At 43.4% G+C, this 144,179-nt stretch overlaps 1 pseudogene; it reads left to right on the top strand.

Moving 5' to 3' along the window:
* The first annotated feature begins 32,830 nt into the window (after window positions 1-32,830).
* Window positions 32,831-94,431, top strand: LOC140486114 (NACHT, LRR and PYD domains-containing protein 3-like; annotated as a pseudogene).
* Window positions 94,432-144,179: the final 49,748 nt, after the last annotated feature.

The following is a 144,179-nucleotide window of genomic DNA, read 5'->3' as shown; positions in this document are numbered from 1 at the left end:
TGCACCAATTTTAGCTAAACCAAACTTTTAAAAATTCTTGAAAGTTGCAATCGATGCTAGCGATATAGGGGTTGGAGCTGTATTGATGCAGGAAGTTGGTGATGGAATTGAGTATCCAATTGGCTACTTTTCAAAGAAACACAATATCTACTAGAAAAAAATACTCCACTATTAAAAAAGGAATGATTGAGTTTGGTAATGGCCTTCCAACATTGTAATGTTTCTGGGAGGGACAATGTTTCAGAGATGGTTGTGTGCACTGATGACAACCCTCTCACATTTTGGGAAAGATTTAAAGACACAAATATGAGACTACTTTGATGGAGTCTTATGTTACAGATTTTTAATTTACAAATTGTAATGTTGTGGGTGATAAAAATGTTATTTCGAATATGGTATCACAGATTTAAAAGAAAACGTGTAGATAAGATTGGATGGTGGTGATTCCAAAGTTTATTATGTGTGCAGAATTAATATACGAGGCATAACTTAGATTAATGGCCTATGTATTTCATGATAATTGTATTAAGGTTTAGAAACAGAAGTGAAGAATGAAGGTATTTTACATTATGATGGTTCATTTCTTTCTTAAGGCGGGGGTGGTGTAAGAAATTTCAAAGACTGTGTGGTCACTTTAACATAGAAAGTGTTTTCTGGATTTCAAGTACAGGCAGAGCTGCCAGTATACAGAGCAGCTGGGAGAGGGACTGTTCCAAAATAGTTACATGTGACAATTGGCTGTTAAATGGACCTCTGAGGTTTACTTGCTGTTTTGACAACAATCCAAATTTAACCAATTAATTTAAATTATGCCCAGGACACCGAAACCCAATTGAGTTTGAATTTAATGTGTTGACAACATCGGACCAATGAGAAGGAATGATGTTGGGGGACATAAAATACAAGGGCATTTTGAAAATTGGTCAGAGCAACTACAATCGCGCAATGGTCATCTGCAGAAATTAAAGCATCTTGCTCTCAAAGAAATCTCAGAAGGCACTGTCTATCAAAAGACATGTTTTCCTGTAAAAGCAGTAAAAAGTAAGAAGATGACCCAGGGAGAAGACAGCAGAATGAGATGGACAGAAGGAAGTAACAGTTTCATAAGATTGGAAGAAAGACAGCATGAGAGACTGTGTGGATTTGTGATTGAATTAATGCAATTTTTAGTAATTGTGTTATTGAGGTCAGATAGGAAATAGTTAAGAAATGTGGGGCTCAGATTTATGAATAGTTTCTGTGTGGTGTTCACTGTTAGAGTTTGAATAATAAATTGTCTTTTTTCTTTAAACAGTGGAAGTCAGGGGTTTACTTTCACTGACTCTGATTTTAACAGATTAAGAGATGAGGCAAGCTTTCCTGGGTGTTTTGGCTTGGATTAGCAGAGGGGTTCGACCTCCACATTGTAATAATGTGCATTACCATTGCTCTGCCTGAGCATTTCTGCAGACAGCATGAAATAGTCAATGATCTGCCAGAATGGAACGAATCGTGGATGATCTAATCGTCTGTGGTTATGAAGAGAAACAGAAAACAAGCTAAAGCAGAACATGGAACTGAAGATAACAGAGGGAAAGTATTTTGAGATTCAGAGAAGAGATGGCCAACGAACATGAAGGAAGTGCATCAATTTGTTGGATTTGTGAACTACCCTCGTTTTCAATTTGTAAACCTCTGTACAATGAACCTCTGAAAACAATGAACGCTGACTATAAAGGACATTCAGTCGTACCTGTTCAGAACTTTTGTGGGTCATATCAGCATGGGATTCATGGATTTTCTACATTCTCACACATATCATCCTTCTGAAAATAAATGAATGTATCATTTGTGATAAATATATCCCCATCTTATTTGCAACATGCACATTACATGCATTATATAAATTATCAAAAACACTTCAATTATTCCACATGTTTTTAGTTTTCCTTCATTTCCTTTCCTCAAAATGCTATGAGTAAAACATTAGTAATTTGTGAGTGAATGCTAGTGGGAAATTTGATTGCTGTAGCATCACAATCTAAAATTACACAGAAGGAAGCAAGTACTTCTCCGCAGAATTACAATCGTTTGTTGCTCTCAGATTGTTTTACAACTAAAGGTTAACTTTTTTTTGTATTCCAGTGATATCTCACTTTCTGTCAGCTCACTGGAATGCTGGAACAGTATAAAATTTTGCTTAGACTGCAGCTAGACTATGGGGTAAAAACAATGACTGCAGATGCTGGAAACCAGATTCTGGATTCTGGATTCTGGATCTGAATATTCCTGATGAAGGGCTTTTGCCCGAAACGTCGATTTCGAAGCTACTTGGATGCTGCCTGAACTGCTGTGCTCTTCCAGCACCACTAATCCAGAATGCAGCTAGACTATTCTGAGCTGTCTGGAATCTACATGAAAGCGAAGACGTGATTGCACTGGAGAGAGTGAACAGGGGATTTATCAGGATTCTGCCTGCCCTGGGAGATCTAATCACAAAAAGAGACTGGACAAACTTGGGTTGATTTCCTTGGAGACTTGGAGATTGAGAGAGCACATTGTTGGTATGTATTAGGTTAGACATAGCCATGATAACATTTGACAAGGCCATCGGCTAATCTCCCCCCACAGATCCTGTTGAGTATTGGTTCCCTGGAATATAGGTCCCACTTGCTTCAGAGGTGTGTAATAACATGCCTGAACAGATTGATTCGAAATTGTCAGAAAGCAGGTGAAGAGATGGGTCTACAAACTGTTTGTCCTTGTCATGGACTAGTCTGTGAAAGTCACGAGTAGTGACTCTATCTTTGTGTTCAACAATGAATGATGTTGCTTTCCAGAGAGACCTCCTGAATTATTACACAGAAAGTATAGCGGTCCTCAACTTTCCAAATATCTAGCATACAAAAACAAAGGGAGGAATAACAAAAAGAAACACAGACATCATGATACCCTTTGAGCTACCATCAACAAATCAATTGGTGCTAAACACACCCTCCTATTAAGGAGCTGTTTATGAAAATAGGAAGTATTTATTCTTAAGAAAGAATGGTGGACTAACTCTCAGATGAAGGCAGGCAAGGGGATAATGATCATCCGACATCATGAATGGCTGCTCGATGACAATTGACACAGGTAATTGACACAGAGAAAATAACCTGCCCTGAGAAATATGAACAATGAGGGCCAGGCACAGAGAGGAGGCCTCAGGATAAGTGCTGCAAGGGGAAGGCTGCAGGGGCTGGGTCAATTCCACACTGGGATAACCGCACTGGGGATAAGGAAGTGACAAAAACCAAACTATGCTAAAAATCCTTGCAGGAGCCAAGAGATTTAAGGTGAAATATCCTGCGCTGGGGAGACCACTCCAGGGCTGGGTCAAACAAACGCTGGAAGATCTGTGCAGGAAAAAGAATAGAATAGACTGAGGAACAAAGGGGGCATTTCTCATCACTTGTGGGCGGCACAGTGACACAGTGGTTAGCACTGCTGCCTCACAGCGCCCGAGATCTGGGTTCAATTCCCGACTCAGGCAACTGACTGTGTGGAGTTTGCACATTCTCCCCGTGTCTGCGTGGGTTTCCTCCGGGTGCTCCGGTTTCCTCCCACAGTCCAAAGATGTGTAGGTTAGGTGAATTGGCCGTGCTAATTTGCCCGTAGTGTTAGGCAAGGGGTAATTGTAGGGGTATGGGTGGGTTGCGCTTCGGCGGGGCAATGTGGACTTGTTGGGCCGAAGGACCTGTTTCCACACTGTAAGAAATCTAATCAAGCACACCCTGTAGGCAGCAGATCTCATCGGAAAGTCTTCAGTGATCAGGCATCACCAGCCCGGTGGAAGACTGACCAAAAGGAGAGGAGGATGACCAAGGGAAGAGATTAGGTTAGATTACTTACAGTGTGGAAACAGGCCCTTCAGCCCAACAAGTCCACACCGACCCACCGAAGCGTGTACCACCCAGACCCATACTCCTACATTTACCCCTTCATCTAACACTACATACAATTTAGCATGGTCAATTCACCTAACCTGCACATTTTTGGACTGTGGGAGGAAAGCGGAGCACCCGGAGGAAACTCACACAGACACAGAGAGAATGTGCAAACTCCACACAGTCAGTCGCCTGAGGTGGGTATTGAACCCGAGTCTCTGGCGCTGTGAGGCAGCAGTACTAACCACTGTGCCACCGTGCTGCCCAGACGTCTCACGTAGTCAGGGGAAAGATGCCCCCAACTATTTAATGGGACTGAAATATTCTGCAGCAAGATCCTGTTGGTCCTCTGGTATCAGTGAACAATCCACAATTGGCACGGTGTCTACTTCTTGTATCTAATTTACGAACCTATCATATCTGAACTGCTGCTTCTTAATAAACTCAATAAACTATGAGAAAATTACTTACAAACTGTCCACTGCCTACATTAGGTAACTGCACTTGTGAATCCCGAAAATCAATACACACATGTCCAACTACTTGCACTGCTGATTCATCAAACTTATTCAGGAATCTCCATCCAGTCAGATATAGTACTTTAAGCCATGTCTTTTCGATATTTCTTCCACCTTTGTTTTGGACTTCCGACCTATTTGCTTCAAGCCCTTATTTTCTCTGCACCAACATTTGGATCTTTAACATCCATTTTTGCTTCAATCATTCTTATCTCCCCTACCATATTCTATCTTCCATACTCTAAACGGTCCCTCACAATGTCCCAGACAGCACCATCACATCGTCATCCTTGAGTCTGTCCTGTTCCAATGGCAGGAAAGACCAAGCACAGGTGACAGCACAATGGTATAATGTCAATGGGGGACAGATGCTCAGAAATGACTCTGGAGACAATGAAGTCACCTGGCATCAGATGAACCATGGGTTGGGGACAAGGGAACTTTCTGCTGATTATCACATACCACCTTCACACTCACGTATCCTCCCACTCACACAGGTGTGAAGTTGACTCAGAATCAATAGATTGATTGAATGTATTTTCTGATAGAGAGGAGGATGGAAGTTGATATAACAGAAGAGTAAACAATTATCTCGTCCCTCCATATTGTAGATAGAATTAGTTCTGAGTACTGGTATATGTTGATATGTCTTCATCAATTGGTGAAGCTGTACCAAATTGAGACAGTTGTATCCGTTGGAAAAATTATACAAAGCATACCTTCTTTATTGCAAGATTGTATCGATGTGAGGTTTATTAATGATGGTGATGCATTCATTTTAAAATGTAAAGATTTAAACAAGCTTATGCACATTGCATTAGGTTAAAATGTTGTATCAGTCTGTAGTATGGAAGTAATTTCACATGTTGTAATAGTGTAATGTTGCAAACATGATCTCTGGGATCCAGTGTTGTCATCTAACCATCATGAAAGAGGACAGCTTCACCTGAGAATGGCGTAGAATCTTCAGGGCTGAGACATTCTCATTTAATGTTGCAGTGTTTAGAGTTGAGGGGATGACATCACTGAGAAAAATGTTTGATCTGGATATTGTGTTGATTGTGTTTGAGAGAAGCTGGATTTTGGGGGGGGAACGAAACATCACATTTTGCTTCATTTCACAATTGTGACCTGAATTATCCAAGTAAACTGAGTTGCCAATTATATCCTATCCTATTCTGTACATCTTACATGGAAAAAAATAACTGCTTCAATGATTTGTGTCTAATTTAAAATAAATACATAGAAAGATGTTGCAACCTGAATATCCCCATGGAGTTCCCACAGTATATAAATGAAATTACATCAAATGCATTCACACAAGGTTCAATGCAAACTGACTGCCGACCTCTCACGCTGAGAGATCATTTCATGTAGAAAATGCATAATCCAATTGACAGTACAGTGAAAATATACTACCTGATCCTTGTTGTTATTGGTGTTCCGGGTAAGTGGATATTACAATTGCTGTTGTATAAGTTTGTATCTGAACTGGTCATTGTGTTATTCTGTACTTGTTCTTGTCAGGTATTAATCTGCTAAGCACCTTTATAAAGTCACCCAGTCTGTGACATTATATTGTTGACTGAAGTGTACTGGATTATCGAGGTTATTTCATTAAGTTACCTCATTTCCTAACAAACATTATGTGTGTTGATTCTATGTTCTCACAACAGTTCATTGCCTTGAAGAGAAACACTTTCTCTGTTGTACTGTTTTATAAACCTCAGCAATGCTTTGAGTGAAGTTATCGCTGGGAAAGTTTCTCACCAGAAATATCTAGAGTGATGACCAGTCAGCCATTTGGAGCAGCACTGACCATAGTGATTTAGTATGTATTTCTGGGAGTGTCACTGAATGGAGAGTTTAATTTAATCAGGGCTATTCAAAGTTTGGGAGAAGATTTGTAGCTCGGGTGCTCGTTGTTTTGGTTCTGCGCCTCACAGGGGGCTCCCAAGCACTGAAAATGTCACCTAGACGGGGACAAAACATCTGCAACACAAATTCCCAGCTCAGCAAACAGAACCACAACAGGGCTATTCACTTCAGTCTTCGCATCATAGAGATCTACAGCACAGAAACAGACCCTTTAGTCCAACTCATTCATGCCAACCAGATATCTTAACTTAATCCAGTCCCATTTGCCAGCACTTGGCCAATTTCCCTCCAAAGCCTTCCTATTCAGGGGCGCATCCAGATGACTTTTGCCCTCTAGTTCTGGACTACCCCACCAAGGGAAAATGCCTTCTCTATTTCCCATATCCATGCTCTTCATGATTTTATAAACTTCTATAAAGTCATCCCTCAGCCTCCGATGCTCCAGGGAAAACAGCCCCAGCATATTCAGTCTCTCTCTGTTGGTCAAATCCTCCAACCCTGTCAACATCCTTGTAAAATGTTTCTGTAATGATTCTTCTTTTGGGACATTAACAATTTCTCACACAGGATGTAAATATAATGATTGTGTAATTATATTAAAGAGTTTCAACTCTCCTAATATTAATAGAGATAATCACAGTATAACGGGATTAGAGGTAGGTTTCTTGAAATTTATACAGGAGAACTTTTTATACTAATGTGTAGATGGCCCTCTAAGGGGAAAGTGCAGTGCTGGACCTAATTTGAGGGAGTTAAACATGAAAGGTGTTCAATGTGACAGTGGGGGAACATTTTACCGATAGCAACCACAACACCATTCATTTTAAGTTTGTTATGGAAAAGCAGAAAGATATTCTGCACAGAAGGAGGGGAGGTGGCATTTGGATTGGTTAAGGCAGATTTTATGAAAATAATACATGATACAACAAACTAGGCTGGGAAGAACTACTTGCAGTGGGAGGCATTCATCAAGTCAGAGACAGTGGTACAGATCCCTTTTTGGGTAAAATATAAGAACAACAAGCTCAGAGAAGCACTAATGTCTAAGAATATCCAGGAATAGATAGAAAGGAAATAATATGTAACATGTACAATGGAAGAAAAATAACACAGGTCTGAGAGGAATATCGAAAATGCAAGAGGAGCTGAAGAAAGGAATCAGGAAAGCAAAGAGGGGTTAGAGAGAACACTGGTGGGCAAGATGTTGTACAAGTAGGTCAAGAAGAAAAAATAACCATGGGAAGATTAGGGTCTATTATGGACTAAGGTGGTAATCTATGCATGAAGCCAGAGGACGCTGGTCGATTGTTAAATTAATGCTTTACATCTGCCTTTATTTGGGAGAAGGAGGGTGAAAATACAGAATTTGAGAAGATGAACTGTGTCCTTCTGGAGCAGACTGATTAAAAAAGCAAGGAAGGATTGGAGGTTTTGGTCGATTTAGAATCGGCAATATGGACAAGGAGTATCACAGGATGTTGGGGATGATCTGGATTGAAATTAGAGGGGGCACTGACTCAAATGTACAAATCATCTCTGTCCACAGTGTAGATGCGAGAGGGCTGGGGGCCAGTTCATGTCATTCCCCTTTATCAGGAGGGTCAAAGAGATAGACAAGGGAACTAGATACCAATGAGTCTAACATTGATGGCAGCAAACCTATTGCGGAAGATAGTGAGGGTGAAAATTAATCGCCATTTGGAGAGGCAAGTTTTAATCAGGAATACTCAGCATGGATTTTTCTGATAGAAGTCATCCCTAACAAATCTAGTGAAATGTTATAGGAGATGAGGGTAGGGTTGTTGATGTTGGTTTTATGGATTTCAGCAATATCGCTGACAAGATCCTACATGGGAACCTGGGAAGGAAGTAAAAGCTCATGGTATCGGGTGAATTGACAAGCTGGATCCAACATTGGCTTTGTGACAGGATACAGAGTGTGGTAGAGAACACTTTGTGTAACTGGAGTCAGTCTGCAATGGCACACACAGGGATCATTGTTGAATTCCTTCTTGTTTGTGATATTCAGAAATTCTGAAAAGGTGAATGTTGGAGGATTCTAAGTAAGTTCACGATGGCACGAAAGATGACCTTGTGATTGACAGTAAGGAGGAAAGTGCTAGATTATAAGAAATTATAAAAAGAATGGTCAGATGGGGAGAACAATGGCAGATGGGATGTAAACCTGATCAAGAATTCTGAAACCTGAAGCAATGCACTTGTGAAGAAGGGAAAATGCAAGGGAGCATTAAATGAATGTTGGGATACCAGGAAGCTCAGAGAAACAAAGGGATCTTGGAGTGCTGGTTCATAGATCCCTGAAAGTAGCAGGACAGGTTAACTGGGTACCTGAAGAAAGCACATGGGAAACTTGCCTTGATCATTAGTGGCATAAATTATAAGAGCAGGGAGACCATGCTGGAGCTGTACCGAACTTTGTTGAGGTCACAGCCTGGAGTATTATGTGCAGTTCTGGCTCCACACTATAGGAAGGATGTGGTTGCACTGGGGGAGGCGGGGGGGGAGTGCAAAGGAGTGCCCCAGGGTGTTGTCTCATATGGAACATTTCCTGAAGAAGAAGAGATCGGTTAAGCTCAGGCAGCTTTCTCTGGAGCAGAGAAAGTTTCGGTGCAGGGGAGAGGGGGTTCCTGATAGAGGTGGATGAGATTATGAGAGGCATGGACAGCGTGAATAGATAACAAGGCAGCATCATTTTGAAGTGAAAGGCAGAAGGTTGAGAGGGGATTTGAGGAAAGGTAGCAGGAATCTGGAATGCATTGCCTGGGAGAATAGTTGAGATGGTAACCTGACCACTTGTAAAAAAATCTTGGATGAATGTCATAACATTCGAAGCTATGAGCCCAGTGTGGAAAAAGTACGAAAAAGCATTAGCAAGTCATAATGTCATTTGATGGTACAAACTCGATGGGCTGAAAGGCCTCGCCTGCACTATATGTCTATATGATTCTACAATTCTACCATTAACCACATTTCCCATATGTGCCCCATTCCAGTCATGCTGATGTGAGGATGCACTTGTTCATTCAGATGCAAATATGAAATATTCAATTGCCCCAATCTTCTTGCGACATGATGAGTTTCAACATTCAGTCTCTCTTGCACCCCATCCAATCACTGACATTCACCTTTCCACAGATTCCAGACTAACCCATGCAAATTGGAAGTTGCCAAACGTAACACTGCTGTTGAAAGATGTAGAAAATGGGAAAGCAAGGAAATTCTAGACCAGTTAACCTAATAGTTATAGAACATAGAACATAGAAAAATACAGCGCAGTACAGGCCCTTTGGCCCTCGATGTTGCGCCGATCCAAGCCCACCTAACCTACGCTAGCCCACTATCCTCCATATGCCTATCAATGCCCGTTTAAATGCCCACAAAGAGGGAGAGTCCCCCACTGCTACTGGCAGGGCATTCCATGAACTCACGACTCGCTGAGTATAAAATCTACCCCTAACATCTGTCCTATACCTACCACCCCTTAATTTAAAGCTATGCCCCCTCGTAATAGCTGACTCCATACGTGGTAAAAGGTTCTCACGGTCAACCCTATCTAAATCCCTAATCATCTTGTACACCTCTATCAAGTCACCCCTAAACCTTCTTTTCTCCAATGAAAACAGCTCCAAGTGCCTCAGCCTTTCCTCATACGATCTTCCTACCATACCAGGCAACATCCTGGTAAACCTGCTCTGCACCCATTCCAGTGCCTCCACATCCTTCCTATAGTATGGCGACCAAACCTGCACACAATACTCCAGATGTGGCCGCACCAGAGTCTTATACAACTGCAACATGACCTCAGGACTCCAGAACTCAACTCCTCTAACAATAAAAGCCAGTACACTATATGCCTTCTTCACAGCACTATTTACCTGGGTGGCAACTTTCAGAGATCTGTGTAAATGGACACCAAGATCCTTCTGCTCATCCACACTACCAAGTATCCGACCATTAGCCCAGTACCCCATCTTCTTGTTACTCTTACCAAAGTGAATCACTTCACACTTAGCTCCATTGAACTCCATTTGCCACCTTTCTGCCCAGCTCTGCAGCTTACCTATATCCTGCTCTAACCTGCCACATCCTTCCAGACTGTCAACAACTCCACTGACTTTCGTATCATCCGCAAACTTGCTCACCAAACCTTCTCGCTCCTCCTCCAGGTCATTTATAAAAATGACAAACAGCAATGGTCCCAAAACAGATCCTTGCGGAACACCAATAGTCACTGCACGCCAAGATGAACCTTTACCATCAACTACTACCCTCTGTCTTCTTCCAGCCAGCCAATTCCTAATCCAAACCTCCAACTCACCCTCAATGCCATACCTCCGTATTTTTTGCAGTAGCCTAGCATGGGGAACCTTATCAAATGCCTGACTAAAATCCATATACACCACATCTACCGCTTTACCCTCATCCACCTCCTTAGTCATCTTCTCAAAGAATTGAATAAGGTTTGTGAGGCACAACCTGCCCTTCACAAAACCATCCAACGAGCAGCGAATGCTGCCTGAACTGCTGTGCTCTTCCAGCACCACTAATCCAGTATTTGGTTTTCAGCATCTGCAGTCATTGTTTTTACCTTCACAAAACCATGCTGACTATCCTTGATCACATTATTCCTATCCAGATGTTCATAAATCCTATCCCTTACAATTCTCTCTAAGACTTCGCCCACAACAGAAGTGAGACTCACCAGCCTATAGTTACTAGGGTTATCCCTACTCCCCTTCTTGAACAAGGGAACCACATTTGCCTTCCTCCAGTCTTCTGGCACTATTCGTGTAGACAACGAGGACATAAAAATCAAGGTCAATGGCTCTGCAATCTCCTCCCTTGCTTCCCAGAGAATCCTGGGATAAATGCCATCAGGCCCAGGGGACTTATCTATTTTCACCCCTTCCAAAATTTCCAACACCTCTTCCCTACATACCTCAAAGCCGTCCATTCTAATGAATTGTGACTCAATATCCACATCAGCAACAATGTCCTGTTCCTGAGTGAATACTGATGAAAAGTATTCATTCAGTATCTCCCCAATCTCTTCAGCCTCCACACACAACTTCCCACTACTATCCTTGACTAGACCTATTCCTACCCTAGTCATTCTTTTATTCATAACATACCTATAGAAACCCTTTGGGTATTCCCTAATCCTACCATCCAAGGACTTTTCATGTCCCCGCCTTGCTGCTCTTAACTCTCTCTTTCGATCCTTCCTGGCTACTTTATAACTGTCAATCGCCACAATTGAAACTTCACACCTCATCTTTACATAGGCCGCTCTCTTCCCTTTAACAAAGGATTCCAATTCCTTATTAAACCACGGCTCCCTCACACGATCCTTTCCTCCCTGCCTGACAGGTACATACTTATCAAGAACACTCAATAGTTGCTCCTTGAACAAGCTCCACATGTCGATTGCGCCCTTGCCTTGAAGCCTACTTTTCCAAGCCACGCATCCTAAGTCATGCCTCACCGCATCATAATTTCCCTGCCCCCAGCTATAACTGTTGCCCTGCAGTGCACACTTATCCCTCTCCATCACTCGAGTAAAAGTCACCGAATTGTGGTCACTGTCCCCAAAGTGCTTACCTACCTCCAATTCTAACACCTGGCCTGGTTCGTTACCCAGAACCAAATCCAGTATGGCCTCACCTCTTGTTGGCCTGTCCACATATTATGTCCGGAAACCCTGCTGCACACATTGGACATACACCGACCCATCTAACGTACATGAGCTATCACTTTCCCAGTCAATATCTGGAAAGTTAAAGTCCCCCATAACAACCACCCTACTACTTTCACTCTTCTCCTGAATCATCCTCGCAATCCTTTCTTCTACGTCTCTAGGACTATAAGAAGGCCTGTAGAAAACTCCTAACAGGGTGACTTCACCTTTCCTATTTTTAACCTCAGCCCAAACTACCTCAGATGGTGAGTCTTCATCCATCGTCCTTTCCACTGCTGTAATACTATCTTTGACAAGCAATGCCACACCTCCCCCTCTTTTACCCCCACCTCTGACCCTACTAAAACATTTAAACCCTGGAACCTGCAACAGCCAATCCTGTCCCTGTTCTACCCATGTCTCAGTAATAGCCACAACATCAAAATCCCAGGTACCAACCCACACTGCAAGTTCACCTACCTTATTTCATATACTTCTCGCATTGAGGTATACACACTTCAAGCCACCTTCCTGTTTACAGGCACCGTCCTTCGAGATTGATGCCATGTTCCTAATCTCCCTACACTCCAGGTCCTGCACACTAAACTCGAGGTTCCCATGCCCCTGCAGAGTTAGTTTAAACCCCCCCCCAAAGAGCACTAGCAAACCTCCCCCCAAGGATACTGGTGCCCCTCAGGTTCAGGTGTAGACCATCCTGTTTATAGAGGTCCCACCTTCCCCAGAAAGAACCCCAGTTATCCAGATACCGGAATCCCTCCCTCCTGCACCATCCCTGTAGCCACGCATTTAACTGTTCTCTCTCCCTATTCCTCGACTCTCTATCACATGGCACGGGTAACAAACCAGAGACAACAACTCTGTTCTAACACTGAGCTTCCAACCTAGCTCCCTGAAAGCCTGCCGAACATCCTCAGCCCTCCTCCTACCTATGTCATTGGTGCCATTGTGGACCACGACTATGGGCTGCTCCCCCTCCCCCTTAAGGACCCGGAAAACATGATCAGAGACATCACGTACCCTTGCACCTGGGAGGCAACATACCAAACATGACTCTCTCTCGCCCCCACAAAACCGCCTATCTGTGCCCTGAACTATCGAGTCCCCAAGAACTATTGCGTTGCTCTTCTCCAACCTTCCCTTCTGAACAACGGGGACAGGCTCCGTGCCAGAGGCCTGAACCCCATTGCTTACCCCTGGTAAATCCCCCCCCCCCATAAGTATCCAGTATACTTGTTCTTGAGGGGAACGGCCGCAGGGGGTCCCTGCACTGGTTGCTTCCTCCCAGTCCCCCTCACTGTCACCCATCTGTCTGCAATCTTTGGAGTTACTACTTCCCTAAAGCTCCGATCTATGACCCCCTCTGCCTCCCGAATGATCCTAAGTTCATCCAACTCCAGCTCCAGTTCCCTAACACGGTCTTGGAGGAGCTGGAGATGGGTGCACTTCCTGCAAGTGTAATCAGCAGGGACGACCATGGCATCCCTCACCTCAAACATGTTGCAAGAGGAACATTGCACTGCCTTCACTGCCATCCCTCTAAAAGTAACCTTTAAAAAAAAACAAGGTCCAAACAATTGAACAAGCAAAATGCAGCACTTACCTGCTTACCACAACGGGTCTTATTATTAGAGTAGAGGAGGAGTTATTGTCAGGAAAATACTGCGTGTAGTTCGGTCTCTATCCATGGAAGGATACTTGTCCATTGAAGAAGGTACTACAGATTGTTCACTAATTTGGTTCTTGTGATGAGACGATCCTTAACATTTTAGAGGAGAAATAAATTGGATCCATAATTCCTGGAGTTTATGAGACTGAGTGATCGATACAATGTGATAACAAAGGATATCCTAATTCTAATTCTATTGAAACATGCTCCAGAAGGAGCTTGATAGAATGTGAGGGGTTCCAAAGGAAGCTCGATTATCCAGCATTCGATTATCTGAATTTCAAATTATCAAAACAAGATCGCAAGGTCCTTATGCTTGGCTAAACTGTGTTATCCGGTATTTGATTATCCGAATGAAATACTCTCCGCCCGTGTCCTTCTGATAATCGAGGTTCCCCTGTATTGCACTGACAGGGAATTCCAAAGCACAACAGCACAATCTTGAGATAAAGGGTTACTAGTTTATGATTGAGATGAGGAGAAATTTCTTCATTCAAAGGCATGCACATTTTTGAAATGCTCTATTGCAAATGCCCCAGAATTGAACCTATTCAAAACTGAGGCTGATATTTCGGGGCCTGGGGAGAACACAGACATTTTGGGATTCAGGAACATAGTTCATTGAAAGTTGCATCACAGAAGATATTTGGCACACGTGCATTCATTGCTCAAAACATTGAGTTTACGAGTTGGGGCTTCATATTGCAAAATGTTGTTCAGGTCACGTTTGATATACTGTGTGCAGTTCTCGTCACCCTGCTGTTGGAAGGATATTATTAAATTGAAGTGGGTAAGGAAAATATTTATCAGAACGCTATCAGGACTGGAGGATTTGAGTTATCAGGAGAGGCAGGATTAGCTGGGACTATTTTCACTGGCGCTTAGTAGGTTGAGGGGTGACCTTGTAGAGGCTTATAAAATCATGAAGGACATCGATAAAGTGAATAGCAAAGGGGAGTTCAAAACTGGAGAGAACTTTAAGGTGAGAGAAGAAAGATTTAAAAGGAACCTGAAGGACAGCCTTTTCACACAGTGAGTGATTTATACGTGGAATGAACTGCTGTAGGAAGTGGGTGATGCAGGTATGGTTACAACATTTAAAGGATATTTGGATTGGTACATGCCTAGGAAAAACCAAATGCAGGGAAACATTGTCGGCATAAATGAATTGGACCGCAAGGTATGTTCCTGTACTGGATGATTACGACTCAATAACATAGCAAAATTCGTGACTGATACGAAAATAGGTAGGAAAGTAAGCGTTGATGAGGAGGTAAAGCATTTTCAGATGTAGATTGAGAAGCTAGGAGAATAGGCTAAATCTGGCCAATGGAGTTTAATGTGAGAGATTAACCGTCCTGACCAGATAATGATCGTGGCAAGTTATTATTTAAATGGGAAGCAGATTCAAAGTTTGTCAGTGCAGAGGGATCTGGGCATCTTTGTGCAAGCAACACAGCATGTGGATACGCAGATACACCATACAATAAGAAAGACAATTGGAATCCTGGCACTTACTGCAAAAAGAGAGCAGTATAAAACTAAAGAAGTGTGGTTGCAAATTTATAAGGCATTGATGAGACCATACCTGGAATATTGTGTTCAGAATTGGTCTCCGTACCTAAGGAAGGATATGGTGGCACTGGAGGCAGTTCAGAGGAGATTCACAATGTTGATTCCAGGGAACAAAGGGCTGTCATATGAGAAACAGTTGAATCGCTCGGGTTTATCCTCACTGGAGTTTAGAAGAATGATGGAGATCTGATTGAAGTATATAAAATGCTAAAGGGCATTGATATGGTTGACATTAAATAGATGTTCCCCCTTGTGGGACAGTCTCAAACAAGATAGAGTGTGAGAGGAGGTAGGTTCAAAATCGGTATGAGTAGTAACTAATTCTCTCAGAGGAATGTAAATCTGTAGAACTCACTAAGTGCAGTCAAGGCAGATTCAAGAAGGAAATAGACATGTTTCTGGTGAAAAGTGTGATAAAGGGTTAGAGGGAATGGAGTTAGGGCCAGGATAAGATCAAACATGATCATGTTAAAAAGTGGAAGTTGGTTCAAAGGACTGAATTGCATACTCCCACTCCCAATTCCTATGTTTCAATGCTACTATGTATGGAATCTGGATACAAGGGGAACAGTCAGGGATGTTCCTGTATAAAATCAGCAAGATGGATGATTTCCGGCTCTGATTGAAGAAGAATGTCCAAACCAAGGTATATTCAAATCTCAGTTTGTACCAAATTGCGATCATGTGAATATAGTCATTCCAAATACTAGGAGCATTCTCTGATCTGGATGGTATCTGATCTGGTATGGTCCTGGGATTGATTTGGCTCTGAATTAGTTCTAATCCTTTTCCAGGGTCATTTTCCGTTTAGGACATGGGCTTGATCTCATTCAAGGTCTGATCCATTTGATGACTGATCCTGTGAGTAAGGAAGTTTGGATTGTTTACTTCACTAACCTCGCTTGTTGTAATCAGTATCATAACAGTATTAAACAGAAATGATGGTGGATTATGGTACATTGCACTTTGAACTGAAGATTTTGTTTGGTTTATCCTTTTGGAATTTATCCTATACTTTTATTTTGCATCAAATTTCTATACTTCCTGTATGAATCAGTTACAGTGTGTATTCCTAAATCAGTGACAGCTTTGTTTTGTCTTCTGTCTCTTTTACAGTTAATTTACTGGCGATTATCATACTTGGCTTGGGAAAGTGTGGCCTCTGCACCTGCACCTCTCGGTACCTGGTTGCCATGGCATCTGCAGACCTATTGGTCATTATCACTGAGGTCATGCTGTGGCGCATCCTTTATTATTATGTCCCAGGTTCTTTTCTGTACATTACACCGGTATGCAGTGTTATGAATATCCTGAGGTGTGCAGCGGCTGACTGTTCTGTTTGGTTCACCATCACTTTCTCCTTTGATCGATTTGTGGCTATATGTTGCCAGAAGCTGAAAACAAGTTACTGTACTGATAAAGTAGCCCTGGTGGTTCTATCAGTATCTTGTACTCTGTTCTATTTAAAAAGTGTCCCCCTTTACTTTACACTTGAAGCTGGTGAAGTAATCAACAATGTCCCATGGCTTTGTTACATAAAACCAAACTTTTATACTGAGCCTGGATGGATTGGATTTGATTGGTTTGACAAGATTATAAACCCTTTGCTGCCATTCACCTTAATTGTGTTACTCAACGCTCTGACAGTCAGACACATCTTAGTCGCCAGTCGAGTCCGTAAGGGACTAAAGGGCAGAAGGAAAGTAGAGGAACATATTGACCAAGAGATGAAGAGCAGAAGGAAATCTATAGTTTTGCTTTTCAGCATATCGGGCAGCTTCATCCTTCTGTGGTTGGTCTATGTCTTACATTTCTTATATTATTACGTAGTTGGAGCAAATACCAGAGATTACAACAACACACAATACACATTTCAAAGAGTTGGATTTATGCTGCGGAATTTAAGTTGCTGCACAAATACATTTATTTATGTGGCTACTCAGTCGAAATTTAGAGAGCAATTCAAGAGCCTGGTGAAATACCCGATTGTATCAATGGTTCAAGTCATTCATGAGCAAATTAACCAGCAGCAGCCGAGAGGCAGGTTCCAGTGATTTGAATTCATTTGAGAAATTTTTGTTCAAAGGTTCCAAATAGAACCAAAAGCAGGAGTGATGCAATCTAGCAACATGTGAAAAACTGGAGTAGCCGTTGTGATCCAGGCCGGAGCTGGTACAGTGCTGGCTGTATAAGGGGAAAGGAAAAGTCTACCATAAAATCTCAATCACCTCAATGGGTTCGAATCTCATCTTACTTTAATTAAAAAATGAAAATAGAATAAATCTCTCTTCACGGAAGTCAAAATGCAAATCAAATGGAAGCAGATGTTGGAAATTGATATGTGTATCCATTTATATTTCCCTTTTCTTTTAGAAACAATCGACTGAGACTTGTCTTCCTTCCATTATTGCCAAATTATCTTTCTTTTTCCTCACACATAAATCCACCCCCCCACCACTATAATTCACCCTCTGTCAGTTTTATTTCTCTGTCCATCCTCTCTTTCTCACTTACTCTTAAATATGACTCATTGAACTCACTCTGATGACTCAGGTACCCCCTCCCCAGATTTCACTCCTCATCATGGTCTCTGTTTTTGTGTTTGATCAGCCATCATGGTGTGTGGATGGTGATGCTGTAGTCTATCAGCATGGATAGACAATTCACTGTCTACAATGACACTGGGAGTGGGCATTCATGGGTGTTATTTGGGGTAGCAAATCTGCAGGAAGAGAACCTGGGACCACAGACCTTTTATAAGGTATATATTTGGCGTGGATCAGAAGGCAGAGGCTGCTAGATTTGCTCATGAAGCAAACATATCGCGAAACATAAATTAGGAAATGGATACAATGTCACCTCAAAGGGCTATGAAGAATAGTTAAGTCAGTGAAAAAAATGTCAAGTTAATGAACTTCAATCTGGGAAGATGTGCAAGTGTCTATTTTGGAAGGAAGAATGAAGAGAAGCAAGTTGTGAGCGATGAGTTGAAGGGTATGGAAAGTGGCAAGGAAAGTGGAGTTGGAGCAGACACAAGGTCAGCCATAAGCCAAAATGGTGGAAAATCTCTGCAGGTCTGGCAACATCTGCAAGGAAAGAAAGGAGCTGATTTTTCGAGTCTCACTGACACTGTGTCGAGCTTTGACAAAGGTTCAGTCAGACTTGAAACGTTAGCTCTTTTAGCTCCTTACAGACGCCTCCAGACCTGCAGAGATTTTCCAGCATTTTCTCTTTTGGTTTCAGATTCCAGCATCTGCAGTGGTTTGCTTTTATAGAGGATCAGCCATAGTCGGAGAAAGTGGCGGATTAGGCTTGGTAGGGTTAATTAGTCTATTCCTGCTCTTACTCCTTTATTCTCATATGGTGAATGGGGTTTAAAATATACATACCTTGCATTTTGGAAAGTCAAATCAAGGTAGGAGTTTCATCGTCAATGGTAGGGCCTTAAGGAGTGATGTGGAACAGAGGGACCTTGGAGTTGAGGTGCACAGTTCTCTGAAAGTAGAGTCACAGGTAGACAGGGCAAGGAAGAAGGCTTTTGGCCCACTGTCCTTCATCAGTCAGGGCACTGAGTATAGACGTTGGGAAGTTGTGCTGCAGTTCTACAGGACGTTAGTGGTGCCATATTTGGAGGATTGTGTTCAGGTTTGGTCACCTTGTTGTGGGAAGGATGTTATTAAACTGGAAAGATTGCAGAAGAAACTTACAAGGATGTTGCCAGGACTCAACGATCTGAGTGAAAAGGAGAGGTTGGACAAGCTAGGATTTTTTTCTCTCGAGCGTAGGAGACTGAGTGGGACCCTATAGAGATGTATAAGATCATGAGAGGCAAGGATAGGGCGAGTGCACTCAGTCTTTTTCCCAGGGTTGAAGAATCGAGATCAAGAGGGGAAAGGTTAGAGGTGAAAAAATAAAAGGGAACCTGAGGGGCAAGATTTTTACACAGAGGGTGGTACACATTGAGAAGGAGCTGCTAACCGAATTGCTGGAGTTGGGTACATTAACAACATTTAGAAGATGTTTGGGCAAGTACATAGATAGGAAAGGTTTCGTGGGATATGGAAAAAGTGAGAACTGCAGAAGCTGGAGATCAGAGTCGAAGAGTGTGGCGCTGGAAAAGCACAGCAGGTCAGGCAGCATCCGAGGAGCAGGTGAATTGACGGTTTCAGTGTAAGCCCTTCATCAGGAATTCCAGGTGGATATTAATTTGCTCCTTCAGAATTTTCTCCAATATTCCCCACCACTGACATGAGATTCATCGGTCTGTATTTCCTTGTTCATCTCTGCAATCCTTCTTAAAAAATGAACCACATTAACCATCCTCCTAGTCCTCTGGCATTGTCCTGTGGCCAGGGAAGAATTAAAACTTTGTCTCAGAGCCTCTGCAATTTCCTGCCCTCGGATGTAATTCATCCGGGGCAGCAATTTGTTTGTTTTAAGGCTGACATTGCTTCCAAAAACTAAATTTCCAATGTCAAATTGTGTAGGATCCTTTTCCTGAATTCCATTCCTTTCCCAGAGTGAAGACTGAAAATAACTATTCATTTAGCCCCCTACCAATATCCTGTAGCTTCACACAGCGGTTGCCCTCTTGGGCCTTACTCTTTCCCTGGTTAAACTTTTTCCCTTGAATGGGTCTGTAAAATGTCTTCTGATTCTCCCTCATCCTGTTCACAAGTCCTTTTTCATGTTGTTCTAATTGCATCCTTCAGTTCCATCTTGCACTCCCTATATTCCTCCTCGGCTGCAGCGAAATTGCTTCCCTCGGACTCGTTAAAATCTCTACTTCTCTGTTTTATCCAGTCCTGAATTATCTTCAACATCCAGGGTTCTCTCAACTTATTTCTGCTCCATTTCCCCTTAAAAGGAACATGCTGGACAGCTGCCCACTTCCTGTTTGAATGCCATTGGAGACCCCTTGCCTCATTGGAGACTTACCCACAAGCAGGTGTTCCCACTCACCTTTTGCCAGATCATGCTATATTTTAATAAAATCGGCCTACTCCCAATCTGCAGGCCATTTTTTAACTTGTCCACAACAAATTTGTGCTGTGCTGTGTTCGCTACTACTAAAATGTTTCTCTATGGCCAAATTGATAAATTGTCTCGCCTCTTCCCCCGAACCTGTACCAGCATTGCATCATCCCATGTTGGGCCTTCTACATATTGATACAAAAATATTTCTCTGGATACATTTTAAGAAATCTGTCCCCTCTAAATCCTTAAAACTGTTCCCATTCCAACTTATGATGGGGGGAAAGTTGAAATCCTGGAGCATAGTTACCCAATTATTACTCTTAGAAATCTCATAGAGTCAGAGAGTTCATAGAGATGTCCAGCATGGAAACAATCCCTTTGGTCCAACTCATCCATGCTGACCCAGTATCCTAAACTAATGTGGTCCCATTTGCTAGCAATTGGCCAGTATCCCTCTAAACCCTTCCTATTCATATACTCATCCAGATGCCTTTTAAACTTTACAATTGTACCAACCTCCACCACTTTCTCTGGTGGCTCATTCCATATACGCACCACCCATTTCTTGAAAATATTGCCCTCTAGGTACCTAGAAAAAGGGACAAAGAACAAACGACATGAAAGCACAGAAACAGGCCCTTCGGCCTTCCAAGGCTGCACTGATCCAGATCCTCTATCTAAATGTGACACCCATTTCCTAAGGATCTGTATCCCCCTGCCCCTTGCCCATTCGTGTATCTGTCCAGATGCATCTTAAATGCATCTATTATGCCCACCTCGACCACTTCTGCTGGCAACGCGCTCCAGGCACCCACCACCCTCTGACTAAAGAACTTTCCTTGCATATCTTCCTTAAACATTTCCCCTCTCACCTTGAACCCATGACCCCAACACTCTGGGAAAAAGCTTCTTGCTATCCACCCTGTCTGTCCCCCTCATGATTTTGTAAGCCTCAATCAGGTCCCAACTGAACCTCTGTCTTTCTCATGAAAATAGTCTAATCTACTCAACCTCTCTTCATAGCTAATGCCCTCCATACCAGGCAACATCCTGGTGAATCTCCTCTGCACCCTGTCCAAAGCATCCACATCCTTTTGTTAATGTGGTGACTAGAACTGTACGCAGTATTCCAACTATGGCTGAACCAAACTCTTGTCCAACTGTAAATGACCTGCCAACTCTTGTACTCAATACCCCGTCTGATGAAGGAAAGCATGCTGTGTGCCTTCTTAACCACTCTATTTACCTGCGTTGCCACCTTCGGGGAGCAATGGGCCTGAACACCCAGATCTCTCTCTACATCAATTCTCCCCAGGGCTTTTCCATTTACTGACGAGTTTGCTCTTGAATTGGACCTTTCAAAATGCATCACCTCGCAATTGCCCAGATTGAAATCCATCTGCCATTTCTCGGCCCAACTCTCTAATCTTTCCAAATTCTGCTGCATTCTCTGACAGTCCCTTCACTATCTGCTACTCCAACAATCTTAGTGTCATCTGCAAACTTGCTAATCAGACCACCTACACAAACAACAGTGGTCCCTGCGGATCCCTGTGGAACACCACTGGTCACAGGTCTCCATTTTGAGAAGCTCCCTTCCATTATTCCTCTCTGTCTCCTGTTGCCCAGCCAGTTATCTATCCATCTAGCTCGTCCACCCTCGCCCCATGTGACTTCACTTTCTCCATCAGCCTACCATGGGGAATCTAATCAAACGCCTTACTGAGTGCATATATATGACATCAATAGCCCTTACCTCATCAATCAACTTTGTCACTTCCTCAAAGGATTCTGTTAAGTTGGAAAGGCATGACCCTCTCTGCACAAAACCATGTTGCCTATCACTGATAAGCCCCTTTTCTTCCAAATGTAAATGGATCCTAACCCTTATTATCTTCTCCTGCAGTTTCCCGACCATTGACGTCAGGCTCACTGGCTTACCTGGAGTATCCTTGTGACCCTTCTTCTAGCAATCTTACAAATTCTCCAGTCCTCACCCATGGTCAGGGATGGTGCAAAGGTATCTGTTAAAGCTCCAGCTATTTCCTCCCTTGTTTCCCTCAGTAACCGATTAAATCTTTCCCCTCTCAACCTAAATCTGTGATCGCTAGTTCTGGACTCCTCAACCCCAAACATGATCGACTTACCTTATCCATGCCCCCACAATTTTATACACCTCTATAAGGAAACCCCTCAGCCTCTGACATGACAGGGAAAACAGCCCCAGCCTGTTCAACCTCTTCCTGCAGCTCAAATCCTCCAACCCTGACAAATCCTTGTAAATTTGAACACTTTCAAGTTTCACAACACCCTTCCTCTAGCAGGGAGTCTAGATTATGCCCACAATATTGCAAAAATAGCCTAACCAAAGTCCTGTACAGCTGCAGCATGACCTCCCAACTCCTATACTCAAAGCAGACCAATGAAGGAGAGCATGCCAAACACCTTCTTCACTATCCTGTCTGCCTGTGGTTGTTCCCCTCAATAACAGGAATACCATTTTGGGTACTGCTGCGGGGGACAACCTACCAGAGGAAATGCCGGTGTTGGACTGGGGTGTACAATGTTAAAAATGACACAACACCAGGTGATAGTCCAACAGCTTTAATTGGAAGCCTTCATCTGATGTTTATGGATTACTCTGCAATTACCTGATGAAGGAGCAGCGCTCCGAAAGCCAGTGCTTCCAATTAACCCTGTTGGACTATAACTTGGTGTTGTGTGATTTTTAACTTTACCAAGGGAAAGCCACTATGTCCAGTCTTCTGGCACTGACTCTGACTCTGCAGCTCAGAAGGGAAGAGGGACAGATGGGGAGAGCAATAATGATAGGGGATTCATTGGTTAGGGGAACAGTGAAGAGATTCTGTGGATGAGAGTGAGACTCCTGGATGATATGTTGTCTCCTGGGTTGCCAGGGTTAGGGATGTCTTGGATTGAGTGTACAGCATTCTTATCGCGTAGGATGACCAGCCAGGAGTCATGGTACAAGTTGGTACCAATGACATAGCGAGGAAAAGGGATGAGGATCTGAAAATTGAATTGAGGAAGTTAGGAAGGAAGTGAAAAAGAAGGACCTCAAGGGTAGTAATCTCTGGATTGCTGCCTGTGCCACATGCTGGTGTGGGCAAGGATAGGAAGATATGGCAGATAGATGTGTGACTGAAGAGTTGGTGCGAGAGGCAGGGTTTCAGATTTGTGGATCATTGGGTCCTCCTCTGGGCAAGGTATGACCTGTACAAAAGGGATGGTTTGTACCTGAACTTGAGGAAGACCAATATCCTTGCGTACAGGTTTGCTAGAGCTGTTGGGGAAGCATTAAACTAGTTTGGCAGCAGGGTGGAAACCAGACCGTCAGGTAAGAAGATGCAGCAGTTGGTGTAAATGTGTAGAGAGAATGCGAGGGAGGGAAGGCTTAAATGGCAAGAGGATGGCGTCCAGGCAGAAAGGCAGAAGGATGTAATGCAGAAATCAGAGCAAAACTTAGAAAAGAAAAAAGTCAAATTGGGTGATAGAATCATATGCAGAAGACAGGAAGTTTGCTAGACTCTTAAGGGACAGTGGGGATAAGGGCACTTTATCTGAATACTCCAAAGTCGATGATTTTGTTGGACAAATCAGGACAAAAGGGGTATGGTTTAGTTGCCGTTACAGGAACGTGGTTGCAAGATGGTGATGACTATCCTGACTTGTGAATTAAATGTCCAAGGGTTTCAAGTAATTAGGAAGAATAGGCAGGAAGTTAATGGAGGTGGGGTCATGCTCTTATTAAGGATGAGATGAGAGCAATAGGGAGAGACCTTATAGGATCTAAGGAGCAAAATGTTGAATCTGTTTGGGCGGAGATCAGGAATGTAAGGGGAAGAAGTCACTGCTGGGAGTAGTCTATAGGCCACCCAATAATAATGCACATTTGCACAGGCGATCAATCAGAAAAGATTTACAAGGATGTTGCCAGGATTGGAGGATTTGAGCTATAGGGAGAGGCTGAACAGGCTGGGGCTGTTTTCCCTGGAGCGTCGGAGGCTGAGGGGGTGACCTGATAGAGATTACAAAATTATGAGGGACATGGATATGGTTAATAGGTAAAGTCTTTTCCTTGGGGTCGGGGAGTCCAGAACTAGAGGACATAGGTTTAGGGTGAGAGGGGAAAGATATAAAAGAGACCTAAGGGGCAACTTTTTCACACAGAGGGTGGTACGTGTATGGAATGATCTGCCAGAGGCAGTGGTGGGGGCTGGAACAATTGCAACATTTAAGAGGCATTTGGACGGGTATATGAATAGGAAGGGTTTGGAGGGATATGGGCCGGGTGCTGGCAGATGGGACTGGATTGGGTTGGGATATCTGGTTGGCATGGACGGGTCGTACCGAAGGGTCTGTTTCCATGCTTCACATCTCTATGACTCTATGAATGATCAGGGAGAAGGTAGGGCTGATCAGGGATAGCGGAGGGAACTCGTGTGTGGAGTCTGAGCAGATAGGGGAAGCCCTAAATGAGTTTTTTGCTTTGATTTTCACCAAGGAAAGAGAACTTGTGAATGAAAACTTTGAGGAGCTGGGATACATGCTTGGGCCAGATCATATTTATCCTGGGCTGCTCCGGGAAGTGAGAAAGGAGGTTGCTAAGCCGCTGGCGAGGATATTTGCCTCCTCACTCTCCACGGGAGTTCTACCGAAGGATTAGAAGGAGGTGAATGTTGTTCCTCTTTTCAAGAAGGGTAATAGGGAAATCCCTGGCAATTACAGACCAGTCAGTCTTACATCTGTGGTCAGCAAAGGTTTGGAACAAATTCTGAGGGATGGGATTTATGACTATTTGGCAAAGCATAGCGTGATTAAAGGCAGTCAGCATGGCTTTGTGTGGGTCAGGTCATGCCTCACAAATCTTATTGAGTTCTTTGAGGAGGTGTCAAGACAGTTCGACGAAGGTCAAGCAGTGGATGTGGTGTATATGGACTTCAGCAAGGCATTTGATAAGGTTCCCCGTGGAAGGCTCATTCGTAAAGTCAGAAAGTATGGGATACAGGGAGATTTAGCTATCTGGATTCAGAATTGGTTGGCTGACAGAAGGCAGAGAGTAGCTGTAGATGGAAAATATTCTGCCTGGAGGTTAGTGTTGAGTGGGGTCCCGCAGGGCTCTGTACTTGAGCCTCTGCTCTTCGTAGTTTTTATAAATGATGTGGATGATGAGGTTGGGGGCAGGGTTATTTAGTTTGTAGATGACACAAAGGTTAGAGGTGTCATTGATAGTATAGAGGACTTCTGCAGGCTGCAGCATGACATAGACAGGATGCAGAGCTGGGCTGAGAAATGGCAGATGGAGTTCAATCTGGATAAATGCGAAGTAATGCATTTTAGAAGGTCAAACTCGAATGCTGAATATAGGATTAAAGACAGGATTCATGGCAGTGTGGAGGAACAGAGGGATCTGGGTGTGCAAGTACATAGAGCCCTCAAAGTTGCCACCCAAGTTGTTAAGAATGCATATGGTGTTTTGGCTTTCATTAACAGGGGGATCGAGTTTAAGAGCCGCGAAGTTTTGCTACAGCTCTACAAATCCCAGGTGAGACCACACTTGGAATATTGTGTCCAGTTCTAGTCGCCCTACTGTCGGAAAGATACAGAGGGTTTGGAGAGGGTACAAAAAAGGTTTACCAGGATGCTGCCTGGACTGGAGGGCTTGCCTTAAGAAGAAAGGTTGAATAAGCTCGGACTTTTCTCTCTGGAGAGGAGGAGGAAGAGAGGAGACCTGATCGAGGTATCCAAGATAATGAGTGGAATAGATAGAGTCAATAGCCAGAGACTTTTCCCCAGGGCAGGATTGACTGGTATGAGGAGTCATAGTTTGAAGATATATTAGGAGGAAGGTATAAAGGAGACGTCAGAGGTAGGTTCTTAATGCAGAGTTGTGAATGCATGGAATGCGTTGCCAGCTGTAGTGGTGGAAGCGAAGTAATTGGGGACAGTTAAGCGACTGCTGGACATGCACATGGATAGCATTGAGTTGAGGGGTGTTTAGGTTAAGTTATGTTACTTTACATTAGGATTAAACCTTGGCACATCATCGTGGGCCAAAGGGCGTGTTCTGTGCTGTACTTTTCTATGTTCTATGTCTATGTTCTATTTTGGGAGATATCGGATCTCATCAGTCTCTAATACTAAGTTATGTTACTTTACATTAGGATTAAACCTTGGCACATCATCGTGGGCCAAAGGGCGTGTTCTGTGCTGTACTTTTCTATGTTCTATGTCTATGTTCTATTTTGGGAGATATCGGATCTCATCAGTCTCTAATACTAAGAGATGAAAGTATTTGTACTTTTTCTGACATATTATCTGAGAGATTGGTAACTTGTGGAATAGATGGACAGACATTTAGCATTAATCTGTGTAATATCAGGTTGAAGAGCTGAATCAAGATTGGGAAAGTAACAGTGGGAATGACTGACAGATTTTCAGGAATACAGTTTGTTCTTCAGAATGATTTGGCAGGATCCAAGGTGGGAGTGACACCTATTGTTGTGGAGAAGACAAAGGAAGACCAAGAAACTGAGGAGTTAAAAGAAAAACACTCTGTAATTTTTCCAGACTGTGTTCTAACAGGATCTTACTACCATAGGTTCCAGCACGAAGCAAAAAAAAGGTGTTGACGTCCAATTTGATGTAATGGTGCAGGAAAAATCTGAACAGCATTGGATCAGGTAGAAATGTTTAGTCTTGAAAGGCTAATGGATTTACAACAGACAGACAAGACATAAAAGATATATATATATATATATATATATATATAGATGCATACTCAGAAAAGGAATCAGATTGTATTCCTGAGGTTAATATCTTAAAGATAGAATCCTAAGACAAAAATGGAGACCATGGCAGGTTAGTGCAGAGGAGAAATGGGCAGAAGTGCACCAGATTGTGTTGCCGGTAGCATACAGACAGGAAGTGTTCTGGGTAGAATATGGATTACCTGGAGGAGGTCACCTAGGTATGAGGAAGACTCAAGCTAAGCTACAGCAGCATTTGTATTGGCCTGGACTGCACAAGGATGTGGTTAAACTTTGGTATAAATGTCACATGTGCCAAATGGCAGGTAAGCCACAGGCGGCAATAAAACCAGCACCTTTGTTGCCAACTCCCACATTCGAAAAACCTTTCATGTGGGTAATGATTGATTGTGTAGGTCCCCTCCCCAAAGCTAAGAGTCGGAACCAGTACTTGCTAACCATAATGGATTTGTCTACCACATGTCTGGAATTAATTCCATGAGAGATTCAGTCAGACCAAGGCGCTAATTTTATTGCTAGGCTGCTTACGGAAGTCATGGATAGCTTCGGCATACAGCACTTTAAATCAAGTGCGTACCATCCTGGATCCCAGGGAGCTTTTGAAAGGTGGCATCAGAACCTGAAGACCAAGTTAAGAGTGTCCTGTCAGGACTATCCAACTGATTAGGATAAAGGTATCCCATTCATATTGTTTGTCATTAGAGATGCCCAAAACAAATCTACACGGTTTACTCCCTTTGAGTTATATCTGGACTTGAAGTGAGAGGTTCATTGAAATTAATTAAAGAGAAATTGACAGGGCCGAAGTCGGAGATCTCACACTTGGATTATGTATCGGAGGTGAGGGAGAGATTAAATCGGGTAGGTGAGTTAGCTAAACAGCACCTGAAGAGGGCACTGCATAGAATGAAGCAGGTGGCAGATAAAACTGTAAAATTTGGACGTTTTCCCATGGGGATGATGTATTAATATTGTTATCAGTGATGGGAGGTCCCTTCAAAGCCAGGTTTAGTGGTCCCTATCAAATTAAGCAAAAGTTGAGTCAGGTAAACCTATCGGGTAAAGATGCTGGATAGGAAAAAAAATGTAACAGGTATGTCATGTGAATATGTTGAAACCTTATTATAATAGAGACTGGGAAGTGGGGAAACAGTGGTAGTTACTGCCCCACAGCATGAAGAACCAAATCCAGATGTTGTGGAGTTTGATGTGCTTCAAAATACGCTAACTAATGAGGGGATCCTTGAGGAGTGGGATAGACGAATGAATCTGTCTCAGGAGCAAAGAATCTAGTTGAAAGGTTTGTTACAGCAGTATGAGGCCATATGCAGGAATAAGATGGGGAAGACTAATACATGGTACTGGCCTTACAACATTTTAATGTTTACGTGATGAACAATGAATCAGAGGCAGTTGTGTACACTGACCACAATCCTCTTACATTCTTGGAAAGATTTAAAGACAAAAATATAAGACTATTTTGTTGGAGTCTTAAGTTACAGACTTTCAGTTTTCAAATTATACATGTTGTGGGTCATAAAAATGTAATTACAGATGCGTTATCGTGGATTTAAAGGAAAATCTATAGATAAGATTGGACAGATTCCAATGTCATATTCTGCAGAAATTAATACGAATGTATAACTGAGATTAATGACCTATGTATTTCTTTGTAACAGGATTAAGAATCAGAAAAAAAAATGAAGCCATCTTTTCATTATGATGGCTTTTTTTTTCTTAAGTGGGGGGTGTGGTTATAATGTTGAGGGCATGTACTGTACCTTTAATAGAGAGTGAATGCTGTTCTGAACTGAGAGATTACAAGCATCTGTGATGACTAGACAGCAGTCTCAGAATGTGCTGGAAAATTGAAAATATGTAACATTTGGCTGTGAAATGGATACCTCAGTTTTGGTTGCTGTTTTGATAACAATTCAGATTTAACCAAGCAGTTTAAGTTATTCCCCAGGATACTAAAATCAAGCTGGTTGGGTCCTAAATGATATAACTGCTAGACTGGGTCTGCAGCAGATGGTGAAGGAACCAGTAAGAGGGCAAAACATACTTGACTTCATCCTTACTAATCTGCTGGGTGCAGAAGCACCTCTCCATGACGGTATAGGTAAAAGTGCCCACTGCACTGTCCTTGTGGAGACTAAATCCAGCCTTCACATTGAGAATAACCTTGATCGTGTTGTGTGGCACTATCACTGTGCTAAATAGGACAGACTTTGAACCGATCTAGCAGCTTAAGACTGGGCATCTATGAGGTGCTGGGGGCCATCAACCGTAGCAAAACTGTACTTCAGCTCAATCTACAATGCCATGGCCCTGATAACATTCCGGCAATAGTACTGAGGATGTGTGCTCCAGAACTTGCTGCTCCCCTAGCCAAGCTCTTCCAGTACAGTAACAACACTGGCATCTACCCTACAATATGGAAAATTGCCCAGGTATGTCCTGTACACAAAAAGCAGGACAAATCCAACCCAGCCAATTACCGCTGGGTAATCAGTCTACTCTCTATCATCAGTAAAGTGATGGAAGGGGTCATCAACAGTGCTAGCAAGCAGAAACTGCTCAGCAACAACCTTATGGCTTGCTAAACTGTGAGGTGGCACAGTAGCTAGTGGTTAGCACTGCTACCTCGCAGCGCCAGGGACACTGATTTCAGCCTCGAACAACTGTCTGTATAGAGTTTGCACGTTCTCCTTGTGTTTGTGTGGGTTTCCTCCGGGTGGTCGGGTTTCCTCCCGCACTTCAAAGATGTGTAGGTTAGATGAACTGGTCATGTTAAATTGCCCATCGTGTTCAGGGATGTGTAGGTTAGGTGCATTAGTTGGGGTAAATTACAGGGTATGGAGAATGAGTCTGGGTGGGTTACTCTGTGGTGGGTTGATGTTCACTTGTTGGGCCGAAGGGCCTTTTTTCACACTGCAGGGAATCTAATTCTAAAAACAACCTGCTCAGTGATGCCCAGTATGGGTTTCGCCAGGACCACTCAGCTTCTGACCTCATTACTACCTTGGTTCAAATATGGACAAAAGAGCTGAATTCCAGAGGGAAGTGAGAGTGACAGCCCTTGACATCAAGGCCACGTTTGACCGAGTATGACATCCAGGATCCCTGGCAAAACTGGCATCAACGGGTATATCAGGGATAAACACTCCGCTGGTTAGAACCATACTTGGCACAAAGGAAGATGGTTATGGTTGAGGAGGGTCAGTCATCTCAGCTCCAGGACATCTCTGCAGGAGTCCCTCAGGGTAGTGTCCTCGGCTCAACAATCTTCAGCTGCTGCATGAATGACTTTCCCTCTGTCATAAGGTCAGAAGTGGGAATGTTCGCCAATGATTATACAGTGTTCAGCACTATTCGCGACTCCTCAGATACTGAAACAGTCCGTGCCCAAATGCAACAAGATCTGGAGAATATCCTGGCTTGGGCCGACAAGTGGCAAGTAACATTCACACCACACAAATGCCAGACAATGAATCATCACCAATAAGAGACACTCTAACCATCACCCCTTGACATTCAACAGTATTACCATCACTGAATTCCCCCACTGGCAATATCCTTGGGGTTACCATTGACCAGAAACTCAACTGGACTCACCACATGAACACAGTGGCTACAAGAGCAGGTCAAAGACTAGGGATACTGCAGCGAGTAACAGCGAGCAGTGATGGAACATTCCCCACTTGCCTGGATGGGTGCAGCTCCAACAACTCTTAAAAAGCTTGACACCATCCAAGCAAAGCAACCCACTTGATTGGCACCACATCCACAAACAGTCCCTCTACTGGTGCTCAGTCACAGAAGTGTGTACTATCTACAAGAAGCACTGCAGAATTCACCAAAGAACCTTAGACAACACCTTCCAAACCCACAACTACTTCCATCTCGAAGGACAAGGGCAGTAGGTACTTGGGAACACCGTTATCTGTAAGTTCCCCTTCAAGTCACTCACCACCCGGACTTGGAAATATGCCACCCGTTCCTTCGCAGTTGTTGGTTCAACATCCTGGAATTCCCCCCTACCGATATTGTGGGCCAACCCACAGCAAGCGATTCAAAGTGGCAGCTCGCCATCACCTTCTCAAGGGCAAATAGAGATGGGCTTTAAATGCTGGCCAGCCAGCGACGCCCAAGTCCCACAGATGAATAAAAAATATAATAGCTCCATAAACAACACAGATTCAGTCTGAAATCTGAATACCTTCTGTGCCAAACTCTATTCACTGAAAATTTCTGAATGCGCTTTCAGAGAGAGATGTCCAGGACCCTGAAGCTTGTTCTTGGTAGATATGCACTTGGCTTCACAGACCATTAAGATCCTGGGTGTCGCACGTGCAGTTTCAAAAGTGATCAGAATTCTGCCAGCTTCCCTGTGAATCAGACGGGGAGGAGTGTGCAGCAGGCATGATCACTGTGAAGCATGTGAAGATGCACCTTGTCCTCAGGGACGCCATGTACAAAACACTGGATGTGGGGAGGAAGAATGTGTCCAAAGCTGCCATCATCCTGATGGCCACCTTTGTGTGCAGCTGCATCAAGCCGTAATTCCACCCTGGTGGACAAACACTAAGTGTCACTATGTACTGAAGCTCTTCGTGTCCCCGGTTATGAAGGGTAGGACTGATCTTGTTTCAATAGAATGTTCAAAGTAATCAGACTGTTGTGATTCCCCTGTCCTTCGTGGAGAACTTTGCAAAGAAAAGCATCTTTGACCACAAGTCCAGCAAGAAGTGGTCAGCATGTAATATCCTTGAGATGGCATAGGATAGGGTGGATCCTGTTGGGTTGTGAGTCCTGAGCAGACTGTCAAAGTGATTTGGCAGAATGTCTCATTGCCGGAACTTTCCAACAAGCCCCAAGACATCGCTTGGCTGTTGGCGTGAAGAGAGATCCTTTATGTAAGTACAGACTCTCTGCTTACCACACGCTGCCCTTGAAGCAGCTGTGAGGGTGATGAGACTGCCATACATCTCCTTCTGGAATACGCCTTCGCAAAGGAAGTCTGGCGAAAGATGCAATGGGTTTTGTTGAGGTTCATCCTGAGCAGCTCCGTGATGCTCTACAGTGTGTTCCCAGGATGTACACCAAGACAAGCATCGACTGCATCTGGAGGATGATCTGCTCAGTGAAAGATGCTCTTCGGTCTGCCCGAATCTTGTTGGCCTTCCAGAACAAGGAGTTAACCCTGACCGAGTGTTGCAGGCTGGTACATTCCCAGGTGCATACCACGTGATGAGAGATGCACTGAAGCTTGGGGCAACTGCCACCAAGGCCCAGAGTGGAAAGATTAGGTTAAATGCGGTCCATTCGGTTATTGGACCAAATACCTGTGCATCAAATACCTGTGGATATACTCCTGTACAAGTCAGCAATTCGTTAGATGGAGTCAAACTCCAATGTTTGTTTGCTTTTTGATATGCTATTCCACAGAACCAAACTGCTTTACTGACTGTGTATGTATATAAATATATTTTTATGAATAAAGTACATTTTTGAAATAAATCAGAGAATAATATTCAAAGATTGAGAACTCGAGATAATTATGACAAAAATTCAGGCGGAATTGTAAGAATTTATTTCCACTCATTTCATTAGTTTTTACTACAAAATAAGGCCGACTTTATAAGCGTGTTTTTTTTAATAACACAACTTTGTGGGTTGTCAAACCGGTTGTGTTAGATTCCAGCAAATGGGCTGTAACTAATGCAAGTGAGGAATGTTGGAGCTATAATCCCACCTGAGGGCAGTAAGGAGGCTTCATATCGAAGGTAGAGCTCAAGGAACCGAGCCAATCTCAAATTACAACTTGCTCAAACAAATCCAGCAACTTATTTTCAATTGGTTCCAATGAAGTAACCTGGAAGTAACTTCCACAAGGAAGTAAAGAGGCAAAAAGAATCGTTTTTTGGGATGACGGTAAGGTTCCAAGTTTCAATTCTGATTTTGTTCGATTTCTCTCCTCATGTCTCTCCCCCATGGTTCTAGAGTCAAGGGTGCAGCTAGTTTGTGAGCGTGAACTTTCCAGTTTGCAGAGCCATTAGAGTTTCTATCTGTTGTCTATGCATCAAGCTGAAACAGATCAAGGGCCATGCTGGGTCACGAACTCTAGTTATTTCAACACCTCTGGTGTAAATATGTTTCGTCTCCATGTCGGAGTTTGCAATTTGTTTAAACAGATGGGATCATGGTTCTTTGTAGCTCAGATCCAATCCTTGTTTAATAAACAGCCTGCTATACTGTAAATATTGATTATATTGGAAGGTAAAACCAGCAACTGCACTGAGAAAACACACAGGCTGGCTGAGCTGTCAGCGTACAGCACTGGCCGGTCGTCCCTGGTTTTCCCAGTAGGCGGACGTTCACCTGAAAACCCAAATCCAGTGAGAAAATCAACCTGTCTTCAGATCCAACCTCAGACCTTGATTCATTTTGCCACCCTTTCCTGATCTTAGCTTTGCCTGTCATCGCCAGTTGGAAAGGGTTGTGCAAATGTGTGGGTGACATGAGGCAGAAACGTAACAAATTCCTGTTGGTGAGACTTTTATTTTCCAAACCGACTGGAAAGTTTAGTTTCGTGTCCCCCCTCTCCAGCCAGTAATGATCTTCTGAAAGGCTTTTAATGGCCAAATGTTCAAAACACGGAGGAGTCTCCTTCATCCCTACACAAAGTCAAAACTCAGATGTCAAAGGGCCTCACAATTATTTGCCTTCAAGTAGAAAAAGCGCCCCTTACTGATATTTTTACAAACACTACCTACGTGGATTATTTTAAGAACGCTGTGAATAGATGTTGTGCCAACCTTTTATCCGACTCAAAGATCAAACTAACCTAATACCCTTAATTTTACTATCATCCATGTGCCTATCCAACAGTCGCTTAAATGTAGGTAAAAACAATGACTGCAGATGCTGGAAACTAGAGTCTAGATTAGAGTGGTGCTGGAAAAGCACAGCAGTTCAGGCAGCATCCGAGGAGCAGGAAAATCGATGTTTCAGGCAAAAGCCCTTCATCAGGAATAGAGGTAGAGAGCCTGAAGCGTGGAGAAATAAATGAGGTGGGGGTGGGGAGAAAGTAGCATAGAGTACAATGGGTGAGTGGGGAGGGGATGAAGGTGATAGGTTAGGGAGGAGGGTGGAGTGGATAGGTGGAAAAGAAGATAGGCAGGTAGGACAAGTCATGGGGACAGTGCTGAGGTGGAAGTTTGGAATAAGGGTGAGGTGGGGGAAGGGGAAATGAGGAAACTGCTGAAGTCCACATTGGTGCCCTGGGGTTGGAGTGTTCCGAGGCGGAAGATGAGGCGTTCTTCCTCCAGGCGTCTGGTGGTGAGGGAGTGGCACTGAAGGAGGCCCAGGACCTCCATGTCCTCGGTCCCTAATGTATCTGACTCTGCTACCACTGCTGGCAGTGCATTCCATGCACTCACCACTCTCCTAATATGTTTACAATAATGTTCTGATGGGTCAGACTTCCTGTAAATTCCCCAGTTAGTTTGGAATACTGCATCTCGTCCTGCGCTCCTTGGAAGGGTTCAAAAAGGCTTTAGGTCGGCACAGTGGCTCAGTGGTTAGTGCTGCTGCCTCACAGCACCAGTGACCCAGGTTCAATTCCACCCTTGAGCAACTGTCCATGTGAAGTTTTCAGATGTGTCTGCATGGCCTTCCTCCCCCAGTCCAAAGACGTGCTGGCTAGGTGGATTAGCCATGGGAAATACATGTTTCGGGAGGAGATGGTGGGACTGGGTGGGACGTCCTTCGGAGGATTGGTGTAGACTGAATGGCCTGCTTCCAAACTGTAGAGTTTCTAGTTATGAAAGATTTACAAGGATGTTGCCAGGGCTGGAGGATTTGAGCCACAGGGAGAGATTGGGGCTATTTTCCCTGAAGCATTGGAGGCTGATGGGTGACTTTATAGGTGTTTATAAAGACATGAGGGACGTGCATATGGTACATATTCAAGATATTTTCCTCAGAATTTAGAGGGATATCGGCCAAATGCTGACAAATGGGACTAGATTAATTTAGGATATGGCAAAGATAAGTTGGACTGAAGGTCTGTTTCCGTACTGTAAATCAGTGAGAGGGAAAAGGTTTAAAAGGGGCCGAAAGGGCAAATTTTTCAAAGGTGATGCGCATGTGGAAGGAGCAGCCAGATGGAGTGGTGGAGAGTGGTACAGTTACAGCATTTAAAAGGCATCTGGATGCGTATATGATTAGGAGGGGTTTAAGAAGGTTATGGGACAAGTGCGGGCAAATGGGACTTGATTGATTAATTTAGAATATCTGACCGGCCTGGACGAGTTGGACTAAAGGGTCTGGTTCTGTGCTGCAGGTCTCTATGACTCTGGCTCTAATTAAAGAGAGAGGTGAGTCAGATTGTTCCAATTCATGCAACCAGACGGGATATACCCAAAGTTACTACAGGAAGTGAGGGAAGAGATTGCTCCATCTTTGGCAATGATCTTTGCATGCTCACTATCCACTGGAGTTGTGCCAGATGTTTGGAGGGTGGCAAATGTTATTTCCCAAGGGAACACAGCTACCAATTCTGCAATATTATTTATAAAGTAGTGACGTCTTTATGGGAATCTCTGCATTCCAGGGAATCTGTACAAAAGCTTCTTAGCTGGATGATCCTGTGTGTATTCAAAACCTAATATTTTAATGGAAACTCAAACAAAGTCCTTTTCATGTAGGTCGACGTAAGATTAATTCATGGAGATCGTTAGCTATGGTTTTTTTTTAAACATTCTCTTTTATCTGTTCATTGAATCACAGTGTCATACAGCACTGAAACAGACCCTTTGGTCTAACTCATCTGTGCCAAACAGGCAGCCCATCTGACCTCATCCCACTTGCCAGCATTTAGCCCTTATCCATCTAAATTCTTCCTCTTCATGTACTGATCCAGATGCATTTTAAATGTGGTAATTATCCACACCTCCATTACTTCCAGGCGCTGGTGTTGGACTGGTATGGACAAAGTTAAAAGTCACACAACACCAGGTTATAGTCCAACAGGTTTATTTGGAACCACTCGCTTTTGGAGCACTGCTCCTTCATCAGATGGCACCTGGTTCCATAAACTCAACACTCTCTACGCGAAAAAGTTGCCCTTCAGGTCTTTTTTAAATCTTTCCCCTCTCACCTTAAACCTATGCCATCTAGCTTTGGACTGGTCCACCCGGGTGAAAAAGACCTTGAACATTCATGCCGTCCCTATCACTCACACCCTCCTGTGTCCGTAACATCCTTGTAACTCTTTTCTGCACCCCCTCAAGTTTAGCAATATAGAAAGGTGACGAGAATTATACACTGTATTCTAAAAGTGGTGTCACCAATGTCCTGTACAGTCACAACATGACATTCCAACTCCTAACTCAATGTTTTGACCAATGAAGGAAGCATGCTAAATGCCTTCTTCTCCACCCTGTCCACCTGCAACTCCAAGGAACTATGTACCTACACCCCTAGGTCTCGTTATTTGGTAACACTCACCAGGGCCCGAGCATTAACTGTATAAGACCTGCCCTGGTTTGCTTGAGCAAAATGCAACATCTCATATTTATCTAAATTAAACTCCACCTGCTATGCTTCAGCCTGTGTCCAGCAATTTTGGTGTCATCTGCAAACTTACTAATCATGTCTCTGAGATTCACATCCAAATCATTTATATAAATGGCAAGAAGTAATGGACCCAGCATCAATCCTTGTGGCACACCGCCTCCAGTACAAAACACAACTCTCTACCACTACCCTGTTGTCTCCTACCTTCAAGCCAATTATGTATCCAAATGGCTAGCTCTTCCTGGATCCTATGAGATCTAATCTTACTGACCAGTGTACCGTGCAGAACCTTGTCGAACACCTTGCTAAGTCCATAGAGACAATGTTTACCGCTCTGCCCTCATCAATCTTCTTTGTCACCTTATCAAAAAACTCAATTAAGTTAGTGAGACACAATTTCCCATGGATAAAACCAGGTTGACTATCCCTAATCAGTCCTTGTCTTTAGAAATGAAGGTAAATCCTGTCCCATCAAAAGGTTCTCCAGCAACTTACCCATCACTGACGTCAACGCAAGTCTGTAATTCCATAGCTTTTCTTTATCACCTTTCCTCAATAATGGCACCATATTAGCCAACCTCAAGTCTTCCGGCACTTCAACCATGGCTGTCGATGCTGCAAATATCTCAATAAGGAGCCCAGCAACCTCTTCCCTAGCTTCCCACACAGTTCAGGGAAACATCTGATCAGGTCCAGGGGATTTATTGACCTTTATGCGTTTTATGGCATCTGCCACCTCCTCTTTGTAATGTGGACTCTTTTTAAGACATCACTATTTATTTCCTCAAGTTACCTAGCTTATACATCTTTCTCCACAGTAAATACTGATGCAAAATATTTGTTTAGTATCTCACACAAAATGTAGAGTAGCTGGTGTTGGATGGGGTTGTCAAAGTTAAAAATTACACAACTCCAGATTATAGTCCAACAGGTTTATTTGGAAACACAAGCTTTTGGAGCACTTCTCCTTCAGCTACCTGATGAAGAAGCAGCGCTCCAAAAGCTAGTGCTTCCAAATAAACCTGTTGGACTATAACCTGGTGTTGTGTGATTTTTAACGTTGTACCACACATAGATGACCACGTTGATCTTTAAGGGGTCCTATTCTCTCTCTACTTCCTATTTTTCTTTTATGGAATCTCTTTGGATTCCTCTATTTGCCAAAGCTGTCCTCCCAATTTCCTTGGAGAAAGTGAGGACTGCAGATGCTGGAGATCAGAGCTGATAAATGTGTTGCTGGAAAAGCACAGCAGGTCAGGCAGCATCCAAGGAGCAGGAGAATCGACGTATCAGGCATAAGTCCTTCTTCAATTTCTTTGTTAAGTATTCTCCTACTGCCCTGACATTCCTCCAGGGATTCACCCAATATCACATATCTGATACAAGTCTCCTTTTTCTTGACCAGAGCCTCAATTTCTTGAGTCAGCCAGCATTCCCGACACTTGCCAACCTTACCGTTCACACTAATAGGGACATACTGTCTCTAAGCTCTTTATATTCTAATTTTTAAATGCTTCCTATTTCCCAACTGTACCTTTACCTGCAAGGAGGCTCCCTCAATCAACCTCTGAAAGTTCCTGTCTAGTACCGTCAAAGTAAGCCTTACTCCAATTTAGAACTTTAACTTTTAAATCAGGTCTATCCTTTTTCATAAGTATTTTTAAATTAATAGAATTATGGTCACTTAGTGCTCCCAAAGTGCTCCCTCACTGACACCTCAGTCACTTGCCTTATTTCCTAACAGGTCAAACATTGCTCCTTCTCTAGTAGGTACATTCAAGTATTGAATAAAAATGTTTTCTTGTGCACCCTTAATAACTTCTTCCCTATCCAACCCCGTAACACTATAACAGTCCCAATCAACGTTTGGAAATTTAAAATCCCCTCTTGTTATAACTATTATTCTAAAAGACATCTGACACTTCTTTATATACTTGCTTCTCAATTTCCCACTGATTATTGGAGGGCCTATAAAACGATACCAACAAGGTGATCATCCCTTTCTTATTTTTCAGCTCTACCTGTATAACTTCACCGGACAATCACCCGGGAATATCCTAAGTACAGCCGTAATTTTATCCCCAATTAAAAACATCACTCCTCATTCCCTCTTTCTTCCCTTTCTGTCATTTCTACTATATCTGTACTCCAGAAGATTAAGCTGCCAGTCCTGTCCATCCCTGGCCCACATTTCTGCATTAAACAAAAAACAAAGAACAAAGAAAATTACTGCACTGGAACAGGCCCTTCGGCCCTCCAAGCCTTGTTGATCCAGATCCTCCATCTAAACCTGCTGCTGATTTTCTAAAAATCAATATCCCTCTGCTCCCTGCCCATTCATGTATCTGTCTAGTACCCACCACACTCTGCATAAAGAACTTTCCACGCATATCTCCCTTAAACTTTTCCCCCTCACTTTGAACTCGTGACCCCGAGTAATTGAGTCCCCCACTCTGGGAAAAAGCTTCTTGCTATCCACTCTGTCTACAGCTCTCATGATTTTGTAGACCCCAATCAGGTGCACCTTCAACCTCCATCTTTCTAATGAAAATAATCCTAATCTACTCAACCTCTCTTCATAGCTGGCGCCCTCCATACCAGGCAACATCCTGATGAACATCCTCTGCACCCTCTCCAGAGCATCCACATCCTTTTGGTAATGTGGTGACCAGAACTGTATGCAATATTCCAAATGTGGCCGAACCAAAGTCTTACACAACTGTAACATGACCTGCCAACTATTGTACTCAATACCCTGTCCAATGAAGGAAAGCATGCTGGATGCCTTTTTGACCACTCTATTGACCTGCGTTGCCACCTTCAGGGTACAATTGGACCTGAACACTCAGAACTTTCTGTGCATCAATTTACCCTAGGGCTTTTCCATTTACTGTATAGTTCAATCTTCCAAAATACATCACCTCGCATTTGTCCGGATTGAACTCCATCTGCCATTTCTCTGCCCATCTCTCCAATCTATCAATATTCTGCTGCATTCTCACACAGTCCCCTTCACTATCTGCTCCTCCACCAATCTTAGTGTCATCTGCAAACTTGCTAACCAGACCACCTATACCTTCCTCCAGATCATTTCTGTATATCTCAAACAGCAGGGGTCCCAGCACAGATCCCTGTGGAACACCACTGGTCACAGGTCTCCATTTTGAGAAACTCCCTTCCACTACTACTCTCTGTCTCCTGTTGCTAGTTGTCTATCCATCTAGCTAGTCCACCCCAGACCCCATGTGTCTTCACTTTCTCCATCAGCCTCCCATGGGGAACCTTATCAGATGCCTTACTAAAGCCCATATATATGAAATCTATAGCCCTTCCCCCATCAATCAACACTGTCACCTCCTCAAAGAATTCTATTAGGTTTTTAAGATGTGACCTTCCCTGTACAAAACTATGCTGCTGATCACAGATCTTCCAAATGGGAATAGATCCAATCCCTCAGTATCTTCTCTAATAGCTTCCCTACCACTGACATCAGGCTCACCCATTTTCTCTGACTCCATGCATATCTTTCCTCCTTTGTCCTTGAGTGGGCCAACCCTTTCTCTAGTTACCCTCTTGCTCCTTAACCCTATTTGCTAAAGATATTCATGACACCTTTTCGCCCTCTTAATTCCTCGTTTCAGCTACATTCCTGACATTCTTCCAAAGCGTTGTCTGTCTTCAGTCACCCAGACCTTATGTATGCTTCCTTTTTCCTCTCAGCTAGTCTCACAATTTCACATGTCCTCCATGGTTTCCGAACCTTGCGATTTTGATCCCTCATTTTCATAGGAACATATCTGATTCCTGATGAAAGGCTTTTGCCTGAAACATTGATGTTTCCTGCTCCTCGGATGCTGTCTGACCTACTGTGCTTCTCCAGCATCACTCTAATCTTGACTCTGATCTCCAGCATCTGCAGTACCCACTTCCATCGATATCTCTCCTGAACTCTAATCAACCTCTCTTTAAAAGCCTCCCACATATTGAATGTGGATTTACCTTCTAACAGTTGCTCCCAATCTACATTCCTCAGCTTCTGCTGAATTTTGCTGCCCAGTATAGCGCTCTTCCTTTCGGACCACTCTCATCTTTGTCCATGAGTATTCCAACACTTATGGAATTGTGATCACTAATCCCAACGTCATCCCCTACTGAAACATTAACCACCTGGCCGGACTCATTCCCCAACATCAAGTCCAGTATGACCCCTTTTTAACTTGGACTATTCACATACTGCTCTAGAAAACACTCCTGGATGCTCCTTACAAATTCTGTCCATCTAGACATCCAATACTAAGTGAATCCCAGTCAATGTTGGGAAAATTAAAACCTCCTATTGCCACCATCCATACAAAGTGCGTCAGGGTAACGGAACAGAGTGCAGAATGCAGTGTTACAGTCACGGAGAGAGATAAGAATTAACATTTGAGAGATCTACTTAAAAGTCTGCCAACAGCAATTATTCAACTTTGGAAGTTAAAACTAAATAAACCAAAGCATTCCATAAACCATAAACCATAAACCATACATGTTTTTCTTCAGATTAAAGAAGGAAATTTCAATGTTGGAGAATTAACATGAAGGTATCTAAGAGCATACTGCTCCAGCAAATGAGTGTAACAAAGGGAAATAATCTGGTTTCAATTTTTATGTGTGGTCAATGAAGGAAGTATTTAGGCACAACATTGATATTGTGTAGTGCAGCTCAAAGACAAAGATTTGCCAAAGTAAAATATAATTACTTGGGCAACCATCTTAAGTAGATAAAATGCTAATTTCACGTCTTACCATCATCTGTTTCATATCTTCACAGAAATCCACTGAACAGAAAAGAGCATGGTGGACGAGAAGCCGCCAGTCAGTGAAATCGAAACAGACACAGATGGGTGTAAGGACAAAATAAGAGGTTCCAAGAAATTGGTCCAAATTAGCTCGGATACTCTAGATGACCCAGGAGATGATATGAAACTAAATATTTCGAGTATCACTAGTTCTAAGTTAAGTCTGAAGTATGGGAGAGTGCCAGTTCTATATTCTGCACCTGTACTCCAGGACAGCTCAATTCGGGAACTATTACCTATCTTCAACAATATTCGGTCTAACATCATTAAAGCTCCGTACAGTGCAATGTGGATTACTGGCCATAGCTGTTGGGACCATCCACAAAAATAGGAAGGAGTTGAAGACACTGATTTGTTTGAGATCATGGCTTCTTTCAGGCCGGTTGGAGCAGAAAGCTATGGGTGCCAATAAGGGAGAGCAAACTCGTGGGAAAGAGACTGCAGGGTATGTAACAGAAGGATGTGAACGCAGTTGTGCGTGGTGATTTGTAAATTTTATGGACAGCATTTCTGAAATTAGCATCATATTCCAGAGGAGAAAATAAATGAGTCAATTGATATAGCAAACACACACACGCAGGCACACACACTCTCCCTATCTCTCTCTCTCTCTCTTTCACATACACAGACAGACACATACACACACACACACACACACACACACACACACTCTGTCTCTCTCTCTCATGCTCTCTCTCCCTCACACGCAGACACACAGATATGTCTATGGGGTGAATTTGTATTTGCAGATACATTCTATTTTGTTCAATGAGCACACAATCTGTAACCAGTCATTCCATGTGATGTTTTATAAATTCCGACTTTGGAAATAGTCTGACTCAAGATTGGAATACAAATAGACTCTAGCCTCACACCTTTAATACGTTGCCTGAGTTTTTTTTATAAAACCTTAAGTTATCTCAGGAATGTGACCTGAAAGAAGTTCTGGGATTTACATATTAATGAAATGAAACCTAAAACCCATTCAAAGTGATTAAAGACTTAACAGCAATCTAGGTTTGTTCAATAAACTACATCAGTTGTGTGACATAGAGTCACAGAGACATTGAGATGTACAGCACAGAAACAGACCCCTCGGTCCAACTCAGCCATGCCAACCAGATATCCCAACCCAATCTAGTCCCACCAGCCAGCACCTGGCCCATAACCCTCTAAACCCTTCCTATTCATACACCCATCCAGATGACTTTTAAATGTTGCAATTATACTAGCCTCCACCACTTCCGCTGGCAGCTCATTCCATACATGCACCACCCTGTGGGCAAAGATTGCCCATTATATCTATCCCCTCTCATCCTAAACCCTGTAGTTGTGGACTATCCCACCCCACCCCCAAAACCCACCCACTCTACTACCACCTAACTTATTATTTTCCCCAGCACTCATGTTGTGCGTGTGTGCAGGTTTGGGACACAGTGAAAGACAACAGGTGTATAAATCTTTATTCAATTTCCACCACCAGGAAGAAAGGAATCACCCAAGTGCCAATGTCAAACAATGCGCTTCTTATCAATAGGCAATGCTGCATGATCAAAAAAGTGAAGGGGAGGGTAGGGATTAAATCAAAATAGAGTTGGAGGGGGAAATAATGCACTCCACTCCCTGCGGTGCCCACCTCTCCCTGAATACCTCGTGCTCCTTCTCGAGGGACACCCGGGCTCCAATCAGCATCTATATTGAGTTGTGATTAGACGAAGGGCCAGGTGGATCTCATTGACTATTAGACCTTGATTGGAGCTGTTAACCTGTATCAATCAGGGATCCCTGGATGACAAACACAAACAGGAGATTCAGAGAGCCTCCTTGCATAGGGGCTGGCTCTGAGCTGGCTGGTTAGAGCCCGTATACTATGCACATGTAAATAAAGGGAGACTCAATGGCCTCTGTGCTATTATTTCAGTGGCAACTAGAGAAAACAATATGTACCTGAAGAAAATTCACTCTCAATAATCATCTTTCAGTCAGGTTAAATATTTAAGGCATCATAGAAGGAAACTTGACTTGTTTGATCCTGCTGTCAAAGACTCAGCCCTGTATATGGAAAGACTGCGGTATCTTTCTCGTGCAAATGGCATTAGGGTAGATGAAAAGCAACGAGCAATCCTTCTGGCTGCTTGTGGACCTGTAGCATTTTCAGTTATTAGAAGTCTAACTTCCCCAGAGGCAGTGGATACCAAAACCTTTCAAAATTTGATGGATTTAGTTAAGGAATTTTACAACACCAAGCCTCCACTGATTCCGAGATGCTATTGGTTTTACTCAGCTGTTAGAGAATTGGGGATTTCAAATCAAGCATTTTGACGAGATTAAAATGACTGGCAGAGGCATGTAATTTTGGTTAACCCTGAGTGAGACACTTAGAGATGGATTGGTATGTGGGATAAGTAACGTAATCGTGCAAAAGCGCTGACTTGCTGAAGTCCAGCTGGACTTTAAAAAGATGCTACAACTATCTTTATCATTGGAAAATGCAGCAAGAGGAGCAGGTGAGTTATAGGGAATGTGGATGGAAATGGACCCCCTCACCAGACTGAATGAGCTTGAGAGACAATGCTCAAGTGAAGGCAATTGTGAACCCTCACTCAGGACCATTGTGTACCCTCACCCAGGTCAACTGTGTACCCTCACCCAGGATCATTGTGTAACCTCACCCAGGATTATTGTGTACCCTCACCCAGGACCATTGTGTACCCTGACCCAGGACCATTGTGTAAACTCACCCAGGATCATTGTGTACCCTCACCCAGGAGCATTGTGTAGCCTCATCCATGACCATTGTGTAGCCTCACCCAGGATCATTGTGTACCCTCACCCAGGATCATTGTGTAGCCTCACCCAGGATTATTGTGTAAACTTATCCATGATCATTGTGTACCCTGACCCAGGATCATTGTGTACCCTCACCCAGGATCATTGTGTACCCTCACCCAGGATCATTGTGTAGCCTCATACAGGATTATTGTGTAGCCTCACCCAGGATTATTGTGTACCCTGACCAAGGATCATTGTGTACCCTCACCCAGGATCATTGTGTAGCCTCACCCAGGATTATTGTGTACCCTCACCCAGGACCATTGTGAACCCTGACCCAGGACCATTGTGTAAACTCACCTAGGATCATTGTGTACCCTCACCCAGGAGCATTGTGTAGCCTCACCCAGGACCATTGTGTACCCTCACCTAGGACCATTGTGTAGCCTCACCCAGGACCATTGTGAAGCCGCACCCAGGATCATTGTGTCCCCTCACCCAGGACCATTGTGTACCCTCACCCAGGACCATTGTGTAGCCTCACCCAGGATCATTGTGTACCCTCACCCAGGACCATTGCGTATCCTCTCCCAGAATCATTGTGTAGCCTCACCCAGGACCATTGTGTACACTCACCCAGGACCATTGTGCAGCCTCACCCAGGATCATTGTGCAGCCTCACCCAGGACCATTGTGTACACTCTCCCAGAATCATTGTGTAGCCTCACCCAGGACCATGGTGTCACCTCACCCAGGACCATTGTGTGGCCTCACCCAGGATCATTGTGTAGCCTCACCCAGGATCATTGTGTTCCCTCACCCAGGACCATTGTGCAGCCTCACCCAGGATCATTGTGTAGCTTCACCCAGGATCATTGTGTACCCTCACCCAGGACCATTGTGTAGCCTCACCCAGGACCATTGTGTAGGCTCACCAAGGATCATTGTGTACCATCACCAAGTACCAAGGTGTACCCACACCCAGGACCATTGTGTAGCCGCAACCAGGATAATTATGTACACTCGCCCAGGATCATTGCATAGCCTCACTCAGGATCATTGTGTACCCTCACCCAGGTCAATTGTGAACCCTCACCCAGGACCATTGTGTGGCCTCACCCAGGATCTTTGTGTAGCCTCACCCAGGATCATTGTGTACCCTCACCCAGGACCAATGTGTAGCCTCACCCAGGATCATTGTGTAGCCTCACCCAGGACCATTGTGTAGCCTCACCCAGGATCAGTGTGTACCCTCACCCAGGACCATTGTGTATCATCTCCCAGAATCATTGTGTACCCTCACCCAGGACCATTGTGTACCCTCAACCAGGAGCATTGTGTAGCCTCATCCAGGACCATTGTGTAAACTCACCCAGGATCATTGTGTACCCTCACCCAGGACCATTGTGTACTCTCACCCAGGACCATTGTGTAGACGCAACCAGGATAATTATGTACACTCGCCCAGGATCATTGCATAGCCTCACTCAGGATCATTGTGTACCCTCACCCAGGTCAATTGTGAACCCTCACCCAGGACCATTGTGTGGCCTCACCCAGGATCATTGTGTAGCCTCACCCAGGATCATTGTGTACCCTCACCCAGGACCATTGTGTAGCCTCACCCAGGACCATTGTGTACCCTCACCCAGGACCATTGTGTATCCTCTCCCAGAATCATTGTGTACCCTCACCCAGGACCATTGTGTACCCTCAACCAGGAGCATTGTGTAGCCTCATCCAGGACCATTGTGTAGCCTCACCCAGGATTATTGTGTCCCCTGACCCAGGACCATTGTGTAAACTCACCCAGGATCATTGTGTACCCTCACCCAGGACCATTGTGTACCCTCACCCAGGAGCATTGTGTAGCCTCATCCAGGACCATTTTGTAGCCTCACCCAGGATTATTGAGTACACTCACCCAGGATCATTGTGTAGCCTCACCCAGGATTATTGTGTAAACTTATCCATGATCATTGTGTACCCTGACCCAGGATCATTGTGTACCCTCACCCAGGATCATTGTGTACTCTCACCCAGGATAATTGTGTAGCCTCACCCAGGATTATTGTGTACCCTGACCCAGGATCATTGTGTACCCTCACCCAGGATCATTGTGTTTCGTCACCCAGGATCATTGTGTAGCCTCACCCAGGACCATTGTGTCCCCTCACCCAGGACCATTGTGTAGCCTCACCCACGGCCATTGTGTAGCCGCACCCAGGATCATTGTGTAACCTCACCCAGGACCATTGTGTACCCTCACCCAGGACCATTGTGTAGCCTCACCCAGGATCATTGTGTACCCTCATCCAGGACCATTGTGTATCCTCTCCCAGAATCATTGTGTAGCCTCACCCAGGAACATTGTGTACCCTCACCCAGGACGATTGTGCAGCCTCACCCAGGACCATTGTGTACACTCTCCCAGAATCATTGTGTAGCCTCACCCAGGATCATGGTGTCGGCCCACCCAGGACCATTGTGTGGCCTCACCCAGGATCATTGTGTAGCCTCACCCAGGACCATTGTGTACCCTCACCCAGGACCATTGTGTAGCCGCAACCAGGATAATTATGTACACTCACCCAGGATCATTGCATAGCCTCACTCAGGATCATTGTGTACCCTGACCCAGGTCAATTGTGTACCCTCACCCAGGACCATTGTGTGGCCTCACCCAGGATCATTGCGTAGCCTCACCCAGGATTATTGTGTACCCTCACCCAGGACCATTGTGTAGCCTCACCCAGGATCATTGTGTAGCCTCGCCCAGGACCATTGTGTACCCTCAACCAGGACCATTGTGTAGCCTCACCCAGGACCATTGTGTAGCCGCACCCAGGATCATTGTGTACCCTCACCCAGGACCATTGTGTACCCTCACCCAGGACCATTCAGTAGCCTCACCCAGGATCATTGTGTACCCTCACCCAGGACCATTGTGTATCCTCTCCCAGAATCATTGTGTAGCCTCACCCAGGACCATTGTGTACCCTCACCCAGGACCATTGTGTAGCCTCACCCAGGATCATTGTGCACCCTCACCCAGGACCATTGTGTACACTCTCCCAGAATCATTGTGTCGCCTCACCCAGGACCATGGTGTCGCCTCACCCAGGACCATTGTGTGGCCTCACCCAGGATCATTGTGTAGCCTCACCCAGGACCATTGTGTAGCCTCACCCAGGACCATTGTGTACCCTCACCCAGGACCATTGTGTGGCCTCACCCAGGATCATTGTGTTGCCTCACCCAGGATCATTGTGTTCCCTCACCCAGGACCATTGTGTAGCCTCACCCAGGATCATTGTGTAGCCTCACCCAGGATCATTGTGTACCCTCACCCAGGACCATTGTGTAGCCTCACCCAGGACCATTGTGTAGCCTCACTCAGGATCATTGTGTACCCTCACCCAGGACCATTGTGTACCCTCACCCAGGATCATTGCATAGCCTCACTCAGGATCATTGTGTACCCTCACCCAGGTCAATTGTGTCACCTCACCCAGGACCATTGTGTGGCCTCACCCAGGATCATTGTGTAGCCTCACCCAGGATCATCATGTACCCTCACCCAGGACCATTGTATGCCCACTCCCAGGACCATTGTGTACCCTCAACCAGGACCATTGTGTACCCTCACCCAAGATCATTGTGTAGCCTCACCCAGGATCATTGCGTACCCTCACCCAGAGTCATTGTGTACCCTCACCCAGGATCATTGTGTAAACTCACCCAGGATCATTGTGTACCCTCACCCAGGACCATTGTGTACCCTCACCCAGGAGCATTGTGTAGCCCCATCCATGACGATTGTGTAGCAGGTGAGTTATAGGGAATGTGGATGGAAATGGACCCCCTCACCAGACTGAATGAGCTTGAGAGACAATGCTCAAGTGAAGGCAATTGTGGACCCTCACTCAGGACCATTGTGTACCCTCACCCAGGTCAACTGTGTACCCTCACCCAGGATCATTGTGTAACCTCAAGCAGGATTATTGTGTACCCTCACCCAGGACCATTGTGTCCCCTGACCCAGGACCATTGTGTAAACTCACCCAGGATCATTGTGTACCCTCACCCAGGACCATTGTGTACCCTCACCCAGGAGCATTGTGTAGCCTCATCCATGACCATTGTGTAGCCTCACCCAGGATTATTGTGTACCCTCACCCAGGATCATTGTGTAGCCTCACCCAGGATTATTGTGTAAACGTATCCATGATCATTGTGTACCCTGACCCAGGATCATTGTGTACCCTCACCCAGGATCATTGTGTACCCTCACCCAGGATCATTGTGTAGCCTCACCCAGGATTATTGTGTAGCCTCACCCAGGATTATTGTGTACCCTGACCAAGGATCATTGTGTACCCTCACCCAGGATCATTGTGTAGCCTCACCCAGGATTATTGTGTACCCTCACCCAGGACCATTGTGTACCCTGACCCAGGACCATTGTGTAAACTCACCCAGGATCATTTTGTACCCTCACCCAGGATCATTGTGTACCCTCACCCAGGAGCATTGTGTAGCCTCACCCAGGACCATTGTGTAGCCTCACCCAGGACCATTGTGTAGCCGCTCCCAGGATCATTGTTTACCCTCACCCAGGACCATTGTGTACCCTCACCCAGGACCATTGTGTAGCCTCACCCAGGATCATTGTGTACCCTCACCCAGGACCATTGTGTATCCTCTCCCAGAATCATTGTGTAGCCTCACCCAGGACCATTGTGTACACTCACCCAGGACCATTGTGTACCCTCACCCAGGATCATTGTGTACCCTCACCCAGGTCAACTGTGTACCCTTACCCAGGATCATTGTGTACCCTCACCCAGGATCATTGTGTGGCCTCACCCAGGATCATTGTGTACCCTCACCCAGGACCATTGTGTGCCCTCTCCCAGGACCATTGTGTACCCTCACCCAGGACCATTGTGTACCCTCACCCAGGACCATTGTGTAGCCTCACCCAGGATCATTGCGTACCCTCACCCAGGATCATTGTGTTCCCTCACCCAGGACCATTGTGTAGCCTCACCCTGGATCATTGTGTAGCCGCACCCAGGATCATTCTGTACCCTCACCCAGGACCATTGTGTAGCCGCTCCCAGGATCATTCTGTACCCTCACCCAGGATCATTGTGTAGCCTCACTCAGGACCACTGTGTCGCCTCTCTCAGGTCAATTGCGTATCCTCACTCAGGACCATGGTGTAGCTTCACTTGGGACATATCGTGAACAGAGGTGACTCTAGGTCAGCAAAACCCCAAAAACAAAGCTGCGCTTCACCCAAACGGTTTTCATTTTATCTCGGAACCAGGCTGGTAGACCATTGTAGTTGCTGCAGGTATAAGGACACTAGGCCCTAAAGGAGACGCAGTGGGGCTGAATTGTGTAAGAGAATTCATAGACTGGTATCCAGACAGTGCACACCCTGGGATGTCCACCTACAGCTGGTTTGGAACAGTGACATTGCTGAGCAGCACTCAAATCAGAACCAAGCAAAATAAACATCTGGTTGAACGGTCACCCAGTTCTTATGGAGATCAATACCAACGCATCTGTAGCAGTCACTCCAGGACCAGTCTTTAACATGATTTGAGCTGAAAAATGTGTTGCTGGAAAAGCGCAGCAGGTCAGGCAGCATCAAAGGAGCAGGAGAATTGACGTTTCGGGCATTTGCCCTTCTTCAGGAATTTATCTTGCAATCCAACCCTTAAGTTCACGCAAGACCTCAGCCAGACTGAGAATGTATACTGCCGAATTATTTCAGATTTAGGGTAGGACTCCGTTTTGTTCTCCTATGAGAAACAGTTGATGCAGATACCACCAATTGTAGTAAAAGGCCTTGGGCCCATGCTTGATGGGGTGGAATAGGCTGAGAAAGATTAACCCTGATTGGCTCAACATCTTTTGATTAGAAAATGTCTGCCTGAGTGAAGTCCTAATTAAATACTCTGAAGTTTTTCAGAAAAGTCTAGGCACTCTCAAGTGAGTCAAGGCACCTTTCGTGTTGACTAGGAAGCAATTCTGTGATTCTTCAAGGCCTGCCCAGTGCCATTGCCTTCCAGGCAAAAATCGAGGCAGAGGTCAGGAGGCTGGAAAGCAAGAGGATCATCAAACTGGGACAGTTTGCAGATTCGAGCAGTACCGGTCGTACTGATTGGGAAGACCAATGGCTAGGTTTGCCTTTGAGGGGATTTTAAGCAAATGGTAAACCATTTCTCGCAGCTGAATAAATGCCCAGTCCCTCTCATAGAGGACTCGTATTATAAAACCGGAGTGGATTGTGTTATCCTTCACAAAACTGGACATGAGCTGTGTGTATCTGCAATTGGGACGAGATAAGGCGTCCCAGAATTTTGTTTAAATTAATACCCATAAGGGTTTTTACCGGTACGCAAGATGGCTATCTGGAGTATCATCAGCCCTTTTCCAGTGCACCAGGCAGAACATTTTACAAGCTCTATCCCAGGTTGCCATTTCTCTGGAAGACTTGCTAATTACTGATAAACAGCATTTGCAAAACATCAGGAAGACCAATAAAGAGCACTCTGAAAACTTGAACATAGTGCTTAAATGTTCCTCACATGTGGGCTTACAGCTTAGAAGGGGAAAAAATCTGTTATCCAGGCTTCCGAAGCGATCTACTTAAGCATCAGAGTTGACAAAACCAGCTTACACCCTGTGTAAGACAAAGGGAGGGTGATCAAAGGCACCCTGGCTCCCACATCTGTACTGGAATGTCGGTCTTTCCTTGGGTTTGTGAATTATTACAGAAAATTCATACATAAGCTGGCATCCATATTGGCAATCTTACACTTCCTATTGAACAAGGGTCGTGTAGCTAAGAAGTAGCCTTTTGTGAAGGATGGATTACTGGGCTAATGGTAGACTACTTGGTAGTGTGGATGAGCAGAGGGATCTTGGTGTCCATGTACACAGATCTTTGAAAGTTGCCACCCAGGTAAATAGTGCTGTAAAAAAGGCATATGGTGTACTGAGCTTTATTGGTAGAGGAATTGAGTTCCGGAGTCCTGAGGTCATGTTGCAGTTGTATTAGACTCTGGTGCGGCCTCATCTGGAGTATTGTGTGCAGGTTTGGTCGCCATACTATAGGAAGGATGTGGAGGCATTGGAACGAGTGCAGAGGAGGTTTACCAGGATGTTGCCTGGTATGGTAGGAAGATCGTATGAGGAAAGGCTGAGGCTCTTGGGGCTTTTCTCATTGGAGAAAAGAAGGTTTAGGGGAGATTTGATAGAGGTGTACAAGATGATTAGGGGTTTAGATAGGGTTGACAGTGAGAACCTTTTTCCGCTAATGAAGTCAGCTGTTACTAGGGGACACAGTTTTCAATTAAGGGGTGGTAGGTATAGGACAGATGTTAGGGGTAGATCTTATACTCAGCGGGTTGTGAGTTCATGGAATGCCCTGCCAGGAGCAGTGGTGGACTCTCCCTCTTTATGGTCATTTAAGCGGGCATTGGACAAGCATATGGAGGTTATTGGGCTAGTGTAGATTAGGTAGGCTTCGGTCGGCGCAACATCAAGTGCCGAAGGGCCTGTACTGCGCTGTACTTTTCTGTGTTCTATGTTCTATGTTCTATGAAGTGAAAAAACAGTTGCTGTCATCTGAGGTGTTGGCCCATTATGATCCCAAGTGAGAGGTGGTGCTGACATGCGATGCCTCCCTGTGGTGGGGTGGTGTGATTCACCAGTGGCCCAACAGAAAGGAGTGCCTGATAATGTACGCTTCCTGGGCTTTGGCTGATGCCGAACCAAAATATGTCCAGATGGAGAAAGAAGGTTTAGCCATCATCTTTAGTTTGAGAAAGTTGCACCAATATGTTACAGACATAAATTTGTAATACTAATGGACCACAAACCTTTGTTCGGGCTACTTAGAGAAGACAAGGCTGTGGCTTCAAGTTGAATTCAAGGGTAGGCCCATATTCTCAGTGCGTACCATTGCAAGTTGGACCACTGTCCAGGAGGTCAAGTGGCGAATGCAGATGCCTTGAGCCACCTCTGACTGGCAGGTACACCACCGGTGGTGCCTCCCCTGTAAGAGTCCATTCTGGTTTGAAACTTTCTGGACACCCTTCTGGTCATTGCTGACAATATCCAACTGTGAACACAGAAAGATCCCATCCTGGCAAAACTAAAACAGCTGGTGGTACTGGGGGAACCCAAAGAGCCATCACAACCAGAATGGAAACCTTTCTGGACCTGGACAGACCAGATCACCATAGAGGACGACATTTTATTATGGGGAGTAAGTGTAATAGTCCTGAGTCAAGGTCACTGCCAGATACTGGCTGAACTCCATTAGTGCTGTTCAGAAGTTTACAGAATAAAGATGTTGGCAAGAGGTTATTTAGTGGCCAGGATTGGGTACTGACATAGCTGGATTAGTGGGGCAGTGCCCAGAGTGCCAACAAGGACAAAAACTACTGCCAGCAGCTCGCTTCCCCCCCACCCCCCCCATCATGGCAATGGCTGGGTAAACTCTGGATGTAGTTACACGTCAACTGTGCTGGCCCTTTCATGGGCGTAACGTCCTTGCTCAAATTGTTTGGACATACATAGCGTTCATTTCGCAAACGCAAGGATAATGACTGAAAGGCTGCATCTTCACAATACATGAAGCATTGGTCACAGACAATGGGTCGTCATTTACCAGCAGGGGTTTCAAGTGGAATCATAGAAACCCGACAGATACATAGATTCCCTACAGTGTGGAAACAGGCCATTTGGCCCAAGTCCACACCAACCCTCCAAAGAGTAACCCACGCAGACCCATTCCCCTACCCGATGTTTACCCCTGACTAATGCACCTAACCTACATAGTCTCTATACACTGTGGGCAATTTACCATGCCCAATTCACTTAACCTGCACATCTTTGGATTGTGGGAGGAAACCAAAGCACCCGGAGGAAACCCACGCAGACACGAGGAGAATGTGCAAACTCCACACAGACAGTCACCCGAGGCTCGAATCAAACCCAAGTCCCTGGTGATGTGAGGCAGCAGTGCTAACCACTGAGCCACCATGCTGACATGCATTTCCTAAAGTCATAGAGCAATAGAGGTGTACAGTTCAGAACCAGACCTTTGAGTCCAACTCATCCATGCCAACCAGATATTCTAAATTAATCGAGTCTTATTTGCCAGCACTTGGCCCATTTCATTCGAAACCCTTCCTATCCATATACCCATCCAGATGCCTTTTAAATGTTGTAATTGTACCAGCCTCCACCACTTCCTCTGGCAGCACCCTCATATACGCACCACACTCTGTGTGAAAAAGTTGCCCCTTAGGTCTCTTTTATATCTTTCCCCTCTCACCCTCAACTATGCCCTGAAGTTCTGGACTCCCCGACCCCAGGGAAAAGACTTTGTCTATTTATCCTATCCATGCCCCTCATTATTTTGTAAACCTCTATGAGGTCACTTCTCAGCCTGCGATGCTCCAGTGAAAACAGCCCCAGCCTGTTCAGCCTCTCCCTATTGCTCAAGTCCTCCAACCCTGGCACCATCCTTGTAAATCTTTTCTGAACCCTTTCAAGTTTTATAACATCCCTCCTATCGGAGGGAGACCAGAATTACACACAACCCAAAAGTGACCTATTCAATGTCCTGTACAGCTGCAACATGCCCTCCCAACCCCTATACTCAATGTACTCACCAATAAAGGAAAGCATACCAAACGCTTTCTGCATTATCCTATCTACCTGAGACTCCACATTCAAGGAACAATGAACCTGCACTCCAAGGTCTGCTTGTTCAACAACACTCCCCAGGACCTTACCATTAAGTGTATAAGTCCTGCCCTGATTTACCTTTCAAATGAGATTCAGCATGTTCAGACAGCTTCATAGCATCCATCACCCAATGGTCAGGTGGAAAGAGCAGTCCAAACATTGAAGGCAAGCTCAAAGAAACAGCCTACCATAATTCGCTACCAAAATGCTACAGTTCCTGTTTGATTATAGGAGCACCCTTCACGAACTGCAGGGATCACTCCAGCGATGGGGAGAAGATTCCACATCAGATTAAACCTGATATTTCCAGATCTGATGGGGAGGGTGAAAAGGCAGCAGGAATGCCACTTGCCTCCTCTAAGTGAGAGAGACAGTTTACTTCAGGGGACAAAGTTTGGTGTCAAAACCACAGAAATGTTGGCTTAGTGGTTAGCACTGCTGCCTCACAGCACCAGGGACCCAGGTTCGATTCCAATCATGGGCGACTTTATGGAGTTTTCAGATTCTCCCAGTGTCTGTGTGGGTTTCCTTTGGGTGCTCTGGCTTCCTCCCACAATCCAAGGATGTGCAGGTTAGGTGAATTGATCATGCTAAATGGCCCAGAGTGTTCAGGGATGTGGAGGGTAGGTACATCACGGGTAAATGTAGAGGAATGGGTCTTGGTGGGTGACTCTTCGGAGGGTCGGTGTGGACGCATTGGGCCTGCTTCCACACTGCTGGGATTCAATTAAAAAAAACCCTGCGTAGGTACGAGGTGAGGTTTGGACCCATGACATTCAAAGTTCAGGCAGGCGAGGCAGTCCTGAGCTAACGTGTGCACCACGATAAAGTGCTATCTCGCAAATGGGACAGGAGCAAAGCATACCTGGCCCTCAGAACAGCCAGAAAGAACTGTCAGAAACCATGGATTATTCCCCCCCTCTCTCGTGTCAAGGAAACCTTAGAGTCTGAGATGGATGTAGTTTCGATAATGTTACCTCGAAAGAAGCGGAGGAAACTCTCCCGATATTGTCTGGGTGTAAGAGGTGGGCTACGGTCTGGTACATGCCACCACGGTGTGTGTCAGAGTTGGAGGAAAGGGAACTGAGATGAAAATATAAGGGAGTGTGAGGACTGCAGATGCTGGAGATCAGAGTCAAAAGTGTGGCACTGGAAAAACACAGCAGGTCAAGCAGCATCTGAGGAGCAGGAGCGTCGACATTTTGGGCATAAGCTGTTTATCAGGAAAAGTGAAAATATTCCAGGTAAGCAACAAGAGAAAGGGCAGGAGTTGGGTGAGGTGGGCGGAGGGATATGGTAATTGGAACGAGGGCCAAATGGATCTCGTTGAGTAAGAGATCCCTGATTGTGGCTGTTAACCTGGGCCAATCAGGGAGCCCTGGCTGACAAATATAAGCAGGAGAGACAGGATACCGGTCTCTGTGGAGTTATTTCAAGGAGTGACAGAGATTTAGAGGTAAAAAGCAAAGGAAATATCGACCAAGAAAGAATGAGAAGACAAGAGTCACATTGTGAGAAACAGACATGAAAGCAAGGGAATCAGAAGAGGCGAGGAGAAAATGGATGAACATGTGAAAAAGGAAAAAAAAATCAGGTGATTCAGAGAATCTCCTCATTTTCTTTTTCTTTTTCACATGTTCGGTCAGAGAATCTCCACACTACAGGGACTGGTTCTGAGCTAGATGCTCAGAGTCCAGATACAGTGCAAGTGTAGATAAGGAGTCACTCGGTGATGGGGTATCGACCTCCGAGCAGTTATTTCAATTGGTTAGAGAAACAATTCGTCTTGTTATAAGTATCCTGTCATATAGAGAGTGTGAAATATTAGACATTTCAAAGACTAGAATTTCCTGAAGTGGTTTTAGCTATTGAAGATTTGTTTGACAGAATTAGTCATCTTCGTTTTCCTCCTACCATGTTTGGCATTCTCCTTTGAATAAAAATGAAGCAAATTCATATTAGTTCGGAAGCATTTGAAGTATTCTGCCCTGTTCTGGACAGGGCGATTCAGGTGTGATATAAAGACTTTGAAGAAGGTGCAGAAAATAGTCACAAGACTAGCTTCATGGTGTACAATTCCATTGTTGAGGGAGAGTGGAGAAATTAGGCCTGATTTCTTTGGAAAAGGGAAGGTTGACAGGAGATCTAATTTGGCTATTCACAAACATGAGAGTGCACCCTGAGAAAACCGGGTGGAATTGTTCATACTCCTGAGAGGATTGAGAATACGATTGAAATCAGAGGTAAAAACAGCCAAGAAAGTGACATCAGAAAATATTTTTTAAAAATTCTCCCATCAAAGTGGAATGCACTTCCTGAGAGTACGGGGTAAACAGATTCAGTTGGCACATTCAAAAGGGAATTAGATTCCTTACAGTGTGGAAAAAGTCCACAACAACCCTCCAAAGAGGGACCCACCCAGGCATTTACCCCTGACTAAAATATGGGAGGGAATCAGAGCACACCCACAGGGAGAGTGTGCAAACTCCACACAGACAGCTGCCCAGGTGAGAACTGGACCCAGGTCCCTCACACTGTGGGACAGCAGTGCTAACCACTGAGCCAACATGGCAATTATACAGTGGTTTGTAAAGAAGACAGTCCAGCCAAGGGAATGTGACTAATTTAATTGTGCATCTACAGAGACAGTATGGATCCTATGGGCTGAAAGTGTGATTCTGAGAGACTTGTAATGGCATCACACATAAGGGGACATTCACGTTGGTTGTAAATGGATCTTTTTGCTTATTACTAATTAAAAGCTCATCCTTCGAAAGAATGGGTAAATGAGAACAAAACTGAGCAAATCATCCATTTGGGCATCATTGTGGATGATAACCGCTGTTGAGGAATCAAATGACATTCAGATGCATTCTCAATATCTCACATAGACTTCTCTTGTCTGTGCTGTCTAGCAGCTTTTCAAAATGTTTAACTGCTTGTGTAACATAAGGGTCTTTTTAGATGTTTCTAACTGGTATACTTACTTATTTGATTTGTTTATGTCTGTGTGAACTTTAAGTCTCTTTGAGGGCATAGAAATGATGCCACCCATACTTTCCTTGCCAACTTTGTGCCAAGATTGACCATGGCATGCATTGCATGTCACACGATGTTATGAAGGATTTCTGTGGTTAATGCAAGTGAATCATTAAATAAAGGTCCTTTCACCAAGAGAAGTCGCAGGAAATTCCAAAGTTTTGTTTCTTCAAAGTTGTCGTCAGTGATAACACAGTTTACAATGATCAACACATTTTCTGAAATGAACCTTACCTTTAACTTGATGGAAGAAGAATGACTTTAACTCTGCAAGACAGTGTAAAGGTGTCATACTCATTCGTGCCCATGAGACTACTTCAACATTTTTTGTTCCATGAAAACTAAGTGAATTTGATGGGTTGGTTAAATGAAAATTATACCAATAAATTAAAGACTGTAACTTGTAGGATACATTGAAAATATTTATACACTTTATACTCACAGATCCTGTCTCCCAGTGCCTTGAAAACTTCAACGATTGCGACCTTTATAAGGTGACGACATTCTCCCGGGAGAGATTGGAACAGGCAATTGAAGAAGCAGTGATAGGTGTCAGCTTGGTGTTAACGTACGAGGGACATTTCAATGGCCAGGAACATCAGGCAAGTGAACAAAATCACTCTTAATCTGAATTGCCTCAACATCCGAAAACTTTCAAGAGATCCTGTTATTTTGGCAACAGATCCAATCAATGTGAGAAATGTCTGTCAATGTTTTGGATTTGCAGATCATAAATGATATCTCTGTTGGAATGATGAAAACATAGAAATAATTGGAAGACAGGATGTGGTAATTTGGACCATTGACTGCTCCCAGACATCATCATGCATTCCAGCTCTTGGTTCATAAACCTTAACATTATGATACCTCACATACAGATCAGTTTAAAACGATGCAGGTTTCTGCTTCTGCCAGTTTTTCAGGCACTGTCCTCCATATATATCAACTCCTCAGTCCCTCCCTAATTCCATAAGCACTTGTTCACCACACTGCTAAACAAAATATATCTGCTATCTCTACTTGGTGCTCTCATCTTACATACACCTTAAACATCTCTAATCACCCTCATCTGTACAACTGACACGATTCAAAAAACATCCAAGCCCAATTTATTGTCCAATCCTCAACAAATTGCTGAAAAATATCCTCATGAATTCCATGGATTTCTTCCTATAGTGCAGTCAATGAAGTCATCTACAGAGTCTCCAACCTCAGTCTAACTGGTGTACATATGGTTCAAATATAAACTCTCATCTTCTGATCCTCTGTGTCTCAGCTCCCGAAGAAATTATTCATTTTCTTCCTGTCCACTTACCTGCCCAATTCCCTTCACCAATCTGTGCACTAATATTTCTTTGTCCTGTGCCCCTCATGCCATTTCTATGGTTTTTTCCAGATTTAATCGTCATTCCGAGATACATTTGATCATTCATCTCAAGCTTAAATTTTGTCTGCTACATTGCAGAGCATATGTAAATTTCATTGATATAGAATAGGATTGACAACTAGCAAACACCTGGATATTTTCCATGTCAAGGTGAAGGCTTCTTAATCATGCCCCCTGAATGAAAGTCATGCATATAAGTTCAGGAACTGCATGGTACGCTCACCTCAATGCTGCATGACCCCAATAAAAATTGCCTTCCTCTTGCAAAACATTCATGAACTGTGTGAACCATTTGTCTTGCCATTGAGGCAATTTTGCATCCAACTTACGTAAATGAGGAAAGTAGAAAAGTCAGAAATTGTTTGTGAAAGATTCTCTGGCGCTGTTTGATGATGTCATTGCAGAAAGATGATAATTCTGCAGGTTCGTGGCTTTCAGGAGCAATGGGTAAACTTGGCAATGGAAAAAAAAATTAAGTAAATACAAAAAGGGAGAACAGCAAATAAAAACAGCCAAATTAGATGTTAGTGATAGATTGGATGCACCAAAAGGAAAGACAGAGAAATTAAGAGGGCGTTTTGCAAACTTCCTTTTTTTAAATTCAACAATTTCAGATCACATACTCGAATACACTTTTTTAATTGGTTGTATAATACATCTTTCATATTTTTTAAAATTTAGCTTTTGAGTTTATGCATTGCTCAAGTTGGCTTCAAGAAGGGCTTATGCCCGAAACGTCGATTCTCCTGTTCCTTGAATGCTGCATGACCTGCTGCGCTTTTCCAGCAACATATTTTCAGTTCTGCCATCATATCACCTCCAGACCCAGAGTTTCACTGTCTCTTATCTAATCCTTTGATCTGGCCCCATTGAACAATCTGTCATTTGATCTTCCCTCCCCTCTGAGCAGACCTTCTGTTTTGTTAATTATTCTTATCTTAGCTACCGCTTTCATTTGATCAAAATCTATTATGTTTCCCAACTATTCTCACTTCTTACAAAACATTACAGACCTGAAACCTTAACAGATTTTTGTTCTTTCTCCACATAACACATAGATTTGGCCAATCCTGATTGACATATTTAACATTATATTTTTGTTTTTGGCTTTACGCCATTGATAGCATTAAATAGTTTCGGTTGCACCAGCCCAGACACCCTCATTTGGATCCTGGGATATTTTAGTATTCTAAGTAGTCTGCATGTGGTGTCTCGCAGTGGAGGCCAGGACGTTAAATGTCTTCAAGGCAGAGATTGATAAATTCTTAATCTCGCAAGGAATTAAGGGATACGGGGAGAGTGCAGGTAAGTGGCGTTAAAATGCCCATCAGCCATGATTGAATGGCGGAGTGGACTTGATGGGCTGAATGGCCTTACTTCCACTCCTATGTCTTATGTTCTTGTAAATGAATTTGCCAATATCCATTCAGATTCTTGTTACCCTCATCAGCCACCATGGATACCTTCTGAAGAAAATTACACACAGTGAGGAAACACATAGTCACTCGACCTGATCAATAATACACATTTCAAACTATTATATATCAGTTTCTGACCAAAAATAACACCATGTATTTACTTTTTGGTTTGTGTTTACTCTGGTTTCTGGCTCTGCCTTCATAGCAATAAGAGGACGAGATCCAAGATGGCGGCGACCCAGCAAGTCTGAGTCTGTCGTGCTCTGCCCAAGACTCAGGCAAAGTGGGCTGCCCGCCTCCACCACACCTGCCAAATCATTTAAAATAACTTTTATTCAATACAGTTAGTTATTTTGAACCAACCTTGAGTAGTTTGATGCTCTGTTAAAATGACTAAGGGAAAGAATGCCCGCAGCTTGCAACACACAGGAACCCCTCCCCCACCCTCCCCAGCTGCAGCAGAGGTGTCTGCAGCTACCCCAGGGGACTTACCTACGGTGGTGAGCCTTGTTGCAGTGATTGCCAAACTTGAAGAGAAGATCAATGCCTTTATTGAAGAGTCCAGGAGCAGGTCAGAATTGTTGTCTGTCGCGCTGCAAAAGCACGACCGAGACATAGAAAAAATCGAACATCGAGTCGGAGGGGCAGAGCTAAAGGCCACGACCTGCAAGGCTACTGCAGAATTGGCCGTGGGTCGAACAGCGAGTCCGGCCCTTAGAAGATCACATCATCAACCTTGAGAATCGAGGTCGTCGAAAAAATATTCGTTTGCTCGGCCTTCCCGAACGGGAAGAGGAAGGCCAGCTTGCAGTATTTCTGGAGCAGTGGCTTCCTCGGATGTTGAAGTTGGAGGCTGGATCAGGCCAGGTAAGGGTAGAATGGGCCCACCGGGTTGCAATATGCAGGCCCGGGTCGGACCAGCGCCCCTGCCCGGTCCTGTTCTGGCTGCAGTGCTATAGAGAGAAGCAAACGCTCCTGGAAGCCTCCAGAAATCTCGGGAAAGATCCCCAAGCCATGACTTAAAAAGGATCCAAGATTATGCTGTTTCAGGATTTTCCAGAGCTTTGGACCATAAGAGGAGGGTGTTTGATGAAACGAAGAAGCATCAAAGGGATTTAAACATTCAATAATCCCTGCGCTACCCAGCAATGCCATGTTTAACCACGAAGGGTCCATCTATAACTTCGGATCGCCGGAGAAGGCCAAGGAATATTTGGACTCTCTCAAATAAATTGTAAGAGTTAATTCATGTAGTGAATGAAGTTGTTCTGCTCACTCCCCCACCCCCAACCCCCTGTTCCCCGGTTTACCCTTTTTTTTCTCTTATTACCTATATTGCTTAATATTATCTCCAGGGGGTAGGGAGGGAGCTTATTTGTTTTCCACTTTGTGATTTTCCTTTTTGTTTTATATATATAGGCCGGGTGGTCTAGTTGATTCAGGTGAGGGGGGGTGCCTGTCTTGTCTTACCTTATCTCTTTCTTTTAGAGCGGGGTTGTTTCCCGCTATTATTTTGTGTTACTATATTTAATTATTATCTGCTAAGACTGTAATTTTATTGTTTTATATGTTTATACGTGGTATTAACATTGCCAAATATATTGCTAGGTGTTGGTGTGGGTAGGAGTGGGTAGGGTACTCACTGTTAACTTTAGCTTTACAGCACACTTGAATTTTCTTTATTTTATTATGGGATGCCTGCGTCGAGGGTGGGGCACTGGTTGGGAGAGGATATGATGGGTTTTCGGAAAGGAAGTGATGCCCCCTGGAAACAAGGGGGCAAGTCTCCGTTTAAATATGTTTTATATTTTTTCAATTTAGAAATTGTGTTTTATTAAATTAGAGTGGATTAAAGAATCTCTATTTTTGTGAATTTTCGATGGTCTATGCTAGGAGTGTTTTGGATGGGGTTTCTCCTTCTGGGAGGTCTCGGACTTGCCTGGACGATTATGGTTAGTCATTCGATTAAATGGTGCACCTCAAATGTCAAAGGGAGTAATTCGCCAGTCAAAAGGAACAAAATGCTATCTAATCTCAAAAACGAAAGGAGTGATATCGCTCTCCCACAGGAGACACATTTACTAGATAAAGAACATTTGAAATTACAACAGGGTGGATTTGATCAGGCCTTCTTTTCTTCTTTCAGCTCAAAAAGTAGGGAAGTAATCATTCTTATTAAGAAGAATCTCCCTTTCAAAATCCCAAGTCAGATAAAAGATGAATCTGGACGATATATATTGGTTAAAGCCCTTATAAATGGAGAGGAATATGAGATTTTAAATCTGTATTGTCCCCTGAACCGACGGCTCTCTGGGCTCGTCATACAATTTTAGGGGAAGACTTTAATTGTATTATGGACCTGGAGATAGACAGGATACCCAAGAGTACTGCGGGTGTATCCCCCAGATCCAGACAATTGGTGGATTTGAATAAAGAATTAGGATTAGTAGGTGTGTGGAGGTGCCTTCACCCACAAGGCAGAGATTTCTCTTTTTACTCTAATCCACATAAATGTCACACTAGAATTGATATGTTTTTTGCCCCCTTGACCTTTTTGAATTCCATATCATCCTGAAAAATAGGTGTTATGATAATTTCTGATCATGATGCTGTGTATATGGAAATCAAGTCTAGGAACAATGAGGCATCCCCCTGACATTGGCTTATGGATTCCTTCTTAATGAAGGATAGTAAATTTGTAAAATACTTTTCTCAAGAATTTAAAACTTTTTTTGCAAATTAATTCAGGTACGGCTCGTAACCCATCAATGATGTGGGAGACCATTAAAGTTTATGTGCGAGGTCTGATCATTTCATACTTGGTGACCCAGAAAAATCGAAAGGGAGTACAACAGCGTCTACTTGAGGCTCGTTTAAAAGCAGCTGAAACAGCATACATTGACAGATTATTGCTAAATTACAAAGGATTACGGCCCTTAGGACAGCCCTGAATACCGCACTTACCCAAATGGCAAAGAGGGAAATATTATTTGCAAAGCAAAGATTATATGAATTTGGCGATGAACCTGGTAGATACTTAGCATTTCTCGCGAGGGAATAAAAAGGCCCCTCAAGCTATCACATCCGTTAGGGAAAGTACTGGTACTCTGACTCACGATCATAAAAGGATCAACACATTCTTCAGAAAGTTTTATTCTGATTTGTATAAATCACAGGATTGTGAAGATAGAGCCAGGAGGATGCAGTCCTTTTTCCGGACTTAACTCCAGAACAGGTGTCGATCCTGAATGCTCCCCTAACAACCCAGGAAATACTTGACGCAATCAGGCAACTTCAGAGCGGTAAGGCACCTGGCCCAGATTGACTTCAGGTTGAAGTTTGCAAAGAGTTTCCAGGAGTATTAGCTGGTTCACGCATGGACATGTACAACTACTCATACGGTCAGGGCTGCCCTCCCGCCTTCGCTGAAAGAGGCAAATATCTCCGTTATTCTCAAAAAAGGAAAGGACCCAGAAGATTGCACATCATATAGACTGACATCCTTGCTAAAAGTAGATTTTAAAATTCTTTCTAAAACATTAGCATTGAGGCTGGAGAGGGTATTGCCACACATCATAAAGGAGGCTCAGACGGGGTTTATCAAGGGCTGTATATCATCTAATAATATTAGAAGGGTTTTGAATGTGATTCAAGTCTGTCATCAGGAAAAAGTACTGGGAATAGTAGTCTCGGATGTGGAGTAGGCATTCAACAGGGTAGAATGGTCATACCTGTTCTATACATTGGAAAGGTTTGGCGTTGGGAAGGTATTTGCTAAATGGGTCTCAACATTGTACAATGATCCCAAAGCAGTTGTGATCACTAATGGTTTAGACTCAGATAGCTTCAGTGTGGGTAGTGGCTGCTGTCAGGGATGTCCTCTCTCACTGTTGCTATTCACGCTAATAATTGAGCCACTAGCGGAAGCTATACGGGTTGACTCTAATATAACGGCCCCGAGGATTGGTACAAGTAAACATAAAATTATCCTTTATGCAGATGATGTTCTCTTTTTCTTAGTAATCCTCTGATCCAAAATATTAATATATTTAGTGCATTCTCAGGTTACAAAATTAATTTCTCAAAATCAGAGGCCATGCCGTAGGGTGGCCTCGCTAGTATGTCCCACTTATTGGACGGATCTCACTTTCCCTTTCTGTGGTCTCTGGAGGGTTTTTTATGTTTAGGTATTTTTATCACCCCAGTATTTGGTCAGCTGTACAAGGTCAATTTTGGGCATCTACTGGAAAGGATAAGGCAGGACCTTCAACGCTGCGGGGAATCTTCCAATTTCCTGGCTAGGAAGAATAGCTCTAATTAAAATGAATGTCTTGCCCCGTCTCTTATACCATATGAGAATGCTCCCAGTGATGCTGCCGAGGCCAGCACTGTGCAAATTATGTGGTTGGCTTGGTTCTTTCATCTGGAATCATAGATTTTCCCTCATTAAGTTAAGGAAGCTACAGCTTCCACAGGCAAGGGGAGGGCTGGATTTTCCATACTTTAGGAAGTGTCAGCTGAGTTCCCTATTAAGCTACATAGCAATTGGTTCTCGCCTGACCCGCAATCAATCTGGCTGGACATCTGGGCTCCTCAAGTAAAGTGTCCTCTTATTAACATCTTATTTTTAGATAAGATGAAAATCATTATGGACCACTGTAGAAAACCCCATAGTATTAAACACAATTAAAGCCTGGAATATAATGCGGCAAAACGAGGGTAATTCACATAAAACATCCCCCTGTACTCCCATTGTAGGGGTATGGGGTATGGTGTTTTCAACCAGGGCTCACAAATGCCACATTCAAATCCTGGAGGTCCAGGGATATTTCCTGCTGCCTCACAGCGCCTGAGACCCGGGTTCAATTCCCGCCTCAGGCGACTGACTGTGTGGAGTTTGCACGTTCTCCCCGTGTCTGCGTGGGTTTCCTCCGGGTGCTCCGGTTTCCTCCCACAGTCACAAAGATGTGCAGGTCAGGTGAATTGGCCATGCTAAATTGCCCATAGTGTTAGGTAAGGGGTAAATGTAGATGTAGGGGTATGGGTGGGTTACGCTTCGGCGGGGCGGTGTGGACTTGTTGGGCCGAAGGGCCTGTTTCCACACTGTAAGTAATCTAATCTAATCTATTTAGGGGATCTGTTTGAGAAGGGGGCCCTGATGTCTTTTGAGCAGCTGCATCAGAAATTTGGATTACCTAATGGAGACCTCTTTCGATACTTCCAAATTTGAGATTACATACAGAAGAAGACTACGCTATTAGATAGCCTTCATAAATCAGATAGAGAACATAGAGTGTTGTGGCCAATGGGTGTATCCTTGGTCAGCACTCTTTATCACTTATTACATAATGAAGTGTCGGAAGACATGGACCATCTGCTTAGAACATGGGATCAGGAATTGGGGCTGGAAATTTCTACAGGAATGTGGGATGACATCTGGGAAAATGCCAGAAGAATCTCCATTTGTAACAGAACCCAGGCCATTCAGTTAAAGATACTCCATAGGACTCATATAGCACCGGAACAATTGGCAGGAGCATCTCCAATGTGTCCCAAATGCAAAACAGAGGTGGGCACTCTTACACACTGCTATGGACATGCCATAAGATCCACAAATACTGGACCAAAGTAGCAAATGCCTTGACAGAAATCTTGGGAATGGAAATTAGAGTAGATCCAATATCTCTTCTCCTGGGCTTCTCGAGTTTACCTTCTCTGGATGTGCATGGGAGGAAATTATTTTCCATTCTCTCCTTTTGTGCAAGGAAAAATATCTTAGTCAGCTGGGTGGCCGAGGGCCCTCCAGGACTTCCGAATTGGCACAGATTAACCATGAAATGTGTTCCTCTTGACTTCCTTACAAATATGGTGCACCAAAAAACTGAATTATTCTATAAAATATGGCAGCCCTTTTTGAATTACACAGATAAGATATTTCGGCCATATTGTCAAGGGCTTTCACCTCGTTGAGGTAGCGGTTTTGGCTGTTCCGGGGGCCCCTTGGGGGAGGAATCCCGCATGAATACGGGTTTTATTACGATTTGATGTTAACTCATTCCGAGCATGTACTTCACTACTTAATTACTATGTTATCCTTTCTTTTTCTCTTGAGTAATGTAAGATATTTGATCATACACTCTGGCTTGTTGTAGGTAAGATTAGTAGTTAGTTGAGTTTTGTCTTTCTCGTTTTTTTCTCTGTATCTCTTCTTTTTGGTTGACAGGCTTTGGCTATTATTTATTTAAGATTTAATTGTGTATTAGTGTTTGTACTTGTGTTTTTTTTATTTGTAAGTTTGTAAAAACATGTTAAATTTTCAATAAAAATGTCTATTTTTAAAAAAAGCAATAACAGGACTTTAGCAGTTCTCCAACCCTGCATCATCCAGACTGTTGGCACAGTGAAATGGAAAGTGAAAAACTGAATATAGAACCGAGCTGAATACAGCACAGTACAGGCCTTTCAGCCTTCAGTGTTGTGCCAATCTTTCATCCTCCCCTAAGATCAAATTAACTTACACATGCTACATTTTACTATCTTTGTGCCTATCCAAGAGATAAATGTCACTTAAATGTCCCTAATGTATAAGCCTGTCCTACCACTGCTGGCAGTGCATTCTGTGCACCCACCACTCTCTGTGTAAAGAACCTACCTCTGACATCTCCCCTAAACATCTCTCCTAAACCTTATAATTACACCCCCTCTTGATAACCATTTCTGCCCTGGGAAAAAGTCTCTGACTATCCACTCTATCTACGCCTCATCATCTTGTACATCGCTATCAAGTCACTTCTCATCCTTCTTCACTCCAATGAGAAAACCTTTGCTATTTCTTTCCCTGATTCTCTGAATCCTTTCTCAGTGATTTATTCCTATTGGAATGTGCTATACATTTGGGCCACTATTGTGGAAACTGTTTATTTGTCTTATTCACCAGACATCCTGCACTGAATTCTTCAGTATAAATCATTGTACAACAAGCACGTTGTCTATTCCATAGCTTTGGTTTCTAAAACTTCTGTACTAAACTAAAATGTTAACCTCCTATTTCCAGCCGATTTCCTTTCCTTCTGAACTTATTGCTACAAACTCACGTACAAGCTAATTTAAACTCACTTTGAGAGTCAGAGAGTCATGGAGCCAAAGAGCATGAAGACAGACACGTCAGTTCAACTCGTCCATGCTAACCAGGTATCCTAAATTAATCAAGTCCCATTTGCCAGCATTTGGTCTATATCCCTCTAAACCGTTCTTATTCATATATCCTTCCAGATGCCTTTTAAATGTTGTAATTGTACCAGCCTCCACCACTTTCTCTGGCAGCTGGGAACAGGGAGATGTTCATGAAATTCTTAAACAATTTCCAAGTAGAATATTCATTGTGTTCAGTTGCTTTTCTACATTCTTCAAGAGGTATGATTATTTTACATGAAGACAATGTTAGTCCTTATTCCTAAAAGACATCAGTAATGAAGCACCGAGATTTTAGTGAACTGACTTTTATTAAAAATATAAAACATCGGCACTAAGTTATCCTAGAGAAATGTTTTTAGAACTATTCGATTTTCTGGGTCTGTAGATTGTTAAGGTGCAGAGAGGGAGAACGCCAATGTTTCTGGTGATCATAATTGAGGAAGTATGTTTGGTTGCAAATCCTATTGGATGACACGGATCCTTTGCAGCAGCAGTGAGAAGTACTGAGGAAGTTACAGGAGTTGGACGGGGGGGGGGTGATGGATGGCAGTTTCAGGAAGCTGGAGAAACTTCAGATACAGTCAGGTAGATAGTTGACCTCTGAGAAAGGTAGGAGAAAGTGAGGACTGCAGATGCTGGAGATCAGAGCTGAAAATTTGTTTTTGCTGCGCTTTTCCAGCAACACATTTTCAGCTCTGAGAAAGGTAGTAGAGGTAGGCAGGTAGTGCAGGAGTCTCCTGTGGCTCTGCCCATCTCAAACAAGCATGTTTTTTTGGAAGATGTAGAGGGTGATGGATTCTCAGGGGAGTGTGCACTGACAGCTAAGTTTCTGGTACAAGGACAGGCTCTAATATAATGAGGGGTATCTCAGGTTCCAAGCAATCGATTGTTATAGGGCACTCTCTAGTCGGAGGCACAGACAGATGTTTCAATGGCTGGCAAAGGGTGTCTTTGAGAAGGTGCAGAATATTCTCAAAGTGGAGAATGACAAGCAGGCAGGTCTTGTACGCATTGGAGGCAACAACATAGGGTGAGAAAAGTACCAAATTCAGATGAGATAATACAGGAAATTAGGCAAGACATTAAAAAGGTAGGAATATCTGGTTTACTCCCAGTGCCATGTGGTAGTGAAGGTCGGAATATGAGGATGGAACAGATGAATGTGTGGCTGAGGAGCTATTGCAGGGGAGAAGGATTCACATTTTTGATTAATTGGAATCTCTTCTGGGGTGGAAGTGACCTATTTACAAAGACAGGTTGGAAGGGAATGAATAAACTGGTGGGGAGATTTGCCCGAGCTACTTGGGAGGATTTAAACTAGTAAGGGGCCACACAGACCCAAAGAGATAGTAAGAAAAGAGATACGTCTGAGGCTGGTGCACTTGAGAAAAGGAGGAAGTCAAACAGTCAAGACAGGCAAGAGTAAGGCAGAGAACGAGGTAGGACTGGTAAATTAAATTGCATTTATTTCAATGCGAGAGGCCTAGGGGTAAGGCAGATAAACTCAGAGCATGATTGTGAATATGGAACTGGGATATCATAGCAATTAAAGAGATGTGGCTCAGGGATGGACAGGACTGGCAGCTCATTGTACCAGGGAAAAGAAGCCATAGGAAGGATTGAAAAGGGGCAAGACAGGAGGAGGAGAGGCAGTTTTGCTCAGGGTTAACCTTATGGCTGTATTTGGGGAGGGTATTCCTGGGAGCAAGTCCAGTGAAGTTATTTGGGTGGAACTGGGAAATAAGAAAGGGATGATCAGTTTATTGGAATTGTACTATAGAACCCCCAAGTAGTTAGTGGGAAATTGAGAAGCAAATTTGAAAGGAAATTTCAGTCATTTGTAAAAAAGAAAATAGGGTGGTAATGGTAGGAGATTTTAATTTTCCAAACATAGACTTGGACTGCCATAGTGTTAAGGGAGAGGAGTTTGTTAAGTGTGTACAAGAACATTTTCTTATTTAGTATGTGAATGTACCTACTAGAGAAGGTGCAAAACCTAACCTATTCGAGATGATTATAAATCCAATTTCTTGTGACCTTTACCAACACTTAACCCACAGCTAAAGTAAGGCTCACTGGTCTATAATTACCAGGGTTGTCTCTACTCCCCTTCTTGAACAAGGGAACAACATTTGCTATCCTCCAGTCTTCTGGCAATATTCCAGCCAACAACGATGACATAAAGATCAAAGTCAAAGACTCGGGTTCCCAGAGAATCCTAGGATAAATTCCATCCAGCCCAGGAGATTTAACTATTTTCACACTTTCCAGAATTTCTAACACCTTCTCCTTGTGAACCTCAATCCCATCTAGTCTCACAGCCTATTTCTCAGTATTCTCCTCAACAACATTGTCTTGATGCAGTGTGAATACTGATGAGAAATGTTCATTTAACGCTTCCCTATATCCTCTGACTCCACGCACAACTTCCCACTACTGTCCTTGTTTGATCCTTATCTTACTCTGGTCATTCTTTTATCCCTTATATACCTATGGAAAGCTTTACTGTTTTCCCTGATCCTATCTGTCAACAACTTCTCATGTTCCCTCCTCGCTCAACTTAGCTCTCTTTTAGGTCTTTCCCAGCTAACTTGTGACTCTCAAGCTCCCTAACTGAGTGTTTACATTCGATCCTAACATAAGCCTTCTTCTTCCTCTTGACAAGCGATGCAACTTTCTTTGTGGGAATCAAGGGAGGTGATTGCTAGACTCCTTGCTGAGATATTTGTATCATGGATAGCCACAGTTGAGGTGCCAGAAGACTGGAGAGTGGCTAATGTGGTGCCATTATTTAAGAAAGTTGGTAAGGAAAAGCCAGGGAACTATCGACTGTGAGCCTGACATCGGTGACAGGTAAGTTTTCGTAGGTGATTCTGAGGGACAGGATTTCCATGTATTTGGAAAGGCAAGAACTAATTAAGGACAGTCGACATGATGTTGTGTATGGGAAATTGTATCTTACTAACTTGATTGAGTTTTCTTAGGAAGTGACAAAGAAGCTTGATGAAAGTAGAGCATTGGATGTTGTCTATATGGACTTCAGCAACGCTTTTGACAAGGTTCCACATGGTAGATTGGAAGATTTGAGCTATAGGGAGAAGCTGAATGGGTTGGAAGATTTGAACTATAGGGAGAGGCTGAATAGGCTGGGGCTGTTTTCCCTGGAGTGGCAGAGGCTGAGGGGTGACCTTACAGAGGTTGATGAATTCATGGGGGGCATGAACAGGTTAAATAGTCGAGTTCTTTTCCCCAGGGAAGGGGAATTCAACACTATAGGGCATCGGTTTATGGTAAGAGGGGAAAGATTTAAAAGGGACCAAAGGGGCAACTTTTTCACACAGAGGGTGGTGTGTGTGTAGAATGAGCTGCCAGAGGACTTGGTGGAAGCTGGAACAATTACAACATTTAAAAGGCATCTGGATGAGTATTTGAGCCAAATGCTGGAAAATTGGACCGATGGTAACTGAGGATAATTGTCCGGCATGGGCAACTTGAATCAAAATGTCTGCTTCCATGCTGTACATCTCTGTAAGTCTATAACTCTGTGACTGCACTTGAAAGAATACTATTGCTCTGGGAGACACACATCGCTTTGAACAGAGTGTTGGAACTTTTATCTGCTGTCAGGTGTTATTTTTAATCCATTCATGGACTGTGTATGCGTGCTATCGTCAGCATTTATTCACCATTTGTCACTGTTCTCATGTTTGGTATGTTACCTCCCAGGTGCAAGGCTACATGACGTCTCTGATCATGTTTTCCAGGTCCTTAAGGGGGAGGGGGAGCATCCCGAAGTCGTGGTCCACGTTGGCACCAACGACATAGGTAGGAGGAGGGCTGAGGATGTTAGGCAGGCTTCCAGGGAGCTAGGTTGGAAGCTCAGAGTTAGAACAAACAGAGTTGTTGTCTCTGGTTAGTTACCGTGCCACGTGATAGAGAGTCGAGGAATAGGAAAAGAGAACAGTTAAATGCATGGTTACAGGGATCGTGCAGGAGGGAGGGATTCTGGTATCTGGATAACTGGGGTTCTTTCTGGGGAAGGTGAGACCTCTATAAACAGGATGGTCTACACCTGAACCTGAGGGGCACCAGTATCCTTGGGGGGAGGTTTGCTAGTGCCCTTTGGTGGGGGGGGGGGGTGGTTTAAACTAACTCTGCAGGGGCATGGGAACCTAGACTGCAGCTTTAGGGTGCAGGACCTGGAGTGTAGGGAGGTTAGGAACATGGCATCAAACTCAAAGGAGGGTGCCTGTAAACAGGAAAGTGGCTTGAAGTGTGTATACTTCAATGCAAGAAGTATACAAAATAAGGAAGGTGAACTTGCAGCGTGGGTTGGTACCTGGGATTTTGATGTTGTGGCTATTACGGAGACATGGGTAGAACAGGGACAGGATTGGCTGTTGCAGGTTCCAGGGTTTAAATGTTTTAGTCGGGTCAGAGGTGGGGGTAAAAGGTGTGGCATTGCTTGTCAAAGATAGTATTACAGCTGTGGAAAGGACGATGGATGAAGACTCACCATCTGAGGTAGTTTGGGCTGAGGTTAGGAATAGGAAAGGTGAGGTCACCCTGTTAGGAGTTTTCTACAGGCCTCCTAATCGTCCGAGAGACGTAGAAGAAAGGATTGCGAGGATGATTCAGCAGAAGAGTAAAAGTAATAGGGTGGTTGTTATGGGGGCTTTAACTTTCCTGATATTGACTGGGAAAGCTATAGCTCGAGTTCGTTAGATGGGTCGGTGTTTGTCCAATGTGTGCAGGAGGAGTTCCTGACAGAATATGTAGACAGGCCAACAAGAGGTGAGGCCATACTGGATTTGGTTCTGGGTAACGAACCAGGCCAGGTGTTAGAATTGGAGGTAGGTGAGCACTTTGGGGACAGTGACCACAATTCGGTGACTTTTACTGTAGTGATGGAGAGGGATAAGTGTGCACTGCAGGGCAAGAGTTATAGCTGGGGGCAGGGAAATTATGATGCGGTGAGGCACAACTTACGATGCGTGGCTTGGAAAAGTAGGGTTTAAGGCAAGGGTGCAATTGATATGTGGAGCTTGTTCAAGGAGCAACTATTGAATGTCCTTGATAAGTATGTACCTGTCAGGCAGGGAGGAAAGGACCGTGTGAGGGAGCCATGGTTTAAGAAGGAATTGGAATCCTTTGTTAAAGGGAAGAGGGCGGCCTTTGTAAAGATGAGGTGTGAAGGTTCAATTGGGGCGATTGAGAGTTATAAGGTAGCCAGGAATGATCTGAAGAGAGAGCTAAGAGCAGCAAGGAGGGGACATGAAAAGTCCTTAGTTGATAGGATTAAGGAAAACCCAAAGGCTTTCTATAGGTATGTCAGGAATAAAAGAATGACTAGGGTAGGAATAGGTCCAGTCAAGGATAGTAGTGGGAAGTTGCGTGTGGATGCTGAAGAGATTGGGGAGACACTGAACGAATACTTTTCGTCAGTGTTCACTCAGGAACAGGACATTGTTGCCGATGTGAATACTGAGTCACAATTAATTAGAATGGATGGCTTTGAGGTATGTAGGGAAGAAGTGTTGGAAATTCTGGAAGGGGTGAAAATAGATAAGTCCCCTGGGCCTGATGGCATTTATCCTAGGATTCTCTGGGAAGCAAGGGAGGAGATTGCAGAGCCATTGGCCTTGATATTTATGTCCTCGTTGTCTACAGGAATAGCGCCAGAAGACTGGAGGATAGCAAATGTGGTTCCCTTGTTCAAGAAGGGGAGTAGGGATAACCCTAGTAACCATAGGCCGGTGAGCCTCACTTCTGTTGTGGGCAAAGTCTTCGAGGGAATTGTAAGGGATAGGATTTATGAACATCTGGATAGGAATAATGTGATCAAGGATAGTCAGCATGGTTTTGTGAAGGGCAGATCGTGCCTCAAAAACCTTATTGAATTCTTTGAGAAGGTGACTAAGGAGGTGGACGAGGGTAAAGCGGTAGATATGGTGTATATGGATTTTAGTAAGGCATTTGATAAGGTTCCCCATGGTAGGCTACTGCAAAGAAATACGGAGGTATGGCATTGAATGTGAGTTGGAGGTTTGGATTAGGAATTGGCTGGCTGGAAGAAGACAGAGGGTAGTAGTTGATGATAAAGGTCATCTTGGAGTGCAGTTACTAACGGTGTTTCACAAGAATCTGTTTTGGGACCATTGGTGTTTGTCATTTTTAGAAATGACCTGCAGGAGGGGCTCCAAGTTTGGGTGAGCAAGTTTGCGGATGATACGAAAGTCAGTGGAGTTGTTGACAGTGAGGAAGAATGTGGCAGGTTACAGTGGGATATAGATAAGCTGCAGAGCTGGGCAGAAAGGTGGCACATGGAGTTCAATGTAGCTAAGTGTAAGGTGATTCACTTTGGTATGAGTAACAAAAAGATGGGGTACTGGGCTAATGGTCGGATGAGCAGAGAGATCTTGGTGTCCATATACACAGATCTCTGAAAGTTGCCACGCAGGTAAATAGTGCTGTGAAGAAGGCATATGGTGTACTGGACTTTATTGGTAGAGGAATTGAATTCTGGAGTTCTGAGGTCATGTTGCAGTTGTATAAGACTCTGGTGCGGCTGCTTCTGGAGTATTGTGTGCAGTTTTGGTCGCCATACCATAGGAAGGATGTGGAGGCACTGGAACGCGTCCAGAGGAGGTTTACCAGGATGTTGCCTGGTATGGTAGGAAGATCGTATGAGGAAAGGCTGAGGCACTTGGGGCTGTTTTCATTGGAGAAAAGAAGGTTTAGGGGTGACTTGATAGAGGTGTACAAGATGATTAGTGGTTTCGATCGGGTTGACCATGAGAATCTTTTTCCACGTATGGAGTCACCAATTTGAGGGGGCATAGCTTTAAATTAAGGGGTGGTAGGTATAGGACGGATGTTAGGGGTAGATTCTATACTCAGCGAGTCGTGAGTTCATGGAATGCCCTGCCAGTAGCAGTGGTGGACTCTCCCTCTTTATGGGCAATTTAACGGGCATTGGATAGGCATATGGAGGATAGTGGGCTAGGATCGGCGCAACATTGAGGGCCAAAGGGCCTGTACTGTGCTGTATTGTTCTATGTTGTATGTTCTTGCCACTGCTATCCAGAGGGTGTAATGGTCAAACACATTCCTGTGAATGTGGAGACAAATGTCAACAACAACAACAAGTAAAACTGACAGATTTAATTTCCATCCCGAAAGGACGTTAATAAGCCAGTTTTTTTTATAACGTTCAACTGTGATCACATTTTCAGAATGCTGTCAGTTAATACCTGACCTCTTTTGTGTTATTGAAATCCTTTTTCGCCATATAACAATAATACAACTTGAACACATGTCCCCAATGTCTTAACATTAGCCTCCAGTTTAGTAGCTCAATAACTTTAGCAGTATGTTACCACCTGTCCCCAGAAAATTTTAGCGTGCTAAAATCCTGAAATGTAACTTGATTGATTTTGAGCTAATGCCGATAATTGCACTGTAGGGTAGTTTCTTCGTCTGTTATCCATTTGATTCATTTGACAAACTGAAATAACACGGTTATTGAATATTCACGGTTTATGAAATATGGTGCTTCTTGTTATTTCCAGAAAGTTACTGAACTGGCAGACGATGGGAAAAAAGTAGAAAGCGCCGAACTTCTTCTGAACCTGGTAATGGAGAAGGAAGCTGGAGCCCGAAGGGTGATGTGGAAATCTTTTTGTGAAAATGCGCAATGGTGTCCCAAAGTTGGACAAAATATTGGAAGAAATAGAGCAAAGTGGTACTGTGTAATTCCACTTGCATCCAAATTAGAATCAGACATACTGCTGTGATTATTCTTGTATCTGATTTTACGGAAAAATTTGTTTCAAGGAGGTGCTGCTGTGGCACATTATACAAACATCATCGAAGAGATATCAGAGATACCCAGACACTTGAAGGGTAAGTCAAAAGATTGAAACCAATCACACCTTTTGACATGCTGTATGATGAAAGGTTTGGTGCTGGCCACTTTCTTACACATTTCCAGACATGGAATTTTGTAACGGACAAAGCTATCAAGTAAGGTGAAACCTGTTGCCACCTCCCTGATGCCAATTTATTATCAGTTCCATTTCATTAAGCAAATTTGAATATAAGATGCACTGTACATTGATCTAAAATATGATTCTGTTTGATTTATTTCCAGTATCACACCCAGTTTCCACTTCACACGCAACTTAAAACTCACTCCATCCAAGCTACTCACTTATGAAATCATCAAGGTGTTATGTGACAGAATTGAGCTAATTTTATGTTTCCTGTTCATTTTCAATCGTGTGTCTTCAAAGTAGAATTTTGGGCGAAGGTTGGTCAACTTGGTCATATTGTGATTACGCAGCCACCATTGTGATTAAGTATTTATTGCCAAAAATAGACCAGCATGTTGGGTAATCCAAGAGTTGAGGCTTCTTGGTGTTCCAGGATAGACGTTCTCTCATGTAATGGGTTAGTTTGATAAATAAATTGTGAAAATTGTGCAGTGATACAAGACAAAAATGCTATTCACCATTTGTTCTCTTCCTGGTTCTTCAAAATATCTGGAAAATCACTTCTATTCTCCTATTCCATCATCTTTCTTCTTAACTGTTCATTTTAAAAAACCAACAGTTGCTACTTTCATTTGATTCCACAATCAGTTCAGGGAGTAAAATGCAGATTCAAAACTACTGAAGAACACAAAAAAGGTACTGAAGATTCTGACAATCTGGAATGAAGAGTCAAAGAGTGTGGTGCTGGAAAAACACAGCCAGTGAGGCTGCATCCAAGGAGCAGGAGAATTGGCATTTCGAGCATTAGCCCTTCAGCAGGAATTCGGCTTGTGGACCAAGGGGGTTGAAAGATAAATAGGAAGAGAGTTGGGCTGGAGGAAGGTAGCTGGTAATGCAATAGGTATATGGAGATGGAGATGAAGATGAGAGGGTGGAGAGGAGGGTGGAGCGGATAGGTGGAAAGGAAGATGGACAAGCAGGACAGTTCAAAAGGACGGTGCTAAGTTGGAGGGTTGGATCTGGGATAAGGTGAGGGGAGGAGAATTGAGGAAACTGGTAAAATCTACATTAATCCTGTGTGGTTGGAGCGTCCCAAGGCAGAAGATGAAGCGTTCTTCCTCCAGGTGTCGGGTGGTAATGGCGGAGGTGATGGAGGAGGCCCAGGGTCTGCATGTTCTTGGCGGAGTGGGTGGGGGAGTTAAAGTGTACAGCCACAGGGCGGTGGGGTTGTTTGATGTGTGTGTCCCAGAGATGTTCTCTGAAACATTCTGCAAGTTGGCGTCCTGTCTCCACAATGTAGAGGAGACCACATCGGAAACAATCGACACAGTAGATGACGTGTAAGAAAGTGCAGATAAATCTCTGTTGAATGTGGAAGGATGCTTTGGGACCTTAGACAGAGGTGAGGGAGGAGGTGTGAGCACAGGTTTTGCACTTCTGGAATTGGCAGGGGAAGTTGGACCGAACAACGGAGTTGTGTAAGGAATGGTCTCTCCGGAATGCAGAGGCAAATATATCCCTAGTGGTGGGGTCTGTTTGTAGGTGGCGGAAATGGCGGAAGATGATGTGATGTACCCAGAGGTTGGTGGGGTAGAAGGTGAGGACCAGAGGGATCCTTGTTGTGACTGGAGGGGTGGAGTATAGGAAATGGAGGAGATGAGCTGGAGGGCATCGTCAACCATCTGGGAGGGGAAATTGCGGTCTTTGAAGAAGGAGGCCATCTGGGATGCTTTATCGTGAAACTGGTCCTCCTGGGAGCAGATGCGGCAGAGGCAAAGGAATTGGGAGTAAGGGATGGCATTTTTACAGAAGGCAGGGTGGGAGGAGGTGTAGTCCAGGTAGCTGTGGGGGTCAGTGGGTTTGTAGCAGATGTCTGTGTTGAGTTTGTCGTCAGAAATGGGGATGGAGTGGTCCACGAAGTGGAGGGAGGTGTCTGAGATGATCCAGGGCAACTTGAGGTTGGAATGGAAGGTGTTAGTGAACTTGATGAACTGTTCAACTGGTGGGAGCATGAGGTGGTGCCGATACAATCATCACTTTAGGGGAGAAAGAGATAGGGGAAGATGGACTTAGCACTCCTAAGTCCCTCTGCACAACAGTATATTGCAATCTTTCCCCATTTAAATAATACACTGACTGACTATTTTTACTTCCAAAGTGGATAATCTCACATTTACCAGCATTGTACTCCATCTGCCAGACCCTTGCCCACTCTCTTAACCTATCAAAATCTCTCTGCAGACCCTCCACATCCTCTACATCGTTTCCCTTTCCACTCAATTTAGTGTCATCAACAACCTTGGCTATGTTACACTTGGTCTCTTCTTCCAAATTATTTATATATATCATGAACAGCTCTGGGCTGAACACTGACCCCTGTGACACCCCACTCACCGCTGATCTCCAACCAGAGAAACACACATTTATCCCAATTCTTTCCTGACTATTAGTGAACCGGTCCATGCTAGTACATTCCCTGTACCTCCACACATTCTTGTCTTATGGATGAATCTTTTATGTGGCACCTTATCGAAAGCCTTCTGGAAATCTCAGTATACAACATCCACCTACTTTCCTCCATCCACCACGCTTGTTACATCCTCAAAGAACTTCAGTAAGTTTGTCAAACACGACCTTCCCTTCCTGAATCCATGCTGTGCCTGCCTGATGGAACCCTTTCCATCCAAATGTCTCACTATTCCTTCTTTAATGATAGCCTTCGGCATTTTCCCAACTACAGATGTTGAGCGAACTGGCCTTTTGCCTGCACCCTTTTATAAAGAGTGGCGTGACATTCACTGTCTTCCAGTCTGCTGTGACCTGCCCGGAATCCAGTGAATTTTGGTAAATTACCACTAACACATCTCCTGTAACTTCTGCCATTTCTTTCAGCACCCTGGGATGCATTGCATCAGGACCAGGGAACTAATCTATCGTTAGAGTCTCAAGTTTGCTCAACACTTCCCTTTTAGTAATATCAATTGAGTTGAGGTCCTCACCTCCTTAACATCATTCTTTGGCATGTTAGACACATCTTACATGGTGAGCGGCACGGTGGCACAGTGGTTAGCACTGCTGCCTTCCAGCGCCAGAGACCCGGGTTCAATTCCTGCCTCAGGCGACTGACTGTGTGGAGTTTGCATGTTCTCCCCGTGTCTGCGTGGGTTTGCTCCGGTTTCCTCCCACAGTCCCAAGACCTGCAGGTCAGGTGAATTGGCCATGCTAAATTACCCGTAGTGTTAGGTTAGGGGTATGGGTGGGTTGTGCTTCGGCGGGGCGGTGTGGACTTGTTGGGCTAAAGGGCCTGTTTCCACATTGTAAGTAATCTAATCTTACAGCATGAAGACTGACACAAAATAGTCATTCAAGACCTTGGCCGTTTCAGCCAATATTAATTCTCCTTTCTCATCCTGCAAGAGATCTACATCCACTTTAGCCACCCTTTTCCAACCTAAACCTTTCCTACCTGTTTTTACATTCTGTGCTAGTTTGCATTCATAATTTATCTACCTTTATTTCTTGCTTCGTGGTTCTTTGTTGCTTTTTAAATCTGGAATCTAATCTAAAAGGCCCCTTTGGCCATTCCCCTCATTAATAAGTATACCAGTTTAGATACTTTTGGGGTGGATGACCTACAGTGGAAAGCCATAGTGACCAGCACTCTGGCACTGAGCCTGCCTCTGTGGCTCAAAAGGGAAGTGGGACAATATAAAAGTGCTAGTGGCCGGAGACTCAATAGTTAGAGGAACAGACAGGAGATTCTGTGATTGTGAACAGCACTCCCGGAAGGTATGTTGCCTTCCAGGTGCCAGGGTCCGGGATGTCTCTGATCGAGTCTACAAGGTTCTGAAGGGGGAGGGTGAGCAGCAAGAAGTTGTGGTGCCAATTGGCACCTTTGGAATGGCCAGGAAAAGGGATGAGAATCTAACAAGTGATTTCGGGCAGTTAGGTTGGAAGCTAACAAAAAGGACGCGCAAAGCAGTAATCTCAGGATTATTACCAGTCCCGCGTATTAGTCAGGCGAGGAACAGGGAGCGAGTGCAGCTAAGAACGTGGCTACAGGACTGGTGCAGGAGGGAGGGCTTCACTTGGACCATTGGGATACCTTCTGGGAAGGTGGGACCTATACATAGTTAACTTAAACTGGAGGGGCACCAATGTCCTGGGTGGGAGATTTGCTAGACCACTTTGGGAAGGTTTCAACTAGTTTAGCAGGGGAATGGGAATCAGAGCTACAGACCAGAGTAGAGAGTAGTTGTTGAACAGGCAGAAATAGAGTGCAGAGGAAGGATACACAGTTGATAGGAAAAAGGGGTGTTTAAAAGTGTCTGTTTCGATGCAAGGAGTCTCAAGAATAGGAGTGATAAACTTAGAGCATGGATCAGGACTTGGAACTACGATCTTGTGGCCATAACCAAGACATAGATTTCACATGGGTAGGAATGGTCGCTGGATGTTCCAGGGTTTAGATGTTTTACAAAGAACATGGAGGGGGGTAAAAGAGGAGGGGGAGTAGTATTGTTAGTTCGAGAGTACATCACTCCTGCAGAAAATGAGATTATCATTGAGGAGGATTTGTCTACTGAGTCAGTATGGGTGCAGGTCAGTAACTGGAAAGGAGCAGTCAGTTTATTGGGTGTTTTCAGTGGACTCCTGCTCCCACCCCCACCAATAGCAGCAGACAGATGGAAGAACAGACTGGATAGCAGATCTTGGAAAGGTGCAGATGTAACAGAGTTGTTGTTATGGGTGACTTCAAATTCCCCAATATTGATTGGAACCTTCTTAGCACAGATGGTCCGGATGGAGCCGATTTTGTGGTGTGTCCAGAAGGGATTCCTGACTCAATATGTGGATAGGCCGACTATGGGGTAGGCCATATTGTATTTGGTGCTAGTCACCGAGCCAGGCCAGGTGTCAGATCTCTCGGTGGGAGAGCATTTCGGTGACAGTGACCAAAATGGCCTCACCAATACCATAGCCATGGAGAGGGACAGGAGCAGACAGTATGAGAAAGTATTTAATTAGGGGAGAGGAAATTATGCTGCTATTAGACAGGAGCTGTGCAGTATAAATTGGGAAGTGTACAACAGAAATGTGGAGGCTGTTTAAGGAGCACTTGTTGCGAGTGTTGGATAACTTTGTCCCACTGAGACAGGCAAGGAATGGTAAGGTGAAGGATTCTTGGATGACAAGAGTAGAGGAGCTTCTCGCCAACAGGAAGAAGGAAGCTTACTTAAGGTTGAGGAAGCAAGGATTTGGTACAGTTTTAGAGGATTACAGGGTAGCGAGGAAAGAATGCAAAAATGGTCTGAGGAGAGCCAGGATGGGGGGAGCAAAAAAAGCCTTGGTGGGAAGGATTAGGGAAAACTCAAAGGCATTCTACACTTACGTGATTCACAACAGAATGATCAGAGAGCGGGTAGGGCTGATCGGGGATAGTGGAGGGAACTTGTGCCTGGAGTCTGAAAAGGTAGGGGAGGCCCTAAATGAGGTTTTTGCTTCAGTATTCACCGGAGAAAGGGACCTTGTTGATAGTGGGAACACCATGGACCAGGTCAATAAGTTTGAACAGATTGATATTAATGATGTGGATATGCTGGAAATTCTGGGAAGCATCAAGATAGTTAAGACCCCAGGGCCAGACCAGACATATCCAATGTTACAACGGGAAATGAGGAATAAGACTTTGGTTCGGCCACATTTGGAATGCTGTGTACAGTTCGGGTCACCACATTACCAAAAGGATGTGGATGCTTTGGAGATGGTGAAGAGGAAGTTCATCAGGATGTTGCCTGGTATGAAGGGTGCTAGCTATGAGAAGAGGTTAAGAAGGTTAAGATCATTTTCATTGGAAAGAAGGAGGTTGAAGGGGACCTGATTGAGGTCTATAAAATCATGAGAGGTGTAGACAGGGTGGATAGCAAGAAACATTTTTCCCAGAATGGAAGCCTCAATTACTAGGGGTCACGAGTTCAAATTGAGAGGGGAAATGTTTTGGGGAGAGACACATGGAAAATTCTTCACACAGAAGGTGGTGGGTGCCTGGAGTAAGAAGGATCCAGACAAATCGATGAATGGGAAGGGAGCAGAGGAATGCAGATCCTTAGGGTCGTGGAATGGGACTGTGTGGGTTACTCTTTGGAGGGTCAGTGTGGACCTATTGGGCTGAAGGGTCTGTTTCCACACTGGAGGAATTCTAGTTCTAACCCCATACCTTCTCTAAATGTGATATGCTCAAAGAGTGAGTAAAAGAAAGCCCCTGATTTCCAGTGTTTAAAGAAAAAAATAGCAACTTATTTTCCTAATTCCAACAATGAGCACTAACCAAAAACTATTAACAAATCCACGCCCCTTTTTTAACTAATTACTGTCTGACCCTCAACGCTATTAAAATGCTGCTCCAATAACACAAATGTCTAACATTAACTCAACATTAGTTAAGGGACAGAACAATGGCTCAGTGGTTAGCACTGCTGCCTCACAGCACCAGGAACCCGGATTTGATTCCCGCCAAAGGTGACTGTGTGGAGTTTGCACATTCTCCCCATGTCTGCGTGGGTTTCCTCCGGGTGCTCCAGTTTCCTCCCACAATCCAAAGATATGCAGGTCAGGTGAGTTGGCTATGCTAAATTGCCCAGAGTGATAGGTGCGTTAGTCCAGGGTAAGTAGAGGGTAGGGGAATGGATCTGTGTGGATTACTCTTCTAAGGGTTGGTGTGGACTTGTTGGGCCAAAGGGCCTGTTTCCATACTGTAGGGAATCTAATCTAATCTCTCAAAGTCCATGCAGTCACTCTGTGCTGTCCTGCTTCCGATATTCTTAATCTATCGCTTCTTTCCATCCTTCTAATTCTGTTGTCTCCTCCCTGGGTCATCCTCGTACTTTTTACTGCTTTTACAGGAAAAGTTAAAAATCACACAACCCTAGGTTATAGTCCAACAGGTTTAATTGGAAGCAGAGGTATTTGGAGCACCACTCTTTTATCAGATGATTGTGGAGTATAAGATATTAAGACACAGAATTTATAGCAAAACATTTACAGTGTGATGTACCTGAAATTATATATTGAAAAAGATCTTGTTTGTTAAATCTCTCATCTGTTGGAATGACCATGTTGGTTTCAGTTGTTTCATATGTAAATCACAAAACTTTTTTAAAAGTTATATTCTCAAGTGAACTTTAACAATTGGTGTCATGTTGGCCCAGATAAGGTATTGAAGGTGTGAGCTTTACAGGAAAAGGTACCTTTGACAAATAGTGCCTTCAGAGATTTCTTTGAGAACAAGGTGTTTATTTCTTCAGGTGGCAGTTGTTCTAACCAGTTTTCAAAATACCCTCATGTTTTAAACCCTAACATTGTCCCCTCTCATTGGTCTGATGTTGTCAATACTGTAAACTCAAACACAATTGGGTTTTGGTATCCTGAGCACAATTTCAATTAATTGGTTAAATTTGAATTGTTGTCAAAACAGCAACCAAAACTCAGGTATCCATTTAACAGCTAATCCTTACCTATATCTATTTTGGGACAGCTCATTTCCCAGCTGCTCTGCTCACTAACAGCTGTTGCTGCACCCTAAATTCAAAAAAGTTTTTCCTTTTGACTTTATGACACATTTGCACCTAGCAGCTCCCTTGCTGTTACCTCCCCACACAGATTTAGCCATGAATTTCACTGTTTATTAGTTTATTTCTTAGGCATGCTCCAATGTCCAATGAGTTCAAACAGCAGAGGCAGTAGCTGTGCAGATTCACTGCTGGGTCAGACAACAGAGTAGGATTCTTTCTCATTTTATTCACTCCCCATGTGGTCTCTGCCTTCGTCTCTCTTCCTCCTTTGTAAAGTGCCGTTGTTTTGATCTCTTTTTTTTCCCCAAAGCAGTGCAATAGCTTGTAAAGCAGTAATTACCGCTCGTAGAATTCGAAGAAATCAGCTCCAACATTGAAAATGCCTCAAAAAAAGGAGCCTCTCTTACTGACACAGTTTTTTTCTGTCCTCCTCTCCTTCGATTACCCACAATCCTGATTTAAATTTGGATGTTCACCCAATAAGATGGCAGGTCAACAAAACAAAATTAGCAACATCATATTCACTTTCTGCAGTGAATCATATTTGAAATGTTGGCAAAATTATGATGTCATTTATCATTTGTCGAAATGGTACCATAAATGCCCGTCCTTGTTGCAGATGCTCAGGAACAACACAAGGAGATGCTGAGACAGAGAAATGAAACACTTGATTTGAACACTATTCTAATCAAGGAGAAGGTTAGGATTTCTCAGTTGAACGCACGGTACACTGAACTGACAATAATTTCTCCTGTTCGTCATCGGAAACTGGTGGAGCATGAACTTATTGCACGTGGCAGGGATCATGAAGAATGGAGAGAGATGCACCTTCGAAGGGAACTGGAAAAAATCCGCATTGATCAGTTGTTCCGAAGTGGCTTTGCACAAGAAGTCTATCAGTGCCACACTGGAAAGGGACAGATTGTACAAATTCATTCAGGTTGTTCCGTCGTCGTCAGTGGAGTCCCAGGAATTGGGAAGACGACACTGTTACAAAAGATAGTTTACGACTGGGCCAGCGGGAACATTTACCCGCATTTTCAATTTGTCTTTAGTTTTAAATTCCGCGAGTTGAATGCTATTAACTGGAAAGCAACTTTAAAAGAAATGATTCTGCTGTTCTATCCTTATTTGGAGAAATTTCTGGAAGATCTGTGGAAACATCCGGCCAGTTTGCTGTTTATATTCGACGGTTTAGATGAATTCAAGGATAGCATTGAATTTCCTGACAGCCAGTCAGATGCCGCACCCCAGTCAATATGCATGGACCCAGAGGTTCCCTGCAAAGTGTCTGACATTGTCAGCAGTTTAATACAGAAGATGCTGCTTCCAGGGTGTTCAGTGTTATTGACGACCCGTCCAAGTGAACTGCAATTATTGGAAAAAGCTGACATCAGTGTGTGGGCTGAGATACTTGGATTTGTTGGGGAAGAACGGAAAGAGTATTTCCAAAAATGCTTTGAAGATCAGACGGTGGCAGCAGCTGTTTTCAAATACGTGGAAGAGAACGAGATCCTCTACACCATGTGCTACAACCCTTCGTACTGCTGGATTCTCTGTCTCTCACTGGGTCCCTTCTATACACAAGGAAGCAAGAAACAGCAGCAAGTCCCCAAGACCATCACCCAACTATATTCCTACTATATTTACAACATACTGAAAAACCACGGCCGAGAGATTGAAAACCCCCGCGATGTGTTGCTGAAGATTGGTGAGATGGCATTGAGAGGTGTCTTTGAGAAACAGATTGTCTTCAGAAATGAGGATCTGATCAAATATAATTTTCAGCCTTCGCAGTTCCTGTCTGGCTTCATGTTGGAAATTTTTGAGAGGAATGATTCTGCCCAGAGTGTAGTCTACACCTTCCTCCATCTCACCATACAAGAGTTTGTCGCTGCACTCGCACAGTTCCTGACTCCCGATCTTGAGGACATCCAGAAACTGCTCAATGACGTTCACAGCAAGGAGGATGACAGATTTGAGATATTTCTCCGTTTTATTGCTGGCTTGTCCTCCCCACAGGTAGCTTGGCCCTTGGAGGAGCTGGTGGGCTCATTTCTTCATCAAACAGCCTGCCGAGTGATTGACTGGGTGCAGGAGAAGGTTGAAAGCCAGGTCGGTAACACTGGAAGCAAAAGTGGGAAAAGGAATCTTCTGAATACTTTGCACTATTTGTTTGAGTCCCAGAATAAAGTCCTGGCACAGACTACATTGGGGTCTGTGGAAAGACTTCAATTTGGGGATTCAGACTCACAGAAAGCCTTGCCACTGAGCCCAATTGACTGCGCTGTATTGTCTCACGCCATTGGACTTTGTCATACAATAAAACATCTTGATCTGCGGAACTGTTTTATTCAGTCTGAAGGACTTCAAAGGCTGGAACCTTCACTGCACAAATGCCAAGTATTGAGGTAACTCATTACTTACATGAGTCAAGTTGTTAAATCAGTTTTTATTTCATCAAAGGCATCATACCAAGTTAGCAAATAAGATCAGAGGTTTTGCCAGAGCAAGTGTACAATGAACAAAATACAATTGATTATGCAAAAAGATTTAGATAATAGAAATTGTCAAAAGGGAGAAAAAAGAAAACTATATGAGATCTATTGTGGACAAGGACCTAAAATTAGAAAAAGAAATGCCATATTGACCAGACATAAATGGTTAATGAAGCTAAAAAGTGTAGCTTCATGGCTAATATTCAGTTTGATTTGCTACGTGCAACATTGAGTGAGACTTGATTTTTCCTGCCTGTGGGAAATCTTTCTTCGTTCATGAAAAAAAGTTCCATTTTGCCTAGCTGCATTTGTAAAGTATTCCCAAATCAGCACACGAAGTAATGTGGTCTGGCTGCACTGTCAGCTATCCGAGAAACGCCCTAGTCAATACAAAGAGAATATAAATGAGAAGGACCCTGTCATGTGGCCAATGCAGAATTTTTTTAAAAATTAATCAAAATAATTGATTAACCAGACTGAAATCAGCGAGTTTAATTCAAAGTGAAATCGCCTCCACTCTGTGCACAGTGTTTCAGTGCCTTCAGATTAAATACAAATCATACATTATCCTTATTATGTAAATATCAAACAGATTGCGTGGCATCCACTTACTTTGTTTCAAATTATGCAGCATTTGAAAGTATTTTTCAGATTGACATGATGTACAAAATACATATGCATGAAGCTGTGATTTTATTGGCTGAGAGAGGGAGCAAGTCCACTCGCATCAGACTCCCACCTGGTGGTGCTCCTAACTTGCAGACTGTCAGTGGTTCAAACTATATCATGTACTCCTCAAACTAGAAGTAGCCCAGTTTCTTTGGCAAAGACAGCAAAACTGGTTTATCAATCTTTTATTATTTTATAGTTTTTATAACAATTGTTAGAGAGAATTGAAAACACCCAGTATGCCTGAGATATGTTTCAGCACATTTCTATCCCCTTTGTGTTTATTTGAAGGTTGGAGGGAAATGACCTTGGTGAATCAGGAATGCATTTACTGTGCTTGGTCCTGAAGCACCCAAAGTGTCAAATTGAGGCACTCGGGTGAGTATAAGACTGTGCATGATCAACAGAACAATAACTGATCTCCACCATTGTAAATCATTATTATTATTAGCGATAGTTCGACTTGTACTTACTATAATTATAATGATGCTCATCATTGCTTGTCTGCTACATAAATCCTGATTAACCACACTGTCACTGTCACTATGTTCTCAGGTTAGCTGACAATGACCTCACGGCTTCTTCTATTGAGAATCTCAGCTCTGTTCTCAGCACAAACCGATCACTGAAGGACCTGTACCTGGGTTATAATAAACTGGGATCCTCTGGAGTGAAACACTTATCTGTGGCACTGAAGAACTTGGACTGTGAAATACAGAAACTGTCGTGAGTATCAGAGTGATTCATCACCATGATATGTCTCTAAGACAATTTGAGCTGAGGAAACTGTAAACAAAATGGGCTGACAGGCTCTGATTTCTGTATTTTGAAGCGGAGTATTGTTTGCATGAATAACCATCTTTTTATTCATTGCTGTCTGTTTTCTTTTTCCTTTCTTGCTGAGCCTAGTCTGAATGACAACGAGCTCACAGATTGTTGTGTCGAAGATCTCACCTCTGCTCTGAACACAAACAGGTCCCTCACAGCACTGAACCTGAACAATAATAAACTTGGAGACTCAGGAGTAATATTGCTGTCTGAGAGTTTGAGAAAGCCAGACTGTAAAATACAGGAGTTGAGGTAATTAACAGTCTTAGTCTAATTTTATTCCTATTTTCAATTACTACTTGTCAAGCTGTTCCCTGGCATTATTATTAGCTAGAGAATTGTGAATAAACATTGATCCATGTACAGATTATTGCCATTACTTTCTGTTTCTTGATGTCTCTCTTCAGATTAGATAATAATGCACTCACAGATTCGTCTATTGAGGCACTCAGTTCAGCTCTCAGTACAAGCCAGTCGCTGACAATTTTGTCGCTGTGGTCAAACTCTTTAACTGACCAATCCATTCCTGCTGTCAGCCACCTCACACCGAACTGTAAGAGTCTGCAGTGTATCTGGTGAGTGCTGCTTTTTCTTTTCAATGTATTTCTATGACTTACAAAAGGAACAGGTTATTTGATCCAACCAGTTATATCCAACATTTAAGTTCCATATGAACCTCCATCTTCATCTAACACTATCAGGGGAGTCCTCCTTTGTAAACTCCTCACAATGACCGCTCAGGTTTCCATCACAATTATTTTCTGCTGGGAGAAGATTCTCCATTCTTTCTAATTGTTTATAGAATACCCACCATGTCAAAATAGGTCATTCAGCCCAACAACTCTACACCAACCCTCTGAAGAGCTTCCCACCCAAACCAATCCCCCTTTCCAATGGCTAACACATCTAATCTACACATCCCTGCACACCATGGGTTATTTAGCATGGCCAATCCACCTAACCTGCACCTCATTGGACTGTGGGAGGAAACCAGAGCACCCAGCAGAAACCTTTCAGACATGGGGAGAAGATGGATGGATCGGATCCTGATCCCTGGCTCTGCCCGACCGCATTGCTATCCACTGAGCCACCATGTCCCCATTCTGTGCATTATTTGGGAAGATAAGTTTCTGCTGAATATTCAACTGTACTTACTGGCAACTCTCTTATATTCATGGCCATGAGATTTGTCAAATTAAGTATTTCCTATGTCTTTACAATATCTGTTCTTTCCACACTGCTCATTTTCTGTTTGATGACTACCAATGAATCAGTTCTGGAGATAAATTTAATGTAGATCATAAGTCGATGCTAAGACATATCCTGAACCACAAAGAATGCTGAATGTCGGAAGGCCCAACACATCATCTTCAACACATATAGTTTTCTTAAAGGCTCAGATACCCACTGAAAAGATCATCCAAGTGGAGTCAACAAAAAGGAGTAGAACACACATTTGCATTCAGGAAACCATGAAGATATGAGCTTAGTGAAGATACAGACTGGAAACTTTAATGGGTCTCAGCATAAACCAATCCCTGGACCAGACAAATCCCCAGTGGCCAAAAACGTTATAGATGCAAAGATGGTGCATAAGTTGTTTGATTTTCCAGAAAGTTTCATCTCCTAGAGAACTTTGTAAGGATTGGGAGACTTTAGACCAAATCATCATTAACATCCATGTTGACAAAATGATTTAAGTATCATAAAATGATTGAGCAGTTAGCACAATTTTGTATTAAAAAATACAGAAATGCTGCCTGACAAAATGGAAGAATTATCTTGCAAAGTTAACGAGTAAAAACGACTAGAGAGAAGTGATGAACATCAAGTTGTCAGCATTGTCATTTCCAGATGATAGGGCTGCTCTCCCATTAGAGAGAGACAACTGGTGGTGATTTAAACCAAGAGCCAGCATATGTCGAGAGTGTGGTGCTGGAAAAGCTCAGCAGGTCCAGTTCCATGCAATTTTCCCTCCATCTTCTTTTGAGCAAATTCCCAATTCCCAATTTGCCAATTCCTAGATTCTTTTATGTTTCCATAATCCATGTTTCGTTAACCAACAATACTATACTGTCTCATGAGCTCAGTTCATGGTATAACAGAGTCAAGATTAGAGTGGTGTTGGAAAAGCACAGCAGGTCAGGCAGCACCCGAAGAGCAGGAGAATACTGCTCCTCAGATGCTGTGCTTTTCCAGCACCACTCTAATTTTGACTCTGATCTCCGGCATCTGGAGTCCTCACTTTTGGCTCATGGTATAACTTACAGAAATAAACATCCTCTTCCTGTTTCTGTATCTATTACATATGTCTCACGACATCATCAATATTTATTACAGACATTGCAGCCCTTTCCTGCCTTGACATTTTTGGAATGTTGCAAGTGCATAATTTCATCTTCAATCCCCTTCTTTGTTTAGGCATATTTAAGTGTTATTGTCAAGACTAAACTTGCTTCCTCAAGCTGGACTTTCTCCCCAGGTTCCTCATCGCTTTCTATGTGATCAGTTTAAGGCCATGACTGACCATAACCCCTTTTGTCATACTGACTGTTGTCCAATAACTGTTTATTGTGGACATTGCCTCAGCCTTACGTTTGTTCTTGAGTTGTGATTTCAGTGATATGTGAAGTGCAACCCTAGCTAATCACAACAAATATGAATGAAATGCTGGCATTGCGTGTGTGTTTTTTGTTTCTATTTGTCATTGAAATGTTAACTCCCTAGTATTTACATTTTATGCATTCTGTTCATTTTCTGTGCAACTAGGATTGGAGAGAATTCATTTACTGCCAGTGGAAGGGAACAGCTGCACTTACTGCAGGAATCCAGAGGTGGCTTCAGAGTGGAAATGTGATGAGTTTATTATTTGAGAAATATTGCTCATGGTTGAAGATTTAATGACAGCAGCAGAATTTTTTTTCTGACCGTATGCAGACTGTTTGTGTCATAGAACATTGAATAGTACAGCACAGTGCAGGCCCTTCGACCCTCAATGTTGTGTTGGCCACAATTCTGCAAGTTTTGCAATACTCATAGACAAAGATGAGAGTGGTCCTAAGGGAAGAGTACTAAACTGGGCCAAGGCCAAGAATATCAAAATTCGGCAGGAGCTGGGAAATGTGGAGTGGACACAGCTATTTGAAGGGAAGTTTATATTTGATATGTGGGGGGCTTTCAAAGATAGTGCAGGATAGGCATGTCCCCTCGAAGGCAGAGGACAGGAAAGGCAAGATTCATGAACCGTGGCTGGCGGAAGCAATTGTACGACTAGCCAAGAGGAAAAGGGAAGTGTACATAAGATCTAGGCAGCTCAGAACAGAACGGGCCGTGGAGGAATATCAGGAGAGTAAGACCAGTCTTAAACGTGGAATCAAATGTTCACTGAGGAGAGGAACATGATCAATGTTGAGAATAGAGATAGAAGTTTGATTAGTTTGGATCACATTGACATAAGTAGGGAAGATGTGTTGGGTAGGCTAGAGGTTAATAAGGTGGACAAATCCCTAAGACCGGCTGGGATCTATCCCAGCTTGCTGAGGGAGGCGAGAAAGGAAATAACTGGGGCCCTGACAGATATCTTTGTAGCATACTTAAGCACAGGTGAGGTGCCAGAGAACTTGAAGGTTGCTCATGTTGTCCCCCTGTACAAGAAGGGTAGTACGGATATTCTGGGTAACTACAGACCAGTGAGCCTGACGTTGGTGGTGGGGAAGTTGCTGGAGAGGGTACTGAGGGATAGGATCTATTTATATTTAGAAAAGAATGGGCTTATCAGTGATAGGCAACATGGTTTTGTACGGGGGAGATCGTGCCTTTCCAATTTAATAGAGTTCTTTGAGTAAGTGAGGAAGTTGATAGATGAAGGAAGGGCTGTTGATGTCATGTACATGGACTTTAGTAAGGTGTTTGATAAGGTTCCCCATGGTAGACTAATGGAGAAAGTGAAGTCACATGGTGTGCAGGGTGTTCAAAAAGGTGGATAAAGAACTGGTTGAGCAACAGGAGACAGAGAGTAGTAGTTGAAGGGAGTTTCTTGAAATGGAGAAAAGTGACCAGTGGTGTTCCACAGGGGTCAGTGTTGTTTGTGATTATACATACGTGATCTAGAAGAGGGCACAATTGGTATTATCAGCAAGTTTGCATATGACATGAAGATTGGTGTAGTAGCAGAAAGCATAAGGGACTGTTAAAGAATACAGGAGGATATAGATAGACTGGAGAGTTGGGCAGAAAAGTGGCACCTCAGACAAATGTGAGGTGATGCATTTTGGGAAGTCTAGCTCTAGAGCAAATTATACAGTGAACAAAAGAGCCTTGGGAAAAGTTGATGGGCAGAGAGATCCGGGAATGCAGGTCTATTGTGCACTGAAGGTTGCTGCACAGGTGGATAGAGTGGTCAAGAAGGCATATAGTATGCTTGCCTTATTGGACAGGGTATTGAGTATAAGAGCTGGCAAGTCATGTTAACATTGTACAAGGCATTGGCTCAGCCGCATTTAGAATATTGTGTACAGTTCTGGTCACCACATTACCAAAAGGATGTGGACGCTTTGGAGAGGGTGCAGAGAAGGTTTACGAGGATGTTGCCTGGTATGGAGGGCGCCAGCTATGAAGAGAGGTTGAGTTGGTTGGGATTGTTTTCATCAGATAAAAGGAGATTGAGGGGGGACCTGATTGAGGTCTACAAAATCATGAAGGGTATAGACAGGGTAGATAGAGATAAGCTTTTTCCCAGGGTGAAGGATTCAATAATGAGAGGGCATGTTTTCAAGGTGAGAGGTGGAAAGTTTAAGGGGGATACATGTGGCAAGTACTTCACACAGAGGGTATTGCATGTCTGGAACACATTGCCAGCAGAGGTAGTTTAAGCAGACACGGTAGATTAATTTAAGATATGTCTGGACAGATGCGTGAGTAGGTGGGGAGTAGAGGGATACAGATGCTTAGGAATTGGGCGACAGGTTTAGACAGTAGATTTGGATTGGCTCAAGCTTGGAGTGCCGAAGGGCCTGTTCCTGGACTGTAAATTTTCTTTGTTCTTTGTTTTTTTTATCCTACTCTAAGATCAGACTAACCTACTTTCTCTCATCCATGTGCCAATCCAAGAGTTGCTTAAATTTCCCTAATATACCTGACCCTGCTACCACTGCTGGCAGTGCATTCTGCATAACCACCACTCTCTATGCAAAGAACCTACCTCAGACATCTCCCCGAAACCTTCCTCTAATCACCTTAAAGTTATGCCCCCTCATGATAGCCATTTCCACCCTTGGACAAAGTCTCTGACTATCCATTCTATCTATGCCTCTCATCTTGTACACCTCTACTAAGTCGCCTCGCATCCTTCTTCACTCCAATGAGAAAAGCCCTCGATCCCTTAACCTTTCTTCTTAAGACATGCCCTCCAGTCCAGGCAGCATCCTGGTAAATCTCTGCACCCTCTCTGAAGCTTCCACATTCTTCCAATAATGCAGCGACCAGAACTGAACATAATATTCCAAGTGTGGTCTAACCAGGGCATTATAGAGCTGCAACATTACCTCACCAGTCTTAAACTCAATCACCCTGCTAATGAAAGCTAACACACCATATGCCTTCTTAACAACTCTCTCATATTGGTCAGCAGCTTTGAGGGATATATGGACATAGGACTCCAAGATCCCTCTGTTCCTCCACACTGCCAAGAATCCTGCCTTTAACCCTGTAATCTACATTCAAATTTGACCTTCCAAAGTGAATGACTTCACACTTTTCTAGTTGAACTCCACCTGCCACTTCCCAGCCCAGCTCTGCATCCTGTCAATGTCCCGTTGCAATCTGCAACAGCCCTCCACACTGTCCACAATTCCACCAACCTTCGTGTCATCAGCAAACTTACTAACCCACCCTTCCACTTCCTCATCCAAGTCATTTATTAAAATCGCAAAGAGCAGAGGTATCCCATGTCTCCTTACTTTCAGAATAAGCCTACCATGGGGAACTTATCAAATGCCTTGCTAAAATCCATATACACCATACCTACTGCTCCACCCTCATCAATGTGTTTTGTCACATCCTCAAAGAATTCAGTAAGGCTTGTGAGGCATGACCTGCCCCCCCTAACAAAGCCATGCTGACTATCTTTTCCAAATAATCATAAATCATGTCTCTCAGAATCCTCTCCAATAATTTGCCCACCACCGACGTAAGACTGACTGGTCTATAATTCCTAGGACTATCCCTGTTCCCTTTCTTGAACAAAGGAATAACTTCTGCCACTGTCCAAACATTTGGTACTACTCCAGTGGACAGTGAGGATGCAAAGATCATCGCCAAAGGTGCAGCAATCTCTTCCCTCGCTTCCTGTAATAACCTAGGGTATTTCCCAAGCTGGCACAGGGACTTATCTCTCCTCGTGTTTTTCAAAATTTCCAGCGCATTCACCTCCTTAACATCAACATGTTTGAGCATGTCAGCCTGTTTCACACTGTCCTCACAAACATCAAAGCCCCTCTCACTAGTGAACACTGAAGCAAAGTATTCACTAAGGACCTTCCCTACCTCCTCCAACTCCAGACAGAAGTTCCCTCTACTGGCCCTGATTGGTCCTACCCTCACTCTAGCCATCCTCTTTTCCTCACATAAGTGTAGAAAGCCTTGGGGCTTTCCTTAATTCTACCTGCTAAACCTTTTTCATGCTCCTTTCTTGTTCCCCTGTGTCCATTCTTCAGTTCCTTCCTGGCTGCCTTGTAACCCTCTGGAACTGTGTCTGATCCTTGCCTCCTCAAACTTAAGTAAGCTTCCTTCTTCCTATTGACTAGATATTCCACATTTCTTGTCATCCAAGGTTCGTTCACCCTACCAACCCTTCCTTGCCTCATTTTGTCTGTTTTGATAATGCCATGATCCGTTGCAATACAAGGTAATGTATAAATGTCCAAGACAACAGCATTGATATACTTGAAGGAAAAGAATTGTCTTCTATCAGTGAGCATTAGTTACACAAACATTACTGATTTAATTAATGGCCAATATTCAGCCGAATATTTGTTTCATTCTCTGAGCATTATTCATAACATATTTGATTGTGGATTGTTGTATTAATCTTAAAACTTTGTAACATTGAGTCATAAAATCATAGAGATGTACAGCATGGAAACAGACCCTTCAGTCTAACCCGTCCATGCCGACCAGATATCCCAACCCAATCTAGTCCCACCTGCCAGCACCCTCCAAACCCTTCCTATTCATACACCCATCCAAATGCCTCTTAAATGTTGCAATTGTACCAGCCTCCACCACTTCTTCTGGCAGCTCATTCCATACACGTACCACCCTCTGCATAAAAAGGTTGCCCCTTAGGTCTATTTTATATCTTTCCCCTCTCACCCTAAACCTATGCCCTCTAGTTCTGGACTCCCCGACCCCAGGGAAAAGGCTTTGTCGATTTACCCTCTCCATGCCCCTCATAATTTTGTAAACCTCCATAAGGTCATCCCTCAGCCTCTGATGCTCCAGGGAAAACAGCTCCAGTCTGTTCAGCCTCTCCCTATAGCTCAAATCCTCCAACCCTGGCAACACCCTTGTAAATGTTGGCATTATCATATGTAAATAAATACATCAGATGAGTGCGCTTAACCAAGCACTTTGGAAAATGGAGGAATTTTCACAGGAAGAACACTTTTGGTTTCAATATTGGCCATTTATTTCTCTCACTATCCTAGCTCATAACTGATACTCAGTTCAATAAATGCAAAGATTGTCTCTTTATATTTTCTGCAGGACTGTACAAACTAATCAACACAAGATCTCACTGAGCATAAATGTTTGTGATCAAAAGGTGTGGCGCTGGAAAAGCACAGTCAATCAGGCAGCATCCGAGGAGCAGGAGAGTCGACATTTTAGGCATAAGCTTTTCATCAAGAATAAGCTCTTCATCACATTCCTGATGAAAGGCTTATGCTCAAAATGTCAATTCTCCTGCTCCTCGGATGCTGCCTGACCGGCTGTGCTTTTCCAGTATCACACTTTTTGACTCTCCAGCATCTGCAGTCCTCACTTTCTCTGTCATAAGTGTTTATGGAGCTGATGCTCCTGTATGGCCATGTAGCAGCTGGCCAGATACTGCCAGAGGTCAAGGACCTTTAGGTCTTCCCTCCTGAAGAAGGATAAATGGGGATAACATGAGGAAATGTCCTGCACCATGGAGTGTGGAGACAGTAAGCAACTTAGATAGGCAACTTTCTGAGTTTTCCATTAAGGAAATAGTGTCGTTCAGGTAGTTTAACTGTATATCCATGAGAGAGAGAAGAGGAAGGAATTAGTTGAAGCAGCAGCTGTATTTGTGTTAGACAAGAAGGTCATGCTAGAAGGTTACAGGTCACAGCCTAATCGATGATCAGACCGCCTCGGGATTATGAATCGTACATTGAAGGCTGATAATGACAGATTTTTAACCAGGAAGGGAATCAGGGGTTCTGAGGAAAGGCAGGAAAGCAGAGCTAGGGATCATCAAACCAGCCAGAATCTCATGGCATGGGCTGAATGGCTACTTCTGCTTTGACATCTCATGGTCTTTAATCCACGTTTGAAACTGGGTTGAAGAGAGAGACATGTGCAGGCTCCCACAGCTGAACAGCTTCCTGGATATTGAAACAAAATTCAGAGTCCGGGCTCTGGCCTGCAGTCACTGGGGGAGTGTAGAGATTGGATTTGAACCCTATCCCTCCTGAGACATACTGCACAAGTATCCTTCAGGTCACTGGGGCCAGTGTGTTGGTGGTTTTCTTTTTTAAGTAAGAAGATGTTCAGGTCCATTTGTCATCGTGAATCTGTTTACGACACCCAAACCTTCAGGAAAGGGGCGGGGGGAGACAAAGAGAAGTCACAAGCATATGAAGTGAGAAAAAGAGAGATACAAACTGAGAGCTGACTAAGAAACAGAGAGTGAAAGACAGTATTGGTCACAGCACAATATATCCTTACTCTGTCTAATCTCATGATGTACCTGCCCTGGGGACAGTGTAAAGAGGGAGATTTACTCAGTATAACAACATCTGCTTGACCCGGACTGATGAGTGCTTGATATGGATTGAGCAGAGGAGATTTACACTGTGTCTGACCGACAGTGGCCATACCTTGGGAAAGCGAGTTGAAGGTAGTATGGAGGGAGATTCACTTTGTATTTAACTTCATGTTGTTCCTGCCCTGGGGAATGTTTGATGGGAACAGTGTAGAAAGTGCTTGACAATATCTAACCCTATGCTGTGCCTGCCTTGGGAGTGTTTGATGTGGGCAGTGTAGTGGAATCTTTATTCTGTATCTAACCCCATGATGTACCTGCCCTCAAATATTTGATGGGGACAATATTGAGGAAGCTTTGCTTTCAGATTTTGGAGGTGATAGTCAGGTTCTTTCTGTTTCTGAACATTACAGTCGATATGTGTGAATTGTGGAGTTTATCTCCCAGTCTTTGATATTGCATGCGAGTGAGATTCACTCTGCAGTCAGGATCTCTGTTATTCTGTGTACATCTGATGGATTATGTACATATATTTAATGTTGATTTGCATATTTATGTTTGTAATTGTACCTTTAATATTATAATGTACAAATAGTTTTCTCCATGGTAGATCAGTTAAAGTAAACTGAATCTTTGAGAATCTGTCTTAATTATATAACTTGCGTGCCTTTTGAACATGGAGTAAATCTATATGATGTAAAATAAACAGTGCTCCAAATATTCAGCAGGTCAAACGGCATCTGTTCAAAGAAAAACAAAATGAACCTTTCCAGCAAATGACCTTTCATCAGAGTTTGAAATGACTGGTTTGGGGAGAAATGGACTTTATTTCTTTCTCTTTTGCTCTGTTTGAGTGTGAGGATTAAAAACGTCACTGGATTTCATAGAATTCTAACAGTGTGGAAACAGACCCTTCAGCCCAACAAGTCCACACCGACCCTTCAAACAGTAACCCACCTAGATTCATTCCTCTACCATATTATTCTCTGTTTAACCTGAAACAATGGGCAATTTAGCATGGCCAATTCACCTAACCTACACATCTTTGGATTGTGGGAAGAAAGCGGAGCATCTGGAGGAAATCCATGCAGTCATGGGGAGAATGTGCAAACTCCACACAGTCAGAGACATAAAGTCATAGAGATGTACAGCATGGAAACAGACCCCTCGGTCCAACCGTCCATGTCGACCAGATGTCCCAACCCAATCTAGTCCCACCTGCCAGCACCCAGCCCATATCCCTCCAAACCTCTTTTATATCTTTCCCCTCTCACTCTAAACCTATGCCCTCTAGTTCTGGACTCCCTGACCCCAGGGACTTTGCCTATTTACCCTATCCATGCCCCTCATAATTTTTAAACCTCTATAAGGTCACCTCTCAGCCTCCAACACTCCAGGGAAAACATCCCCAGTCTGTTCAGCCTCTCCCTATAGCTCTAACCTTCCAACCCTGGCAACATCCTTATAAATCTTTTCTGAACCCTTACAAGTTTCACATCTTTCCAATAGGAAGGAGACCAGAATTGCATGCAATATCCCAATAGTGGCATAACCAATGTCCTGTACAGGCACAACATGACCTCCCAACTCCTGTATTCAATACGCTGACCAATAAATTAAAGCATATCAAACGCTTTCTTCACTATCCTATCTACCTGTGACTCCACTTTCAAGGAGCTATGAACCTGCACTCCAAGGTCTCTTTGTTCAGCAACACTCCCTAGGACCTTACCATTAAGTGTATACATCCTGCTAAGATTTGCTTTCCCAAAATGCAGCACCTCACATTTATCTGAATTAAATTCCATCTGCCACTTCTTTGCCTATTGGCCCATCTGGCCATCTGAGGCTGGATTTGATCTTGTGTCGCTGGACTTGAACTTGGTATCTTTGAGGGGTCCTATTCTCTCCTGAGTTACCCTTTTTATTGAATCTTTGCATGTTACACCATCAGAACCACAAATGCAGACACACTGTGTGAAACTGTTCTCATTCCCTAAACACAGAGCCCAATATCTCGCTGCTTATTGGCTGCGAGCAGCCTGCTTAGTTCATAACTGAGAAAGGTGTCAATTCTCTCTGGTTGGTTTTGGTCACCGAATGCATTCCCCTGTCTCTCATCATCTCGCTGCACAAAATTCCTCCAAACTCAAACTCTGTCACTGAGCAGGTGCATGGCCATAGTGTTGATAGCTGTTCCCTGCCAAGGAATCTCTGAATTGGCACCACTCTCTGCTTCAGTGGGCAGCACTTGCACCTCTGAGGGAGATTGTCATTGACTGAAGCTGCAGCTCCTTGAGAGGAACAAGATTGAGATTGACCCTTCCTAACACAGTACTGAGGGAGTGCTTAGAATGGGACTGAACACTGTCTCTATCTCAGACTGTTGGATTGATGATGCTTCTTGTGTCTCTGTGTCTCTTTGAGTGATAATGTACGGAAACTATGTGAGAAGGAATTGCCTGCATTCCTCTTTGTGTCTCAGGTGAAAGGTGGAGAGCAAAGTAGAAGGGAAACTCTGTGATGGGGAGAGTGTTATATACCGGGATAAAATCCCATAAAAGCTGTAGAAAGTCTGGGGAGAGCACACTTGCCTTCACTGCTCAGATCTTTGAGTATAGGAGTTGCAAAGTCATATTAAAGTTGTACAGGACATTGATGAGGCTTCTTCTGGAGTATTTAATATCTAATGCTCTCATAGTATTTGCTTTCACTTTGAGCTTTGCACTTTTGAAACCTCATAGTCCGTTTGATAAGTATCCATCTCGGCTCATTTCCCGAGTAAACCACTCTTTGAAGTAATTTTCTATATCTAATAGATCTGTTCCAGCTATCAGTTGCTTGCGAAAAACTTGAATAAGGTTCCAATCAATGTGGACTACTTTATTACGCTTGGAAGCAATAGTATGTATTCACAATGACACTGGTTGCTTTGAAGTCCCATGTGCCAGCGTCTGACTTAGGTGGTGAATCCATTAGCCGATGGTCAGGCTTGAGTTTGGATCACCCGACCAAAATGCTCTCCCTGGATTCAGCAGCAAGGCATACATCAGACTTTTTTATCGAGTCATACAGCATGGAGACAGACCCTTCAGTCCAACTCATCCTTGCTGACCAGATATCCTAAACTTATCCAGTCCCATTTGCCAACACTTGGCCCATACCCCTCCAAACCTTTTCTATTAATGCTCCCATCTAGATGCCTTTTAAATAGTCCAATTTCCTTAACCTCATTCTGCTGTGACTGTCGTATTGGAAAATACCTGTTTTATCCACCTAATTGGTTTTTAATTAATCACTGTCCTATTCAAAGCCATCTTCCAATGTGTTCAACCTCACTCACTCTTCAAAGTTATGGTTGAACAAATACGAGCAACTTTCTTGAGTGTTCTTTCCCAGACCCTTCCCTTAATAGTCAGAGAAACAGCGGGACACCATACGCCAACACAGTTTTTATGAAACTACTTTGTGCCTATCTACCCTTGGTGAGTTCTTTGGTCAAGTGATAAATTTCTTATGTGATGGTAATCCATGTGATGGCCCCTTGTGACAAACCCAACACACAGAGCTTCAATACAACATGTTTATATTCATTAATTGAGAATAAATAACAAACACGACTGACTGCATGATCCAAAGTGATCAATGTGAAAGAAGAATAAATATTGTGTTGGATTCTAAAGTTTTTGACTGTGTGTATCAGTGTGTGTGAGTGTGTACTTGGCTTACAGAAGTTACCTTGTACTCTTTTGATAGCCTTTATCATTTCCATTGTTTAAATGATGCTCTTAATCCGCTGATAAAATTCTGGGTTTTTTTTGTTGATTTCAACTGCAAATATTTTCCTCATCCTCCCTTGGCTTTTTCTAGTTTTTGACTTTCACTTAATCCATGTAGTTTCTCCACCAGTTTTTCTATAGTTTTAGGGTTTGTTTTACTGTTTCATGGCATCCTGTATACTTCGGGACACCTCTGAGGTTTTGGATCTGGAAATGTCATTATTTCTCTTTGTTGAATCATGACTACATTGTGTCTGTGGACTCTAAATTTTGAAATTCTTGCCCTGCTGAGTCATTAATATTTATTCAAGCATCTGCATCCAATTCAAATTCTCCAGTCATCCCACAATGGGTTGGAGTGGTTATGTATGTTAGACAAGGAGAAAGCTTCCTCTTGTCTGTCTGTTAAAATCCCTTACAGACAGTCTCCTAACATTAGCATAGGTCACTATTTCATTTAACTAAGCCCAGAGAAGATCAATCGTTGTGAGGGATGCCCATGGACAAAATGGCTGATGGCTGCTCATAGCTAGAGTTGTTGGAGCTTATGGGAAAATACTTGCTTAATAAAGTAGATCAACAGCAGGTCTGTATAATCAAGGTTGTTTAGATGAGATAGAATGTACAGCTGCAATTGTTCACATAGATAAGAATATTTCACATAAATTAGTTATTTCTCTTGAATTGTTTAATCAAGATGTTACCAGGATGGAGGAAGAATGTAAATGCCTCAGATGAGATTTACCAGGGTGCTGCCCAGATTGGAGAGCTTGTTTTATGAAGAGAGGTTGAGTGAGTTCAAGCTTTTCACGCTGGAGAGAAGAAGGAAGAAAGGTGACTTGATAGAGGTGTACAAGGTAGTGAGAGACATAGATAGAGTAGATACCGGAGACTTTTCCCCAGGGCAGAAGTGGCCATCATGAGAGGTCATAATTTTAAGGTGATTGGAGGAAGGTTTAGGGGAGGTGTCAGAGGTAGGTCCTTTACGCAGAGAATGGTGCGTGTGTGGAATGCACTGCCAGTGGTGGTAGTAGAGTCAGAGACATTACGGGCATTTAAGCACATGGATGGCAGTAAATTGAGGGGTGTGCAGGTTAGGTTGATCTTAGGTTAAGAAAAATACTTGGCATAACATCATGGGCTGAAGGGCTTGTTCTGTGCTGTAATGTTCTGTGTTCTATGTTCGAACACAGACCAGTATTTTCTAGGAACAGATCAGAGGGATATGGAGAATTCACACTTATGAAAGATTGTTGACAGATTGAACATCCGTAAGTGGCGAGTCTTTCATTTCTTGTTTGTTTGACACACTGCAACAATCTTCAAAAGCAAGGAGTTACTTTGTTTGAACCATTAGGTTCTTCTTAACCTGCACAAAGTGTACTAAACTAAACGAGATGCTGAATGAGCAGACCTTTACAATAGTGTAGGGTTACACTGGATGAAGATTTGGAGATTTTCTTTGATTCACAGTTCCAAACTCTCAAAAAGAAATCTTGAAATGACTAATATTTGCAATCTCCATCTAACCATGAATTCACCTTGACCTCTTACAATGCTGAATGACATCTTTGTGATTCTAATTTTCAGAGATGCCCTGCACTGAACTCCTCCACCATTGCCTATGTTTCACTGGTGCCCTTTGATATGGACCAGACCAGACCCTCTCAAAATATTTGAAGAAGGTTGCATCGACTCAAACTTTTTCTCATTTAAAGGCAAATATAAAATGTCTGTTCCTGAAGCAGCACGACTGGTCAAACTATTCGACGTTAAGCAAAACACGATTTATTTAAATACTGTAGTTAACATACAATGAAAGAAAGAGGAATTTAGAGAAATTTAATTTTATTGGAAACTTAATAATAGATACAGCTGAAGATCTGGACCCCTGCTGAGGGGTCCCTTACTTCAAGATCGGTCAAAAGAATCACTAGGAGTACGATCTGTTTAAAGCATGATTACCAGTTTAATAAATTAAGGCAGTCTGGCGTAGATTTGTCCAGCAAAACACAAGTTAAAAGCTTCTGTGGAGAAATGGAGCAATTACATTAGAAAATTGCACATTATTTATATGCTTATTTTTAAGAGATAGTACAGCCTTAGTTACAATAAAAGACCAATCACATGATTTACAGTAGGTTAGTCCAGTGATACTTCCTGAGAAAGGGTTCTTAATTTCAAGAAGAGTCCAATCAACTGTATTATGGTGACATGATTGACAACAGGCTAATCTAATGATATTTTCTGGGAAACAGATAGTTATACGCATATAATCACCCCATATTTGCGAGTTCAAGGTTAGTTCAAATACCAAATCACTGTCTTATCATTCATATTATGAAAAGTCCATTGTATTCTCTTATCTTCTATTTAGCTTAACTCAGCAAAGCAGCAGTACAAGTTCACAGAGTCAAATCATTACTTTCAGCTATTTTGTTGTGTTATTTCAAACTAAGAAGCCATTTTGTGGTTAATAGAAATCTACATATACTTGCTGCTTCTGACAACAGCCTAAATTCAAATTTTAGGTCCTCACAGCAAATATTGCTAATTAGGGGTGGTAATGGCTGAGTGGTATTATCATTAGACTGTTACTCCACAGACCCAGGTCATGTTCTGGGGACCCAGGTTCAAATCTCACCATGGTATTTGAATTCAATGAATTAAGGATCTAATAACCACTATAAGTCAATTGCCAATTGTCAGGAAAAGCCCATCTGGCTCACTAACATGCCTAAGGGAAGGAAGCTGCCATCCTTACCTGGTCTGGCCTACATGTGACTCCAGACCATCTAACAAAGTGGTTGACTCTCAATTGCTCTCTGGGCAATTAGGGATGGGCAATAAGTGTTGTCTACCTAATGACGCCCTCATCCTGCTACAGAATAAAGAGGAAAAAAAATCCCACAAACACACCACTTGGCAAAAAGAAAACTTCAGACACAGACTCTCATATGCAGTTCTCCAATCCAGGAGGAAAAAAAATCAAGAGAAAGTTCAGAGTAGCAGCTGGAAGACATTCAATGAAGCTTCCAAATTTTTTGAGACCCCAATATCTTATGCTGAAAGCTAAACCTAAAAGCTAAAATAAAACTAGAGGGCATGGTCTGTGGGAGCTGACCACACCCAGACTGCTTCCATTGTTCCAACTTTTAAAAAAAACCTCAAGGTCTCACAAACTGTTTACTCACCTGGTCTTCTGTAGCCGGCTCACTACCTCTGCCTTACATCCTCTCTTGAAAAATACAGGGCAAAATAACCTCCTGAATGTCATAACATCGTGACAACTCCTACCTGCAATGGAATTACTTGAACTCAGACATGGATCTTAAACAGGGACAAAAAAACACAGATAGAAAGTTTATTTATTTCCTGTTTTTGCGTACAACCTTTATTCAGTGATACAGAGTCAGTGCTTTGTGACAGAACCTGCTTCTGGTGAGTGTCTTCATTCAGTGAGAAGAAGGGGTCCAGCCCCAATGGGATCTCATCATTGTATTTCAGATTTCCTGTTCAGTCTACAGCATTCCAGCCCATGGTCGCAGTGCAGTGGGAAAAACTCCTATTGTTTACTGCAATAGTCTTTTCGACACACTGCCCCACACCAGTCACAGAGCTCCAAGAATTCTAAACTATAACCAGAAAAATATATTGATTGAAATAGGAAGAATAAGAAAACAGTATAAAGCTGATGAGGTCAGCAGCGTTTCTGTGCCTAACTTTGCACCACATTTTACTTCCTGCTTCATTAACACTACAAACTGTAGCACAAGCCCTACCATCCAAACTTAAATATGTGACAGCCTCCTCAGAATTACAATGAGAATAAATTTCTAATGACTCCAGGCAGGTCAGTTTGACACCAGCGCTGTGTCCACCTTGAGCAGAGTCATAGAGATGTACAGCACAGAAACAAACCCTAAGGTCCAAGCCGTCCATGCCGACCAGATGTCCCAACCTAATCTAGTCCCACCTGCCAGCACCCGGCCCATATCCCTCCAAACCTTTCCTATTCATATATCCATCCAAATGCCTTTTGATTGTTGCAATTGTACCAGCCTCCACCACTTCCTCTGGCAGCTCATTCCATACACGTACCACCTTCTGTGTGAAAAATCTGCCCCTTAGGTCTCTTTTATGTCTTTCCCCTCTCACCCTAAAACTATGCCGTCTAGTTCTGGACTCCCCGACCCCAGGGAAAAGACTTTGCCTATTTATCCTATCCATGCCCCTCATGATTTTATAAACCTCTATAAGGTTACCCCTCAGCCTCCGACGCTCCAGGGAAAACAGCCCTAGACTATTCGAGCTCTCCCTCTAGCTCAAATCCTCCAACCCGGCAACATCCTTGTCAATCTTTTCTGGACCCTTTCACGTTTCACAACATCCAAGCAACCAGGAATGGATCAACGCAAATCCTGCTGGAGAGGACTGTTCAAGGAGAGTCAGTGTGGATCTCAAATTAAACAAATATAACTTTCTGATGAAATAAAAGATGAATGAAGGTAAGGCCATCCAAAGTGCTTCACAAATTATAAGAGAGGCTGTAGAAAAACTGAAGCTGTTGTAATAAATGGCTCAAGGTCACCATGAAGGAATTATGTGTTGGGACAGAATAATGCTAAGTGATCGTAATTTGCTGCAACTTGCAAACAGCAGAATGGCAACCAAGTTATTTTTTGATGCAAGGATTTGTTTTGTTCTTGTTTTTTCTATATAAAAATGACACAGATGTTCCTATATAGAGAAAAAGCAATCAAGATTTTTTTTTAGATTACTTACAGTGTGGAAACAGGCCCTTCGGCCCAACAAGTCCACACCACCCCACCGAAGTGCAACCCACCCATACCCCTACATCTACCCCTTACCTAACACTACGGGCAATTTAGCATGGCCAATTCACCTGACCTGCACATCTTTGGACTGTGGGAGGAAACCAGAGCACCCGGAGGAAACCCACGCAGACACGGGGAGAACGTGCAAACTCCACACAGTTAGTCACCTGAGGCGGGAATTGAACCCGGATCTCTAGCGGTGTGAGGCAGCAGTACTAACCACTGTGCCACCGTGCCGCCCATTTTCTTGGACACCAAACTTGGAATTGGTGTAGATAGCGAGGATACCAGTCATTAGTGCATAGACAGGCTATGGATAATATCAGAGCTGAAAACGTGTTGCTGGAAAAGCGCAGCAGGTCAGGCAGCATCCAAGGAGCAGGAGAATTGACTTTTCAGGCATGAGCCCTTCTTCAGGAAGCCTTATTCGGCTCATGCCCGAAACATCGATTCAACTGCTCCTTGGATGCTCTGATCTCCAGCATCTGCAGTCCTCACTTTCTCCAAAGGATAATATCACCAGTAAACAGCAGAAAGTGGTTTGGGGAATTTAACAGACTGAAGATTGCAGTGATGGAGTTTAGTATAAAAAACTAAAGAGAGAAAGCAACGACCAAACTACAGCGTTTAAATGTGAACAGGATTAGAGTTGCTTGGTGTTCATGTGCATAGATCCTGAAATGTGACAGGATCAGCTGAAGGGGGAAATGGCAAACATTAGATATTGCCAATGAAACATTGAGTAATAAAAGACAGAAAAGGCATGAAGAGAAAACAGTACTGTTCCTGGAAAACTGAAATATAACCTCAGCAGGTCTGGCAGCATCTCTGATGAGAGAACTAGAGCCTATTTCTCCCACACCAGTCCCTGAGTCTCAATGTATCTCCCTAACCTTATGCCAATTAACACTTGGCATAGATATTAATCTAGACTTCTGACGTTCAGCTTCTTCATTAGACACTCAGGTCCTGATAGTGACTCAGCAGGACCTAGTTTCTTGCCTGGTATATGTTGTCAGTACCGACATGGATCAGTAAAATGGTATCCAGTCCATTCCATTGCAAGCTTGTCTTCAGCCTTGAACCAATATCCTGAAATGCAGCATGGGAAGGAAACACAACCTCCTGGACTCACGCTCTTCACTGCTAAAACAAGGTGCCATTCCTGTTATTATATTGTCCCCTATTATCATCCCTTGGAATTTTACAGCACTGACATGGGTCTTTCAGCCCCTGCTGTTATACTGAACATAACGCCAAATTAAACTAACCCCTTCTGCCTGCCTATGGTCCATAATTCTCCATTCCTTGCATATTCATGTGAACAAAGAACAAAAGAGCAGTGCTGGAACAGACCCTTCGCTCCCCCGCCCCAAGCCTGTGCAAATCATGATGTTCTAACTAAACTACATAGCAAAGTTTCTGCCTTATTCGGTCTGTATCCCTCTATTCCTTCCCTATTCATGTAACCATCCAGATACCTCTGAGATGTCACCAACATGCCTGCCTCCACCACCTAATCTGGCAGTGCGTTCCAGGCTCTTACCACTGTCTGCGTGAAAAACCTCCCTCACACATCTCCCTTAAACTTCCCCTCTCTCACCTTGAACCTGTGCTCCCTCGTAATTGAAACTTCAACCCTGAGAAAAAGCCTCTGACTGTCCACCCTATCCATGTCTCTCATAATTTTGTAGACTTCTATCAAGTCTCCTCTCGACTGCTGTCTTTCCAGTGAAAACAATCCTAGTCTTTTTAACCCTTCCTCATAAGCAATACCCTCAAGACCAGGCAACATCCTGGTGAACCTTCTCCGCATCGTTCTGATAATGATGTGACCAAAACAGCAGATCTGGAGGAAGGTATAGGTGGTCTGATTAGCAAGTTTGCAGATGACACTAAGATTGGTGGAGTAACAGATAGTGAAGGGAACTGTCAGAGAATGCAGCAGAATATAGATAGATTGGAGAGTTGGGCAGAGAAATGGCAGATGGAGTTCAATCCGGGTAAATGTGTGGTGATGTATTTTGGAAGATCCACTTCAAGAGCGAGCTATACAGTAAATGGAAAAGCCCTGGGGAAAATTATGTACAGAGAGATGTGGGTATTGAGGTCCATCATTCCCTGAAGGTGGCAATGCAAGTCAGTAGAGTGGTCACGGAGGCATACGGCATGCTTTCCATCATCAGTCAGTGTATTGAGTATAAGAGTTGGCAGGTCATGTTACAGTTGTATAAGACTTTGGTTGGGCCAAATTTGGAATAGTGTGTACAGTTCTGGTCGCCACATTACCAAAAGGATGTGGATGCTTTGGCGAGGGTACAAAGGAGGTTCATCAGGATGTTGCCTGGTATGGAGGGCGCTTGCTATGAAGAGACATTGAGTAGATAAGGATTATTTTCATTAGAAAGACAGAATTTGAAGGGGAACCTGATTGAGGTCTACAAAGTCATAAGAGGTATATACAGGGTGGATAGCAAGAAGCTTTTCGCCAGAGCGGGCGACTCAATTACTAAGGGTCTTGAGTTCAAGATGAGAGGGAAATATTTTAAGGGGGTTGTGCATGGAAAGTTCTATACACAAAGGGTGGTGGATGCCTGGAATGTATTACCAGTGGGAGGTAGTAGAGGCGGGCACGATAGTGTCATTTAAGATGTATCTTGACAGATGCATGAATGGGTAGAGAGCAGAGGGATACAGATCCTTAGAAAATAGGTGACAAGCAGTTATGTAGTTAACTCAGCCGGATTAGGGAGATTTAAACAATCCTTGGATAAGCACATGGGTGATGATGGGATAGTGTAGGGGAACGAGCTGAGAATAGTTCACAGGTCGGTGCAACATTGAGGGCAGAAGGGCCTGTTCTGCGTTTTATTGTTCTATGTTCTATGTTCTAAGTTTAGATAGAGGATCTGGATTGGCACAACCTTGGAGGGCCGAAGGGCCTGTTCCTGTGCTGTAATGTTCTTTGTTCTCTTTTGCTCAATATTCCAAATGAGGCCTCACAAGGGTTTCATATAGCTGCAACATAGTCAACTCTTGTACTCCATTCCCCGACCGATGAAGGCAAGCATGCCATATGCCTTCGTAATCACCTTGGCAACCTACGTTGTCACTTTTGGGGAACTGTGGACATACACGCCCAGATCCATCTGTATGTCAATGTTCCTAAGGGTTTTGCCATCTATAGTATCTTCCGAGATGCATCACCTCACATTTGTCTGAATTAAGCTCCATCTGCCATTTCTGTGCCTAAGTCGCCAATCAATCCTGTTACATCCTTTGACAATCGTTGTTAACGCCACCAATCTTCGTGCCATGTGGTTATCTGAAAGTCACTTAAATGCCCTTATCGTATCTGCCTCCACCACCACCACCCCAGCAATGTGTTCCGCACTCCTACCACTCTCTGGGTAAAACGCTTGCCCCTCACATATCCTCTGATCTTTCTTACACTTGCCTTAAATGTATGCGCCCTAGTTTTGGACATTTTAACTCTGGATCCTGACCGCCAAATCTATTTATGCATCTCATAATTTTAAAGACTTCTATAAAGTCTCTATTAAGCCTCCACCACTCAAGAGAAAACAATCTTAGATTTTCTAGCCTCTCCTTATTGTGCATACTCTCTATTCCAGGCAGCATCCTGTTAAACCTCTTCTGCACTCTCTCCAAAGCTTCCATGTCCTTCCTGTCATGGGATGAACAGAATTGAACACAATACTTTAAGTGTGGCCTAACCAAAGCCTTACAAAGCCGCATCATGACATCCTGACTCTTGTACTCAATTTCCCAACTAATAAAGGCAAGGATGCCAAATGCCTTTTTTACCACCTTATCTACTTGTGTGGCCACTTTCAGGAAGCTATGGATTTGACCCTCAAGATCCCTCTATACATCAGTGTTGTTCAAGGTCCTGCCATTAACACGATAATTTTCCTTAATATTTGATCTCCCGAAGTGTAGCACCACATACCTACCTGGATTAAACTCCATCTGCCATTTCTTCACCCATATCTGCAACTGACCTATATTCTGCTTTATCCTTTGACAACCTACACTGTCCACAACTCCACTGATCTGTAAACTTACTAACCCATTCATCCACATTTTCATCCAAGTCTTTTATATAGATCAGAAACAGCTAAAGTCCCAGTGTAGATCCCTGTGGAACACTATGAGTCATAGACCTCCAGACAGAAAAACAACCTTCCACCACTACTTTCTGCCTTCTGAAGCCAATTCTGAATCCACGCAGCCAAATCACCATGGATCCCATGGATCTTAATCTTCTGGGTGAGCCGAGCATGAGGGACCTTACTAAAATCCATATAGACAACATCTACCCTTATCGATCACCTTTGTCACCGACTCAGAAAATTCAATCAAGTTGGTAAGACATGACTTGCCCTGCACAAAGCCATGCTGACTGTCCTTAATCAGGCCTTGGTTTCCCAAATGCGCACAAAATCCTGTCCCTAGGAAATCTCTCCAATAACTTGCTAACCACAGATGTGAGACTCAATGGTCTATAGTTTCCTGGATTATCTTTGTTTCCCTTCTTTTACAGAGGAAGAACATTTGCTAATCACCAGTCCTCAGGGACCTCTCCAGTGGCTAATGAGGATACAAAGAACTTGGTCAAGGTCCCAGCTATCTCCTCTCTTGCCTCTCCCAATAACCTGGGGTAGATACCATCAGGCCTTGGGACCTACCTACCTTAATGCTCTTCAAGAGACCAAGCACCACTTCTTTCTTGATCTCAAAATGTAGCTCATCTTAAATCTTACTATGTTCCATGTCTTTCTCCTGGATGAATATTGACACAAAGTATTTATTTGGATCTCACCCACATCTTCTGCTTCCAAGGACAAGTTCCCTCCTTTATCCTTGAGTTATCCTAGCTTCTCCCAAGTTATTCTCTCATTTTTCATGTGTCTGCAGAATGCCTTGACATTCTCTTTTGCCCTACTTCCTGAGATCATTCCATGGCCCCTTCTTTCACTCCTATTTCCCTGCTTGAGTTCTTTTTTGCTTTCTTTATATTCCTCATGGGCCCTGCCCAATTTTAGTTTCCTAAAACTTACATAGGCTTCTTTTTTCCTTTCGGCTAAATTCATAACCTCCCTAGTTATCCAAGGGTCCCTTACCTTGCCATCCTCATCCTTCCTCTTTGCTGGAACATACCCATCCTGAATTCTCATCTGCAAGTTTTTAAACAGTTCACACATGTCAAATGTGGACTTAGCTAACAATAGCTTCTCTCAATTAATGCTCCTAAGCTCCTGCCTAATACTGACATAATTTACCCTCCCTCGATTTGGTGCCTAGTCACATATCCTTATTCATAGTTATCTTCAAACTGAAGGAATTGTGATCACTATTTCCAAAATGCTCTCCCAAACTCTCTGACTAGGCTCATTAGCCTGTATAATGCCCAGTATGACCCCTCAAGGTGGACTATAGGCATACTATTTCAAGAAACCCTCTTGGATATACTTAACAAATTCTGCCCCATCTAAGCTTCTTTATCGAAGGGAGTCCTAGTCAATACTGGGGAAGTCAAAGTCACCCACTATGACAACTCTGTTGTTATTGCAAAGAGCTAGAGAGATGCACAGCACGAAAACAGACCTTTCAGTCTAACATCTTTGAAAAATCGGCCAACATATTTGTTCCTCAATGTATTTGTGGCTGTTGGTAGGTCTACTGTATAATCCTATCAGAGTGATAGCACTCATCTTAATTTTGAGCTATACCCCTAGTGCCTTGATGGATAAGCCCTCCAATCTCATCCCTCGCCTCCTATAGTAACCTAGGGTATCTCCCGTCTGGCCCAGCGACATATCTATGCTCATGTTTTACAAAATTTCCAGCACATCCTCCTTCTTAACATCAACCTGTTAGAAAATATCAGTCTGTTTCACACTGTCCTTACAACCAACAAGGTCCCTCTCACGAGTGAATACTGAAGCAAAGTATTCATTAAGGACCTCTCCTACTTCCTCCGTCTCCAGCCACCAGTTCCCTCCACTGTCTCTGATCGGCCTTACCCTCACTCTGGCCATCCTCTTGTTCCTCACAGAAGTGTAGAACACCTTAATCCTACCTGCTAAATCTTTTCCATGCCTCCTTCTAGCTCTCCTAAGTCCATTCTTCAGTTCCTTCCTGGCTGTTTTGTAACACTCTAGAGTCCTGTCTGATCCTTGCCTCCTCAACCTTAAGTAAGCCTCCTTCTTCCTCTTGACCAGATGTTCCACATCCCTTGTCATCAAAGGTTCCTTCATCCAACCATCCCTTCTTTATTCCAGTCGAGTAAACCTATCCAGCACTCAAAGCAAGTGCTCCCTAAACAACATCCGCATTTATGCTGTGCATTTCCTTGAGAATTTCTACTCCCAGTTTATGCTCCACAATTCCTGCCTAGTAGCCCCTCCCCTAATTAAATACTTTCCCACACCATCTGAACCTATCCCTTTCCATGACAAAAGTAAAAATCAGAGAGTTATGATCACTGTCACCAAAATAGTCTTCCACCAAGAGAGCTGACATTTGACCTGCTTCGTTGCCAAGCACCAAATCCAATATGGCCTCCTCTCTAGTCGGCCTATCTATATATTGATTCAGAAATCCTTCCTGGACACACATGACAAAATCTGCTCCATCCAAACTATTTGCACTAAGGACGTTCCAATCAATGTTAGGGAAGTTGAAGTCACCCAAGACAACCGCCCTGTTCCTTGTGCACCTTACATAACATAAGAACTAATAGGCCATGTTGCCTGCTCCACCATTCAATAAGATCATACCTGATCTTTTCGTGGACCCAGGTCCACTTACCCACCCTCTCACTGTATCCCTTAATTCCTTTATTGTTCAAAAAAATCTATCTTAGCTTTAAAAACATTTACTGAAGTAGCGTCAACTGCTTCCCTGGGCAGGGAATTCCATAGATTACCCACCCTCTGGGTGAAGAAGGTCCATCTCAATTCAGTCCTAAATCTGCTCCCTCTCATCTTGAGTCTCTGCCCTCTTGTCCTAGTTTCACCTGCCAGTGGAAACATCCACTCGACTTCTATCTTATCTATTCCCTTCATAATTCTATATGTTTCTATAAGATCCCCCCTCATTCTTCTAAATTCCAATCAATCTAATCCCAGTCTACTCAGTCTCTCCTCATAAGCCAACCTTCTCAACTCCGGAATCAACCTGGTGAACCTCCTCTGTACCCCCTCTAGTGCCAGTATATCATTTCTCAAGTAAGGAGACAAAAACTGCAAGCAATACTCCAGGTGTTGCCTCACCAGCACCTGTACAGCTGCAACATAACCTCTCTGCTTTTAAATTCAACTCCTTTAGCAACATAGGACAAAATCCCATTTGCCTTCCTAATAACTCACTGTACCTGCAGACCAACCCTCTGTGACTTATGCACAAGGACACCCAGGTCCCTCTGCATAGCAGCATGCTGCAACTTTTTACCATTCAAATGCAGCACGGCGGCATGGTGGCACAGTGGTTAGCACTGCTGCCTCACAGCGCCTGACACCTGGGTTCAATTCCCGCCTCAGGCGACTGACTGTGTGGAGTTTGCACGTTCTCCCCGTGTCTGCATGGGTTTCCTCCGGTTTACTCCCACTGTCCAAAAGATGTGCAGGTCAGGTGAACTGGCCATGCTAAGTTGCCTGTAGTGTTAGGTTAGGGGTATGGGTGGGTTATGCTTCGGCGGGGCGGTGTTTCCACACTGTAAGTAATCTAATCTAAAATAATAGTCCTTTTTACTGCTACTCCGACCAAAATGGATGATTTCACATTTATTGACATTGTATTCCATCTGCCAGACCTGTGCTCGCTTTTTTTTCCTCATGTTCTATCTTACTTTTATTTATAGCTCTTTTGGGGGCTTTATGTTCACCTTTAAAGTTTTCCCAAACTTCTAGTTTCCTATTGGTCTTGGCCGCTTTGTATGCCTTTTCTTTCAATTTGATAGCTTCCCTTGTTTCCTTTGAAATTCATGACAGATTACCCCTTTTCTCACAGTTCTTCCTTTTCATTGGAATATATATTTGCTGAGCAATTTGAAAAATTGCTTTGAATGTCCTCCATTGTTCGTCAACTGTCCCACCATAAAATTTTTGTTTCCAGTTTACTTTGGCCAAGTCCCCTCCTATTCTATTCTAGTCTCCCTTATTTAAGCACAGGACCCAGGTTTTGGATTTAATCTTCACACTCTCCATCTGTATTCTAAACGCAACCATACTGTGATTGCCTCTTCCAAGAAGATCCCTGACTATGAGGTCTGTCTCATTACACAGGACCAGATATAGGATAACTCGCTCCCTCGTCAGTTCCATTACAGGTTGTTCAAGGAAACTATCACGGATACACTCAATGAACTCCTCCTCAAGGCTACTCTGACCAACCTGGTTCGACCAATTGACATGTAGATTATAGCCATACCATTATTACAGATATTAGTTATTTCTTTGTTTATTGTTCGCCCCAATGTGATGTCATTATTTTATGGCCTATATTATGTTTATCAGTGACTTTTTCTTCATAGAATTTCTAATTTCCACCCAAATGGATTCAACCTTATTCTCCACAGAACCCATATCATCTTTCAGCACCGCCCTGATATCGCCCTTGAATATCAGAGCTACACCACCTCCTTACGTTCCTGTCTGTCCTTCCGAATACTCTGATAGACCTGAATATTTATCTCCCAATCATGACCATCCTATAACCATGTCTCCATAATGACTACTAAATCATGTGAATTTGTGATGATTTGCACTGTTAACTCATCTACCTTGTTCCAAATGCTATGAGCATTCAGGTAAAGTCCTTCTTGGTAACTTTCTTACCCTCATGATTTTCATCATCTCTAATATCTCCTGAATTATCCTTCCTTTTTGCTTATTTCATAGTCTGCCTTGAACATAAACCCTCCTGCGTACATGCTATCCTGTTGCTTATCTTTGTGTTTGCCATCATACTTCCTGTCCCTTTCCCTCTCCCTTCCCCCCGACTCACAAGTTTAAAGTCCTAGTGACCACCCTACTTATCCTTTTCGCTCGAACACTGGTTCCAGATCAGTTCAGGTGGAGACCATCCCATTGGTACAGATCTCTCTGGTTCCAAAACTGATGTCAATGCCCCATGAAATGGAATCCCTCTTTCCACACCATTCCCTTCGCCACATGCTTCCTTCCCAAATTTTCTTATCCGTAAGCCAATTTGCATGTGGCTTGGGCAGTAATCCGGAGATTATGACCATCGAAGACCTGTTCCTTAATTTCGCTCCTGGTGCTTGATAATCCCCAAATAGGTCCTCCATCCTAGCCTTGCCTATGTTGTTAGTCCCAACGTGGGCCACATCAACTGGATCCTCCCCCTCCCCCTCCTTCTCCAATATCCATTCAAACTGGTCAGGGATGTCCTGCACCCTGGCACCGGGCAGGTAACACACCATACGGGCCTCCTAATCGGCTTGCAAAGGATACTATATATCTCCCTAATTATAGAATCCCCGATAACTAACATTTGTCTTTTGCTCTCCCACCTCTTGAATGACCTTATGCACCATGGTGCCATGGTCAGCTGGCACATCTTGCCCGCAGCCCTTTTCCTCCTCCATACAGGGAGCAAGTACCTCATACCTGTTGGATAAGGTCAAAAGCTGAGGCTCATCCATTCCTGAACTCAGGATCCCCTTGCCTGCCTCACTTGCAATCACACCCTGCTGTCCCTGATCACTAACTGAATTTGAATTGCTTGATCTCCCAGGTGTGACTGCCTCCTGAAACAAAGCGTCCAGGTAACTCTCCCTCTCCCGGATGTGCTGCAGTGTTTGAAGCTCAGAGTCCAGATCATCAACTCTGAGCCAGAGTTCCTCCAACGACCAACACTTGCTGCAGATTTGCTCACTGCTGTTCACAATGGGAACAGCCAGCTCCCACATCATGCAGCTACAGCACATCACCTGCACAGCCATCTCTATCTAGTTAACTAATTTATTAATTTATACAAATTTATGAGTTTAAAAAAATTCTAGTACTTCTCTGGTATGGTCTTGTTCAAATAACCAATTAATAAACAAATTTAAAAAAATAAACTTTAACCAAACACACAATACAGAAGAAATGGAAGAGCCTTACCTTATCAACCCACCAGAGTCTTTTTTTGGTTGGATGAGGAGGACGTATAGTGTCTTGGGTTCAGCCACTACCCAAATATATTCTTGGCAGCCACCTGGTCCTTGCTGCAGCCTCTCCCTCTGCTGCTGTTAAAAAAAAAGATTGCAACACATTTTAGAAGAAATTTTATAGTGTGGATACAGTAAAGAACAGGGCAAACAATATTCCTACAGCAAAATCCCACCATTCATCCAGCAGAATTGGCAAGATAGGGAACATCTGATCACCATAGAGAGAGTTTGTCAAAATGCCCAAGGGGGATGGTTGTCTCTTCATTGATGTTACCAGAGATCCACTGCCCAGTGAATGTAAACGCTGTCTTTCAGTTTGATGGTTCATCTAAACATGGCAAATTTGGCTGGAAAGAAGGAGTTAGATTTTGTTCTTCAAGCTAATGGGATACAAAGGTCAAAAGCAGGATACTGAGTTGATGATCAGTCATGATCAAAAAAAAAAGTGGAACGTGCTTATTCCTATATCTGTTCGGATGAGGTCCGGGGAGGTTTTGGCAAAGCCAGGTACAGTCTCAGGGTGAGTAGTAACCCTAAAATTGAGAGAATGCTCTTCACGGAATAGCTTGTGAGATTTTATGATTCTCTTCTCCAGAATTTCTGGATATTGTGGATGTTTAGTTTTAGCAAAGTCACCATTGTCCTGGAGGGTCACTCGCTTAGGACAGAGAGGTGGCTGGTGAGTTTAACCTGAGGGTTACCACAGGGTTGAGAAGGCAGGACCTTCAGGGTGACCTTAACTGGTATGGGAACTAAGGTCCTACTATCAGTATCTCTCCGCGTCACAAAGCAGCCATCCACCCAAGTGAGCTAATGAACCCCTTAAGAATGAGCATGTTCCACACTGAGATGAACAGATTTCTTTGTCTGATGTCAGATTTGATTGAATTCAATGGCTGAAAATGTACAATGCAATGTAGGATCTTCATTTGCTCACATTTCTCATTCCCAGTTTCAATGTAATTTCCAGTCCTAATCAAAATCTGTGAGCTGCTATTGAGTCCAGGAGAAAGGGTCGCAAGAGATCACGATCCAATCTCCACACATGACAAATCCTCATTACATGCATCAGATATTATTAACTGGAAGTTCTGGATATTTTCCCATTTCACTGCTTGGGTGCTAACATCAATTGTAAATTCTCTACTTCATACTCAGCCTGATGTCCACTCATTAAATGTCATCCATTAATTTGTGTTGTTGCTGCTCAAACCATTTCAGTATAAAAAAAAGCATCCACTTAGAAGACTATTGTGATTCAGTGGTAGTGTCTGTACCTCTGAGCTAGGAGATAACATCTTTAAACAGGAAACACTCACTACATTATCGACTCAATCAGGTATCCATAGATCAGTGGCTTTTACACACAGAACTGTTTTACGTACAATTCCCAAACATGCCTTACCACAATAGTCAAGTGATCTCAGTGATTCTCAAAGGCCAGAAACAAATAATTTAATAAAGCAAGAAGACATTTTAGACACAGTCGACTAAGAGATTGAGTACATTGTCAGGTACTCAAACAAAAAAAAAACCCTGAAGAAAAAAAACTGGCTTCTCTGTAGCAACCATAAGAGCCACAAAATTTCACCAGCAGAGAGACCACTCAGGCAGACATTTATGAAGTTGGAGTGACAAAAGCCTGACTATCAAGGTGTGTTCTGTCTTTCTAGCTACACTCAGTGAGGAGTGACTATGTTCTTTGATTATGACTTACCATGAGCTGATTCTCAGCTGGGTGTTGGGAGATGAGTGAGTGCCAGGCCCAGTCACACTGTTGTTTCAGTGTTCATATCGTAGAGTCATATGTTTTGGCTCCTGCCCAGATCTTTCACATATGAGTTCAGCCAGGAACGTCATCAGTCCATTTAATGCATGACTGGAGGGTATGAGGTTACATTGCTGCTGTAGTGATCAATCAGACACTTGGATTAATCATTAAAGGTGGGATTCTATGTTCCACCACAACAGAAGTATCTGCTCAGTGGATTAAATTAGTTTGGAATGATATTCATGAGAGCAGTGAAGTCCAAGGGATGGTTGTTTCAAATAGGTGTAGAAGCTGCCTACTGCAGAGCCACAGTAAGGTGGACAGCTAAGAAACTCTGAACTGAGTTACAGTAACATAGTTGTATCGACATCCAAAAGAAGAACTGAAAGAGAAACTAAAAATAAAATGGCAGAGCATCTGGAATTATTCTCAGCATCAGAGACAATGGGATGGGGAGAGGAGGAACCAGAACCAGGAGGTCACAGACTAAGGCTAAGGGGTCGGCCATTTTGAACAGATTTGAAGAGAAGTTTCTTCACCAAGACAGTGGTGAGCCTATGGAATTCTCTGCCACAGGATAATGTCAAAACATTGAAATCATTCAAGAAAAATGCAGTTAAAAATTACATAACAACGGGTTATAGTCCAACAGGTTTATTTGGAAGCACTAGCTTTCGGAGCGCTGCTCCTTCATCAGGTGGTTATGGAATATGGGATCATAAGCCATAGAATTTATAGTAAAATAGTTTCAGTATCATGGAGCTGTAATGATTCAGATTAAGTCTTTCATCTGGTAGAATGGAAAATGATATTTTCAGGTATTTAATATGTAAATCCCATCGCTCCTTTTAAGTTACATTCTTAAGTTAACTGGAGTTTCTCTAACATAGTACATAGAACATGACATCGCAGTACAAGCCCTTCGGCCCTTGATGTTGCGCTGACCTGTGGAACCAATCTGAAGCCCATCTATCCTACACTATTCCATTCTCATCCATATGTTTATCCAATGACCATTTAAATGCCTTTAAAGTCTACAACTGTTACAGGCAATGCGTTCCACACCCTGTCAACTCTCTGAGTAAAGAAACTACCTCTGACATCTGTCCTATATCTATCACCCCTAAGTTTAAAGCTATGTCCCCTTGTGCTAGCCATCACCATCTGAGGAAAAAGGCTCTCCCTGTCTACCCGATCTAACCCTCTGATTAGCTGATATGTCTCAATTGAGTCACCTCGCAACCTTCTTCTCTCTAAAGAAAACGGCCTAAAGTCCCTCAGTCTTTCCTCATAAGACCTTCCCTCCATACCAGGCAACATCCTAGTGAATGTCCTCTGAACCCTTTCCAAAGCTTCTACATCCTTCCTATAATGCAGTGACCAGAACTGTACGCAATACTCCAAGTGCGGCTGCACCAGAGTTTTGTACAGCTGCAGCTTGACCTCATGTCTCTGAAACTTGATCCCTCCAACAATAAAAGCTAACACACCAAGGTCAGTGGGCGGCACGGTGGCACAGTGGTTAGCACTGCTGCCTCACAGCGCCTGAGACCCGGGTTCAATTCCCGCCTCAGGCGACTGACTGTGTGGAGTTTGCACATTCTCCCCGTGGCTGCGTGGGTTTCCTCCGGGTGCTCCGGTTTCCTCCCACAGTCCAAAAGATGTGCAGGCCAGGTGAATTGGCCATGCTAAATTGCCCATGGTGTTAGGTAAGGGGTAAATGTAGATGTGGGTTACGCTTCGGCGGGGCGGTGTGGACTTGTTGGGCTGAAGGGCCTGTTTCCACACTGTAAGTAATCTAATCTAAAAAAAAACCATATGCCTTCTTAACAACCCTATCAACTTGGGGGACAACTTTGAGGCATCTATGTACGAGATCCCTCTGCTCATCTACACTACCAAGAATCTTACCATTAGACCAGTACTCTTTATTCCTGTTGTTCCTTCCAAAGTGAATCACCTCATACTTTGCCATATCAAACTCCATTTGTCACCTCTCAGCCCAGTTCTGCAGCTTATCTATGTCCCTCTGTAACCCACAACATCCTTCGGCACTGTCCACAACTCTACTGACCTTGGTGTCATCTGCAAGTTTACTAATCTGGCACTGGCACTGGAACGTGTCCAGCGGAGATTCACACGGATGATCCCTGGAATGGTAGGCCTAACATATGAGGAACGGCTGAGGATCTTGGGATTGTATTCATTGGAGTTTAGAAGATCAAGAGGAGACTTAATAGAGACGTACAAGATAATACATGGCTTGGAAAGGGTGGATGCTAGGAAATTGTTTCCGTTAGATGAGGAGACTAGGACCCGTGGACACAGCCTTAGAATGAGAGGGGGTAAATTCAGAACAGAAATGCGGAGACATTTCTTCAGCCAGAGAGTGGTGGGCCTATGGAATTCATTGCCACAGAGTGCAGTGGAGGCCGGGACGCTGAATGTCTTCAAGGCAGAGATTGATAAATTCCTGTTGTCTCGGGGAATTAAGGGCTATGGGGAGAATGCGGGTAAGTGGAGTTGAAGTGCCCAGCAGCCATGATCAAATGGCGGAGTGGACTCGATGGGCCGAATGGCCTTACTTCCACTCCTATGTCTTATGGTCTTAATCCATCCTTCTATACCCTCATTTAGGGTATTTATAAAAATGACAAACAGCAGTGGACCCAAAACAGATCCTTGCAATACACCACTACTAGCTGAACTCCAGGATGAACATTTCCTATCAACCACCACATTCTGTTTTCTTTCAGCTAGCCAACATCTGATCCAAACCACTAAATCACCCTCAATCCCATGCATCTGTATTTGGTGCAATAAGCTACTGTGGGAAACCTCATCAAACGTCTTACTGAAATCCAAATGCACCACATCAACTGCTTAACCCTCATCCGCCCGTTTGGTCACCATCTCAAAGGACTCAACAGGAGCTAGAGTAACAGACTAGTTGTTATGGGGGACTTTAACTTCCCCAATATTTACTGGGAACACTACAGTTTAAGTACTTTAGTTTTTGTCAGCTTTTATCCAATGTGTGCGAGAAGGTTTTCTGACACAGCATGTAGACAGGCCAACAAGGGACAATGCCATATTGGATTTGTTACTGGGGAATGAGCCTGGCCAGGTGTTGGATTTGGAGGTAGGTAAGCACTTTGGCGATAGTGACCATTATTTGGTTATGTTAACAACAGCAATGGGCAGGGAAAGGTATATAGCACAGGGAAAGAGATATAACAGGGGGAAAAGCAATTATGATATGATTAGGCAAGATTTAGGATGCATAGGATGGGGAAGGAAGCTGCAGGGAATGGGCACAACTCAAATGTGGAGCTTATTCAAGGAACAGCGACTGTGGGACCTTGATACATATTTACTGATCAGATAGGGAGGTAGTTGTCGAGAGAGGGATCCATGGTTTACTGAAGAATTTGAAGCTCTTGTCAAGAGGAAGAAGAAGGCTTATGTGAGGATGAGGCATGAAGGCTCAGTTTGGGGTCTTGAGATTTATAATTTAGCTAGAAAACATCTAAAGAGAGGGCTAAGAAGAGCCAGAAGGGAACATGTGAAGTTGTTGGTTGATAGGATCAAGAAAAACCCTGAGGCCTTCTATAGGTATATCAGGAATAAAAGAATGACTAGAGTAAGATTAGGGCCGATCAAAGACAGTAGTGGGAAGTTGTGTGTGGAATCTGAGGCCATACGGTAAGCATTAATGAATACTTTTCGTCAGTGTTCACATGGAAAAGGGCAATGTTAGTGAGAATACGGAGATAGAGGCAACGAGATTAGATGGGATTGAGGTTGACAAAGAAGAGGTTTTAACAATTTTGGAAGATCCAGAAATAGATAAGATCCCTGGGCCGGATGGGATGAACATTTCCCATCAACCGCCACCCTCTGTCCAGCACCACTGAAGTGTTCACCAACTAGGAGGGAATACTCCTGCCTGGTGATTGTTGTGAGGAGTCCATTCTTCATTTGTTATAGCATCTGCTCTTGCCATTGTAGCATGCCTCAGAGCTTCCTTGCCTGCAGCGTATGAGATAATCAAGTCACATGAGTACTTGTTACATACATGGTGGGAGGTTTCCCACATGTAATGGTGGTATCTGTGTCAACAATCTGACACGCTTTGCTATAAATTCTGTATCTTATGATTCTTCATAACCGCCTGATGAAGAAACAGCAATTCAAAAGCCCGTGCTTCCAAATAAACCTGTTGGACTATAACATGGTGTTGTGTGATTTTTAACTTTGTCCACCCCAGTCCATCACAGGCACCTCCACATCAAGAAAGCTGTAGACATATTTACATAGAACATCGAACATTACAGCACAGTTCAGGCCCTTTAACCCTCAATATTGTGCCGACATTTTATCCTCCTCTAAGATTAAACTAATCCACATACCCAACATATTACAAAGCAAAGAACAAAGAACAAAGATAGCACAGGAAAAGGTCATTCAGCCCTCCATATCTGCGCTGATCCAGATCCTCCTGCTAAACTTGTCACTTATTTTCTAATGGTCTGTATCCCTCTGCTCCCTGCCCATTTGTGTATCTGTCCAGACACATCTTAAGTGATGCTATCATACCTGCTACTACCACCTCCACTGGCAATGCATTCCATGTTCTCACAACTTTCCATGCATATCTCCCCTAAACCTTTCCCTCTCACTTTGAAATCGTGACCCCTACTAATTGAGTCCCCATTCTGGGGAAAGAGGTTCTTGCTATCTACCCTGTCACTCCTTGTCATAGTTTTGTAGACATCAATTAAGTCCCCCACCTCAGCCTGCTTCTTTCTCATGAAAATAATCCTAACCTACTCAAACTCTCTTCATAACTAGCACCCTCCATACCAGGCAACATTCTGGTGAATCTCCTCTGCACCCTCTCCAAAGCATCCACATCCTTTTGGTAATGTGGTGACCAGAACTGTACACAGCATTCCAAATGTGGCTGAACCAAAAGTCTTATACACCTGTCACATGACCTGCCAACTCTTATACTCAATACCCTGTACGATGAAGGAAAGCATGCCGTATGCCTTCTTGACCACTCTATTGACCTGCGTTGCCACCTTCAGGAAACAATTGTACCTGAACATGCAGTTCTCTCTGTACATCAATTCTCCCCAGGCCTTTTCCATTTACTAGGAGAAAGTGAGGACTGCAGATGCTGGAGATCAGAGCTGAAAATGTGTTGCTGGAAAAGCACAGCAGGTCAGGCAGCATCCAAGGAACAGGAGAATCGACATTTCGGGCATAACCCTTCTTCAGGAATGAGGAAAGTGTGTCCAGCAGGCTAAGATAAAAGGTAGGGAGGAGCAACTTGGGGGAGGGGCGTTGGAAATGTGATAGGTGGAAGAAGGTCAAGGTGAGGGTGATAGGCCGGAGTGCAGGTGGGGGCGGAGAATTCAGGAAGAAGATTGCAGGTTAGGAAGGTGGTGCTGAGTTCGAGGGATTTGACTGATACAAGGTGGGGGGGGAGGGGAAATGAGGAAATGGGAGAAATCTAAGTTCATCCCTTGTGGTTGGAGGGTTCCCAAGCGGAAGATGAGGCGCTCTTCCTCCAACCGTCGTGTTTCTATGGTCTGGCGATGGAGGAGTCCAAGGACCTGCATGTCCTTGGTGGAGTGTAAGGGGGAGTTGAAGTGTTGAGCCACGGGGTGGTTGGGTTGGTTGGTCCAGGTGTCCCAGAGGTGTTTCACGTTTCAGAGAACACCTCTGGGACACCCAGACCAACCAACCCAACCACCCCATGGCTCAACACTTCAACTCCCCCTCCCACTCCACCAAGGACATGCAGGTCCTTGGACTCCTCCATCGCCAGACCATAGCAACACCATGGCTGGAGGAAGAGCGCCTCATCTTCCGCTTGGGAACCCTCCAACCACAAGGGATGAACTCAGATTTCTCCAGTTTCCTCATTTGCCGTCCCTCCACCTTGTCTGAGTCAAATCCCTCGAACTCAGCACCACCTTCCTAACCTGCAATCTTCTTCCTGACCTCTCCGCCCCCACCCCCACTCTGGCCTATCACCCTCACCTTAACCTCCTTCCACCTATCGCATTCCCAACGCCCCTCCCCCAAGTCCCTCCTCCCTACCTTTTATCTTAGCCTGCTGGACACACTTTCCTCATTCCTGAAGAAGGGCTTATGCCCGAAACATCGATTCTCCTGTTTCTCGGTTGCTGCCTGACCTGCTGCGCTTTTCCAGCAACACATTTTCAGCTTTTCCATTTACTGTATAGTTCGCTTTCAAAATGCTTTCAAAATGCATCACCTTGCGTTTGCCCAGTTTGATGCCATTTCTCTGCCCAACTCTCCAATCTATCTGGATTCTGCTGCATTCTCTGACAGTCCCCTTCTCTACCTGCTACTCCACAAATCTTAGTGTCATCTGCAAATTTGCTAATCAGACCACCTACACCTTCCTTCAGATCATTTATGAATATCATAAACAACAGTGGTCCCAGCACGGATCCCTGTGGAACATCACTGGTCACAGGTCTCCATTTTGAGAAACTCCCTTCGACTACTCCTCGCTATCTCCCTTTCCCCAGCCAGTTCTTTATCCATCTAGCTAGTACACCCTGGACCCCATGTGACTTTGCTTTCTTCATCAGCCTACCATAGGGAACATTATCAAACGCCGTACTAAAGACCATGTGTATGACATCTACAGCCCTTCCCTCATCAATCAACTTTGTCAATTCCTCAAAGAATTCTATTCAGTTGGTAAGGCATAAATTTCCCTGCAAAAAAAACATGTTGTCTATCACTGTTAAGCCTACTTTCTAACAAATGGGAATAGCTCCTATCCCTCAGTATCTTCTCCAGCAGTTTCCCTACCACTGATGTCAGGCTCAATGGATACCTGGATGTCCCTGCTACCCTTCTTAAACAAGGAGACAACATTAGCAATTCTCCAGCCCTCCGTGAGCTCACCCATGTTCAAGAACATTACAAAGGTATCTGTTAAGGTCTCAGATATTTCCTCTCCAACTTCCCTCAGGAACCTGGGATAGATCCCATCTGGACCTGGGGACTTTTCCAGCTTAATGCTTTTTAGAATACCCAATGCTTCCTCCCTCCTTCTGGTGACTTGACCTAGAGTAACCAAACACCTGTCCCTAACCTCAACATCTGTTGTGTCCCTCTCCTCTGTGAATACTGATGTAAAGTACTCATTAAGAATCTCACCCATTTTCTCTGACTCCATGCATAACTTTCCCCTTTTGTCCTTGAGTGGGCCAACTCTTTCTCTATGAACCCTCCTGCTCCTTATACAGAGGAACCTCGATTATCTGCAGTTGATTATCCTAATATCGCAACGTCCCAATGCTTGGCTAAACTATGTTATCCGGCATATGATTATCCAGAATTCAGTCAACTGAACGAAATATCCCTCGGCCGTGTCCTCATTTCGGATTGGTCCTACATTCCCGATATTTTTCTGAAGGTTCATCTGTCTTCAGTCACCTAGACCTTATATACGCCTCCTTTCTCCTCTTAGTTAGTCTCACAATTTCACCTGTCATCCATGGTTCCTTAATCTTGCTATTTCTATCCCTCATTTCCACAGGAGCATATCTCTCCTGAACTCTAATCAACCTCTCTTTAAAAGCCTCCCATGTATCAAGTATGGATTTCTCTTCAAACACCTAATCCCAATCTAAATTCCCCAGCTCCGGCCAAATTTTGGTACAGTTGGCCTTCCCCCAGTTTAACGCTCTTCCTTCAGGACCACTCTCATCTTTGTCCATGAGTATTCTAAAACTATTGGAATTGTGATCACTATTCCCAAAGTAATTCCTTAAGCCTCAGTACTGGGACCCTTTTTGTTTGTTATATACAAAAATAGTATTGATGAAAATGTGGGGAAAGTGTTAGACAAATTGCAGACACCACAGAGTTTTGTAGAGTGTTTCATTCTATACTTATGGTATTAGGAGGCCTTTGCAATTCATGTTCTACAACAACCAGATCTATGGGTAGACCAGAGCTCTTGCACCCTCTCATCATGTAGGAAGGAAATATAAGAATATATAAGACATAAGAATATAAGAACTAGGAGCAGGAATAGATAATTCAGCCCCTCAAGACCTAATCTGCCAATTCATCTGATTATGGCTGACCTTGTGTCTGCTCAACTCCACTTTTCTTGTTACTTTCTATACCTTTCAACTCATTGCTAATAATTTGCTTCTCTTCATTCTTCACTTGCACATCTCGCCAGTTTCAGTCCGTTAACTCAATATGTGTTTTCTTTGCTGAACTACTGTTCAGAGAGCTTATAGGTGACTTTACATCCACTTTCTAATTTGTTTTTCCAAACAAATTTGATTCATGAGCAAATCTAGCAACCTCCGCCTGATCATCCATGCCAAACAAATAACTTAGAGCCATAGAGATGCACAGCATGGAAATAGACTCTTCGGTCCAACCTGCCCGTGCCGACCAGATATCCCAATCCAATCTAGTCCCACCTGCCAGCACCCGGCTCATATCCCTCCAAACCGTTCCTATTCATATACCCATCCAAATGCTTTTTTAAATGTTGTAATTGCACCAGCCTCCACCACTTCGTCTGGCAGCTCATTCCATACATGTACCACCCTCTGTGTGAAAACGTTGATCCTCAAGTCTCTATTATATCTTTCTCCTCTCACCCTAAACCTATGTCCTCTAGTTCTGGACTCCCACCATCCCAGGGAAAAGACTTTGTCTATTTATCATATCCATGCCCCTCATAATTCGATAAACCTCTATAAGGTCTATAACCCCTCAGCCTCCAACGCTCCAGGGAAAACAGCCCCAGCCTGGTCAGCCTCTCCCTATAGCTCAAATCCTCCAACCCTGGCAACATCCTCGTAAACCTTTTCTGAACCCTTTCAAGTTTCACAACATCTTTCCGATAGGAAGGAGACCAGAATTACACGCAGTATTCCAACAGTGGCCGAACCAATGTCCTGTACAGCCGCAACATGACCTCCCAACTCCTGTACTCAGTCCTCTGACCAACAAAGGAAAGCATCCCAAACGCCTTCTTCACTATCCTATCTACGTGCAACTCCACTTTCAAGGAGCTATGAACCTGCACTCCAAGGTCTCTTTGTTCAGCAACACTCCCTTAGGACCTTACCATTAAGTGTATAAGTCCTGCTAAGATTTGCTTTCCCAAAATGCAGCACCTCGCATTTAGCTGAATTAAATTTGGAAAAGGTTGAGGTCCCAAATTTTCTTCAGTAGGTTTGCTCACCCAAAGAACACCCAGGAATGCCCACTCTCAGTTTCACTTTAGACCATGAACCTTGTATCCATGCTGATATAGGACACCACCACCATCCATATGCTTTTATGGAGACTCACACGCAAAGACACAGACTATGAGGAGGGGAGAAATCTGGAAGGTACATTAGTCATCAGAAAAAGCAGGAGTGAGTTCAATTATTCATAATCAAGAATAAGAGAAAAAGAGAAGATGGTTAGAGTGGAATAAAAAGAGAGAGTGAATTATAGAGGTGGGGGTGGAATAAAGTATTCAAAAAAACAAATTGGTTATGACAATCTGGCGATAATGGAAGGAAGATATACTCAGTAGAATGTTTCTGAAAGAAAAGGGAGGAATAAATGGATACACATATATCAATTTCCAGCATCTGTAGTACATTGAGTTCAGTACGAAAAAGTTTATTCTATTTTCATTTCTCGATTAAAAGTAAGGTGAGATTCGAACTGATTGAGATTTCAGGGTAGACTTTTCCTTTCCCCTTATGCAGCCAGCACTGTACCTGCTCTGGCCTGGACACAACTGCTACTCCAGTTATTCACATGTTGCCAGATTGCATCACTCCTGCTTTGGGTTCTATTTAGAGTCTTTGGACAAGAACTCCGCCAGTGAATTCAAATCACTGGAACCTGCCTCTCGGCTGCTGCTGGTTGGTTTGCTCATGAATGACTTGAACCATTGACGCAATCGGGTATTTCACCAGGTTCTTGAATTGCTCTCGAAATTTGGACTGAGTGGCCACATAAATAAATGTATTTGTGCAGCAACTTTAATTCCGCAGCATAAATCCAACTCTTTGAAATGTGAATTGTGAGTTGTGTGTAATCTCTGGTATTTGCACCAACAGTGTAATAATATAAGAAATGTATGACAAACGCCATCCACAGAAGGATGAAGCTGCCCGATATGGTGAAAAGCAAAACTATAGATTTCCTTCTGCTCTTCATCTCGGGGTCAATATGATCCTCTACTTTCCTTCTGCCCCTGAGTCCCTTACGGACTCGACTGGTGACTAAGATGTGTCTGACTGTCAGAGGGTTCAGTAACACAATTAAGGTGAATGGCAGCAATGGGTTTATAATCTTGTCAAACCAATCAAATCCTATCCATCCAGGCTCAGTGTGAAAGTTTTCTTTTATGTAACAAAACCATGGGACATTGTTGATTACCTCACCAGCTTCAAGTGTAAAGTAGTAGGCGACACATTTTAAACAGAACAGAATGCAAGATATTGATAGAATCACCAAAGCAACTTTATCAGTACAATAACTTGTTTTCAGCTTTTGGCAACAAATGGCCACAAATCGATCAAAGGAGAAAGTGACAGTGAACCAAACAGAACAGTCAGTCACCGCGCGCCTCAGGATATTCATAATGTTGCATACCGGTGTGATGTACAGAAATGAACCTGGGACATAATAATAAAGGATGCGCCACAACATGACCTCAATGATAATGACCAATAGGTCTGCAGATGCCATGGCAACCAGGTACCGAGAGGTGCAGGTGCAGAGGCCACACTTTCCCCGGGCCAGAATGATAATCGCCAGTAAATTTACTGTAAAAGAGACAGGAGACAAAACAAAACCGTAAATTATTTAGCAATACACTTTGTGCCTTACATATAGAGGAAGGATGGGAATTTGATACATAAAATTAAATGATTGGATAGATTTCATCCCTGTTTAAAACTCTCATGACAATAATTACAACAAGCATGTTTAGTGAAATAAAACATCCAAAATTCCTTAGTCACAGGATCAATCACCAAATGGATTAAATTCTCATTGAGGACAAGCCCATGCCCTGAATAGAGAAGGAGCTGGAAGAGGAACTAACTCAGAATCAAACTTATCCCAGACCACACCTATCCTACCAACAGATCTGACACTATTCAGATCAGAATGCTTCAGGCATTTTCAGTGACCATATTTGGACCATTGCAATTTTGTACAAACTGAGATTTGACCTTGTCTTGGACTGGACCTTCAACTTGAATCAGAACTTAGAAATCATACACGTTGCTGATGTTACACAGGACAACCGCTGATGTATCCATACTCTCCCCATTTCCATACATAGGAACATAGAAACACAGGTATTCGGAGTGGGAGTATGCAACTCAGCCCTTTGAGTCACTTCACAATTTAACATGGCTGATCTAATTCTGGTTTCAACTTCACTTTCCTGACTGCTCCCCCTCGCCCTTTATCCCACTTTTCATTAGAAACATATCCATTTCTTCCTTGAATGTGTTGCTTGATTCTGCCTCCACTGCACTCTGGGCAGTGAGCTCCACAGATTCACAACTCTCTGAGAGGAATAGTTACTGCTCATCTCCATTTTGAACTTACCTCCTCTCACACTATACCTCTGCCCTCTTGTTTAAGACTGTCCCACAAGGGGGAACATCTGTTCAACATCTGCATTTAGTCTTTTATATATTTTTAAGTGCCTCAATCAGATACCCTCTCATTCTTCTCACCTCCAGCAAGTTTAACTGTAGTGATTCAACCATTGCTTGTATGACAGCCTGATGTTCCATGGAATCAGCATTGTGCACCACCTCTGAACTGCCTCAGTGCCAACACATCCTTCCTCAAGTAAGGAGACCAAAGCTGGACAATTTTCTAGATGTGGTCTTATCAATGCATTATAAAATTGCAACAACACTTCATTATTTCTATAATCTGGTCTTTTTGGAATCAATGCTAGGATTCCAATTGCCTTTTTTATTGTATGGTGCACCTGCATATCCGCTTACTGTGTTTCACGCACAAAGATGCCAGATCCCTCTGCACTGACAAACTTTTAATCTGTTTCCCATTTAAATAATAAATTGCCTGGATGTTTTTCCAACCAATATGGACAATCTCATACTTACCCACATTAAACTCCATCTGCCAGATTCTGGCCTATTCTCCGAGCCTATCATTGTCCATCTGGAACCGCTATATGTCCTCATCACAGCATGCTTTCTAATCTGTTTTAGTATCATCCACGAATGTTGCTATGCTTTTGAGTCTTGGAATCATACAGCACAGAAACATTCTCTGCAGTCCAACATATCCATCCAACCAAGTTTAGTTCCATTTGTCTGTGTTTGGCCCATTTCCTTAATACTTTCTTCTGTACCTTCAGAATTATGGTCTATCGTTTTGAACATCCCTATCCTAGGGAAAAGACCTTTGTTATTCACCTTATCCATGTCACTCTTGATTTTATAAATCTCTATAAGGTCATCCGTCAATCTCCTACACTCCAGTGAAAAAGGTTCCAGCGAATCCAGCTTTCCTGATAACCCAAAACCTTCAGTTCCAGAAACATTCTCCAGTACCCTCTCCAATTTGATAATATCCTCTATATATCAAGGTGACCAGGACTACACTCAGTACTCGAAAAGTGGCCGCATCAACATTGAGCAACCTGAAGCTCCCAACTCCTCAGGTCAATGGTTTGAGCACTGAAGGCAAGCGTGCCAAATAACCTTTTTGCCATTCTTCCCACCTGTGTCATAACTTCCAATGAATTATGTGCCTGAACTGTAAGGTCTCACTGTTCCACAACACCTTCCAGGGCCCTAAATGTCAGTCTCTGTTTTGAATATATTCAATTGTGGAACATCTGCGGAAGAGAATTTCAAAACTTTGCATGCCTTTGAATGAAGACATTTCTCCTCATCTCAGTCCAAAACCATCAACCCTTTGCCTTGAGACTGTCCTGCTGTGCTTGGGATTCCCCTTTCAGGGATATCACCTCTCTCACTCTGTCAAGTACATTCTGTCTCTTGCATGTTTCAATAGATCACTCATTCACCTAAACTCCAGGAACTATGGATCCAATTCACTGAGCCATTCAGTAAGGATCATCGGATCACAAGATCCAAACTAGTGAACCACCAGTGGTACCTCCTTCAATGCAAACGTATCCTTCCATGGTGAGAGATCAAACTGCACACAGTACTTTTCTGATAATGAATGTCAGGTTACCTGGTTTACAGTTTCCTTATTTTCTCATTTTCTCTTTCTTTCAACAGTGGTATTACAATTGGCAGCTTCTTAGATCGCATGTTCTTTATCATTTTTCGAACATAGGATGCAGTCTGTTGTGCCATAGAGTCATCGTCAGAGAATCATTCAGCACAGAAACAGACCCTTTGGTCTAACTCATCCATGGTAACCAGACATGCCAATCTGATCTCATTCCATTTGCCTGCATTGGGCCCTGAAAACTCTCGACTCTTCCTGTTCAGATATGCACTCAGATCCTTTTCAATGTTGCAATTAATCCTGTTTCCAGCACTTTCTCTGGTGGCACATTCCATACTTGCACAACACTCTGTCTCCCTTTTAAATCTTCCCTCTCTCACCTTTAAATTCTGCCCTTAGTTTTGGGTTCCCCTACCCCAGGAATAAGACCTTAGCGATTCACCATATCCATGCCCATCATGATTTTATTAACCTCCTTAAAGTCCCACCTCAGTCTCCATTGTTCCAGCTAAAAAATTACCCCAGCCTATTCAGCCTCTCCCTACAGCTCAAACCCTCCATCTCAATATATTCTTGCGTATCTTTTGTTCACGTTTTACATCTTTCCCAAGCAGGGCAACCAGAATTGTTTGTAGTGTTCTGAAAGTGACCTCATTCATGTCCTAGCGAGCTGCAAAATGACGTCCCAACTCCTATAACCAATGCACTGACCACTGAAAGCAAGCATGTTAAATGTCTTCTGCACTGCCCTGTCTACCTGTGACTCATAAAGTCTTAGAGCTACAGACATGTGCAGAACAGAAACAGAACTTTCAGATCAACTTCTCGATGCCGACCAGATCCCCGAAATCAAGCTAGTCCCAACTGCCAGCACATGGCCCACTTCCCTCTAAATCTTACCTATTCATGTACCCTTTTAAATGTTGTAATTGTACCAGCTTCCATTACTTCCTCTGGCAGCTCATTCCATACACTCACCACCCTCTCCATGAAATGATTGCTGCTTAGTTCTCTCTTAAATCTTTCCCATCTCACCTCAATCCGATGTCCTCTCCATTTGGACTCCCCTACACTGGGGAAAGACCTTCATTGTTCACCCTAGACCAGCCCCTTGTGATATTATAAACTTCTAAAATGTCACCCATCAGCCTGCAGTGCTGCAGGGAAATTAGCTCCAGCCTATTCAGCCTCTCCCTATCGCTCAAACCTTCCAACCCTGGCAACATCCTTGTCAGCTTTTTCTGCTCCTTTTCAAGTTTCACAACATCTTTCCTGTAGCATGAATATCAAAATTGAACACAGTATTCCAAAAATAGCCGAACAAAAGTTCTGTACAGCCGCAACATGACTTCCCAATTACTGACCACTTAAAGTAAGCATTGCAAACGCCTTCTTCGCTACCCTGTCCCCCTGCAACTCCACTCTCAAGACTGTCAAACTGCACTTCAGGGTCTCTCTATTCGGCAACATTCCCCAGGGCATTACCATTAAGTGCGTATGTCTTGAACTGATTTGTCCTACCAAAATGAAGCACCTCACATCTATCTAAATTAAACTGCATTTGCCACCTCTCAACCCATTGGCTCACCTTATCAAAATAATCTGAGGTAACTTCCTTGACTATCGCCCACACCAACAATTCTGGCATCTTCTGCTAAATGTTTAACCATACCTTGAATAATCACACCCAAGTCATTCATATACATGACAAAAATAGCAGTGCACCCAGCACTGATCCTTGTGGCACACTGCTGATCAGAGGCCTCCAGTCTGAAAAATAATCCTCCACTACCACCACTACTTTAAGCCAGTTATGTATCCAAATGGCTAGTTCTCCCTGTATGCCATGTGATCTAACATTGCTCACCAGTCTCCCATGCAGAACCTTATCAACCAGCTTGCTGGAGACCACCCAGACCATAGACACTGCTCTGCCTTCATCAATCTTCCTCACTACTTTTCAAAAAACACAATCACATCAGTGAGACATGATTTCCCAAGCACAAAGCCATGTTAACCATCCCTAATCAGTCAATGCCTTTCCAAATGCATGTAAATCCTGTCTCTTAGAATCCTGTCTAACAACTTGCCCATTATTGATATCTGTCCCACTGGTCTAAAGTTCCCTGTTTTTTCCTTATCACCTTTCTTAAATAGTGACACCAAATTAGCCAACTTCCAGTCTTCTAGCACCTCACTTGTGGTTATCGATGATACAAATTTCACAGCAAGACACACAAAAATTACTTCTTTAGCTTCCGACACAGATCTGGGATACACCTGATCAGATCCCAGAGTTTTATATGTTTCGAGATGTCCAGAATTCTCCTTCTCTGCAATGTGGACACTTTTCAAGATATCGTTATTTATTTCTCCAAGTTCTCACTTTTCCATATCCTTCTCTGCAGTAAACACCAATGCGAAATTCTCGTTTAGTACCTCACCCATCTCTTGCGGTTCCACACGCAGGCAGCCTTGCTGATCTTAAAGTAGCCCTATTTTCTCCCTAGTTACTCTTTTGCCCTTAATGTATTTGTGGAATCCCTTTACATTCTCCTTTACCCTATTTGCCAAAGCTATCTCATTTCCCTTTTTGCCCTCCTGATTTCCCTCTTGAGTATTCACCTCCTGCCTTTATACTCCTCTCAGGATTCACTCGAACCCTGCTGGCTGAAATATGCTTCCTTCTTTTTCTTGACCCGAACCTATTCCTCTCATCATCCAGCACTCCCTACTCCTCCCAGCCTTGCCCTTTACCCCCTAAGAGGAACATGATGTGTATGGATTCTCTTTATCTCATTCTTGTGCCATTCCTTTACCTACGAATAAATGCCCTCGATCAACATTTGCAAGTTCTTGTCCAAAATCATCAAAATTGGCTTTCCTCAAAATTCAAATTCGAATATTTCGATCAGGTCTAACGTTTTCGATAATGATTCTGAAACACATGGAGTCATGATTACTTGACCCAAAGTGCTTCCCCACTGACACCTCAGTCAATGTCTCTGTCTTATTTCCCCACAAAAGGCCAAGTTTTGATCCTTCTGGAATAGGTCCATCTACATACTGAATCAGAACATTTTCTTGCACACATTTGCACAAATTCCTCTCTATCCAATCCCTTAACACTATGGTAGTACCAGTTTATGCTTGCAAATATAAAATGACCTCCCATTACCATACTATTATGAGAATATAGAACATTACAGCACAGTAGAGGCCCTTCAGCCCTCGATGTTGCACCGACCTGTGGAACCAATCTGTAGCCCATCTAACCTATACTATTCCATTCTCATTCATATGTTTATCCTATGACCATTTAAATGCCCTTAAAGTTGGTGAGTCTACTACTGTTGCAGGCAATGTGTTCCACACCCTGTCAACTCTCTGAGTAAAGAATCTATGTCTGACATCTGTCCTATATCTATCACCCCTCAAGTTAAAGCTATGTCCCCTTATGCTGGCCATCACTTTCTACGGAAAAAGACTCTCACTCTCCAACCTATCTAACCTTCTGATTATTTTATATGTCTCGATTAAGTCACCTCTCAACCTTTCTCTCTCCAACAAAAAACAGCCTCAAGTCTCTCAGCCTTTCCTCATCAGACCTTCCCTCCAGACCTGGCAACATCCTAACAAATCTCCTCTGAATCCTTTCCAAAGCTTCCACATCCTTCCTATAATGTGGTGACCAGAACTTTACATAATACTCCAGGTGCGGCCGCACCAGAGTTTTGTACAGCTGCAGCATGACCTCATAGCTCCAAAACTCAATCCCTCTACCAACAAAAGCTAACATACCGTATGCCTTCTTAACAACCCTATCAACCTGGATGGCAACTTTCAGGGATTTATGTACATGGACACCAAGATCTCTCTGCTCATTTATACTACCAAGAATCTTACCATTAGCCCCGTACTCCACATTCCTGTCAATCCTTCCAAAGTGAATCACCTCACACTTTTCTGCATTAAACTCCATTTGCCACCTCTCAGCCCAGCTCTGCAGCTTATCTATGTTCCTCTGTAACCCACAACATCCTTTGGCACTGTCTACAGCTCCACCAACCTTAGTGTCATCTGCAAATTTACTAACCCATTCTTCTGCACCCTCATCCAGGTCATTTATAAAAATGACAAATATCAGTGTACCCAAAACAGATCCTTGTGGTACACCACTAGTAACTGAACTCCTGGATGAACATTTCTCATCAACCACCACCCTCTGTCTTCTTTCAGTGAGCCAACTTCTGACCCAAACCGCTAAATCACTCTCAAACCCATGCCTCTGTATTTTGTGCAATAGCCTACCATGGGGAACTTTATCAAACACCTTACTGAAATCCAAATGCACCATATCAACTGCTTTACCCTTATCCATCTGTTTGGTCACCATCTCGATTGACCTATTCTTCACAAAACTGTGTTGAAAATCCCTCATTAACTTATTCCTTTCGAGATGATTATAAATGCGATCTCTTATTGCCTTTTCCAACACTTTACCCAAAACTGAAGCAAGGCTCACAGGTTTCTAATTTCAAGGTTGCCTCTACTCCCCTTCTTGAACAAGCGGACAACATTTACCAACCTCCAGCCTCTGGCACTATTCCTGTAGACAACGATGACATAAAGATTAAAGCCAAAGGCTCTGCAATCTCTTCCCTGGCTTCCGAGAGAATCCTGGGACAAATCCCATCTGGCCCAGGGGATCTATCAATTTTTACACTTTCCAGAATTGCTAACATCTCCTCCTTGTGAACCTCAATCCTATCTTAAAAAGCGCAGCAGATCAGGCAGCATCCACGGAGCAGGAGAATCATCGTTTCGGGCATGAGCCCTTCTTCAGGAAGGGCTCATGATCTCCAGCATCTGCAGTCCTCACTTTCTCCTCAATCCTGTCTGGTCTCGTAGCCTGTTTTTCAGTATTCTCTTCGACAGCATTGTCTTTTTCCAGTGTGAATACTGATGAAAAATATTTATTTAGTGCTTCCCCTCTCTCCTTGGACTTGACTCACAACTTCCCACTACTATCTTTCATTGGCCATTATCTTTCTCTCATCATTCTTTCATTCCTGATATACCCAGAGACAGCCTTAGGGTTTTCCTTGATCCTACCTGTCAATGACTTCTCATGTCCCCTCCTGGCTCTTCCTAGCTCTCTCTTTAGGTTTTTCCTGGCTAATTTGTAACTCTCAAGCGCCCTAACTGAACCTTCATGTCTCATCCTAACATAAGCCTTCCCCTTCCTCGTAACAAGTGATTCAACTTCTTTAGTAAACCACGGCTCCCTCGCTCGACCACTTCCTCCCTGCCTGACAGGGACCTACTTATCAAGGACACGCAGTAGCTGTTCCTTAATAAGCTCCACATTTCAATTGTGCCCATCCCTGCAGTTTTCTTCCCCAAACTATGCATCCTAAATCTTGCCTAGTCGCATAATAATTGCCTTTCCCCCAGCTATAACTCTTGCCCTGCTGCATATACCTATCCCTTTCCATTGCCTAACAAAACATAACCAAATTGTGGTCACTATGAACAAAGTGCTTACCTACCTCCAAATCTAATACCTGGCCATGTTCATTCCCCAGGACCAAATCCAATATGGCCTCATTCTTTGTTGGCCTGTCTACATACTGTGTCAGGAAACCATCCTGCTCATATTGAACAAAAACTAAACCATCTAAAATATGCAAACTATAGTATTTCCAATCAATGTTTTGTAATGTTAAAGGCCCCCATAACAAGTGCCCTGTTACTCTCGCTCCTATCCAGAATTATCTTTGCAATCCTTTCATTTACATCTTTAGAACTATTTGGAGGCCTATAGAAAACTCCCAACATGGTGACCGCTCCTTTCCTGTTTCTAACCTCAGCCCATACTACCTCAGTAAACGAGTCCTCAAATGTCCTTTCTGCTACAGTAATACTGTCCTTGACTAACAATGCCACTTTTACCCCCTCTCTTACCATCTCCTCTGTTCTTGCAGATACATCAAAATCCCGAAATTGAGAGTGTGGTGCTGGAAAAGCACAGCAGGTCAGGCAGCAGCTGCAGAGGTGGAGAATCGACATTTCGGGGATAAGCATTTCTTCAGGATTCCTGATGAAGAGCTTATGCCCGAAATATTGATTTTCATGCTCATTGGATGCCGCCTGACCTGCTGTACTTTTCCAGCACCACGCTCTCAACTCTGATCTCTAGCATCTGCAATCCTCACTTTCTTCCATCTAAACCCCAGAACCTGCAGCAACCATTCCTGTCCCTGCTCTATGCATGTCTCCGAAATGGCCACAACATCGAAGTCCCAGGTACCAACCCATGCTGCAAGTTCACCCACCTTATTCCGGTGCTTCTGGCGTTGAAGTAGACACACTTCAAACCACCTTCCTGTTTGCCAGTGAACTCTTGTGACCTTGAAAAAATATTTCTGACCTCACTACTCTCAACCTCCTGGATACTGAAAGTTTAATTTAGGTTCACATCCCGCTGCTGAATGATTTTAAACCCACTCAAATAGCGAGAGCAAATCCACCCTCCCCCCACCAAGATATTGGTTTGCCTCTGGTTCAGGTGTAAAAAAAACCATCCTGTTTGAAGAGGTCCCACCTACCCCGAATGAGCCCCAATTATGCAGGTATCCGAAACTCTCCCTTCTGCAGTATCCCTGTAGCCATGTGTTCTACTTGGCAATTATTACAGATTCAATGTTTGGGAGGAGATTTGTAGGTCAGGTGCTCGTTGTTGTGGTTCTGTTCGCCGAGCTGGGAATTTGTGTTGCAAACGTTTCGTCCCCTGTCTAGGTGACATCCTCAGCGCCTGGGGAGAGGGTTTGAGTTTCGGAACCATGAGGTCATCCTGAAGCTGTACAAAACTCTGGTGCATCCACACTTGGAGTATTGCATACAGTTCTGGTCACCACATTATAGGAAGGATATGGAAGCATTGGAAAGGATTCAGAGATTTACTACAATGTTCCCTGGTATGGAGGGATGGTCTTATGAGGAAAGGCTGAGAGACTTGAGGCTGTTTTCGTTGGAGAGAAGAAGGTTGAGAGATGACTTAATTGAGACATATAAGATAATCAGAGGTTTATATAGGGTGGACAGGGAGAGCCTTTTTCCTCGATGGTAACGGTGAGCACGAGGGGACATAGCTTTAAATTGAGGGGTGGTAGATATAGGACAGATGTCAGAGGTAGCTTCTTTACTCAGAGAGTAGTAGAGGCGTGGAACGCAATGCCTGCAAGAGTAGTAGACTCGCCAACTTTAAGGGCATTTAAATGGTCATTGGATAAACATATCGATAAAAATGGAATAGTGTCGGCTTATAGTTTTGAATGTTATGACACTCCAAGCACTCAACTTTTAAAAGTTGTGAAGCTCCCACCTCGACTATCCTCCCAGGCAGTGCATTTCAGATTCCCACCACCCTCCAGGGGAAAAATAGTTTTCCTCAAATCCCCTCTAAGCCTCTTGCTCTTTCACTTTAAAATTATGTCCCCTTGTTATTGACCCTTAGATTAAGAGCAACAGCTGCTGTCGATTCACCCTGTCCATGCCTCTCATAATCTTATCTACATCCACCTCTGTTCAATGGAAAACTATCCGAGCATATCCAGTCACTTTTTATAGCTAAAATGCTCCATCCAAGGCAAACTCCCAGGGCACCTCCTCTGCACCCCCACCGGTGTAATCACATCCTTCCTATAGCGTGGAGACCGAACTGCACATGTCCCCCAGCTGTGACCAAAACAAAGTTGTGTACAGCACCAGCATAATCTCCCTGCTCTTATATGCCACAACCAATAAAGGCAAGTTTCCCATGTGTCTTCCTTGCTGACTCATTAACCTGCCCTGCCATTTTCAGGGATCTATGAACCAGCACCCCAAGATCTCTTTGTTCCTCTGAGCTGCGTTCTATCCCTACATTCACACAATGCTCTCTTGTATTGTCCCTTGTTCAAAAGTGCACTGCTTCAAGTTTACATCTCATCAGAACAATCTGCTTACATCTTCCTGTGATCTAGCATCTTCCTCCCTACCATCAATCACCAGGTCAATACTCATGTCTTCTGTATTCTTTGTTATTTTGTTATCATCCTCCAAGATTCTGATTTTCATAATTTATGATTATTACAAACAATAGGGAACCCAGCAATGAGGCCTGTGGAATGCCACTGCACAGCAGGCTCCAGTCACACAAACAGTCCTCCCCCACACCCTGTCTCCTGTCCCTCAGGCAACGTTGAATCTAACTTGTCAATTTACCCTGGATCACATAAGCTTTTCCTTCTTTTCCATTTTCCCACATGGGATCTTGTCAAAAGTATTGATAGATAGGGGACGAAACGTATCCAACACAAATTCCCAACTCGGCGAACAGAACCACAACAACGAGCACCCGAGCTACAAATCTTCGCACAAACTTTGAGCATTGCTGAAACCCATCAGCCACCCCATCCTCATCTATACACAAAGGTCATGTCATGTAATGTTTCACTAGCATAACTAAACATGAACCCTGATTGAAAATGCCATGCTGATTATCCCTGATCAAACCTTAACTCTACAAATAGAGATTAATTTTCATCTTCATTAACTTCTCCAATACTTTTCCTTCCATTGATGTTAGACTCACTTGTGTCTTGTTCCCGAGTTTATTTCCATGACCCTACTTGTAAAATGAAACTATATTAGCTTCCCTCCAGACCTTCAGCATCTCACCTGTGGACAGAGATTATTTGTAAATTTGGTTCAGTCCACCTGTACTTTCAACCCTTCCCAGACCTGTGGATACAAAATCTACCAAAACCTCCAATAGCTCCTTACTTTTAAGATCAATCTACACGAGAACTTCACAATTCATCATTTCAATTTCTGTAATTTCATCTTCCTTCTTGTGAATGAACACAGATGTGAAGTATTCATTTCATACTGTCCCAGAATCCTGTGGGCTACATGCACTGATTGCCCCTCTGGTCCATAATAGTCCCAAATCTTCCAATTGTTATTCTCTTCTCCATGAAATACTTGGATAACATCTTGGGATTTCCCCTCATCTTGCCCACCAGTGCTTTCTCATACATCCTCTTTGCTCTCCTAATTTCTTGCTTTGGTTCCTCTCACACTGTCTATACATCTCTCAGTCCAATGTTGTTTTGCTACCTTTGTATATTTTAAAGATTTCTTTTCCTTTCTATCTATTCCTGAATATTCTTAGACATCCATCACTCTCTGGGCTTGTTCTTACACTTAACCCAAAAGGGAAAATGTTGGATCTGTCCCACCACCTACCACTTTATGAATGCTTCTGTAGATGTACGCTCACGTAGCTGTTACCAGTCTAGTTTGTTGGATCATGCTTTATTTTAATAAAATCTGCCTTACCTAATACAAATTTCAACCCCCTCCTGTTTTTTCTTTGGTTGAATATCTTTATTCTTTTCCATAACAAACTCAAAACGGATGCTGTTTTGGTTGCTATCACTGAAATGTACCCACACTGTCACATTGAACACCTGCCAAAACCTGTCTAATCTGATTCCTGAGAATTAGATACAGCCCTGCACACTCCCTTGGAGGATCATCTACACATTAACAAAAAAATCTCTCCTGTATACATTTCAAGAAAACCTGCCTGTTCTAATCCCTTTATTCTATGATTATCTCAATTAACATTAGAAGAGTTGAAACTCCTTAATATAATAACACTATCATTATTTTTACACACCGTGTCAGAAATTGTTAATGTCCAAAAACCGAAGTCATTACAAGACTCTAGCGAATGGCCCAGGTTAATTTAAACTCTCCATTGAGTGAAACTTCCAGAAATTAATGATCAGTCACTGTGGTCAGAGCTGCTCCAATTGGCCAATTGGTCATCAGTCTAGACATTTCTATTGAGAGATTTTCCCAGCAGTAACTTCAGTCAAAGCATTGCCCTTCACTAAGGTCTGTTTCTCCTCAAGGCAATAAACTGGGTGAGAACATATGACCAATAAACACAACATTTATTAGGAAATGAGACAACTTAATGAAATAATCTCAATAATTGAGTGCAGTTGACACAACAATTAAATGTCACAGACTTGGGTGCCTTTAGCAAGGTACATAGCAGATTCATATGTGACAAGATAAAACAATAACCAGCCCCGATACAAACTTACACAATGGCAATTTTAACACCCACTTATCAGGAACACCAATAACAACGAGGATCAGGTAGTATGTTTTCACAATGCTATCAATTGGATAATGCATTTTCTGCACAAAATGATCTCTCAGTTTGAGAGGTAGGCCATCTGTTTTCATTAACCTTGTGTGATTACATTTGATGTCATTTCATTTATTTGCCGTGGGAATTCCATGGGGATATTCAGGTTGCAGCATCTTTCGATGTATATATTTTAAATTAGACACAAATCACTGGAGCAGTTAATTTTCTGTTGTGATGTAACACGGTTCACTTGGAAAATACAGGTTACAATTGTGATCAAAAGCAAAATGCGATACTTTTTACACCAAAGAATCTGACATCTCTCAAACGCAATCAACACAACACACAGATCAAGCATTTTCTTCAGTGATGACAAATTCCCTCAACTCTCAACACAGTGATGTTAAGTATCACATGAGGGAGTGCCTCTGTCCTGATGGTCCTATTCCACTCTCAGATGAGGCTGTCCACTTTCATGATGGTTAAGTGATAACAGTAGATGACCGAGGACATCTTTCCAACATTAAACTAGTACAACATGTGAATCTACAGACTGATACAACACTTTATTATGATACAGCAGCACAATATAATACAATGTTTAAAATGAATGTAACACCTCAAGTAATAAACCTCACACCATAGGACAGAACAGGACCACACATCGCAAAAAAACAGCACTAAAAGAAAAAATGGCCAAACTAACACACAACAGAGAGGACACCACAACACATACCTGGGTTAGAAACCACTCCCTCAGAGAGCTCACAGACACGGAAGGAACAATACTGGCTAATGGACTCAAGTACAACCACAGGGACGCCAAGACAGCAGACTTCCTAGCAACACTAGAATACACACTCAGGAACAATGGACTGCCAGAAGAGACACAACAAACAGTGAGACAAAGTATCGTACCCCTGATGATAAGGAAAAGACAAACACACAACCTCAGCACCAAGGAGAGGGAAGCACTGAAAACACTAAGAAATGATAAGAACATAATCATACTACCAGCAGACAAAGGCGGAATGATGGTCATCCTGGACAAAGCAGAGTACATCCAGAAAGCGCAACAACTACTTGCAAATGCCAACACCTACCAAAAGAGGGAGGTTGACCCCACCCCACAGCTCACCAATAGGATAAACAACACACTGAGGCACCTGCAAAAAAACGGACAAGTAACCAGGTTTGACCTACAGAGAATGAAACCTGAAAGCAACACCACTCCCAGATTCTATGGACTCCCTAAAGTGCACAAACCAGACTCAGACCTATCGTATCACTACCAGGGACACCATCACACAAACTGGCTAAAGAACTACAGCAGAAACTGAAACACCTGATCAGCGGATCCAGGCACTCTATACAGTCAACACAGGAATTCTTGGACATCATCAGAAATATGCACATAGACAAGGAAGAAACTATGGTCTCATTCGATGCAACGGTACTGTTCACCTCAATCGACAAAACCTTAGCCAGAGAAACAACAGCCAACCTACTGGACGTACAGAACAGACAACAAGACAGGGAACCTATCAACAAAGACGGCATACTCAAACTACTGGACCTGTGCCTCACAACACACTTCACATACAACAACCAATTATATGAACAAATCAACGACACAGCCATGGGCTCACCCATCTCTGGACTCATAGCAGAAGCTGTAATGCAAAGATTAGAACAAACAGTCTTACTGCAAATTCAACCCAAACTCTGGGTCAGATATATGGATGACACCTTTGTAATCAGTAAAAACACAGAAATAGAGAATACACACCAGATCATCAATGCCACACTCACAGGAATCCGATTCACTAGAGAGGAAGAAAAGGACAACCAACTCCCATTCCTAGACGTGATGGTACAGAGAACACCGAATGGAGAATTCACCACAAAGGTATACAGGAAAGCCACACACACACAGACCAAGTCCTGAACTATGAAAGTAACTACCCCAACACATACAAAAGAAGTTGCATCAAGACACTGTTCAAAAGGGCCACAACACACTGCAGCACACCAGAACTGCAAAAAGATAAAGAAGACCACCTCTACAATGTATTCACCAAAAACGAATACCCCCACATTTTCAGAAAGACAATGGAATAAAGACATGCCACAACCCAAAGGACTAGCCACACTACCATACATCAAGAACATTTCTGAACTGACAGCCAGACTACTACGACCACTAGGACTCATAACAGCACACAAACCAACAGCTACTCTCAGACAACAGGTCACCAGGACAAAGGACCCAATACCCAGTATGAGCAAAACCAATGTAGTGTACAAAATCCCATGCAAGGACTGCACAAAACACTACATAGGACTAACAGGAAGACAGCTAACGATCGTATCCATGAACACCAACTAGCCACGAAATGACATGACCAGCTAGCCTTAGTAGCCACACATGCAGATGACAGGCAACATAAGTTAGACTGGGACAATACTACTATTATAGGACAAGCCAAACAGAGAACAGCCAGGGAATTCCTAGAGGCATGGGACTCATCCACAGATTCTATCAACAAACCCATTGACCTGGACCCAATATACTGGCCACTGCAGTGGACAGCTGGAACTGACAACTGGAAGTGGCAGAGACAAACCACTATAAATGCCGGAGGAAAGATCACAGAAGCGCTTCACAGGAGGCTCCCAAGCACTGAGGATGTCACCTCGACAGGGGACGAAACATCTGCAACACAAATTCTCAGCTCGGCGAACAGAACCACAACAATGAGCACCCGAGCTACAAATCTTCTCATAAACTTTGAAAACCTCACATCAAAACAGACTTGCAACAGACAAAGAACATGCAATTTATACAGTTATTCCAATTGTCTCAATCTGGTACAGATCCTCCAATTGATGAAGATACTATTCTATCCAGAACATCTAGAGGTTAGTTATTTTTTACTTATACCAACTTCCATCCTATACTGTGTCCGAAAATATCTTCAATCAATTCTGAGATGACCTAACACCAGGGGGAATGTGGAGATGTGTACGTGCAAGAGTGGTATGTGATAATCAGCAGAAGGTTCCCTTGCCCATGTTTCACTTGATGCCAGGTGACTTCGTTGGCTCCAGAGTCATTTGTGAGCGCTCACAGAGCATCTGTCCCCCATTGACATTATACCATTGTGCTGTCACATGTGCTTAGTCTTTCCTGCCACTGGAACAGGACATACCCAAGGATGACGATGTGATGGTACTGTCTGGGACATTGTGAGGGAATGGTTTAGAGAATGGAAGATAGAATATGGTAGGGGAGATAAGAATGATTGAAGCAAAAATGGATGGTAAAAATATTGGTGCAGAGAAAATAAGGGCTTGAAGCAAATAGGTCGGAAATCCAAAATAGAGGTGGAAGAAATATTGAAAAGACATGGTTTAAAGTACTATATCTGATTGGATGGAGTTTTCTGAATCAGGTTGATGAATCAGCAGTACACATAGTTAGACATGGCTGTACTGATTTTCATGATTCACAAATGCAGTATTAGGGGAGGCAATTGTCTCAGAGTACTATAGCTGGAGTGTTAATCCAAAGATCCAAGTAATGTTCTGGGGACCTGAGTTCAAACCCCTCCACAGTCTAATGATTGCCAGAAAAACCCACCTGGTTCATTAATGTCCTTTAAGGAAGGAAACTGCCATCCTTACCTGGTCTGGCCTACATGTGACTCCAGACCCACAGTAATGTGATTGATTCTTAACTGCTCTCTGGACAATTAAGGATGGGCAATAAACGTTGGGTTTGCCAGTTTCGTCCTCATCCTGTGATAGAATAAAGTTAGCTAATGGATGCGGTGGACTATTTGGAAGTAATTTTCTGATCATTTATTAAATTTATTAAGAAGCAACAGTTTTGATATAATACATGCATAACTTAAATATCATAAGTAAACAGTCATGCCAATTGTGGATTGTTCACTGATATCAGAGGACTAACAGGCTCTTGCTGCAGAATATTTCAGTCTCATTACATTGTTGGGGGTACCTTTCTTCAGACCATCCAGGGTGTGTGTGAACTCTTCCCTTGGTCATCCTCCTCTCCTTTTGGTCAGTCTTCTACCGGGCTGGTGATGCCTGATCAATGAAGACTTTCTAATGAGAACTGCTGCCTACTGGGTGTGCTTGATGAGAAATGCCCCCTTTGTTCCTCAGTCTATTCTACTCTTTGTCCTGCACAGATCCTCCAGTGTTTATTTGACCCAGCCCCTCTCCAGCATGGAATGTGGCACCTTAAATCTCTTGGCTCCTGCATGGATTTTCCAGCATAATTTGGTTTTTGTCACTTCCTTGTCCCCAGTGCAGTTATCTCAGTGCAGAATTGACACATCCCCTGAAGCTTTCCCCTTGCACCACTTACCCTGAGGCCTCTTGTGGGCGGCACGGTGGCACAGTGGCACAGTGGTTAGCAATGCTGCCTCACAGTGCCA

Source organism: Chiloscyllium punctatum, chromosome 15, assembly GCF_047496795.1.
Source record: "Chiloscyllium punctatum isolate Juve2018m chromosome 15, sChiPun1.3, whole genome shotgun sequence".
Classification (NCBI taxonomy): domain Eukaryota; kingdom Metazoa; phylum Chordata; class Chondrichthyes; order Orectolobiformes; family Hemiscylliidae; genus Chiloscyllium; species Chiloscyllium punctatum.
This window is presented reverse-complemented; position numbering and strand designations above follow the sequence as displayed.